The following is a 144,179-nucleotide window of genomic DNA, read 5'->3' as shown; positions in this document are numbered from 1 at the left end:
CATACTACATACATACTACATGCATGCTACATACATACTACATGCATGCTACATGCATGCTACATACATACTACATGCTACATACATACCACATACATACTACATACATACTACATACATGCTACATGCTACATACATACTACATATATACTACATGCATGCTACATACATACTACATATATACTACATGCATGCTACATACATACTGCATGCTACATGCATGCTACATACATACTACATACATACTACATGCTACATACATACCACATATATACTACATACATACAATACATTCATACAATACATACATAGACATACAGTACATATAACATAGAGTAACATACTTACCAATACTTGTCACATTGTTCCCCGAAGCCATTGTCTTTTCCAGAATAAATATTAACATAACAAACCACAAAAATACTCACCCACGATCCGAAGCAGTCCACGAGTGTGTCCCACGACGATCTTGGTTAGAGAACTGCAGCATCAGATGATGCTGCCGTTCTCTACGGGCTGCAGGAATCCAATGACGGAAGGTAGGTATCCTTCCGCACTGTATTCCTCCGCCACTTAAAAAAAAAAAAGTCCCTAGTCTCACTTTATGCCATTGCTGCGTGGGAAATTCCCACACAGCAATGGCATAAAGTGAGACTAGGGACTTTTTTTTTTTAAGTGGCGGAGGAATACAGTGCGGAAGGATACCTACCTTCCGTCATTGGATTCCTGCAGCCCGTAGAGAACGGCAGCATCAGCTGATGCTGCAGTTCTCTACCCAAGATCGTCGTGGGACACACTCGTGGACTGCTTCGGATCGTGGGTGAGTATTTTTGTGGTTTGTTATGTTAATATTTATTCCGGAAAAGACAATGGCTTCGGGGAACAATGTGACAAGTATTGGTAAGTATGTTACTCTATGTTATATGTACTGTATGTCTATGTATGTATTGTATGAATGTATTGTATGTATGTAGTATATATGTGGTATGTATGTAGCATGTAGTATGTATGTAGTATATATGTGGTATGTATGTAGCATGTAGTATGTATGTAGCATGTAGTATGTATGTAGTATATATGTAGTATGTATGTTGCATGTAGTATTTATGTAGTATGAATGTAGCATGTATGTAGTATGCATGTTGTATGTATGTAGCATGTATGTAGCATGTAATTTTTTTTTTTTTTTTTTTTACATTCAACACATTAGCCGGATGATGGGACTACTACTGTCCCATCATTGGCTAATGTGTCAATCACTGTCATGGTAGCAGGCATCGCCCGATGGGACTTGTAGTCCCATCGGACGATGCCTGCACAGACCCCCGAAGCCTGCACAGACCACCGGCAGGCCGGCACAGCCCCCCGGCAGGCCGGCACAGCCCCCCGGAGCCTGCACAGACCACTGGCAGGCCGGCACAGCCCCCCGGAGCCTGCACAGCCCCCCGGCAGGCCGGCACAGCCCCCCGGCAGGCCGGCACAGCCCACCGGAGCCTGCACAGACCACCGGCAGGCCGGCACAGCCCCCCGGCAGGCCGGCACAGACCACCGGAGCCTGCACAGACCCCCTGGCAGGCCGGCACAGCCCCCCGAAAGGCCCGTACAGACCCCAGAGAGGCTGTACAAGGCATAAACAGGGTTTTTCTTATTCCGATACCGGAAGTCCCATAGACTTGAATGGGACTTCCGGTATCGGAATCGGCGATACCGATACTTTTTTTAAAGATCGGCCGATCCATTCCGATCCGATACTTTGAAGTATCGGACGGTATCGCTCAACTCTAGTCGAGATACATACCAGGCTGGCTCCATAGTCAAATAGCTTCAAAAAGTAGTAGTAGTATACACCGTGTACAGAATTATTAGGCAAGTTGTATTTGAGAGGATACTTTTTATTATTGAATAACAACTATGTTTTCAATCAACGCAAAAGACTCATAGATATCAAAGCTTAATATTTTTGCAAGTTGGAGTGTTTTTTTTAGATTTGGCTATTTTAGGAGAATATCTGTTTGTGCAGGTAACTATTACAGTGCAGAATTATTAGGCGACTTAATAAAAACCAAATATATACCCATCTCACTTGTTTATTTTCACCAGGTAAACCAATAGAGCAACACAAAATTTAGAAATAAACATTTCTGACATTCAAAAACAAAACAAAAAAAAAAAATCAGTGAGCAATATAGCCACCTTTCTTTACGATAACACTCAAATGCCTTCCATCCATACATTCCGTCAGTTGCTTGATCTGTTTACGATCAACATTGCGTGCAGCAGCCACCACAGCCTCCCAGACACTGTTCGGAGAGGTGTAATGTTTTCACTCCCTGTAGATCTCACATTTTATGAGGGACCACAGTTTCTCTATGGGGTTCAGATCAGGTGAACAAGGGGGCCATATCATTATTTTTTCTTCTTTTAGACCTTTATTGGCCAGCCACGCTGTGGAGTATTTGGATGCATGTGATGGAGCATTGTCATGCATGAAAATCATGCTTTTCTTGAACGATACCGACTTCTTCCTGTACCACTGCTTGAAGAAGGTGTCTTCCAGAAACTGCCAGTAGGTCTGGGAGTTGAGATTCACTTCATCCTCCACCCGAAAAGGTTCATCTTTGATGATACCAGCCCATACCAGTACCCCACCTCCACCTTGCTGGCGTCTGAGTCGGAGTGGAGCTCTCTGCCCTTTACTGATCCAGCCTCGGGCCCATCCATCTGGCCAATCAAGAGTCGCTCTCATTTCATCAGTTCAAAAAACCTTAGGAAAATCAGCCTTAAGATATTTCTTGGCCCAGTCTTGACATTTTATCTTTGGTTTCTTGTTGAAAGGTGGTAATTTTTCAGCCTTCCTTAGTTTGGCCATGTCCCCGAGTATGGCACACCTTGAGATTTTTTATACTCCAGTAACATTGCAGCTCTGAAATATGGCAAAACTGGTGGCAATTGGCATCTTGGCATCTTCATGCTTGATTTTCCTCAATTCATGGGCAGTTATTTTGCGCCATTTTTTATCAACACGCTTCTTGCGACCCTGTTGGATATTTGCCATGAAACGCTTGATTGCTCGGTGATCACGCTTCAAAAGTTTGGCAATTTCAAGACTGCTGCATCCCTCTGCAAGACATCTCACAATTTTTGGCTTTTCAGAGTCCGTCAAATCTTTCTTCGGACCCATTTTGCCAAAGGAACGTAAGTTGCCTAATAATTAAGCACACCTGATATAGGGTGTTGATGTCATTAGACCACACCCCTCCTCATTACAGAGATGCAAATCACCTAATTTACATAATTGGCAGTTGGCTTTCAAGCCTATACAGCTCGGAGTAGGACAACATGTATAAAAAGGATGATGTGATCAAAATACTCATTTGCCTTATAATTCTGCACCCAGTGTATGTAATTACTGCTATCTCCTGCAAAATTCCGTAGTGAGGAGTGCCGAACATTTATTCAGGTTTTCAACCAGAACGCTTAAGACAACGCATAGGTTAAAAAAAACACACTATGCCAATAATAGTTATGCCATGTTCTTATATGGACCTTGAGAATATATCCATGTCAGAAGGAGCAGACATCAGAAGGAAGGGGTGGAGGTTGATCATAGAACTTTGCTTTACCTTATTGACTTAAAGGAGTACAAAATATGAACCAATTGGCTTTATTAAAAAAAATATTTTTTTTCCTGATACCGAGTGACAATCAGAGTGGGCCTACAGGCATTTAGGCTTCACGGCGATCATAGCCAGAACAAAGAACAATTAGTTCCAGACAGAGCATAACAGTACATTTTAATGGCTACATTTCATCAGCAACATTCCCTTTATAATCTACAGTAGATGATAAATGGATCTGGCAGATTTAAAGGGAATGTGCCCATTTTTTTTCTCAACAATTGGAAAAAAAATGCAAAAATGTATATTTTTTTAATGTTATAAAATAGCAATTTTTGTTCATATTTTCAACTTTAAAAACTGGAGGGAGTGGGGGGGGGCAACTGCTGATATTTGCCATAAAAAGTTAGTGTAATGTGAGATAGTGCAACTGCAGTACACATTGGTGGGATCTGCTCCATGTGTGAGATGTCACTCCTCGCCTTATAGATGTTTGGAAAGGATAAGGCAGGATGAAGCGTAGGAGCCATTTTGTTAGTGACAGCAAAGTGGTATTGACAAGTGGACAGTTTCACAGAGGTCGGTCGTTAGCACCGATTCTGTTAGTTGAAGGTGTGCTGCTCACCGTTTCAGTGACCGCATGAGATACACGGCTCAGCAGACCGTCATACATGATGAGACTAGATAAATGGCTGTGCTCAGTGTAAAGCCTCACTCAGATATATAATGTAAGGACATCTGAATGAGGCTTTACACTGACTGAGCAGAGAGGAGTCAGTGTTCAGAGCACAGCAGCGTGATGATGAACTCTGAATACTGAAGTGAGTACAGGTCGGCAGCCTGATATTGTATGACTAATCCCAGGTTACCGAGCTGCTCAATAGTCTGATAATAGTACAGCGTCAGGCTCCTGATCTGTGTTCACCACATCTGACAACTACTGCGCAGACCTCCTGTCACCAACAGCTGCGTGATATGGGGGTGTAAATTGTAGCCAAGAGCATAGTTCTGGACTACAATAAAATGGCACCTGACTCCCCCGCAGCGATGAACTGGACCCCCCATGGGGAATGCACAGGCCACAGCTGAGGCAGACGCAATATAGGAGGCTGTGGTCTGTGCGTCTCTAGTCTCCCATGGCTGCAGTATTTGTGGTGTGCAAGTGTCATACCCAAACAGTTACACAGCAGCAAATATAAACTGGCAGCAGAAAAAATAAATAAATGTTAAAATCGTGTCATTTTACGGTAATAATACATGATTATATAAATCAATGCAAAACTAAAAATGGCAACATTCTTCTTAAGAACCCGTGCTCTACAATGGGCTGCAGGGCATTGCTACACTGCACAAACAAAAGAGAAGATTCAAATGAAATGATCCACAACTCTAATAAAAAAAAAATTTGATACACATATAAAGCATTCACAGAAAGCCTACAAGTGAAGATCATTAACTGGAAAAATACAAAGTATTAGTGTATCCATAGTCCAGCATAGTGCAATTATTCGCATGTACTTTTATATCTTGGCCGATTTTGGTTTCAAAGACTTGCTGCAAGTATTGGCAACGTGAAATAACAGTGGTCAGATTTGGCTTGGGGAAAAAAAACAATTTTTGTTTTTATAATTCTATAATAAAATAGATGGGACGATTCATTAAGACTGTGCTGTGCAGGCCAGTGTAAGAAGAGGATTGCTGGAGTACAATGCGCCTAATTCTTTATGCAGGTGGGTGCAGTCATGCCCTGTCCATATAGGCATAGCTGGCGTGTAAACACCAAATGTTGCAATATTTTTGAGCAACTTCACCAGAATTCTGCTGAAAATAGCTTAATAAACCAGGACCCAAAAGACTTCAAAATAGTGAATAATTAAGTTATTAAAATCTAATAAAGGCTCATTTTAATAGCTTACACATGTAGCAGAATATGAGCACCGAACTATTACTTGCCAATTACAGGTGGGCTACATAGAGGTAAAGGGACCCCATCCCATTAGAAGGGAGGTACAGTTTACCATTACCTTTTTTTGGGACAGTCACAATAACAGCCCCAATACACGTTAGCGGAAAGCTGGCTGAAGCCACAGATTTTGAGGATCACTCGGCCATCTGATGTGTATGGGCAGCTCCCGGCTCTCTCCAGATAGTAGAGAGAAGCATCGGGCAGGTGGACTGGCAGTGCCTGATACTTTTGTTCTCAGCGGAGATAATCCCGAAATCCCCAGTGCTCTCAAGTATGTGGAGTCGGGAGTGATAGCCTTTGGCCGAACATTCAGCACACGGCTACCCAATGTGTATAGTCAGCTTTCTCTATCTCGTGTAGCGTTACAACTAGAGTTGAGAGAATATGTTCGGAAACGCCAAATGATAGCGTTATGCTATACCCGCTAGTGCAGATGAATCACCAGCGCTAGCAGTGACGGAGCCTCAGACACTGCAGCCCGCGTCCGAGGCTACGTTACTGAATGACGGCACGCGTCACATAATGGGGTCAATGGCAGCGTTAGATGGACTGCGTTACACCGCGGTGTAACGCAGTCTGTTAACGGACTGCCTAAACGCAATGTGACCCGGCCTCATAGACACTACTAGAATTTTAATGCCAGGTAACACAAGAATACCAATCATCTTACAGCAAGAAATCAAAACAAAGTTTCATTGCATAAAGTAAAATATGAAAAAGGCAACTTCACAAAAAAAACAAACAAAACAAAGAAACCTTCATAATGTTGATAATAAATGGAGTTTTTAGAAATACAAAAAAAAATTAATGCACCATTTTTTCCCATTAAAGAAATTATTGCTGATTTGTATCCCCAGAAACCCTCTTGGCAGTGAACCTGTCAGACACATGATGTGGGAGTTTTCATATTAGGCCGGGATCACACATGCAAGAAACTCGGACGAGTCTCGCATGTTAATACCCGGCACTGCCGCCGGCACTCGAGAGCGGAGCATTCGGTTGCATGCATTTCTATGCAGCCGCACGCTCCGCTCCTGAGTGCAGGCGGCAGTGTCGGGTATTAAAATGCGAGACTTGTCCGAGTTTCTCGTATGTGTGATCCCGGACTTAAACCAATTGTCAGTGGTAAGAACATTTTATTTGCTGCCGGTGTGCACGGACAGCAATTGGTGTGAAGAAACCGAGACATTGTTCATAGGACGGCACTTTTTATTGCAGCTTATCCCATTTTACATCAATGAAGCTACAATACCGAGCTAATCCCCTGGACACGAGTATCTAATTATTCATTTATTAGATTTGCTGGCGTTTATATAGTACGGTGTTGTGCACACGACTGTATTATGGCTCCATACAAGCAAAGCGTTGTATAATCATAGCCAAACTAGAGAGCCAAATCTGCACCTCTGGGTCTCATACGGAGGGTTTTTTTTCATGGCATCCATATTTTTCCTTTTGGATACCATTTATAGCGCACCACATGGCTGCACAATGGCTAAGCAGGACGTTCCCCCAGGGACTTCTGTCTATGTCTTGAGGCTTTACTCTCACACTTGACAATATGGATCAGGTATGTGTTGTGAAATGCAGTATTTCCCCCCCCCCATTTCTCTCCATATTGTAACCCTTTTGCTCAGCGTTGTCTATTTATCATCTAGTAGTTCAGTTTTTGGTTAAAGCATTAATTTTTTGCAGAAAAGCAAATAAAAAAAAAAAAAAAACAAAAAAAACATGTGCATGCGTAAACTAATGAAAAGTTTTTTGTTTTTTTTTTAGAAATAAATGTCTATGGGGTAAAAATGGTACCAATACCGAGCTGTTGACACATGCTGGGCATTTTAGAGAAAAAAAATTAAGTGATAAGTAAAATATATATTTACATGTAACTTTTTCTTCTCTTTTCATATGCGATATGGAAAATAAATCATGAACATCTATTACCAAATTTTTTAAAAATGAAAATGGATCCAAAATAAGCAAATGTGAATGAGCCCTTGGCATAAAAGACTGTGAACTACTAGCCAAAAATCGGATCAGATTAAGCGTTTTAGTGCAGCTATATTGTATGCGAGAGGCATTTATTTAGTTCCCATAACAGAATCACATTGAGGTACAGAGGGGGACGTGAGGAAAGCCTTAAAAAGGAGGGTATTCCCATCTCCAAGATCCTACCCCAGTATTCTGACTCATGGATATGTAGAACGTATGGTGCCTGGATAGACCTCTCTTTCTGGGCCTCTTCCGTATCGACCTGTACTCACGTTCATACCGATTAATCAGACAGCTTAACTCAGCCACGATCTCATGTAAGAAGACTCCAGGAAAAGAGGGATGCTTTAACTGAAATTCTTGTATTATGATGAAAGCAGCAGGTAAAAAGGAATATTCTTCAGAGGACATGTAACAGGATGCATACAGATGGAGGGACGATCACAAAATGGAGAATGAAGGAGGGAACAAACATACATCACAGGATTACAGGGAGAGAGTTGGAACAAAATACAGGGAAAGGCAAACTTCTGCCTAGCAACAGAGAAACAACACAAACAATGCAAATATTAAATGATTTCCCAAGTCGTGGGACATGACACTCCCCATCTGAAATCCTTGGATTTCACGATGTCCGTAATTCTTCGAAGTCGTTCGAACCTGAAAAACAAGAGAAAAGAGAAAAACATGTATGCAATAATAAACATCAAACATTTTTAAAGTCCAACTCGTTGTTGTTGACCCGTTGAACACCGGAAGATAAGTCCAAGACTATAAACCCATCTTCGGATTGGGGAAGCCGGAAACATGCCAACTCTTCCACCAACCCAGCAATCAAATGGAAAATGTCAATGTTCAATAAAAAACTGGGGAATGAGGAGGAATGCTCCCCGCCGTGAGCAACGTCCAGGAGCAATGTTCAGTTCATGTGACGTCCTCCTTTGGCAGTAGCAGCATGAGATCGGTGACTGGACGGAGGAAGGTTCGGGTAGAGCCCCCTTTTGTCACCTTAACTTCTGTCTTACGAGTCTTTCCGTCCTCGCTGGGCATGACCTTGGTGATAAGACGATAATAATAATCTTTATTTTTAAATAGCGCTAACATATTCCGCAGCGCTTTACAGTTTGCACACATTGGAATCGCTGTCCCCAATGGGGCTCACATTCTAAATTCCCTATTAGTATGTCTTTAGAATGTGGGAGGAAACCGGAGTACCCGGAGGAAACCCACGCAAACATGGGGAGAACATACAAACTCCTTGCAGATGTTTTCCTTGGTGGGATTTGAACCCAGGACCCCAGAGCTGCAAAGCAACAGCGCTAACCACTGAGCCACCGTGCCGCCCATTTATTATTATTATTATTATTATTATAAGACCCATTGGCCAGTCGTTACGATGAGCCTCTTTTTCTTTTAAGAGAACAAGGTCTCCTTCTTGGAGATTGGGACTGGGTGTCTGCCATTTGTGACGGTTTTGAAGCAGGTGCAAGTATTCGGTCTTCCAACGGTGCCAAAACACGTTGGCTATGTGTTGTACTTGCTTCCACTGACGTTTGTAAATGTCCTTGTTATCGAAATTCCCGAGAGGAACTGTAGCAGCTACAATCTTCTGTGTAAGAAGTGTAGCTGGGGTAAGAATCATTGGAGCATAACAACGTGGGACTTGGAGTTGCTCTAAGAACTTCAAGGACTTCTTCCATGTATCCCACCTTTGCTGTTTCTGAGTCGGAAGCGGGGTGTCCCAATCAGTGTTCTCGGCAGTGATCTGTCTTAACAGTATCTTGCCTTGAATAGTGATGGATGCTACAAACCCGAGAGAATCGTAGATGCTGTTTATGACGGATAGGACTCCTCGTTTGGTAAAGGGATTGTCACAGGGCGACACTTGGAACGTGAAGGTGTCCTGTTTGATATCCCACAGTAGACCAAGGCTGCGCTGTGTGGGAGGAACATCAGAACCTAGGTTGAGGTCCTTTAGGTTCATGGCATGGTCCTCAGATGGAAACGCACTCATTACTTCTTGACTGTTAGAGATGATCTTGTGGAGTCTGAGGTTTGACGTGGATAGCATTTCCTGTGTCCTGGAGAGTAGGTCAATTGCCTCTTCACTTGTGGGCAAGGACTTGAGCCCGTCTTCTACATAGAAGTTCTCTACGAATTGACGAGCATCGGATCCGTACTCTCTCTCACCTTCCTGGGCTGTCCATCTCAGTCCGTAGATCGCCACAGCAGGTGAAGGACTGTTGCCGAAGACATGGACCTTCATCCGGTAGTCTATGACTTGATTGTTGACATCGTTGTCTTTGTGCCATAGGAACCTAAGATAGTTTCTGCTGTCTTCCTTCATGATGAAGCAATGAAACATCTGCTGGATGTCGGCCATTATAGCAACAGGTTCTTGTCTGAAGCGGATCAATACTCCAAGGAGGCTGTTGTTCAGGTTAGATCCAGTTAGTAGCAGGTTTTTGAGAGAGAGGCCTTCATACTGAGCACTGGAGTCAAACACCACTCTGATCTGGTTAGGCTTGCGAGGGTGATAGACACCAAAGGATGGAAGGTACCAGCATTCTTCTCCTTCCTTCAGTGGTGGCGCAGGTTCAGCATGATCTTTGTCAAAGATGTTCTGCATAAAGTCAATGAAATGCTTCTCCATCTCTGATTTCCTCTTTCGGGTACGTTTTAAGGATGAGAACCTTGCAGTTGCTTGCTGCAGGTTGTTTGGCAACCTCGCTCTTGGGAAACGAAAGGGTAAAGGAGCTACCCAACTGTTGGAGTCATCTTGAACAAATTCTTTGTCCATAACCTTTATGAATTCTTTATCTTCCCTTGTGGGTGCTAACTTGTTGTCTTCACTTGTGGAATCGAACACTGTTGACCCGAGGTTTTCGTCCCAGGGCTGGAGCATGTTCATGTTGTTGAAGGATTCCTGTTGCCTCTTGGTGTTGCTCACTTTCTCTTTCACCCAGTAATGATGTGGGCATGGCTGAAAATGAGTGCTGCAACCATTTGGCAAGATGTGTGTTTTGTAAGAGGAGATGTTATTAGGTCTCTTCATCTTGTGTATGCATACATCGCCTATAATTACCCAGCCTAGATCAAAGCGTTGGGCAAATGGTGCGTCGTGTGGTCCGTTAATTTGCTGACGTACCTTGTGCAGCCGGAGAATGTCTCTGCCAAGCAGAATGAGGATATCTGCGCTGTTGTTGAGGGCTGGTATCTTGTTTGCTATCCCCTTGAGATGTGGGTGATGAAGAGCAGCCTCTGGCATTGGGATCTCTTCTTGATTGGATGGAATTTGGTTGCACTCGACAAGTGTGGGTAAGGGTATCTCCACGGTGTTGTCGAGGGATGTCGCTATAAGACCACTGGCCCTTCTCCCAGAGACCTCTGTAACACCGCTGCAGGTACCTAAGGTGTAAGAGTAAGCATTTCCCTTTAAGTTAAACATATCAAAGAGTTCTGACCTTGCAAGTGATCGGTTGCTCTGATCATCCAAGAGGACGTACACCTTCGCGGCTTTCTCTGGGTGACCGTTGGGATATACAGTGGGGAAAAAAAGTATTTAGTCAGTCAGCAATAGTGCAAGTTCCACCACTTAAAAAGATGAGAGGCATCTGTAATTTACATCATAGGTAGACCTCAACTATGGGAGACAAACTGAGAAAAAAAAATCCAGAAAATCACATTGTCTGTTTTTTTTTTTCACTTATATTATGGTGGAAAATAAGTATTTGGTCACATGTGGAGGTGGCACTTTGTGGTTGTCGAGGGTATATTGACCTTGAATGCAGGATTCTGTAAGTGGATCGGCATGCTGGTGCTCTAGAGAAGTGTCAACACCATCAAGAGTGTTAGTGATGATCTGCGGATCGCCATCTTGGCTTAGCACGTAGTCTCTTGTGCGTTCAATAGGGTCTTCTGCCTCCATTTCACACAAACTGACGCTGTCTCTTTGACTCCCACTGACAGCCTGCTCGAGTACCTTTAATTCTGCCATGGCTGTTGCATGCTCACATTCCTTCTCTAGAGCTTCCTTTTCCGCTTTCATGTGTGCCGCTTCTGCATCCATTTCTGCTCTATTTTGTGCAGCAGCTGCATCCATTTCTGCTCTCTTTTGTGCAAAGGCAGCTTGTACCTTAGTAGTTTCAGCCTTAGCACGTGCTCTTATAAGCTGCTCAGTAAGAGTAGAATATTTTGATGAACTTGACCTAGATGAACGTTTTGAGTGCTTACACGATTTGGATGAGCGAGTTGATGCATCTGGTGTTCGTGCGATTCTAGCCTCTATCTTGGCTTTAATGTCACGTACAGTGCAGTCTCTTTCAGAATTAAGCTGCTGGAAACCTTGCAATTCGTTTAAAGTCTCTGGGAGATTCAGTTTCTTCAGGAGAATAATGTATTGGTCACTCTTCTCTATATACATTTGGTATGCTGTGCATAATTGTTCTAGGACTCCCTCTGGTGGTAACTCATGAGAAGCAGGCCTTGATGCAGTGTCTATATGACTCAGCACTTTCTTCCATACTGAAGACACATCACTATATAATTCACATTTTGCAGTCTCTAAATTCTCCATGACTTTCCATGTGGGTTTGACTGTACGTTTTCCCCTTTCGCTAGATGGTGGATGGGGGTCTGGGTCTCTTTCCTGTGCTTGTAAGTCTGGTAGGGACATTGTATTCCTTGCTTCAGACATGATTAGATTGCAGGCAGGAAGAGTTGATGATGGGGGTTATACTTCCCACTGTTCAGCAACAGGAAATACACAGAGACTCTGCACAGAGGTGATACTTTGTATCTAATGCTGGAGCAGCTGCAGGGTCCTGTGTAATGATGGGAGTTATATTCCTCTCTGTTCAGCTGCAGTGTGTAGCTTCTATGCACGCTGGGGTCTGGCTGGAACTGGGTTAGTCTATCTGGGAAAAGTCCTTTTCCACTGAGATTTAGCACAGACCTTGAGTTACTGTCTCTGAAGGCAGGTTATTCCTTTTTACTATTCTGACTCATGGATATGTAGAACGTATGGTGCCTGGATAGACCTCTCTTTCTGGGCCCCTTCCGTATCGACCTGTACTCACGTTCATACCGATTAATCAGACAGCTTAACTCAGCCACGATCTCATGTAAGAAGACTCCAGGAAAAGAGGGATGCTTTAACTGAAATTCTTGTATTATGATGAAAGCAGCAGGTAAAAAGGAATATTCTTCAGAGGACATGTAACAGGATGCATACAGATGGAGGGACGATCACAAAATGGAGAATGAAGGAGGGAACAAACATACATCACAGGACTACAGGGAGAGAGTTGGAACAAAATACAGGGAAAGGCAAACTTCTGCCTAGCAACAGAGATGCAACACAAACAATGCAAATATTAAATGATTTCCCAAGTCGTGGGACATGACACCCAGTATATAGTAGGTGTAATAATAATATCAAATACCTCCAATTAGAAAGGTAGTATGGTTCTCCTGAGTTGCTATGTCCCTTTCCATAGGTATCCATGGTTACGGCCACTTATATAGTGACAGTTATCTAGTTGCTAGTGGTCGTAACCATGGACACCTAAGCTACTGCAATGCCCTGCACACGAGGAAAGAGACAGAGAATCAGAAGAACTATACTACATTTCTAATAGGGGCATTTGATAATACAGGGTGGGCCATTCCTATGGCTACCCCTTGGGTGGGCCATTTATATGGATACACCATTGTTTTTCTTGTGAAATTCTCAATAAGTTTGATGTGTCACATGATCCTCTTCACATTGAATTTAGGTGTATCCATATAAATGGCCCACTCTGTATATTGGGATAGGATCTTGGAAATGGGAATACCCCTTTAAGGCCCAAATACGCATTTGACTACTTTTATTCGATCCTGACGAAATGTGATGTCAGGGAAGAGAAAAAGTTCCAGGTGTTGAAACTTAAAGGACCTGACTTGTGTCAGAGGAGCGTGTGGGTGGTTAAGGGAGAGATCACTGACGGGTGAATGAGCAGAGGTCCATCAGCCATCATAAGTGTATGGCCAGCTTTAGTCTACAGCTCCCACATGAGTGACAGGTTCACGTAGTTACACGTCTACAACAGTTTAGCGGGTTGCAGTAATGCTGCAGTTACACGGCCCCAGAGGGCCACCAGCATACAATTCCTAATGACATTTATACATTTCGTATAATTTAAAGGGAATCTATCATGCTAAAGAGGCAAACCTATATCTACAAGGTACACACAAGAAGGACTTCTGGGACATAAGCAATATATTGTTATCCACCAATAAGCCCCCAGCTTCTAAGGGGTAAACAATAGATCCCTGGTTAAAGATGGCCTTGCCCATTACATAATAAAATCTAGTGGGCACATCACTCAGGCGGTGAGCAAAATCTAAACAGTTTCCAATTTTATAGACTGTACTATTAAAATATTATGAATGCCCAAAGGGGTTTTCCAGGTCGATAAAAGCAGCAGAAAGTCTCATCTGAAATGTCAGTGAAAGCCCCCGATGGTTTAGTATTAGTGGAGCCCCCCAATGGTCTAGTATTAGTGGAGCCCCCAATGGTCTAGTATTAGTGGAGCCCCCGATGGTCTAGTATTAGTGGAGCCCCCCGATGGTCTAGTATTAGTGGAGCCCCCGATGGTCTAGTATTAGTGGAGCCCCCCGATGGGCTAGTATTAGTGGAGCCCCCCGATGGGCTAGTATTAGTGGAGCCATGGTACAAGATAGCAGATTACTGCAGAACATCTTTGCTTCTCATATTTACTGCTTAGCTAAAGTGAACACGATCATTGTATAGATATGGAAGATACCACCGTCCCTATAAAAAGGGCACCTACAAGTCTAAAAAAATTGTGCAATATTAATTGTAACACTACCACCTCGATCAGAGAGATTCCCTTTAAGTTATTTTTTTTAACACATTGCACTTTGTAAACTGACGGATTGCTGTAAAATCACCATAAAGTACAGGTCATTTGATGCGATGGTGAATTCTCTGTGCTCACAAATACTATAGAAGAATGAAAACACCACAAGTTTAATGAAGTGACAAATGCACTTTTCTTTTTACAAGGCAATCACAGACTGCAAATATTAATAAGGCTGCAAGACAGGAAAAAAATAAAAAAAGTAGCAGGTTCTTCTTCCAGGATGATAAATTACACATTTAGAAGGTAAACGTTCGTCAATTTGCTTACATCTGCTGCCCTTGGAATACAGTCATTGCTGGTCGTATTTGCATGTACAGGGTCATCAGTTTAGATGGGTTTTCCATGACTACAATATCGATGGTCTATCCATAGAATCAGTAGCCAATCAGCTGGTTGAAGGGATGGGCACAGCACCAGACCACTTGTGGTGGCCATGCCTGGTACTGCAGCTCAGTATAATTTAAAGTGTAACCTGCAGTAGAATGTCTGTCTCTAGTTCCTCTTCCATAGAACTTTATAAGCACCAACTGACATCTCTCATCTCAATAATCGGAAAGTCTGTCTTCACTGAATACAGATTTTAACCATCACTTGAGAGTGAAAGATCAGTCCAGGAGGAGGAGAAAGCAGATGCATCTGATAAGATATTACAACGTTGCTTATTTTATATGTGTACTATTGATTTATGCAATAAAAATGTAAATGACAGCTACACTTAAGTGAATAGAACAAAACTGCAATACCAGGAATAGCCACTATAAGGTGTATGGAGCTGTGCATGGTAGACAATGCAGGGAAGACTGCTCTTGCTGGAGTGCTGTGGCCAGCTGATTGGCAGGAAAGCAAGGGATGGATATGTGGTGCCCCTGAGGCTCAGTCGCCACAGAGGCACTGCACCTCCTCCTGAGGTGTGGTGCCCCACCATCCAGGTAAGTTGGAGGCTCCTAACCACGCTCCAACACTCGCACCCCAAACAACAGAGTAGTTCAGCAAAGCCACATTGCGGATCGCTGCTTGGAGTGTAGCAGAGCACCTTTGGTGGCTCTCTGCTTGGAACACTGAACGTGCTGGGAGGCAGGTGGAGTTGAGAATACATAAAAGAGCGGGAAGGTTTAGAATTACAGGTCAATCAGACAGTAGGTCAGTCTGAGAGAGGAAGCCACTCAGAGAGGAGTGAGGGAAGAAGTTCCCTGAGAGAGGGATGGAGGAAGGAGCTGCTGCAGCAGACCTCAGTGACCTGGGTCTGCTAGCACGGGAAAGGAAAGGAGAAAAACATTGAACTGAATCCTGATCTTCCAGGAGAAGGAGAGATTAGTATGGAACGAAGGAGTAAAAGGGAACAGAGAAGACGTGGGTTAGGAGAGAACCCTGCCTAGAAGTTCTAAGCGCAAGGCCGTGGCCCGGTCCCCGAGGTTGTATGGATGCTAATGGTCCTGCAGCAGACACCGGTGGAGTAGTGGGCTGTAAATGCACTACTCCCATCTAAGACTTGGGGGCACAACAGCAACTTGGATAGTGAGCCGGGACTCAGGAGTGAGGAGTCCCCGAAGCAGGCTACATCTGTCTGCCGTACAAGTAGAGTTCTTGGGAACATCAGTCAGGAGGCACTCCAGTGTAACTCAGTACTGGGAGTACTTCACACTTAAAGGCGCTATAAGAGGAGACTGTTGTGAGTTCATTCTCTGGTCCACCAGGTGTGAGTTCTCCTTCCTTGCTCCCTCTGGTAGTAACAGGAGGTAGCGAGGCTGATTTAATCAGTAATGATCTGCCACCTGATAATGAGGATGACGATTGGACCTCAGGAATCTTAGACTGGATTTAAGACTGCCGACGCCCTATGCTGGTGCTGGTGATTCCTCAGGATTTTCAGGTCTAGGTTTTCAGCTCTGTTCCAGTCATCTCAAGCTAAGTTTTCTGCTAATGTTCACACTTGATTTTGTTGGTCTATTCAGTTTTTTGTGTGGTCAGCCAGCCCCGTATAGGCCTGTGCTGATTTTCCACTCTTATTTATCTGTATTTGGCAATTTGCTGTTTTTGTACCTTTATTAGATTGGCCTCTTTTTGCCCTGTCTCAGAATATTTGAGACTGCTGATATAGTGGGAGAAGTCTAGTGACTTCAGGGTTAATTTTGCTATCAGAAGTGTTGGACATTATTTTTGTAGGGCTTTTGGCAGATTGCAGACAGTGTCTTTCCTTTCCTATTCTTTCTAGTTAGTTTGGGCCCCATCGCTTGCTCAGCCTATTTTCCTGCCTGTGTTTGTGCTTTCATCTTGTTTCACCGTCAATACATGTGTGGGGGCTGTTTTTCTTTTGGGATCTGCTCTGGGGCAGTTAGTTTTTCCCTTTTCGTGCTTTAGGCTTATATAGTCCTCCGGCTGTGACGAAGCGTCTAGGATCATTGTAGGTACGCTCCACGGCTGCTGCTAGTTGTGTGGTTAGGATCAGGGATCTGCGAGCTGCATAGTTACCAACCTCTCTGGTTTTCTGTGACTTAGCTTGTTTTTTCCTCCTCGGTGACCCATTCATAACAGGAGACGTTCAGAAAGGTACATGTTGGCGGAGCGTTGGAAGGGAGCATTCCATCTGACCTGGAGGTTGATTGAGCCCCTGATCCGGAGTACACAGTACGGAGGCAGGCACCTGTGTGTACTACAGACTGTGAGTAAAGCTTTGGAACTACAAGCCTTGGTGTCCTCCATTGATTCTTGCGTCCACACACCCAGCACTGCTACATCTGGGTACCCACTTCCACACCGCTTGTGCCTCTCCTCTAACTCCACATCTACACTTCCCTGGGGCTACAGCCTCACCTGTGGGGAGCTTCACCATCTTGGCTACAACACACCACCATCCCCAGAGGATCTGCAAGCAGCATCGGCTTAACATCTCACTTGCTGAACACCACAGGTGGCGTCACAAACTATTCCATTAGCCACATTCCACCATTCAAACTCCCCCTATTAATTGGGCGCCCAGGGCCACGGACCGGGTCACCGCTGCTGTGACACATCCCGCAGACACCGGCCCGGTACCGAGTACCCCACAGCCCTGGGAGGGCGACCCAGATATCCATTGATCTGATGGGATCAAAGATCAATATTCTTGTCCTGGAAAACCAGTTTAAAATGGCTCAAAGATCACATCTAACCATAAATCTTTGTGAGATTAGTCAGAAGATGGCAACCAAGGATCTCTACGTATGCAGTCACCTTACAAAAGCAAAAGTGCCAAACGTGATCCAGTCACTTGACTCAAAAATCACTCACAATCAGCCAAAAATGGAAAATATTCTAACTTCTAGTGCCCACCAAGACTAACTATTCCCTGGGCAACAAACCAAGAAGTTCACTTCTAGAATATGTAATATGATTTGCAAAGAAATAAATTCTTGGCTGTCTATCAAGCATTAAGTAAAAGCCAACAGTCTCCTTGTCAGATCGAAGGCTTCCACATGTTCGGCATTGTCTATACCACCATTCCCCCCCACAGCCTTATTTTCCATTGTAGATAAATAATGCACTCCTATTCACGTAATCTTATTTTTCTTCTTTTCTCCTTGCATCCATCATGACTTCCAGAGGTTATGGCAAGACTCCATAACAGACATGTCGTCTTCAGCTTCTCAGAATGAAATTGTAACACTGATACTTAAAGCCGGCATCCAGCCTTTTACATCATGCAGAAAACATCTGAAAGCCTACCACTAAAGAGACAGAAAAATCTGCTGCAATCATGGAAGAACAGATGCAATACCGGGCCATCATTTCTCCTCTCATCTCAGTTCCGCTGTGTATAGGAGTAGTCTGATGTGGCAATAATCCGAAGGGCTAGATTCTGCACAAGCTATAACGTACTAACCAAATTATGAAGCGACAGCCTTCACATTAATGCGTTTTGCAGATGAAAAGTTTGCGAGTTACTCAGTAACATAGTGCAAGCTTTTCTTGAAATGAGTGCTGTTCTTCTCTTAGTACATGTATGGGGGGCATGTTGAGGCATCTAGTCTGAGTGGGTACATCTCCCCTGGACAAAGCCAAGTGTGAAACGCGCGTTGGGGTCATTGCTGCTAACAGGTATAGATACAGATTCCTTACATTGGCACCTTTTGCATAACCAGTGTTTTGTTGTAGCACTTTCTCATGGTAATTAGACTTGATTGGTTTGATTATTTATTCATCCTGGGCAATGCTAGTATAGCAATTTAATTATATACCTTAAGGACCATGGACTTGTCCCTTTTGTAGACTTATTTGTCTGGAATTGGTTCTTTTTTTGCACAGTCATTTTATTCACTCCATTATTGTTATGCTTGCATTGCTCTATTAATAGAGACTTCTCTCTAATACTTGGTACAAGCCTTTGTATATATATATAAACATTTCACCAGGATTTGGTCATGTAGGCTAGTCTTTTGGACATTTTTTGGTAAAATAACCCTTTTTGTATTCTCCATTAAGCTTAACTTTATCTGGGCACACTTTTATGCAGGGAATGCATCATCCATCTATACCATAGGATATTTGTGCAGCAATTTTTTTGTATTGGTGTTACCCGCTTTTAATTGGCATTGTTGCATTTATTAAATAAAATTTGTCTTTTATTATGAAAATATGTAACATTTGCATTGTTGCATGTACTAAATAAAAATCCATTTTTTATGGTATTTAAGCTTCCATTGTTTTTTCGGTTTTCTTGTAAACAGATACAGTATATACTTAATACTAGACTAGTTGGTACATGCTGTGCACAGGAACAATGTTACGCGCACTATTTCTCTGACAGTTGAACATTAAAAAAAACCCCTGCGGTTTACTCACCTATCCCAAGTCTCCGCCACTGCTCCAGATGTCTGATATGTTGCCAGCGCTGCAGCTAATCAGTGAGATCAACTTGGGCAAGTCAGCAATATTAACGTGACATCAACACTGCAGAAAATATCAGACACTGGGAGCAACAGCTGAGACGCAGTGCTGGACCCAGGGACCGAGTAAATAACATTTTGATTTTTTACTTTTCAAATATATTTAAATAAAAAAATTACCATGGCTAGCTGCCTTCCTATATTTCCAACAGTCACCCCACCAGAAAAGAATATGCACGGCAGCCAGGATCGAATATAGAGGAAGTCTGGGGAGGTGTACCTAAAAGAAAGCAAAACAAGAGTTAAGAACATGAAAAAACAAACTCTGTTTCCCTCAAGGCGAGTAAGGAGCATTCAGTTTTACCACCATTTTCTCTCAGATTTCTAGTAGGAAACAATCTGCTAAAAACTTTGCCACCATAGTTGTCCAGCACAAATAGTTGATGACTAGTAGAAGAGCTTATATTCTAATTTAGAAGTAAAGCCCGTTTCATCAGATCATACACGTTGAATGGACTTAAAGGTTATTCCAATCTCCAAGATCCTATCCCAATAAGTAGTAGCTGTAATATTAGCATATACTTCCAATTAGAAATGTAGTGTAGTTTTTCTGATTCGCCATGTCCCTTTCCTCATGTTCAGGCATTGCAGGACCTTGGGTATCCATGATTACGGCCACTGATATAGTGGCAGATATCCATGGTCACGACTACTAGCAACAAGGTAACTGTCACTATATCAGTGGTAGTAGTCATGGATACCCAAGGTCCTGCAGAGCCTGCACATGGGGAAGGAGACTAAGTGAATAAGAAAAAAAAACCAAAACATTTCTAATTGGAAGAATATGCTAATATTATACACCTACTACTTATTGGGATAGGATCTTGGAGATGGGAATACCCCTTAACTTGTACAGTAGAATCTCAAGGGTGGCTTGAGAATCAGTGGTACCGTTTCTAGCACTCCACCTTCTTTACTTGAAAGAGGCAAAGCTGTTTCTGGGAAAGAAGCAGACTTGGTGTTTTTTTCTAGTTCCATAGACTCTATAGACCAGGGGTCTCAAGCATTCAGGTGCCATATCTCAAAACAGGAGATGTTCCGCACGCTGTTCATGGCCACGTCTGGTGAATGACTCACACAACGCCTTGTGCTGCTGGTACCCACCAGAGAGGATCTCCACACAAGGCCAGAGGGAGCATGTGCTGGGGGGCATTACACTGTATAAATGGAGCTGTGGGGCCATCATACTGTATGTAATGATGGGCATTTCAATGTGACACCATTTACTTTTTTTATTTATTTATTTATTTATTTATTTATTTCTTTAAGTGACTCAGGAAGCAGCTTTATTTTAAGACCCCTGCCATAGACAGAGTATATGTGGTTTCCCAGTCCATTAAAAAAGATTTAAAACAGCTGATAAGGTGAAAAAATGAAAGCCCTCAAAAACAAGAGAAGTAATATTTCCCTCACCAATCGCCTGACACTCCCATGCCATCCCTCCCTTCCCTGGTCACCAGCTGGTCTGTTTACCCACCTCCAGCTAGGATGGGGCCTGCAGACATTACCGAGATCACTGCCAATGGCAGTAAATGCCTGCTTGGTCACATGTTGGGATGACAAAATCATTTAAGCTGGGGAAACCGACCGGCAGAGCTGGAAAAACCCATTAGGTTTGTAAATTTTTATCCCTCAGAAACAAAAAACACGCAACATACTGGTATACTCCATTATAGACCAAGAATTATGTGATGAGTGTTGCAAGAATGGCTATTGTAATCCCAAGTCCCAGGCCACTACCGGAACGATCAAACGTCCACCACAGGCCCAACGACAAGGCTGCCAGCGTCAGGGACAGCAGGACGTTATTAGCAAAATCCAGTTTCTGATTGAAAGATTGAAGTTAAGGAACAGAACAGAAGTCACACAGTGTACGATTACATTTACACCCTTAAATAACCGGAGGCTTTCACAAGAGCTTGGATTCCATGGAAATAATGAACACAAAACATTGATCGATAAATGCAATTGGTGCAAGACCCAGCCCACTGGGTGATCAATAATCTGTGGCCACTGTATGAAAGACCTGAGTACTGCCTACTACCTCCTCTTGATTAACAGGTCTAATGCAACATTATTGCTGTAGCTTGAAGTAATTGCACCTTCGCACCAGGCCGACTAGGTATAGAAGAGTGGTTTTCAGGGTTCACATCCAGCGGCCAGAGAGTACTCACATGGCTGCTGGACGGCGTAATCAATTAGCACCAAACCATTGGTAATGATAAACCTCTTTTGATCCAAACATCTCATACATGGCATGGAGACTATTGCAGCACATGGAGTCCTACAAGACATGACACTTAGACCTCCATCCAAAGCAGTTTTCTTACATGTAACCTAAAGGAGTATGCTAGAAATCAAGACCTAAAAGTCAAAAGCATATGGAGCCACAGTTAAGGTGCCCTACTATAGTGCTGTACAGGGCTGCACCATAATATGGCCATACACATGCCTTACAACACATTGCAGATCATAAAGCCACCAATAAAAAGGCAGCACTGGTTGTAACATTCAGACGGAAGGATACAGCACTAGCGTGATTGATGCCAACAAACACTGCTATACATCTCATGACACTGGCCCATTCTCTCTTGAACTTGTGAGGTTCTCCAAGGTGGCTGTCAATGCAGGGATAAAGAAGGCCACAAAACAGGAGATGGCAGTGGATGCCACCCAATTATTGACGGCGATTGAGATATTTGGTGTCCATTATCCCATAAACAATAGTAGCGTGCCATTTTCCATACTTCTTAGACTGTGAGCTCACGCGTTCTCAGTGTATGTAGCTGGAGTCATTTTTACATTCGTCTTTGTACAGCAACACGGAATACGATGGTGCAATATAACAAACGTTAATTACCATGTAGGTAAACTTAATTAGGAGATAAAGATACTTTGCATTTCTCTTATAGGGGCTTACATATGTTGTGTAAGTGGAGAAAAGATGTAGATTTTAGGCCCAGATGTATAACAGCGTTCAGTTCTCCTTATTTGCTCCTGCCGTCTGGAGATGATTTATGGCTTGTCCTTTGTGAATGTTGATCACATCCTTATTTTCGTCTTGAGAATGCCAATGGGGTCAGGGCAGTAGCGTAGCTACCGGGGGGCAGAAGGGGCGGTGGCCCCGGGCCCGGCGCTCTGAGGGGGCCCACTGGAGCTAAACTAAACTACACCACTATTCTGTGGCAGAGCAGGGAGAAGCGATCCCCCTACTCTGCTGCCCAGCCGCTATGGGCCCCTGAGAAGGCGGTGTGGGGCCCCGGTGCCAGCAGTGGGCCCCCCACCTCTCAGTCAGCAATGTGGTCCTGGGATATTCTGTGCACACAGGACCTGTGATGAGGTCACAGGAGGAGCGGAGTCAGGGGTCACATGATCTGGGGCTTCAGTGGCTGTGTGGTGTTTTGCAGGTACGCAGGATGCAGTGATGAGTCGCGAGACAATTTGGTGTTTTCTATAATAACGTTTATAAGACTAGAGGGAACTTTCCTCAGTCACGGCCTGATCAACAAAAGGGGTAACACGGGTTGCCCTTGCAGGGGCTCTAAACAAGCAAACACAAACAGGTAAAACACGACTACTTCCGGCAATAGCCGGTCACTACAGGGCCGCGGTATGGCCGCCTACGGGTCCTTAGTTATATAGTCAACTTAGCCATCCAGGCGTCCCTTGCCGTTCGGGATGGTGGTCTTTTGGCGTAGTAGTCACTGGGCCTAGTTGTTGAGGCGTTGACGAAGTCTTCGCGCGCTCCGGCACACTGATGACACTGGAGCCCCACAGGCCCCGGTGGAGTCCTTGGACGGATGGGCCGCAGCACCCGGAATGGGGCAAGCAGCAGCGATGTGGGGTGGCGAATGACAGGCCACCTGCGCAGCTAACGGCTGCGACGGGGAGTCCGCGGCCAGCAGAGGCTCGGCCTCTGCTGCGGACTGGAGTGGGACAGTAGTGGCCGCCGACGGCACTGTACTTGGGTGGCTGCGGGTGGCGGGGAACAGGCCGCAGCCGCGGGCTGGAGTGAGATGGCATCGGCCACGGGCGACTGCGGGTAGGCCACAGCCGCGGGCTGAGGTGAGGCGGCATCGGCCACGGGTCGAACTGGGGCCGCAGTGGCCGCGGGCTGGAGTGGGGCAGCAAGTCTCGGATGATCGCCTTGGCGCCGTCCCTCTGGAGTCCTCAGTGAGCATCTTCCCTGGCACTGGTAAGTCGCTCTAGCTTTCAGTCGCTCCCACGGTCTCCTGCTGCCTCTGTCCCTGTCTGCTGACTCATCGTCCCGGGAATTCCCCGCCTCCTCTATACTGGTCCCTCCCCCAGCCCATCCGTCTGTCACAACGGTCCGTCCCCGAACTCTGTCCCCCGGGGACAGATTCCCCCGGAACCCAGATGACGGCTCCCTTGGTTCCGACCCGGACACTCGACGGGGGCCGTTCCTCCCACACTCCCCCGCCCTGTATGCTCGCCAGTCCTCGGGCGAGGGTTTTCGTAGACTCGGGTTAGTTTTTTGGGACGACAGTCCTTGTCGCCATACAAACTGGTCCTGTTCGTAACATTCAGGGGGTTTGCCAGCTGTTGACCGCTCGGAGCGTCAAAGCTCGGGTGTAGTGGAGTCTTCTGGGGTGGTGGAAGGTGGTCGAATAGTTGGTTCTGGTGGGATTCCCGGGTCTACTGTAGTGCCACTACTGGGGTGACCCGCAGATGCGATGGGGAAGTCCTCTTCGTCATCCAGGTCCCAGACCGTGGGCGGGGGGTCGGGGACCTGGAGGGTCGGTTCGAGCCGCGGGGGATCGGTAGACGTACAAGGCCGTAACATGTTACGGTGCACAACCCAAGTGAGGGGAGCGTTGTTTCCTTCAGTTTGTATTTCGTACACAGGCCCGTCGGGGCTTGCTCGGCACAACACTCGGTACGGGTTCACCTCCCACCGTGGTTCTAACTTGTTTTGGGGACGTTGATCAAGTACGAGTACCTGATCCCCAGTCTGAAAGTCAATAGGTGGGGGCATTGCTCCCCCCTGATGTTCTAGATCCTGGAGCTTTGTATGGACGATACAGTGGAGGGTCTGCAGCCGGTGCCGGTGGTTGCGGACCCACGAGGATACCCCGGTCCAGCGTTTGGGCTCCTCCTGGTTCAATTCCACCTCCATAATTCCTTTGCCTTCCTGTCCGAACAGCAATGAGTAGAGGGTGTAACCAGTCACTCGATGCACCCGATTGTTATATACCCACACCAGCTCTGGGACATACTCAGGCCAGCGGGCCTTGCAGTCGCTCTCCAGGGTGCGCAGCATTTGGATTATCGTACGATTGAATCATTCGCAGGCTCCGTTTCCCTGCGGGTGGTACGGCGTATTCTGCGATTTATCGATACCGTAAAGATGGTGTAGCTCTTCCATGACTTTTCCTAGGAAGCACGTTCCTTGGTCCGAATGCGTTCGTTGTGGACAGCCGTACACTTGAATAAAGTTCTTGCAAATCGCCTAGGCTGCCGACTCCGCTGTTTGGCCTCGAGTGGGGGTGACCACGGCGAACTTGGTGAAATGGTCCACCATAACGAGACAATGTTCATACACCTGATAGGCAGGACCTATGGTCAGATAGTCCACCGTAAGAAGCTCCAGAGGGGCTGATGTTACAATAGTTTGCACCGGGGCTCGTTGCGCGGGGGGTTTAGCGAGCTCGCACGGGCGGCAGGTTCGACAAACTTCTTCTACAGCAGCGTGCAAGCGTGGGTGGTGCGCTATCTGCTGCAACCATTGTAAAGTCTTTTGAGCACCAAAATGAGCCCCTTCTCATGGGCTTCCCAGGCCAGTTGGTTGAGATCGGCTCCGGGCACGATCACCTGCCATATCGTAGCTGACGTGGTTTGTGATATGGCTTTTCGATACAAAAGTCCCTTTTCGAGGACTAGTTTTTCCCACTGGTGCAACATCAGCAACATATCTTGGGTCAAAGTCTGTCTCTGTGAGCCCGTGGGCAATTTACCGGTGGCCACCCATCGGCGTAGGAGTCCAACTTCTGTATCTTCCTGTTGCTGCTGAATCCTTTTGTCGCGGGGCTGTTCCAGCATCCCTCCTAGGAGTCCCGGATGAGGCGCTTCTTGCGTATTGACTGTAAGTGCGGCAGTAGTGAGGGCGAACGGCGTCTTGTCTGCTTCTAATTTGTCGTCTCGACTTCTTCCTGGGGTGGTGTGTCGGATTCTGGAGAGCGCGTCGGCGTGCACGTTTTCAGCTCCCCGTTTGTAGATGATCTTATAATTGAATTTGGCCATCCGAGCCACCAACCGCTGCTCTAGGGCCCCCAGTTTGGCATTCTCCAAATGGGCTAACGGGTTGTTATCGGTCCGCACTACTACTTCGGAGCCCGCCAGGTACTCTGCGAATCGCTCCTTCATTGCCCACACTACCGTGAGGAGCTCGAGCTTAAAGGAGCTGTAATAGTCCGGGTTGCGTTCTGAGTCATGCAGCGACTGGCTACCGTAGGCGATCACTTTCTCCCGGCCATCCTGCACCTGTGACAACACAGCTCCTAGTCCCTGGAGGCTGCTGTCGGTATGCAGGATGAACGGTTGCGAGAAATCCACATATGCCAATACCGGGGCGTCCGAGAGAGCAGCTTTGAGATCTTGAAACGCATCCTCTTGCAGTTGCTGCCACTGGATCTTCCGTCCATTTGCCCCAGCGGGAGCACCCTTCAGCAGGTCTTGCAGGGTTCGAGCTCGGCGTGCAAAATTCTTCACCAACTGACGGTAGTAGCCGGCCAACCCCAAGAAGGCCCGCACGTCCTTCACCGTCTCTGGGGTAGGCCACCCCTGGATGGCAGCGACCTTTTCCAGGGATGGTTGGACGCCCTCTGCCGAGACGGTATGCCCCAGGTATTCGATCTGGGTGCAGAACAGGTGGCATTTCTGGGGCTTTATCTTTAACCCGTACTTCTGCTGCCGGCCGAGCACCTGCCCCAACAGCCTCAGGTGGTCCTCCAACGTGGCGGAATAGATGAAAATATCGTCCAGGTATATCAATGTGGCTTCAAAGTTGAGGTCTCCTAGACACCGCTCCATCAACCGCTGAAATGTTCCTGAGACGTTGGCCAGCCCAAACGGCATCCGATTGAACTCGAACAGTCCCATGGGAAGGATGAATGCCGTCTTGGCTCTGTCTTCCTCCGACATCGGCAAATGCCAGTACCCACTGGCCAGGTCTAGGGTTGAAAAGTACGTTGTGTTCCCTAGGGCGGACAGAGACTCTTTTATGCTGGGCAATGGATACGAATCCTTGATGGTGCAGGCGTTCAACTTCCAATAATCCACACAAAAACGCAGAGTGCCATCTTTTTTCCGAGCCAGGACAATAGGGGCCACCCAAGGGCTCTGGCTTTCTCGTATGACCCCCTTCCGGAGCATTTGGGCTAATAGAGTTTTCACTTCCTGGTATAGCTGCGGTGGTATCTGCCGATATAGCTCCCGGATGGGGAAGCTCCTGCCATGGGGATCCCATGCGTGATGGCCATGGTACATCCGAAGTAATCCTCGTGGCTGGCGAAGACGCTGTAAAATTGTCCAAGAAGTGTCTCTACCCGGAGAAGCTGGGCTGGCGCTAGGCCGGAAAGTTCAGCCCGCATTCTCTCCAGGATGACTCGACCTTTTTCTTGGGCCAAGGATGCGGCAGTCTGTTGGGTTCGTACCATTACTGCCCAGGGATCTTCGGGTTGCACCCTCAACTGGACTGCGGGGTCCGGCAGCACGTCTTCCAATGGCCTTACTTGTTTGGCTATTTCGGCCCGAGGCTTCAGGGCGATATCCTGATCTTCCAGGTAGACACAATGTACCAAGACGGTCCCTTCCCGCACTGTGGCCAGGGAGCGGGCCACCAGGATGCCAGGATGCAGGCGCTCTGAGTAACATGGTTCCACCTGCACCTCCACGCTCTCCAGTGGCATCGGAGTGCGGATCGGCAGAGCCTCCACAGGCTGCCCCGGAGGAAGCACGAGCGGGGGGGCCGTAAGCGCGATGACCTTGCCCAGCGCATCAAGGTGACGGAGGTGCACAGCTCCCGGCTGGCGGCCAGTATGGTACACTGTGACGCTGCGGCTTTGTTTGCTGCTGGCCGCGTCACAGTACAGCGGGCACGGATGCTCACAATCTGCTGTGCGGCCGGCCCTGTAGAGGTGCTGGGGGAGCGGCCCGGGGGGGCAATTGCCTCCCTGCCACCCGGCCCAGCCCGCATACGTTCTGTCCAGCTCCACAACAGCGTATCAGAGCCAGAAAACTGGGGCAAGTTACTTAGCATAGCCCCCAGGGAGATGCAGGAGCAGGGGCCCCCATCATCAGCGCCCGCAGCCCCACTCTGATCAGGTGCACCGCCGTCCGCGCTCGGAGACTGTATCCTGCCGACTATGCCAAATGTGGTGTTTGCAGGTACGCAGGATGCAGTGATGAGTTGCGAGACAATTTGGTGCTTTCTATAGTAACGTTTATAAGACTAGAGGGAACTTCCCTCAGTCACGGCCTGATCAACAAAAGGGGTAACACGGGTTGCCCTCGCAGGGGCTCTATACAAGCAAACAAACACAACTACTTCCGGCAATAGCCGGTAACTAAGGTATAGGGCCGCGGTATGGCCGACTACGGGTCACTAGTTATGTAGTCAACTTAGTCGTCCAGACGTCCCTCGCCGTTCAGGATGATGGTCTTTTGGCGTAGTAGTCACTGGGCCCAGTTGCTGAGGCATTGACGATGGCTTCGCGCGCTCCGGCGCGCTGATGACACAGGAGCCCCACAGGCCCTGGCGGAGTCCTTGGACGGATGGGCCACAGCCCCCGGACTGGGGCAAGCGGCAGCGATGTGAGGTGGCGAATGACAGGCCACCTGCGCAGCCAACGTCTGCGACGGGGAATCCGCGGCCAGCAGAGGCTCGGCCCCTGCTGCGGACCGGAGCGGGACAGTGATGGCCGCCGACGGCACTGTACTTGCCGCGGCCACTGGTGAGAGCAGGGCGGCTGTGGATGGCGGGGAACAGGCTGCAGCCGCGGGTATTTGAGGACCACCTGAGGCGGTTGGGGCAGGTGCTCGGCCGGCAGCAGAAGTACGGGTTAAAGATAAAGCCCCAGAAATGCCACCTGTTCCGCACCCAGATCGAATACCTGGGGCATACCGTTTCGGCAGAGGGCGTCCGACCATCCCTGGAAAAGGTCGCTGCCATCCAGGGGTGGCCTACCCCAGAGACGGTGAAGTACGTGCGGGCCTTCTTGGGGTTGGCCGGCTACTACCGTCAGTTGGTGAAGAATTTTGCACGCCGAGCTCGAACCCTGCAAGACCTGCTGATGGGTGCTCCCGCCGGGGCAAATGGACGGAAGGTCCAGTGGCAGCAACTGCAAGAGGATGCGTTTCAAGATCTCAAAGCTGCTCTCTCGGACGCCCCGGTATTGGCATATGTGGCTTTCTCGCAACCGTTCATCCTGCATACCGACAGGAGCCTCCAGGGACTAGGAGCTGTGTTGTCACAGGTGCAGGACGGCCGGGAGAAAGTGATCGCCTACGGTAGCCAGTCGCTGCACGACTCAGAACGCAACCCGGACAATTACAGCTCCTTTAAGCTCGAGCTCCTCGCGGTAGTGTGGGCAATGACGGAGCCATTCGCAGAGCACCTGGTGGGCTCCGAAGTAGTAGTGCGGACCGATAACAACCCGTTAGCCCATTTGGAGAATGCCAAACTGGGGGCCCTAGAGCAGCAGTGGGTGGCTCGGATGGCCAAATTCAATTATAAGATCATCTACAAACGGGAAGCTGAAAACGTGCACGCCGACGTGCTCTCCAGAATCCGACACACCACCCCAAGAAGAAGTCGAGACGACGAATTAGAAGCAGACGAGACGCCGTTCACCCTCACTACCGCCGCACTTACAGTCAATACGCAAGAAGCGCTTCATCCGGGACTCCTAGGAGGGATGCTGGAACAGCCCCGCGACAAAAGGATTCAGCAGCAACAGGAAGATACAGAAGTTGGACTCCTACGCCGATGGGTGGCCACCGGTAAATTGCCCACGGGCTCACAGAGACAGACTTTGACCCAAGATATGTTGCTGATGTTGCGCCAGTGGGAAAAACTAGTCCTCAAAAAGGGACTTTTATATCAAAAAGCCATTTCACAAACCACGTTAGCTACGATATGGCAGGTGATCGTGCCCGGAGCCCATCTCAACCAACTGGCCCGGGAAGCCCATGAGAAGGGGCTCATTTTGGTGCTCAAAAGACTTAACAATGGTTGCAGCAGATAGCGTACCACCCACACTTGCACGCCGCTGTAGAAGAAGTTTGTCGAACCTGCCGCCCGTGCGAGCTCGCTAAACCCCCCGCGCAACGAGCCCCGGTGCAAACTATTGTAAAATCAGCCCCTCTGGAGCTTCTTACGGTGGACTATCTGACCATAGGTCCTGCCTATCAGGTGTATGAACAGTGTCTCGTTATGGTGGACCATTTCACCAAGTTTGCCGTGGTCACCCCCACTCGAAGCCAAACAGCAGAGTCGGCAGCCTATGCGATTTGCAAGAACTTTATTCAAGTGTACGGCTGTCCACAATGAATACATTCGGACCAAGGAGCGTGCTTCCTAGGAAAAGTCATGGAAGAGCTACACCATCTTTACGGTATCGATAAATCGCAGACTACACCGTACCACCCGCAGGGAAACGGAGCCTGCGAACGATTCAATCGTATGCTAATCCAAATGCTACGCACCCTGGAGAGTGACCGCAAGGCCCGCTGGCCTGAGTATGTCCCAGAGCTGGTGTGGGTATATAACAATCAGGTGCATCGAGTGACTGGTTACACCCCCTACTCATTGCTGTTCGGACAGGAAGGCAAAGGAATTATGGAGGTGGAATTGAACCTGGAGGAGCCCAAACCCTGGACCGGGGTATCCTCGTGGGTCCGCAACCACCGGCATCGGCTGCAGACCCTCCACTGTATCATCCATACGAAGCTCCAGGATCTAGAACATCAGGGGGGAGCATTGCCCCACCTATTGACTTTCAGACTGGGGATCAGGTACTTGTACTTGATCAACGTCCCCAAAACAAGTTAGAACCACGGTGGGAGGTGAACCCGTACCGAGTGTTGTGCCGAGCAAGCCCCGACGGGCCTGTGTATGGAATACAAACTGAAGGAAACAATGCGCCCCTCACTTGGGTTGTGCACCGTAACATGTTACGGCCTTGTACGTCTACCGATCCCCCGCGGCTCAAACCGACCCTCCAGGTCCCTGACCCCCCGCCCACGGTCTGGGACCTGGATGACGAAGAGGACTTCCCCATCGCATCTGCGGGTCACCCCAGTAGTGGCACTACAGTAGACAAGGGAATCCCACCAGAACCAACTATTCGACCACCTTCCACCACCCCAGAAGACTCCACTACACCCGAGCTTCGACGCTCCGAGCGGTCAACAGCTGGCAAACCCCCTGAATGTTACGGACAGGACCAGTTTGTATGGCGACAAGGACTGTCGTCCCAAAAAACTAACCCGAGTCTACGAAAACCCTCGCCCGAGGACTGGCGAGCACACAGGGCGGGGGAGTGTGGGAGGAACGGCCCCCGTCGAGTGTCCGGGCCGGAACGAAGGGAGCCGTCATCTGGGTTCCGGGGGAAACTGTCCCCAGGGGACAGAGTTCAGTGGCATCGGGGCGCGGATCGGCAGAGCCTCCACAGTCTGCCCCGGAGGAAGCACGAGCGGGGGGCCGCCAGTGCGATGACCTTGCCCAGCGCCTCACCCTCCTGACACTCCTGGAGCACTCGCGCCTCCCGCACCAACCGCTGGAAGACCTGCCCCTGGTCCGTGCGAGAACCCCACTGACTTAAGGTCTCCTGCGTGGAATCGTTGAGGAGTAGATTGCCGAACTCCTGCAGTATGTTCATGCCCAAGATGATCGGATGACAGTTGTTAGTCTCTCCTTGGGTTAGGACCACTCCCGGCAGCCGAGGGATTTACCATACAATGTCATCTGAAGCCACACCACTCCGGCAACAGGTTTCGGCAGTTGGTTTGCGGCCACTAGTCGTATCATGGGCCCCCACTGGGGCCTTGCCGCTTCCGGGAAATGCTGCCAGAAGTATGTTGCCGGCATGGTCGTTACCTGCGACCCTGTATCCACTAGACACCGCACAGCACGACCCTCAACTTCGGCCCATACTATTGGGCACTTAGCGACCAGTTCTTCGGGACTTCCACCACCCCTTGTTGTGGCTTCCGGCTCCGAGCGGCATCCCCCATGCCCGGAGCCCTCTAGTTTAATGTCTGCTGGGGTGGGTATTTCCCACACCGCGGACACTCCCGTGCGAAGTGGCCCAGTTCTCCACACTCATAACACCGGGGCGGTGAGGCTCAGCCACCCCGTGTATTGTGAGGCCCACAGGGCCCGGAATTATAGCCAGGTCGGCCGTGCGCGGGCTCTATTCTCTTCTTCGCTTAAGCCAGCTTGCCCCGGATACTCTTCAGTTCTTGTCTCATTTCCTCAATCCATTGAGGCTCTTTGACAACGCTTACGGAAGATTCCATACTCCGGGCCTTCCCCACTGGAGCCGTCATCCCCTGCTCTTGCTCTCGCACCCAGGCCTGACTCCCCACTTTGGAGAAGGCTAAACGTGGGTTCACTCAGACCTGTTCCCGCGTTGCCTGCTTGATTAGCGGGTCCCGGAGTCCAGTCACTAGCAGGTCACGAAGGGTAATGTCGATGGGCCCTACCACTATGCCGTCCTTCCTTTCTATGGTGGTGTATAGCTCCTGGAGGGCATTCATATACTGGGTGATGGTCTCCCCCTCCCCCTGCATCCGACTGAACAACCGGGTTCTCAACTCCACCACGTCTGTTGAATCCCCGTGGGTCTCTTCCAGGATCTGCAAGACCCTGGCGAAGGTGTTGCGACGCCCCGGGGGTCTCAATATTACCGACATCCAGGCTTCCCCATCTAGCGCCAAGGCCACCTCAGTCTCTAATGTGAGGGTCATGGGGTGCATGCGGAAGAGGCCCCGTATACAGGGGCTGCTTGGCACTTTTCAGCCTGGGGGGCAATCACAAGGAAATGGCCCTCGAGTTGCGGTGGCCCTCTTTTTCCCTGCTTATCTCTGGCCATTCAAGCAGCATAGATAACAGGCTTTAAAAATAAGCTGGTATGTAGATATGGGAACAGATCGGTGCTAGCTGCATAGATATGGGAGCAGAACCGAGCTTACTACAGAAATATGGGAGCAAAACAGAGCTTACTTCAGAGATATAGGAGCAGAACCGAGCTTACTCCAGAGAAATGGGAGCAGAACAGAGCTTACTCCAGAGATATGGGAGCCGAATGGAGCTTACTCCAGTTATATGGGAGCAGAATGGAGCTTACTCCAGAGATATGGGAGCAGAACGGAGCTTACTCCAGAGATTTGGGAGCAGAACAGAGCTTACTCCAGAGATATGGGAGCAGAACAGAGCGTACTGCAAATATATGGATCAGAACTGAGAATACTCCAGAGATATGGGAGCAGAACGGAGCTTACTACAGAGATATGGGCGAAAAACACCGAGCTTACTACAGAGACATGAGAGCAGAACCGAGCTTACTACAGCGGTATGGGAGCAGAACCGAGCTTACTACAAAGATAAGGTAGCAGAACCGAGCTTACTACAGAGATTTGGAGCAGAACTGAGCTGCTTACTCCAGAAATATGGGAGCAGATCAGCCTTTACTATTGAGATAAGGGAGCAGAACCAAGCTTACTACAGAGATATAGGAGCAGAACCGAGCTTACTATAGAGATATGGGATATATATAGTATATATAATGCGATGGTCCCAGTTCCCACTATAAATATAGTGCGATGGCCCCAGTTGCCCACATATCTAGTATGGTGGCCCCAGTTCTCCTCATACAGTCATATGTAAAAGTTTGGGCACCCCTATTAATGTTATCCTTTTTTCTTTATAACAATTTTGGTTTTTGCAACAGGTATTTCAGTTTCACATATCTAATAACTGATGAACTCAGTTATATTTCTGGATTCAAATGAGGTTTATTGTGCTAACAGAAAATGTGCAATCTGCATTTAAACAAAATTTGACTGGTGCAAAAGTATGGGCACCCTTATCATTTTCTTGATTTGAACACTCCTAACTACTTTTTTCTGACTTCCTGAAGAACTAAATTGGTTTTGTAACCTCATTGAGCTTTGAACTTCATAGCCAGGTGTATCAAATCATGAGAAAAGGTATTTAAAGTGGCCACTTGCAAGTAGTTCTCCTATTTGATTCTCCTATGAAGAGTGGCATCATGGGCTCCTCAAAACAACTCCCAAATGATCTGAAAACAAAGATTATTCAACATAGCTTTTCAGGGGAAGGATACAAAAAGTTGTCTCAGAGATTTAACCTGTCAGTTTCCACTGTGAGGAACATAGTAAGGAAATGGAAGAACACAGGTACAGTTCTTGTTAAGCCCAGAAGTGACAGGCCAAGAAAAATATCAGAAAGGCAGAGAAGAAGAATGGTGAGAACAGTCAAGGACAATCCACAGACCACCTCCAAAGACCTGCAGCATCATCTTGCTGCAGATGGTGTCACTGTGCATCGGTCAACAATACAGCGCATGCATAATGCCTTTTTGTATGACCAAACAACTCAATCTTTGTTTCATCAGTCCACAGGACCTTCTTCCAAAATGTAACTGGCTTGTTCTAATGTGCTTTTGCATACCTCAGGCGACTCTGTTTGTGGCGTGCTTGCAGAAACGGCTTCTTTCGCATCACTCTCCCATACAGCTTCTCCTTGTGCAAAGTGCGCTGTATTGTTGACCGATGCACAGTGACACCATCTGCAGCAAGATGATGCTGCAGGTCTTTGGAGGTGGTCTGTGGATTGTCCTTGACTGTTCTCACCATTCTTCTTCTCTGCCTTTCTGATATTTTTCTTGGTCTGCCACTTCTGGGCTTAACAAGAACTGTACCTGTGTACTTCCATTTCCTTACTATGTTCCTCACAGTGGAAACTGACAGGTTAAATCTCTGAGACAACTTTTTGTATCCTTCCCCTGAAAAGCTATGCTGAATAATTTTTGTTTTCAGATCATTTGAGAGTTGTTTTGAGGAGCCCATGATGCCACTCTTCATAGGAGAATCAAATAGGAGAACTACTTGCAAGTGGCCACCTTAAATACCTTTTCTCATGATTTGATACACCTGGCTATGAAGTTCAAAGCTCAATGAGGTTACAAAACCAATTTAGTGCTTCAGGAAGTCAGTAAAAAGTAGTTAGGAGTGTTCAAATCAAGAAAATGATAAGGGTGCCCATACTTTTGCACCGGTCAAATTTTGTTTAAATGCAGATTGCACATTTTCTGTTAGTACAATAAACCTCATTTGAATCCAGAAATATAACTGAGTCCATCAGTTATTAGATATATGAAACTGAAATAGCTGTTGCAAAAAACAAAATTGTTATAAAGAAAAAAGGTTAACATTAATAGGGGTGCCCAAACTTTTACATATGACTGTATATATATAGTATGATGGCCCCAGTTCTCCCCATATATATAGTGTGACGGCCCCAGTTCTCCCCATATATATAGTATAAGAGACCCCTGTTCTCCTATATATATAGAAGGATGGCCCCAGTTCTCCATATTAAAAATAAAGAAGTTTATACTCACCTTGTCCTGATTCCTGGCACTGCAGCCTCCATTTTCTCTTCTGGTTCCCAGAGCGGCATGAGACAATAATGTAATCACGCTGTCTGCGTGAGCACACTGAAGTCTCAGGAAGCTGCGGTCTGCAGCTTATCAGACAGACCAGGGCTTCCACTAGGAATTTCGGGGTCCCATACTGGCAAAATTTTTGGGTTCCTTTGAGACTTCGCCCAGGTTCCACACCAGCTCCGCCTCCACCGTCCCACTCTTGGAAAAACTCAACTTCTCCACCACATCCTCACTGATCAGATATTAAGGCTATGTGCACACGTACCGGAATTCCAGTCCGCGGGAAAATCGCATTTTAAATTCCCGCGATTTTCCCGCGGAAAAACTAGCATTTTGCAAGCGTAATTAGCTTGCAGAATGCTAGCGTTCTCCAAGCGATCTGGAGCATCGCTTGGAGAACTGATTGACAGGTTGGTCACACTCGTCAAACATAGTGTTTGACCAGTGTGACCAACTTTTTACTACTGAGGCTGCCTATGCAGCATCAGTAGTAAAAGATAGAATGTAAAAAAAAATAAAAAATGGTGTTATTCTTACCCTCCGACGTCCCGCGCATCCGTTCCCAGTAATCCTTTGCGAAAATGCCCGCGATGACGTCAGTTCTCGCGGGATCGCGACGTCTCACGGTCATTCGCGATGACGTCGCGCGAATGACCGCGAGACTTCGCGATCCCGCGAGAACGGACGCCATTTTCGCAAAGGCTTACTGGGAACGGGAGCGTGAAGAGAGGCAGGAAGACTGCGCGGGACGCCGGAAGGTAAGAATAACAATATTTTTTATTTTAAAATTCTATTTTTTACAGGGATATGGTACCCAAAGCCCGGAGGACAGTCTCCTCTCCTCCGGACCGTGGGTACCATCCGCAATTGTTCTGCTTACTTTCCGCATGGTGTGCACAGCCACATGCGGAAAGTAAGCGGAACAATGCATTCCTATGGGTGCGGGATCGCCGCGATTCCGCAAATTAATAAGCATGCTGTGGTTTTTACCGCAAAGCGATTCCGCCGCGGTAAAAACCGCAGCATTAGCACAGCATTGCAGAATCCCATAGGAATGCATGGGATGCTTATTTTTCGCGTTTTCGCGGCAAAATCGCGCGGTTAAAACCGCCTCGGAAACGCGAAAAAAACGCCACGTGTGAACTCAGCCTCACAGTTCCCATCAAACACCAGATCACATACATAACCAGCAACTTCTGTTCTGGCCAAAATAATTTTTAAGCTGATACCACGACACGGGAGACTCTTTCGGCTGGGACCTAGTCTACTCTAAACTATTAAAAATAAATATATATTTATGTATTTTTCTTTAATGGAATGAGTCACATACATTTACATTTTTTTTAAACAACCATTAATACCACATACAAGGGACAAATATTGTCACACCATGACCAGACCACATATTACCTGCACATAGTGACCGAATAATACCACATATAAAGAACAAATACCGCCACACCTTGGCCAGACCACATATTACCAACACATAGTGACCAAAAAAATACTACATACAAGGAACAAATATCACCGCACCATGGCCAGACCACATATTACCACCACATAGTGACCGAATATTACCACATACATGGAACAAATACCGCCACACCTTGGCCAGACCACATTTTACCACAACATAGTGACTGAATAATACCACATACAAGGAACAAATACCACCGCACCATGGTCAGACTACATATTACCACCACATAGTGACTGAATATTACAATACTGATCATTAATAAAAAAAAAACCAACATAATACTAAGTGCCATTGTATACAGAAACTCTGTATTTACTGTCAGTGTACAGGTAATACAGTGATCACTGGTGACATTATACACAGGAGCTCTGTATATAGTGTCAGTGTACAGGTAATACACTGATCACCAGTGACATTACACACAGCAGCTCTGTTTATAGTGTCAGTGTACAGGTAATGCAGCGATCATCAGTGAAATCATACACAGGACAGCTGTATATAGTATACAGTGTATAGTGTCAGTGTACAGGTAATACAGTGATCACCAGTGACATTATACAGAGGAGCTCTGTATAAAGTGTCAGTTTACAGGTAATACATGGATCACCAGTGACATTACACACAGCAGCTCTGTTTATAGTGTCAGTGTACAGGTAATACAGTGCTCATCAGTGAAATCATACACAGGACAGCTATATATAGTATACAGTGTATAGTGTCAGTGTACAGGTAATACAGTGATTACCAGTGATCTTATACACAGGAGCTCTGTATAAAGTGTCAGTGTACAGGTAATACAGTGATCACCGATGATAATGTATATAGTATACAGTGTATAGTGCCAGTGCACAGGTAACACACTGACTCACCAGTGACGTCTCTAGCTGAAGTCCTTCATAATTGCTTTTCTTTTTCATCAAGCACAGACAGCCATTACTTCTTACAGCCAGGACTCGACCCTGCGTAAAATAACACAGTTACTAGAGCACCACTTTCAGAGCACATTCCCCACTTTTTCCGTTTCTTCTACACTACACATCTGAATACAGACATGCACCCACAATCAATATATAATTGGTTATTATGCTACCAATCATTCCAAATATAAATTATAATCCGCCACTGTGCACCCACTAACTATAAATAGCAACTTTCCCCATTTAATATATAAATTAATTAGCACCTGTACTCTTTTCCCCAATTCATTACCAGGCACTTCATTCTCAAGGTCCCCCACTATGTACCTCCTGCTCTAACCCTTACCCCGATTCATTACATTTACATGCCCATCCTGCCTCAATTCATTGTCATGTCTTTCTCTCCCACCCTCTATTCATCATCAACTGCTCTACCCCACATTCAATACATCATTTACTCCCCCACTCTCAAAATTCATTATTTGTTCTCCCCATAGATCATCATTTGCTCTCCCCAGCCCCCACCTTCAATTCATCATTTGCTCTCCTTACTCCTTACCCCCACCGTCAATTAAATTGCTGTGCCCCGTCACTCACACTGAATTGATCATTTGCAGTCCCCCGTCCTCTCCCTTACTTCATCATTTGCAGTCCCCCCACTTTAATTTGATGTCCACTTATTTCATCCATTGCAGTCCCCTATCACCCCCTCACTTCATCTGCAGTGCCCCTTCATCATTTGCAGCCCCCTATCCCCCTTCCATTTCATCATGTGCAGTCCCCTTCCGCTCACTTCATCATGTTCAGTCCCCCTTACCCCCCACTTCATTTGCCGCCCCACTCCCCCGTCATCATGTGCAGTACTCCTTACCCCCAATTCATCATGTGCAGTTCCCCTAAACCCCCAATTCATGTGCATTCCCACTTACCCCTAATTCATCCTGTGCAGTCCCCTTAACCGCCACATCCCATGTGCAGCCGAACTCCCCACACCTTCATCATGTGCAGCCCAAATCACCCAACTTCATCATTTGCAATCTCCCTTACCCCCCAGTCATCATGTGCAATCCCCCTTACCCCTGTCATCAAGTGCAGCCCCACTCCCCGCACTTCATCATATGCAGCCTCACTCACCCCCCTTCATCATGTACAGCCTCACTCACCCCCCTTCATCATGTACAGCCCCACTCACCCCCTTCATCATGTGCAATCCTCCTTACCCACCAATTCATCATGTGCAGTCCCCCTTACCCCCAATTCATCCTGTGCAGTCCCCTTAACTCCCACTTCCCATGTGCAGCCGAACTCCCCCTACTTAATCATGTGCAATCTCCCTTACCCCCAGTCATCATGTGCAATCCCCCTTACCCCCATCATCAAGTACAGCCCCACTCCCATCACTTCATCATTTGCAGCCCCACTCACCTCCTCTTCATCATTTGCAACAACCGCACTCCCCTTCACCATGTGCGGCCCCACTCACCCCCCCTTCATCATGTGCGGCCCCACTCACTCCCCCTTCATCATGTGCGGCCCCACTCACCCCCCTTCATCATGTGTGGCCCCACTCACCCCCCCTTCATCATGTGCGGCCCCACTCACCCCCCCTTCATCATGTGCGGCCCCACTCACCCCCCTTCATCATGTGCAGCCCCACTCACCCCCCCTTCATCATGTGCGGCCCCACTCACCCCCCCTTCATCATGTGCGGGCCCACTCACCCCGCCTTCATCATGTGCGGCCCCACTCACCCCCCCTTCATCATGTGCGGCCCCACTCACCCCCTTCATCATGTGCGGCCCCACTCACCCCCCCTTCATCATGTGCGGCCCCATTCACCCCCCTTCATCATGTGCGGCCCCACTCACTCCCCCTTCATCATGTGCGGCCCCACTCACCCCCCTTCATCATGTGCGACCCCACTCACCCCCCTTCATCTTGTGCGGCCCCACTCACCCCCCTTCATCATGTGCGGCCCCACTCACCCCCCTTCATCATGTGTGGCCCCACTCACCCCCCTTCATCATGTGCGGCCCCACTCACCCACCCTTCATCATGTGTGGCCCCACTCACCCCACTTCATCATGTGCGGGCCCACTCACCCCACCTTCATCATGTGCGGCCCCACTCACCCCCCCTTCATCATGTGCGGCCCCACTCACCCCCCCTTCATCATGTGCGGCCCTACTCACCCCCCTTCATCATGTGCAGCCCCACTCACCCCCCTCCATCATGTGCAGCCCCATTCACCCCCCTCCATCATGTGCGGCCCCATTCACCCCCCTCCATCATGTGCGGCTCCATTCACACCCCTCCATCATGTGCGGCCCCATTCACCCCCCTTCATCATGTGCGGCCAGGCGGCCCCATTCACCCCTTTCCATCATGTGTGGCCCCATTAACCCCCCTCCATAATGTGCGGCCCCACTCACCCCCCTCCATCATGTGTGGCCCCATTCACCCCTTCATCATTTGCAGCCCCACTCACTCCCCATTCATCATTTGCAGCCCCCACACCCCCTCACACATTTAATTCATGTCATAAAGAAAAAAAAAGTTTGCCATTCTTACCACACAGCCGCCCGCTCCCCAGCAGCGCCTCTCTGCTTCCAGGGTCCGGTGTTATGATTGAGTCACCGTAGGAGGCAAAAATAGAAATGCTAGCTAAGTCCAGAAAACCAGAGAAGTTGGCAGCTATCGGATTGCAGACCCCTGAACCTATCAACACAACTAGCAGTAGCCGTGGGGGGCTCCTACGATGCCCTAGGCCCCTCGATCACAGCCGGAGGACTACATAGCCTAAAGACAGAAAGGGAAATCTAAACTGCCCCAGAGCAGACCCCAAAGCAAAAGGCAGCCCCCCACATATAATGACGGTGAAGCAAGAAGAAAGAACAAAACACAGACAGAAAGATAGACTGAGCAAAGATGGGGCCCACGCTAGCTTAGATAGGAAAGGACAGGAAGGCTGCTGTCTGCAATCCGTGAAAAACCCTATGAAAATAAGAGCCAACCAACTGACAGTAAAAAAGGCCCTGAAGACGCTAGGCTTCAAAAAAGCTATGTCAGTACTCAGGAATATTCTGAAGACAGAGCAACAGGCAAAAGGAGATTCAGCTCACCCCAGCAGGGAATGGCAGAATCCAGAAAAGCAAGGAAAACAAAACACTAATGCAAAAAGGCAAGGCAGAAATCTTAGCTTTAGATGAGCAGGAATCAGACTGGTTTCCTAGAAGTCCACAGAGAAATCACCCGCAGGCCAGAAGGGCGTCGGCAGCCTCATATCCAGTCATCAACTCCACTCAGCCAGTCATCATAATCAGCCCCAGGTGTCTGACAATCAGGCTCACTACCATTCTTCACCAGAAGAGGGAGTTCCCCGGGCCTCAGTAGTGAAGGGGAAAATGAACTCACAACAGAACCTCCCCCTTGAGGAGGGGTCACCGAATCCTCAACCACGCCACCAGGGCGATCAGGGTGAGCCCGATGAAAGGCACGCACCAATCTTTTGGCATGAATATCAGAGGCAGAGATCCAGGAATTATCCTCCTGACCATAACCCTTCCACTTAACCAAATACTGGAGTCTCCGTCTAGCCAGACGGGAATCCAGTACTTTCTCTACCTCATATTCCATGTTACCTTCAACCAATACAGGGTCTGGAGGTGCAACCCCCGGAACAACAGGTTCAACAAACCTCTTCAACAAAGATTTATGGAACACATTATGGATTTTAAATGTGACAGGAAGAGCCAAACGAAAAGAGACCGGATTAATAATCTCCAAAATCTTGTAAGGTCCAATAAATCTAGGCTTAAACTTAGGAGAAGCCACCTTCATAGCAATATTTTTTGATGATAACCGCACCATATCACCAACCTTAAATTGGGGACCAATGGTCCTATGTCGGTTGGAAAACCACTGGGCCTTTTCCTGGGAGAGAGATAACTTATCCACCACTTGGTCTCAGATCTGGTGCATTCTCTCCACCACAGTGTCAACCCCTGGGCAGGCAGAGGGCTCCACCTGCCCTGAAGAAAATCGAGGATGAAACCCAAAGTTACAAAAAAAAGGAGACATCAAAGTGGCAGAACTAGCTCTATTATTTAAAGCAAATTCGGCCAAGGGCAAAAATGAAACCCAATCATCCTGATCAGCAGAAATAAAACATCTCAAATATGACTCCAAGGTCTGGTTTGTTCTCTCTGTCTGCCCATTGGTCTGAGGGTGAAAAGCAGAGGAGAAGGACAACTGAATTCCCAGCTTGGAACAGAAAGTTCTCCAAAATCTAGACACAAACTGGACTCCTCTGTCAGATACAATGTTCTCAGGAATCCCGTGCAAGCGAACCACCTGTTGTAAAAACACGGGCACCAATTCAGAGGAAGACGGCAACTTAGGGAGTGGTACAAGATGAACCATCTTAGAGAACCTATCACAAATCACCCAAATAACAGTCATCCTTTGAGAGACAGGCATATCAGAGATGAAATCCATTGAAATATGGGTCCATGGCCTCTTGGGGACAGGCAAAGGCATCAACAACCCACTAGAGCGAGAACACGATTTAGACCGGGAGCACGTCCCACAGGACTGCACAAAATTCCTGACATCACGAGACAAGGAGGGCCACCAAAAAGACCGACTCACCAGATCTCTAGTACCAAAAATACCTGGATGACCAGCCAAAGCAGAACAATGAACTTCAGACATCACTCTCTTCTTCCACTGGTCAGGAACATACAACTTTCCACTGGAACAACGCTCAGGTTTGTCCTCCTGGAACTCTTCCAGAGCACGTCTCAAATTGGGCGAGATGGCAGAAAGAGCTACCCCTTCACCTAAAATGGTAGCAGGCTTGGTCACCACAGGAGAATCAGCAAAGAAGCTCCTAGAGAGGGCGTCAGCCTTGACATTCTTAGTTCCAGGAAGAAAAGAAACTACAAAATCAAAACGTGTAAAAAACAAGGCCCACCTAGCCTGTCTAGGGTTCAAGCGCTTAGCCGACTCAAGGTAATCAAATTCTTGTGGTCAGTGAGGACCACGACTTGATGCTTAGCTCCCTCCAACCAATGTCTCCACTCCTCAAATGCCCATTTCATGGCTAACAGTTCCCGATTCCCCACATCATAGTTACGTTCAGATGGAGAGAACTTTCGGGAAAAGAAAGCACAGGGATTCATTTTAGATGTTACAGGATCCTTTTGGGACAAAACAGCTCCTGCACCAATCTCAGAAGCATCCACCTCTACCTGGAACGGAAGTGAGACATCAGGTTGCCGCAAAACCGGGGCGGAGGTGAATCTTCGCTTCAGCTCCTGAAAGGAAGAAACAGCCTCCGGAGACCAATTTAACACATCAGCACCCTTCTTAGTCAAATCAGTCAATGGCTTGGCAATACTAGAAAATTTTGCTATAAATTTCCGATAAAAATTAGCAAAACCCAAAAACTTCTGGAGGGCCTTCAAAGAAGTGGGCTGAACCCAATCGTAAATGGCCTGTACCTTGGCCGGGTCCATTTCAATAGTTGACGGGGACAAAATAAATCCCAAAAAAGAAATCCTCTGTACTCCGAAAAGGCATTTAGATCCTTTGACATACAGGGAATTCTCCCTCAAGATCCGGAATACAGTCCGAATATGTTCCACATGAGAATCCCAATCCTTGGAGAAGATCAAAATATCATCCAGATAGATAATCAAAAATTTATCGACAAAATCTCGGAAAATATCGTTCATGAAGCACTGGAAGACAGAAGGGGCATTAGTGAGCCCAAAAGGCATCACCAGGTACTCAAAATGTCCCTCCGGAGTATTAAACGCCGTCTTCCATTCATCCCCATGCTTAATGCGAATAAGATTATACGCCCCCCTAAGGTCAAGCTTGGTAAACCAGCAAGCACCTTTAACTCTGGAGAATAGATCAGAAATCAGGGGTAACGGATACTGATATTTAACAGTAATTTTGTTGAGAGCACGATAATCAATACAAGGTATTAATGATCCATCCTTTTTGGCTACAAAAAAAAAACCCGGCACCTAAGGGTGACGAGGATGGTCTAATATGACCCTTCTCCAACGCCTCCTTAATATAGGATCGCATAGCCTCGTGCTCGGGTACAGATAATTTGAAGAGCCGACCCTTGGGAAATTTACACCCCGGGCTCAGTTCAATAGCACAGTCATAACTCCTATGAGGAGGCAGAGACGCAGATTCATTCTCACTAAATACATCATAAAAGTCCGCCAAATAATCAGGAACATCATGCGACTGAGGAGAGGTGGAAAACACCGGAGCCTCACTAAAGGCACACCGACAACCCCAACTCACCACAGACACAGATTTCCAATCCAAAACTGGATTATGAATTTGTAACCAGGGAAACCCCAGAACAATAGTATCATGCAGATTATGTAACACCAAAAACCTGCAATTTTCTTGATGGTCTGGGGCGACCCGCATTACCACCTGGGTCCAAAACTGAGGTTTATTTTTAGCCAAAGGAGTAGCATCAATCCCCCTCAAAGGGATAGGCGTCTGCAGAGGTGTCATCGGAAATCCACAACATTTAGCAAAATCCAAGTCCATTAGGTTTAGAGCTGCTCCCGAATCCACAAAAGCCTTGGCGGAAAATGTGGACAGGGAGCAGATCAGAGTAATAACCAGAAGAAACTTAGGTTGAACACCACCAACAGAAAACGTGTGTGCAAAGCGTTTCTCGCGTTTAGGACAGACAGAAATAATATGCGAGGCATCTCCACAGAAAAAACACAACTTATACACAACTCTATCACATTGCATAGGTTCAGACATCTGTTCAACAGGTGGCAACACCTCTCGTGCAGCTCTGCGTTCGCGTAAACGCCGATCAACCTGAATGGCTAAAGACATAGAATCGTCAAGACCAGAGGGAACAGGAAATCCCACCATAGTATCTTTTATGGCTTCTGACAACCCCTTCCGAAAGAGAGCAGCCAAGGCATTATCATTCCAGGTAGTAAGTACTGCCCACTTTCGGAATTTTTGACAGTACAATTCTGCAGAATCACGACCCTGGTTCAATGCCAGCAGGGTCTTTTCAGCCTGATCAATGGCATTAGGTTCGTCATACAACAACCCCAAGGCCTGAAAAAATGCGTTCACATTAGTCAGAATAGGATCATCTGGTTTCAAAGAAAACGCCCAATCCTGGGGATCGCCACGCAACAAAGAGATGACAATTTTAACCTGCTGCGCGGAGCTCCCTGACGAGTTAGGCTTCAAGGCAAAAAATAATTTACAATTATTTTTGAAATTCAAAAATTTAGACCGATCCCCAAAAAATACATCAGGTGTAGGAATCTTTGGTTCAGCAGCATGTGAATGAGCAAGGTAGGCGGAAATTCCCCGCACTTCCGCAGCGAGCTGCTCCACACGATCAGACAATTGCTTTATCTCCATTGAGAGAAAAAAAAAATTCCCCCTACGGCCTCAGAGATATAGAGGAAAAAATATACACACTTTTTTTTTTTCCTTTTTATACAATTCTTTCCTGCTATTGAGTACCCTAGAATCTGCGGTATGGCGGGTGATTCTGTTATGATTGAGTCACCGTAGGAGGCAAAAATAGAAATGCTAGCTAAGTCCAGAAAACCAGAGAAGTTGGCAGCTATCGGATTGCAGACCCCTGAACCTATCAGCACAACTAGCAGTAGCCGTGGGGGGCTCCTACGATGCCCTAGGCCCCTCGATCACAGCCAGAGGACTACATAGCCTAAAGACAGAAAGGGAAATCTAAACTGCGCCAGAGCAGACCCCAAAGCAAAAGGCAGCCCCCCACATATAATGACGGTGAAGCAAGAAGAAAGAACAAAACACAGACAGAAAGATAGACTGAGCAAAGATGGGGCCCACGCTAGCTTAGATAGGAAAGGACAGGAAGGCTGCTGTCTGCAATCCGTGAAAAACCCTATGAAAATAAGAGCCAACCAACTGACAGTAAAAAAGGCCCTGAAGACGCTAGGCTTCAAAAAAGCTATGTCAGTACTCAGGAATATTCTGAAGACAGAGCAACAGGCAAAAGGAGATTCAGCTCACCCCAGCAGGGAATGGCAGAATCCAGAAAAGCAAGGAAAACAAAACACTAATGCAAAAAGGCAAAGCAGAAATCTTAGCTTTAGATGAGCAGGAATCAGACTGGTTTCCTAGAAGTCCACAGAGAAATCACCCGCAGGCCAGAAGGGCGTCGGCAGCCTTATATCCAATCATCAACTCCACTCAGCCAGTCATCATAATCAGCCCCAGGTGTCTGACAATCAGGCTCACTACCTTTCTTCACCAGAAGAGGGAGTTCCCCGGGCCTCAGTAGTGAAGGGGAAAATGAACTCACAACAGTCCGGACTCTGGTACATGTCGGCGTGCGCGATGACGTCATCGTGCACGCCTGACCCGGAAGTGGAGAGAGAGGGAGCGGGACTGCAGGTGCAGGCACTGGCAGCGGCCCGGAAGCTGTGCAGCCATCAAGGTGACGGAGGTGCACAGCTCCCAGCTCTGGCTTTGTTTGCTGCTGGCCGCGTCACAGTACAGCGGGCACGGCTGCGCACAATCTGCTGTGCGGCCGGCCCTGTAGAGGTGCTGGGGGAGCGGCCCGGGGGGCAATTGCCTCCCTGTCACCCGGCCCGGCCCGCATACGTTCTGTCCAGCTCCACAACAGCGTATCGGAGCCAGAAAACCGGGGCAAGTTACTTAGCATAGCCCCCAGGGAGATGCAAGAGCAGGGGCCCCCATCATCATCAGCGCCTGCAGCCCCACTCTGATCAGGTGCACCGCCGTCCGCACTCGGAGACTGTATCCTGCCGACTATGCCAAATGTGGTGTTTGCAGGTACGCAGGATGCAGTGACGAGTTGCGAGACAATTTGGTGCTTTCTATAGTAACGTTTATAAGACTAGAGGGAACTTCCCTCAGTCACGGCCTGATCAACAAAAGGGGTAACACGGGTTGCCCTCACAGGGGTTCTATACAAGCAAACACAAGCGGGTAGAACACAACTACTTACGGCAATAGCCGGTAACTAAAGTATAGGGCCGCGGTATGGCCGACTAGTTATGTAATCAACTTAGCCGTCCAGACGTCCCTCGCCGTTCAGGATGATGGTCTTTCGGCGTAGTAGTCACTGGGCCCAGTTGCTGAGGCGTTGACGATGGCTTCGCACGCTCTGGCGCGCTGATGACACTGGAGCCCCACATGTCCCGGCGGAGTCCTTGGACGGATGGGCCACAGCCCCCGGACTGGGGCAAGTGGCAGCGATGTGAGGTGGTGAATGACAGGCCATCTGCGCAGCCAATGGGTAGGCCGCAGCCGCAGGCTGAGGTGAGGCGGCAGCGGCCACGGGTCAAACTGGGGCTGCAGTGGCCGCGGGCTGGAGTGGGGCAGCATGGGCTTTGCGCCGTCCCTCTGGAGTCCTCAGTGAGCGTCTTCCCTGGCACTGGTAAGTCGCTCTAGCTTTCAGTCGCTCCCACGGTCTCCTGCTGCCTCTGTCCCGGTCTGCTGACTCATCATCCCGGAAATTCCCCGCCTCCGTTATACTGGTCTCTCCCCCAGCCCATCTGTCTGTCACAACAGCCCATCCCCGAACTCTGTCCCTCGGGGACAGTTTCCCCCGGAACCCAGATGACGGCTCCCTTGGTTCCGGCCCGGACACTCGACGGGGGCCATTCCTTCCACAGCTGCAGGACTCTGCTGTGCTGGTTGTCATTGTGCTGGATGAGGTGAAGTTTCTGTGTGGGGTCAGGAGGGGTTTACAGGGTGAATGTAGAAGAGCTGTGTGTGTATGAGGTGTACAGAGCGGAGCCGTGTGTGTAGAAGGTGTACAGAGCACAGATATGCATGTTTGAGGTGTATGGAGAAGTGGAGCCATGTGTGTATGGGGTGAGCGGAGCTGTTTGTGCATAAGGTGTACACAGCGGAGCCGTTTTTGTACAAGGTGTACGGAGCTGAGCTGTTTGTGTACAAGGTGTACGGAGCGAAGTGGTATGTGTATGGGGTGTATGGAGCGGAGCCGTGTGTACGGGGTGTACGGAGCAGAGCTGCGTGTGTACAAGGTGTACGGAGCAGAGCTGCGTGTGTACAAGGTGTAGGGAGCAGAGCCGCGGGTGTACAGCATGTACGGAGCATAGTCGCACGTGTACAGCATGTACAGAGCAGAGCCGCGTGTGTACAGAGTGTACGGAGCAGAGCCGCATGTGTACAGAGCAGAGCCACGTGTGTACAGCGTGTACGGAGCAGAGCCGCGTGTGTACAGCGTGTACGGAGCAGAGCCACGTGTGTACAAGGTGTACGGAGCAGAGCTGCATGTGTACAAGGTGTACCGAGCGGAGCCATGTGAGTATAGGGGGTGCAGAGCAGAGCCATGTGTGTATAGGGGGTATCAGGTGCAGTAATAGGGACACATACGGCAGCAGCAGCTCAGCATTGGGGTATCAGGTGCTGTAATAGGGACACATATGGCAGCAGTGGCTCAGCATTGGGGTATCAGGTGCAGTAATAGGGACACATACGGCAGCAGCGGCTCAGCATTGGGGTATCAGGTGCAGTAATAGGGACACATATGGCAGCAGCGGCTCAGCATTGGGGTATCAGGTGCAGTAATAGGGACACGTACGGCAGCAGCGGCTCAGTATTGGGGTATCAGGTGCAGTAATAGGGACACATACGGCAGCAGCAGCTCAGCATTGGGGTATCAGGTGCTGTAATAGGGACACATATGGCAGCAGTGGCTCAGCATTGGGGTATCAGGTGCAGTAATAGCGACACATACGGCAGCAGCGGCTCAGCATTGGGGTATCAGGTGCAGTAATAGGGACGCATATGGCAGCAGCGGCTCAGCATTGGGGTATCAGGTGCAGTAATAGGGACACGTACGGCAGCAGCGGCTCAGTATTGGGGTATCAGGTGCAGTAATAGGGACACATACGGCAGCAAGCGGCTGAGCAATGAGGTGTCAGGTGCAGTAATAGGGACACATACGGCAGCAGCGGCTCAGAATTGGGGTGTCAGGTGCAGTAATAGGGATGCATACGGCAGCAGTGGCTCAGTATTGGGGTATCAGGTGCAGTAATAGGGACACATATGGCAGAAGTGGCTCAGTATTGGGGTATCAGGTGCAGTAATAGGGACACACACGGCAGCAAGCGGCTCAGCATTGAGGAGTCAGGTGCAGTAATAGGGACACATACGGCAGCAGCGGCTCAGCATTGGGGTGTCAGGTGCAGTAATAGGGACGCATACGGCAGCAGTGGCTCAGTATTGGGGTATCAGGTGCAGTAATAGGGACACATATGGCAACAGCGGCTCAGTATTGGGGTATCAGGTGCAGTAATAGGGACATACGGCAGCAGTGGCTCAGCCTTGGGGTATCAGCAGGATGAGGGGTTTGTGCATGTTGGAGATAGATGGAGATGGGGCTGGAATATGAGAAGTGAAACGTGTCGTTGTATTCTCTGTAGGAGAGTCGTGACTGGAGGAGCTGTCATGTCGGTCTGGGCCAGATGGAAAAGACGTGAAAAGTGAACGATTCCATCAGAAAGATCGTCAGCGGTAAGACACCATCTATAACTGTGCAGTAAACACTTGTATGTTCTGTAAGACTGGTATTTACCACTGACCATATGGTGGTAATATCAGTATTGGTCTTTATATAGGGATTATTTTCAGTAACAGCGCAGTCATCTCCTACATCCACTATTAGGGTGCGTCACCGAGTTGTAATCAAAGTTACCTAGTTAAGGGCCCACTCAGAAGTTTCGCCCCCCCTGAACCGAAACCCTAGCTACGCCTCTGGGTCAGGGCCGGCAGCTCACCAGTTTAGGAGGCTACCAAACACAGGACAAGGAGCTTACAACATTTCCTGTGCTATCTAGACTTTGCCAGGCAGATGTGTGCAGGGAGGGAGAAGCCGTTCTAGTCCCTTTATTCCATAAAAGAACAAGACATTCATTTTCAGGCGATTCTGGCACATTACATAATCTAACGAGACAATCCGCAGTGAATCAATGTAACAATTCGGCAGAGAGGAGGAAGCCCCATAGGATATCAGCCACCACAGTTGCATACAGCAACATAAACACAGACCATACAAGGCATGTCTCGTAGCAGAGAGACCATCCCATTTTCAATACTTAAAGGGGTTGTTCAGGTTTGGTACAAATCTGAAGTCACTATACGAGACAGCATTTGATGGTACTGGCAGGTGCGAGTGGGCGATCATGTGACCCATGTATACAATTCACTTACCAACTAGATATGTTCAGTCTCAATCAAAGTGAGATGAGAGAAGGATGAGTTACGTGACAGCCCGCTTGCCCCAGCAATACCAGGAAAATCGGGAAAACATGCGGTCACAACTTGACAGTCTGCAGACTTTTCTCCCATGTTCAGTCAACCCCTTTAATTCCACCTTTCACGAGGTGGTGCTATCGAGAAATTGAACTCTTCCTGTCTGGTTCCTCACATATTACAGCTGACCGCTGGGGGAGGGAAGAAATCCTAGCAGGAGGATAATGTCATCTTACTATGGTCAAGGAATACTTCTAAAAAAAGGCATTTTACTTGGGCATATTTTCTGACATCAAGCACTGATAAAGCAAAAATGGATCAACGCTCTACTAACTTGTGCAATGGTTGTACATCCGCCCAGTCAGCCTGTCTGAAAGGTCCCTAAAGAATAATATGGACTGTCCAAAGTGAACTGCCCCTGTAAGATCAAGAATGAGTCCACAGGGAACTTAGCCTACAGGGTCCCAAACACCTTTAATGACTGTTAGGCAAAACAGCCACCTCTCCGCACTCCACCGATAAGAAGAGGGAATAAGATGCAATCAGGCATTTCTGGCAGAAGCTTCTCTGGGGAGAAAGTTGGGTGTTAAAATGTAACCACCGGTTACTACCTCTTGAAGCTCATCAAGAGAATGCCAAGAGTGTGCAAAGCAGTAATCAAAGCAAAAGGTGGCTACTTTGAAGAACCTAGAATATAAGACATATTTTCCATTGTTTCATACTTTTATGTTAATTATATAATTCCACATGTGTTAATTCATAGTTTTGATGCCTTCAGAGTGAGTCTACAATTTTCATAGTCATGAAAATAAAGAAAACTCTTTGTATGAGGAGGTGTGTCCAAACTTTTGGTCTGTACTGTATATATATAATCGATAGATTAAAAGCTGGCAAATGATCTGCCGCACTGCGTACAGTATAGAATAGGTTATGCTAGAATAGATATATAGCTGAAGAGCCCGGCGTTGCCTGGGCATAGTAACCAACTGTGGTTAGTTATAACAAATTATAATGATTATATTGCACATAAAAACATTTCACATCATATATTCAACACTACAGATTTGCAACACAAATTAACTAAACGATTACCCGAGTATTGATAGTATTTTATTTTCAACTCATTCAATAGCCTTTTGATAAACAACATTTTTGGTTTTTCCTTTCGGTGCAAAGATAAAAAGATTTTTGGCAGTTCCAACTCTTGAACAGATCACATAAAGTTGACCATGAGAAAAGCATGGAGATTGCAAATCGATCCCTACTACTTTCAAGGACTGTCCCTGAGCATTATTAATGGACATTGTAAATAGCAGTTCAACTGGAAACTGGAGGCGTTTAAAATCAAAAAACAAATCAGATGGAATGAGTGGAATTTTTGGAATGAAAATGTCCTCACCTTTGGCACATCCTGTTTCTGAGCTGGTTATCTAACCCTATCCTGTGTGATAATGTCTGCTGAGCTGTGTACCTAATCCTCTCCTGTGTGATACTTTCTGCTCAGCCGTGTATCTAATCCTATCCTGTGTGATAGTGACTGCTGAGCCGTGTATCTAATCCTATCCTGTGTGATAGTGACTGCTGAGCAGTATATCTAATCCTATCCTGTGTGATACCGTCTGCTGAGCCGTGTATCTAACCCTATCCTGTGTGATACTGACTGCTGAGCCGTGTACCTACTCCTATCATGTATGTTACTGACTGCTCAGCCGTGTATCTAATCCTATCCTGTGTGATAGTGACTGCTGAGCAGTATATCTAATCCTATCCTGTGTGATACCGTCTGCTGAGCCGTGTATCTAACCCTATCCTGTGTGATACTGACTGCTGAGCCGTGTACCTACTCCTATCATGTATGTTACTGACTGCTCAGCCGTGTATCTAATCCTATCCTGTAGATACTGACTGCTGAGCTGTGTATCTAATCCTATCCTGTGTGATACCGACTGCTGAGCCGTGTATCTAATCCTATTCTGTGTGATACTGTCTGCTGAGCCGTCTATCTAATACTATTCTGTGTGATACTGTGTGCTGAGCTGTGTATCTAATCCTATCCTGTGTGATACTGTCTGCTGAGTCATGTATCTATATTCCTATCCTGTGTGATACTGACTGTTGAGCTGTGTATTTAATCCTATCTTGTGTGATACTGACTGCTGAGCTGTGTATCTAATCCTATCCTGTGTGATACTGACTGCTGAGCCATGTGTCTAATCCTCTCCTGTGTGATACTGACTGCTGAGCTGTGTATCTAATCCTATCCTGTGTGATACTGACTGCTTTACAGAAGAACGATAACACCATAGAAATGATAAGAATAATAGGCAAAATTGTTTGGTAAATTGGAAGGCATGGGGTTAAAATTTCACCTCACAATATAGCCTATGATGCTCTCAGAGTCCATACGTGTGACTGTGCAAAATTTTGTGGCTGTGGCTGCGACGGTGCAGATGCCAATCCGAGACATACACACATACATACATACAAACATACACACACACACACATTGAGCTTTATATATATTAGATATGTCTTTATATTTCATACATAGATAGACAGAAGGATAGTCGGTAATTCATTTGTCGACTTCTATAAAATCACTACAGGAGCCGCCAGAATACAAGACATGGATTACATACAGAAAATAGATGCAGAATAGGTGGATATATAGATGTGTGTGACAAATGCAATTAGTACAGTGTGTCTGCAAATTACTGTACTTGTATTTAATTAATAAAAGATAAATTTACGGGAAAAAATGGCGTGGGTTCCCGTGCAACTTTCCAAACCAGAGAGGGAAAGCCAGTGACTGGGGCAGATGTTTAAAGCCTTGGAAGGGAGTAATACCCATGGATCTTCCTAGGCTATTAATATCAGCTCACAGCTGTATATTTAGCCTTTACTGGCTATTAAAATGGGGGACCCCCCAAAAAAATCAATTGGGGTCCCCCTATAATTAATAACCAGAATAGGCTATGCAGACGGCTGCGGGCTGATATTCATAACCTAGGAAGGGGCTATGGTTATTGGCCACTCCCTGGCTACAAATGTGGGGCCCCTGAGGCTTCAGTCGCCACAGAGGTACTGCACCTTCTCCTAAGGTGTGGTACCCCACTATTCGGGTAAGGTGGGGGGCTCCAGACCACACTCCACACCTGCACCCCACACACAGGATGTTCAGCAGGGTCCCATCCATGCTTTATGCTGGGAAGGTAGCAGAGCACCTTTCGTGGTCCCTGACTTCGTAACACGAGATGTGCTGGGAGACGGGTGGAGTAAGATGACACAAAGAGTGGGAAGAGTGAGGATTGGGAGTTAGTTGGTTAGAGAGGGGAGAAGGAGAAGGATGGATGTTTGAAGGACATGCTGCAGCAGGTCCCAGTGATCTGGGCTGCTGGCACAGGGAAGGCAGAGTAGGAGACTGACAAGACTGATAACCTAACCTTCCATAAGAAAGATAAAACAGTTCTGAACGAAGGAGAAAGAAGGACGGTGGGAAGCAGGTTGAAGAAAGATAGATAACCCTGCCAGTCCAGAGTGCAAAGGCCGGGGCCCGTTCCCCGAGGTTGTATGAACACTGATGGTTCTGCAGCAGACACCGGTGGAGTAGTAAGCCGCTAACGCCTTACTCCCATCATAGACTTGGGACACAACAGCAACCTTAATAGACAGACGGGACTCTGGAGATAGAGATCCCTGATCAGGCTACAGTTGTCTGTCATACAAGTAAGGGTCTTAGGAACCCGAGACAAGAGGCACTACAGCGAACCACGGTACTGGGGTACTTCACACTTAAAGACGCATTAGAGGAGACGTTCAGGAAAGGTACATGTTGGCGGAGTGTTGGAAAGGGGAATCCTATCTTGCCCGGAGATTGGCTGGAGCCCTGACCCGGAGAACACGGCACGGAGGCAGGCACCTGTGTGAACTGCAGACTGTGAGTAAAGCTTTGGAACCGCATGCCCGGGTGTCCTCCAGTTATTCCAGCACCGCTACATTTGGGGTACCAGCACCTACACCATCTGTGCCTCTCCTCCAATACTACATCTACACTGCCCTGGGACTACAGCTCCACTTGTGGGGAGCTTCACCATCTTGGCTGCACACACCACCAGTCCTAGAGGATCTGCATGCAGCGTCGGCCTAACACCATACTTGCCGAGCACCACAGGTGGCGTCACGAACTACACCATTAACAATTCCCCATTACTTGGGGGCCCAGGGCTACGGACTGGGTCACCGCTGCTCTGACCCATTCCTCTGACACCGGCCCGGTACCGAGTATCCCACAGCCCTGGGAGGGCGACCCACAAACACCAGCTCTCAGCCACCCAAAAAAAGGCGCATCTCTAAGATGCGCCAATTCCGGCACTTAGCCTCTCTCTTTTCCTATGCCCTGTAACGGTGGCATATTTGGTAATATTTGTTGGGTTGATGTGACCTTTGAATTGCAAGGTGACATCAAGCCCTCGGCTTAGTAATGGAGAGGTGTCAATAAGACAGCGATCCATTACTAAGCCTATAGTTGTTACAGGTTAAATATAGACACAGCTGTAATAAAGTCTTATAATGAAATTAAACACAACACAGTTTCCCATCTTTATTATACTTCTAATTCCTGCGATGCCCTCATTCTCCTGTAATAAAAAAAAAATAACAAACCAATATACCATGTCTGTCCGTCGTTGTGTCCCAAGCCGAAATCCATATCTGGGCTATATACAGTTTACAACCAGGACGATGCGAAGATGCAACCGCCGCGGCTGTAAACCACTGATAAATGAATGTGGTCAGCGCTGCTTCAGAGAATAGCGTTGACGTCACTGATGATGCACTCCCTCACAGCCAGACTTGCACTGAACTCTGGAGTGTGGGAAAATGAACTGGCATGAGCAGGAATTCCTGTCTCAGGAATGAAAGTTCAAGATTGGAATACCCCTTTAGGGACCAGACTTTATGACAAACAAGGAGGGGCGCAGTAGGTTCCTCAGTGTTAACTTTGATCTGCCATAGCATTGGCTAATATTGTACAGCTCCTCTCTGTGCCACCAAACCAGTTCTCATCTGTCATTGTGTGGATTTCACTTGCCTCATTAGGGTCCATGATATGTTGCAGTAAAATATTATCAGCAATCATTATCCCTTCACCCCCAAGGGTGGTTTGCACGTTCATGACCGGGCCAATTTTTACAATTCTGACCACTGTACCTTTATGAGGTCATAGCTCTAGAACGCTTCCATGGATCCCGGTGATTCTGACAATGTTTTCTCATGACATATTGTACTTCATGTTAGTGGTAAAATTTCATTCAAATAACTTGCGTTTATTTGTGAGAAAAATGGAAATTTGGCGAAAATTTTGAAAATTTCGCAATTTTCCAACTTTGAATTTTTATGCCCTTAAATCACAGAGATACGGCACACAATAAACTTGATAAATAACATTTCCCACATGTTTACTTTACATCAGCACAATTTTGGAACCCAAATTTTTTTTTGTTAGGAAGTTATAAGGGTTAAAAGTTGACCAGCGATTTCTCATTTTTACAACATCATTTTATTTTTAGGACCACATCACATTTGAAGCCACTTTGAGGGGTCTATATGATAGAAAATACCCAAAAGTGACACCATTCTAAAAACTGCACCCCTTAAGGTGCTCAAAACCACATTCAAGAAGTTTATTAACCCTTTAGGTGCGTCACAGGAATTTTTTTGAATATTTAAAAAAAATGAACATCTAACTTTTTTTCACAAAAATAATACTTCAGGTTCAATTTTTTTTATTTTACCAAGGGTAACAGGAGAAATTGGAAGCAAAAGTTATTGTGCAATTTGTCCTGAGTACGCTGATACCTGATATGTGGGGGGGAACGACTGTTTCGGCGCATGGCAGAGCTCAGAATGGAAGGAGCGCCGTTTGACTTTTTCAATGCAAAATTGGCTGGAATTCAGATCGGACGCCATGTCACGTTTGGAGAGTCCCTGATGTACCTAAACAGTGGAAACCCCCTACAAGTGACCCCATTTTGGAAACTAGACCCCCCAAGGAACTTATCTAGATATGTGGTGAGAACTTTGAACAATTAAAAAATCATATTTTTTCCACAAAAATGATCTTTTCACCCCAATTTTTAGTTTCCCAAGGGTAACAGGACCCTAAAAGATATTGTGCAATTTGTCCTGAGTACGCTGATACCCCACATGTGGGGGTAAACCACTATTTGGGCGCATGGCAGAGCTCGGAAGGGAAGCAGCGCCATTTGACTTTTTTGGCTGGAATTGAGATCGGACATCATGTCGCGATTGAAAAACCCCTGATGTACCAAAACAGTGGAACCCCCCACAAACGACACCATTTTGGAAACTAGACCCCCTAAGGAACTTATCTAGATGTGTAGTGAGAACTTTGAACCCTCAAGGGCTTCACAGAAGTTTATAACATACAGCCGTACAATTAAAAAAATCATATTTTTTCCACAAAAATGATCTTTTCACCCTAAATTCTTATTTTTCCAAGGGTAACAGGACCCTAAAAGTTATTCTGCAATTTGTCCTGAGTACGCTGATACCCCACATGTGGGGGTAAACCACTATTTGGGCGCATGGCAGAGCTCGGAAGGGAAGCAGCGCCATTTGACGTTTTTGGCTGGAATTGAGATCGGACACCATGTCGCGATTGGAAAACCCCTGATGTACCTAAACAGTGGAAATCCCCCACAAATGACACCATTTTGTAAACTAGACCCCCCAAGGAACTTATCTAGATGTGTGGTGAGCACTTTGAACCCCCCAGTGCTTCACAGAAGTTTATAACGCCCGGGCGTGAAAATAAAAAATTCATATTTTTTCCACAAACATGATCTTTTAGTCACCAGTTTTTTATTTTCCCAAGGGTACCAGGAGAAATTGGACCCCAAAAGTTGTTGTCCAATTTGTCCTGAGTATGCTGATACCCCATATGTGGGAGAAAACTACTGTATGTGCACACGTCGGGGCTCGGAAGGGAAGTAGTGACGTTTTGGAATGCAGACTTTGATGGAATGGTCTGCGGGTGTCATGTTGCCTTTGGAGAGCCCCTAATGTACCTAAACAGTGGAAACCCCCCACAAATGACCCCATTTTGAAAACTAGACCCCCTAAGGAACTTATCTAGATGTGAGGTGAGCACTTTGAACCCCCAAAGGCTTCACAGAAGTTTATAATACCAGGGCATGAAAATAAAAAAATCGTATTTTTTCCACAAACATGATCAATTAGTCCCCAATTTTTTCATTTTCCCAAGGGTAACAGGAGAAATTGGACCCCAAAAGTTGTTGTCTAATTTGTCATGAGTACGTTGACACCCCATATGTGGGAGAAAACTACTGTATGGACACATGTCAGGGCTCGGAAGGGAAGCAGTGACGTTTTGGAATGCAGACTTTGATGGAATGGTCTGCGGGTGTCATGTGCGTTTGGATAGCGCCTGATGTACCTAAACTATTGAAACTCCCCACAAGTGACCCCATTTTGGACACTAGACCCCCCACGGAACTTATCTAGATGTGTGGTGAGCACTTTGAACCCCCAAGTGCTTCACAGAAGTTTATAACGCTCGGACGTGAAAATAAAAAAATAATTTTTTTCCACAAAAATGATATTTTTGCCCCAAATTTTTTATTTTCCTAAGGGTAACAGGAGAAATTGGACCCCAAAAATTGTTTTGCAATTTGACCTGAGTAGGCTGATACCCTACATGTGGGGTAAAACACTGTTTGGGCGCATGGCAGAGCTTGGAAGGGAAGGAGCACCATTTGACTTTGTTGCATATGGAGAGACCCTGATGTGCCCAAACAGTGGAAACCCCCAATTCTAACTCCAGCCCGAACCCCAACACACCCCTAACCCTAATCTCAGCCCTAACCCTAACCCTAGCCCTAACCCTAACCCTAACCCTAGCCCTAACCCTAACCCTAATGGAAAAATGGAAATAAATACATTTTTTTATTTTATTATTTTTCCCTAACTAAGGGGGTGATAACAGGGGTTTGATTTACTATTTATGGCGGTTTTTATGTTTGGCAGCTGTCGCACGCTAAAAGACGCTTTTTATTGTAAAAATAGTTTTTGCATCACCACATATTGAGAGCTATAATTTTTTCGTATTTTGACCCACCGAGTCATGTGAGGTCTTATTTTTTGCGGGACGAGTTGACGTTTTTATTGGTACCATTTTTGGGCACGTGACATTTTTTGATCGCTTTTTATTCCGATTTTTGGGACGCAGAATGAGCAAAAACCAGCGCTTCATGAATTTCTTTTGGGGGGGTGCGTTTACACCGTTCCGCGTGCGATAAAATTGATAAAGCGGTTTTATTCTTCGGGTAAGTACGGTTACAGCAATACCTCATTTAGGTCTTTTTTTTATGTTTTGTCGGTTTTATGCAATGAAAACTATTTTATATAAAAAATAATTAGTTTTGCATCGCTTTATTCTGCGAGTTATAACTTTTTTATTTTTTTGCTGATGATGCTGTGTCGTGGCTCGATTTTTTGCGGGACAAGATGACGTTTTCAGCGGTACCATGGATATTTATATGCGTCTTTTTGATCGCGCGTTATTACACTTTTTGTTTGGCGGTATGATAATAAATCATTATTTTTTGCTTTGTTTTATATTTTTATTTTTAAGGGGTTCGCTAAAGGGGTTAACTAATGGGACAGTTTTATAGGGCGGGTTGTTACGGACGCGGCGATACCTAATATGTGTACTTTTATTGTTTTGGTTTTTTTTATTTCCAAAAAATGGATTTATTTGGGGGAATATTTTTTTTTTTTTTCTAATTTATTTGGCGATTTTTTAAAATTTATTTTAACACTTTTTTTTATTTTTTTTTAACTTTATTAAATAGTCCCAGGTGGGACATCACTGTCCTGTGACAGATCGCTGATCTGTCACATCACAGATCACTGCACAGGCAGTGCAGAAGGCTTCCTCATGCCTGTGCTTTGCAGGCACTGAGGAAGCCAGCTTCCTGCAGGCCCCCGAAGGCCCCCGTCGCCATCTTGGATTCGGGGGCCTGCAGGAAAGGAGCCCCCCGCAGCAGCGCTGCACATTGCGCTGCTGTGGGGGGCTCAGGGAAGCACGGAGGGAGCCCCCTCCCTGCCGATGCTTCCCTTTAACCCCCGGTACACCGCGATCATGTTTGATCGCGGTGTGCAAGGGGTTAACGTGTGGGGGGCGGTCCGTGACCGCCCCTGACACATTGTGCCGGGTGTCAACTGTGATATTCAGCTGACACCCGGCTGCGATCAGTGGCGCTCACCATGTGAGCGCCGCTGATCGCGGTAGACGTACTATCCTGTCCATGGGCATAGGGGCCCGGGTCCCATGGACGGGATAGTAAGTCTGATGTCAGGAAGAGGTTAAAGTTCTGTAAGTTGTGCTGAGATGCGACCTCCATGGCTCAGACTTGTTCTTCCAGCACTTTCCACAATTGTATTATCTGGAAAAGGCCATATTTCCATGTTCAGTATTTGGACAATATTTTATTTCAGGATTTGTAAGCCAAAATAAGGAGTGGGTGATAAATCCAGAAGTGGTGACGTGTTTCTATTATACTTTTCCTCTGACTGTTCCACTCTTGGTTTTGGCTTACAAATACTGAAATAAAATACTGACCAAATACTTAAGGTGGGAATGTGGCCAAATTTGGAGGATTAGTCAACACTTTATTTGTTGTTTCCCATGTTCCTCTCTTATTCTGACCAATGCTTGTGTGGCACCCCTGGAGTCCGGTTGCCACAGTGGCATTGCCTCCCTTACAGGGGAGTGATGACATGCCTGGAAGCAAGTAGGGGTTCCCTGACCAGATAACACTTACATCCAACACTTTTCCTGACTACAGACCAGAAGGGGGAGCTCTAAGCCCGGTTTCAGGGGAGCTTCTCTATTAGTTCTGGCCTGGAGGGAGACAGAGTCTGAGTGAAGAGAGAAGAGAGGAGAAGTGAAAGAGAACCTGGGGAGTGGAGCTGTGACCAAGCTCACCCCAGAGTACAGCGCTACAAGCTGGATGCCGGAGTCCGTAGCTGATGGGTACAACAGTCCCAGCAGCTAAATCCAGAGGGCAGGGGATTGCTGGTCTCCTGGCCCAGCAAACACCCGAAGGCACAGCAGCAGACCAGAGCCCGGAGCCGCCATAAAGGAGTGACACTTGCAATAAGCTCAAGCTGCCTGTCATACGGGCAAGCAGCTTGAGCCTATTGGAACAATAAGGAACAGAGGACTGAGCATAGCTTTAGGCAGCAAGGTTCTCAGAGGACATCGCAGTAAGAAGGCCTCAAAACCCATCTGGCCTAGTGTATCCTAAGTCGCTTCCAGGCTCCCCCCGACATCCATTGTCACCTGTAACTAGTGCCCCGGTATACACTTCAAACCGTAAATAAAAGTGTGGAAACTTCACCCTGCTGTGTCCTCGGAGTTATCTACTGTGCCATCCACCCTGCACTACATCCATCATCACCATCTTTAATAATATAATTGTCCTGGGACTAAGCTCTACCTACGGAGAGCTGTATCATCTCTGCTGCATCACCATCAGACCTAGCGGTCCCTTTAAGCAGCATCGGCCATCCTTGGCCGAGTACCACAGATGGCGTCACAAATCAACGCTTATAAACTTTATTTCCCTTTTAATCATCATTTTTCATTGGATGCCATGGGCCACAGATTGGGTCATTGCTGACGTGACACATCCCATTAAGAACCGGCCCGGTACCGAGTATCCTCACGGGCCTGGTGGGCGCTCCACTATATCTATACTAAGTGTGTTGTGCTCTTTTCTACCAGTACTACATGCAATGTACTGCACTCTACCTGTATACCTGTATTACCTGCACTGTAATTCTCTTTTTCTGTATGTGCTGTATTGCCTTCTACCTGTACTAAATGGACAGTATTACTCTTTACCTTTATTACATCTGTTGTACTGTTATGTAGTACAGAATCCTAGAGACGATTATGTACTTTTTTATGCTAGCTCAGATTTTGCACAGAGGCTGCTATTCATAATGTATTTTTTTTATACATTTTCTTAATTATGCAGGTAAACTTAGCACAATTATGGCCGCAGGTGTTATGAATGAGTCACCGTAGGAGGCAAAAACAGAAATACTATCTAAGTCCAGAAAACCAGAGAAGGTGGCAGCTATCGGATTGCAGACCCCTGAACCTATCAACAACTAGCAGTAGCCGTGGGGGTTCTTACGGTGCCCTAGACCCCTCGATCACAGCCAGAGAACTAAATAGCCTAAAGACAGAAAGGGAAATCTAAACTGCCCCAGAGCAGACCCCAAAGCAATAGGCAGCTCCCAAAATATAATGACGGTGAAGCAAGATGAAAATACACTAACACAGATAGAAAGATAGGCTGAGCAAATGATGGGGCCCAAGCTAACTAAATAGGACAGGATAGAAAAGCTGCTGTCTGCAATCCGCAAAAACCCTATCAAAACAAGAGCCAACCAACTGATCGGGAAAAAAGCCCTGAAGACGCTAGGCTTCAAAAAGACTAAATCAGTACTCAAGTATTTTCTGAAGACAAAGCAAAAAGGAATTCAGCTCACCCCAGCAGGGAATGGCAGAAATCCAGAAAAACAAGGCAAAACAAAACCAAAACACAAATGCAAAAAGCAGAGCAGAAAATGTAGCTTTTGAAGAGCAGGAATCAGACTGGTCTCCTAGAATCCCTCATAGAAATCACCAGCAAGGCAGAAGGGCGTCGGCTGCCTTATATCCATTCAGCAATTCCAGTCACCCAGTCATCATCATCCTGCTCAGGTGCTTGGTAATCAGCCTCACTACCTTCCTTCACCAGAAGAAGGAGTTCATCAGACCTCAATGGTGAAGGGGAAAATGAACTCACAACAGTACCTCCCCCTTGAGGAGGGGTCACCGAACCCTCATCCACGCCACCAGGGCGATCAGGGTGAGCCCGATGAAAGGCACACACCAATCTTTTGGCATGAATATCAGAGGCAGAGACCCAGGAATTATCCTCCTGACCATAACTCTTCCACTTAACCAAATACTGGAGTCTCCGTCTAGCCAGACGGGAATCCAGTATCTTCTCTACCTCATATTCCATGTTACCTTCAACCAATACAGGGTCCGGAGGTGCCACCCCAGGAACTACTGGTTCAACAAACCTCTTCAACAATGACTTATGAAACACATTATGGATTTTAAATGTGACAGGAAGAGCCAACCGAAAAGAGACTGGATTAATAATCTCCAAAATCTTGTAAGGTCCAATAAATCTAGGCTTAAACTTAGGAGAAGACACCTTCATAGTGATATTTTTTGATGATAACCAAACCATATCACCAACTTTAAACTGGGGACCAATGGTCCTATGTCGGTTGGAAAACCGCTGGGCCTTTTCCTGGGAGAGAGATAACTTATCCACCACTTGGTCCCAGATCTGGTGCATTCTCTCCACCACAGTGTCAACACCTGGGCAGGCAGAAGGCTCCACCTACCCTGAAGAAAGTCGAGGATGAAACCCAAAATAAAAAAAAAGGTGACATCAAAGTGGCAGAACTAGCTCTATTATTTAAAGCAAATTCGGTCAAGGGCAAAAATGAAACCCAATCATCCTGATCAGCGGAAATAAAACATCTCAAATACGACTCCAAGGTCTGGTTTGTTCTCCCCGTCTGCCCATTGGTCTGAGGGTGAAAAGCAGAGGAGAAGGACAACTGAATTCCCAGCTTGGAACAGAAAGTCCTCCAAAATCTAGACACAAACTGAACTCCTCTGTCAGATACAATGTTCTCAGGAATCCCGTGCAAGCGAACCACCTGTTGCAAAAACAGGGGCACCAACTCAGAGGAAGATGGCAACTTAGCGAGTGGTACAAGATGAACCATCTTAGAGAACCTATCACAAGTCACCCAAATAACAGTCATTCTCTGAGAGACAGGCATATCAGAGATGAAATCCATTGAAATATGGGTCCATGGCCTCCTGGGGACCGGCAAAGGCATCAACAACCCACTAGAGCGAGAACAAGTTTTCGACCGGGAGCAAGTCCCACAGGACTGCACAAAATTCCTGACATTATGAGACAAGGCGGGCCACCAAAAAGACCGACTCACCAGATCTCTAGTACCAAAAATACCTGGATGATCAGCCAATGCAGAGCAATGAACTTCAGACATCACTCTCTTCTTCCACTGGTCAGGAACATACAACTTTCCACTGGGACAACGCTCAGGTTTGCCCTCCTGGAACTCTTCCAGAGCACGTCTCAAATCGGGCAAGATGGCAGAAAGAACTACCCCTTCGCCTAAGATGGTAGCAGGCTTGGTCACCACAGGAGAATCAGCAAAGAAGCTCCTAGAGTGAGCGTCAGCCTTGACATTCTTAGTGCCAGGAAGAAAAGAGACCACAAAATCAAAACGTGTAAAAAACAAGGCCCACCTAGCCTGTCTAGGGTTCAAGCGTTTGGCCGACTCCAGGTAGATCAAATTCTTGTGGTCAGTGAGGACCACAACTTGATGTTTAGCTCCCTCCAACCAATGTCTCCACTCCTCAAATGCCCATTTCATGGCTAACAGGTCCCGATTCCCCACATCATAGTTACGTTCAGATGGAGAGAACTTTCGGGAAAAGAAAGCACAGGGATTCATTTTAGATGTTACAGGATCCTTTTGGGACAAAACAGCTCCTGCACCAATCTCAGAAGCGTCCACCTCTACCTGGAACGGGAGTGAGACATCAGGTTGCCGCAAAACCGGGGCAGAAGTGAATCTTCGCTTCAGCTCCTGAAAGGAAGAAACAGCCTCCGGAGACCAATTCAACACATCAGCACTAGTGTTGAGCATTCCGATACCGCAAGTATCGGGTATCGGCCGATACTTGCTGTATCGGAATTCCGATACCGACTTCCGATATTTTTTCAATATCGGAATTCGGCATCGGAATCGGAAGTTCAGTTGATTGACGGCCTGACGTCATCATGATGCGCGGTGTGTGCGCATCATGATGCGCCGTCATTTCGGGCCTTCCGGGGGTCTCTGCCGGCCTGCCGGGGGGCTGTGCCGGCCTGCCGGGGGGCTGTGTGGACTGCCCGGGGTCTGTACCGGCCTGCCGGGGGGCTGTGCCGGCCTGCCGGTGGTCTGTGCACCCTGTGGGGGTCTGTACCGGCCTGCCGGGGGGCTGTGCCGGCCTGCCGGGGGGCTGTGCTGATGTCCGGGGGTCTGTGCAAGCATCGTCCGATGGGACTACAAGTCCCATCGGGCGATGCCTGCTACCATGACAGTGATTGACACATTAGCCAATGATGGGACAGTAGTAGTCCCATCATCCGGCTAATGTGTTAAATGTTAAAAAAAAAAAAAAAAAAAAAAAAATACTACATGCATGCTACATACATACTACATGCATGCTACATATATACTACATACATACTACATACATGCTACATACATACTGCATGCTACATACATACTACATATATACTACATACATACTACATATATACTACATACATACTACATACATGCTACATACATACTACATACATACTACATGCATACTACATATATACTACATACATACTACATACATACTGCATGCTACATATATACTACATGCTACATACATACTACATGCATGCTACATACATACTACATATATACTACATGCATGCTACATACATACTACATACTACATATATACTACATACATACTACATATATACTACATACATACTGCATGCTACATACATGCTACATACATACTACATACATACTACATACATACTACATGCATGCTACATGCATGCTACATGCATGCTACATACATACTACATGCATGCTACATACATACCACATACATACTACATGCTACATACATACCACATATATACTACATACATACAATACATTCATACAATACATACATAGACATACAGTACATATAACATAGAGTAACATACTTACCAATACTTGTCACATTGTTCCCCGAAGCCATTGTCTATTCCGGGATAAATATTAACATAACAAACCACAAAAATACTCACCCACGATCCGAAGCAGTCCACGAGTGTGTCCCACGACGATCTTGGGTAGAGAACTGCAGCATCAGATGATGCTGCCGTTCTCTACGGGCTGTAGGAATCCAATGACGGAAGGTAGGTATCCTTCCGCACTGTATTCCTCCGCCACTTAAAAAAAAAAGTCCCTAGTCTCACTTTATGCCATTGCTGTGTGGGAATTTCCCACACAGCAATGGCATAAAGTGAGACTAGGGACTTTTTTTTTTTTAAGTGGCGGAGGAATACAGTGCGGAAGGATACCTACCTTCCGTCATTGGATTCCTGCAGCCCGTAGAGAACGGCAGCAACAGCTGATGCTGCCGTTCTCTACCCAAGATCGTCGTGGGACACACTCGTGGACTGCTTCGGATCGTGGGTGAGTATTTTTGTGGTTTGTTATGTTAATATTTATCCCGGAATAGACAATGGCTTCGGGGAACAATGTGACAAGTATTGGTAAGTATGTTACTCTATGTTATATGTACTGTATGTCTATGTATGTATTGTATGAATGTATTGTATGTATGTAGTATATATGTGGTATGTATGTAGCATGTAGTATGTATGTGGTATGTATGTAGCATGCATGTAGTATGTATGTAGCATGTATGTAGTATGTATGTAGTATGTATGTAGTATGTATGTAGTATATATGTAGTATGTAGTATGAATGTAGTATATATGTAGTATGTATGTAGCATGTAGTATGTAGCATGCATGTAGTATATATGTAGTATGTATGTAGTATGTATGTAGCATGCATGTAGTATATATGTAGTATGTAGCATGTAGTATGTATGTAGCATGCATGTAGTATGTAGCATGTAGTATGTATGTAGCATGCATGTAGTATATATGTAGTATGTATGTAGTATGTATGTAGCATGCATGTAGTATGTATGTAGCATGTAGTATGTAGCATGCATGTAGTATATATGTAGTATGTAGCATGTAGTATGTATGTAGCATGCATGTAGTATATATGTAGTATGTATGTAGTATGTATGTAGCATGCATGTAGTATGTATGTAGCATGTAGTATGTAGCATGCATGTAGTATATATGTAGTATGTAGCATGTAGTATGTATGTAGCATGCATGTAGTATATATGTGTTATGTATGTAGCATGTAGCATGCATGTAGTATGTATGTAGTATATATGTGGTATGTATGTAGCATGCAGTATGTATGTAGCATGCATGTAGTATATATGTAGTATGTATGTTGCATGTAGTATTTATGTAGTATGAATGTAGCATGTATGTAGTATGTAGTATGAATGTAGCATGTATGTAGTATGCATGTTGTATGTATGTAGCATGTAATTTTTTTTTTTTTTTTTTTTACATTTAACACATTAGCCGGATGATGGGACTACTACTGTCCCATCATTGGCTAATGTGTCAATCACTGTCATGGTAGCAGGCATCGCCCGATGGGACTTGTAGTCCCATCGGACGATGCCTGCACAGACCCCCGGAGCCTGCACAGACCACCGGCAGGCCGGCACAGCCCCCCGGCAGGCCGGCACAGCCCCCCGGAGCCTGCACAGCCCCCCGGCAGGCCGGCACAGCCCCCCGGCAGGCCGGCACAGCCCCCCGGAGCCTGCACAGCCCCCCGGCAGGCCGGCACAGCCCCCCGGCAGGCCGGCACAGCCCCCCGGCAGGCCGGCACAGCCCCCCGGAGCCTGCACAGACCACCGGCAGGCCGGCACAGACCACCGGAGCCTGCACAGACCCCCTGGCAGGCCGGCACAGCCCCCCGAAAGGCCCGTACAGACCCCAGAGAGGCTGTACAAGGGCAGGAAAGGGTTTTTCTTATTCCGATACCGGAAGTCCCATAGACTTGAATGGGACTTCCGGTATCGGAATCGGCGATACCGATACTTTTTTTAAAGATCGGCCGATACCATCCGATACGATACTTTGAAGTATCGGACGGTATCGCTCAACTCTAATCAGCACCCTTCTTAGTCAGATCAGTCAATACTTGGCAATACTAGAAAATTTTGCTATAAATTTCCGATAAAAATTAGCAAAACCCAAAAACTTCTGGAGGGCCTTCAAAGAAGTGGGCTAAACCCAATCATAAATGGCCTGTACCTTGGCTGGGTCCATTTCAATAGTTGACGGAGACAAAATAAATCCCAAAAATGAAATCCTCTGTACCCCAAAAAGGCATTTCGATCCTTTGACATACAGGGAATTCTCCCTCAAGATCCGGAACAGTCCGAACATGTTCCACATGAGAATCCCAATCCTTGGAGAAGATCAAAATATCATCCAGATAGATAATCAAAAATTTATCCACAAAGTCTCGGAAAATGTCGTTCATGAAGCACTGGAAGACAGAAGGGGCATTAGTGAGCCCAAAAGGCATCACCAGGTACTCAAAATGTCCCTCCGGAGTATTAATCGCCGTCTTCCATTCATCCCCATGCTTAATGCGGATAAGATTATACGCCCCCCTAAGGTCAAGCTTGGTAAACCAGCAAGCACCTTTAACTCTGGAGAATAGATCCGAAATCAGGGGTAACGGATACTGATATTTAATAGTAATTTTGTTGAGGGCACGATAATCAATACAAGGCCTTAGGCCTCTTTCACACATCAGGTTTTCGGCATCAGGCGCGATCCGGCGCTTTTGACAGAAACCGGATCCGGCGAAATGCAATGCCGGATCCGGTTTCCCCCCCATTGACTTGCATTTGCGCCGGATCGCGCCGGATGGCCATGCGTTTCATCCGGTTTTCGCCGGATCCGGCAATGTGTCGCGATCCGGCGTCTGGAAAAAACGGCTACTGTAACGTTTTTTGTCTCCGGCGAAAAAGCCGGACACGCCGGATCCGGCACGTCCGGCTTTTTCACACAATGAAAGCCTATGAGCGCCGCAATGCGCCGGATCCGGTTTTTTGGTCTGAGCATGCTCAGTAGCTCTGCCCACAAGACATATATAAAAGCAAGACAGTGGGACCCACAGCCACACCCAACATGCCACCCAAGAAAGCAACCAAGCGAAGCAGGAGAAGGCAGGAGACCACTGCAGCACCATCAGCACCACCACCACCCCAAATGGAGCAGCAAATAGAACATGCTGAGGAGGGGAGGCCAGCAGCAGATGAGAGACGGTAATTATCAAATCACCCATTCCTCCAAAACTAGGGCTATTGAATATCAAGATATTCATTGGCCCTTTGTTTCTCTTTATTCAACAGCCGCCCAATAGATGCAGCAGCAGCAGCAGCAGCAATGGCAGCAGCTGGAACACCACCCACAGGCATGGAGTGTGGCCACCAGGAAGACAGCACATCATCTTCTGGGAGCCCTCCCTCGCATCGTCAGCGTTTGACGGTAAGTTTTTATTTCCAAAATCCATTTTCTCTGTAATATATGTCTATTCATTGCCTTTTATTTCAAAACAGGAATCACAAGATGAAGAGGAGCTCCCAGAAGAAGAAGGAAGGGGTGGACAGACACCTGGAATGGGCTCACAATTGGTAAGTTTTTTGCATCAAACGCAGAAACACAACATCTCACTACACACAACACATAGAAAACAATGTTCTGCAGACCACACACAGCAAACAAATGCCTACATCCAAAGACATAACATTTTTTGTTTTCTTCTCTAGTCTTCCCAATCTGGTGCTCGGCCAACAGGTCCTCGCAGTGCCTCCCAGGGTCGTCGGCGACAGCAACGCGGCGGTCACCAGCGTGTAAGTATAAATATTTTTGCTTTGTTTTTTTGCACTTTTTATTTCATTTCTTTTGTGGAGGCTAATTATGTTATTTTTGTGTTTTTCTTTAACAGCCTTCACAGCGTGCTCCCGACTCTGACGGTGAGGATGGAGGGATTGATGTGGACCGCCTCATCGATCTCGTCAGAGAAAGGGAGCCGCTCTGGAATATGGCTGACCGCCGCCACGCTGACCTGATCGTTACCCGTCGACTCTGGGAGGAAATCTGTTCGCTCCTTGTGGGCCGCTGGGAGGACCTCGATGTTCGGGCCCAGATTACAGAGCGTAAGTATATACAGTACCGGTTGCTTGATGTAAACCAGTGTTTCCCGAACCCCAGTCCTCGTGGTCCCCACGGATCATGTTTTCAGGATTTCTATTTACTATGGAAATCCTGAAAACATGACCCCTGGGGACCATGAGGACTGGAGTTTGGGAAACACTGATGTTGTATACTAACCACTCCTTTCTCGTTTCAGGGAACAGAATTGTGAATCGGTGGCGGTCTGTGAGGGATCGTTTCAAGAAGGAGTTCAATAAAGAGATGCGGGCCCCGAGTGGATCTGGAGGACGCAGGAGCAAGTACAAGTACGCAGAAGCCCTGTCGTTCCTCCGGGAAACAATGGTCACCAGAAGGTAAATATTACACACCACATGTGAAAAAAAATGTTAGATGTAAATTTTTTTTTCAGCCAGGGCCATACCATGTCAGTATTTTAATTGTTTTTTTTTCTCTTTATTCCACAGCACGGTGAGCAGCACTCGGGAGCCTGCACGATTGGACCCTTCTGAGGCGATCCCTGAGGAGACCGGCACCGAGGGACACTTTGACCGCCCCGGTACATCTGCACCTTCCCAGCCTTCCCACACATTCGACCCATCTGTCCCATCCACCAGCACAGGAGCATCGTGGCCGCCTACATTACATGAAGCTGCTGGTGAGGAGATCGCTTTCCCTTTACCCCACCCTTCTGCCCCTGCCACCTCTAGTACACCTGCGGGTACTGGGCGGCAGCGGCAGAGGGGTCAGGAAAAGACTTATGCGCCAGAGTTCTTGCATCTGAATGCATCTTTCCAGAACTGTCTAAAAGTCTTGTCAGAGCAAATCTCCGCAGGCTATCAGCAGATCAACTCCAGCATTCTGGAGGTGAAGACACTTCTGCAAACCATGCATTCAGAAGCAAGATCTTCGCCAAACCACACCTTTTTCAGGTCTGTTGTGGAGCGCATGGAAACGCTCTCCTGCCCAGCAGATGCATGTAATGCATTCATGCCACGCTGCTCTCCAGCAAGTTACCTCCCAACCTCCTCCTCCCACCACAGTAGTTCCTCCACCTGCACCCCCTCCAGCCACTTTCCATCCTCCCCCTCCTATTACATCTACACCCCCTCCAGCCACTTTCCATCCTCCCTCTCCTATTACATCTACACCCCCTCCAGCCACTTTCCATCCTCCCCCTCCTATTACATACCATCCACCTCCAGCCACTTTCCATCCTCCCCCTCCTATTACATACCATCCACCTCCCCAGCACCATCCACCTCCCCAGCACCATCCACCTCCCCAGCACCATCCACCTCCCCAGCACCATCCACCTTCCCAGCACCATCCACCTCCCCAGCACCATCCACCTCCCCAGCACCAGCAACCTCCCCAGCACCAGCAACCTCCCCAGTACCAGCAACCTCCACAGTACCTGCAAACTCCCCAGTACCAGCAACCTCCCCAGTACCAGACATCTCCCCACTTCCAGCAACCTGCCCCGTACCAGACATCTCCCCACTTCCAGCAACCTGCCCCGTACCAGACATCTCCACACTTCCAGCAACCTGCCCCGTACCAGACATCTCCCCACTTCCAGCAACCTGCCCCGTACCAAACTCCTTCCCCATACAACTTGCCATCAACATCATCTGCTCCTACAGTCCCTGCCCAACCCTCCACTCCACCACCCACCACCTCTTCTGCTTCCCACATGTCCACCCATTCTGTAGTTTTTTCCACACCTTCACCTCTAACTGTTCCTTCCCCACCACGATCCCAGTCCTCTCTCCACACTCCCAGTGTCGAAGTGTCCCGCAGCCCCTACAGCAGTATTTCCACCACACACTACACAGATTTATAATGTGTGTATTTAAATAAAAATGACCAGTTTTATGGTTTCAGTTTTATAGTTTCAAAGTTTTATTAAACAAGTTTATTAAAATTTTAAAAAAGTTTACTAAAAAAAACATTTTTCAATAAAAGTTAAATTATTTTACACTGGTTGTCTGTCATTTCTTTCTGCGGCGAAAAAGGTTAAATACAGGGTATTTAAAAGGTGAAATGGTATTCAAAACTAGGTATATAACTGTGGGTAAATTTTAGCTTTTTGCCACAGTTGTGTTCCTGGTTGTGTTTGAAGCAAAGTATTTCAAATAAAAAGTTGTGTTTATTGTTGGTGATTTCCTAACAATGTACACAACTTTTGTTAAAAGGTGAAATACTTTGCATAAAACACAACCAGGTACACACCTGTGGCCTAAAGGTAAAAATAGTAAGACCATGACAAGATAGCCAACTTTGGTTGGCAAAGGTATATACTGTTGGTACAGAAGGTACACAAGTTTGGTTGGGCACAAATCTTTCACACTCTGTCATCCTGCCAGTGTACTCTGCCTTGAGGTGACATAAAGTATAGTGCAAAATTGTCCCTCATTACTGAAACCGTCACAGAACTTCTAGTGGTAATGTCATGGTAATCTTGCAAGGTGGTTTCTTCAGAGGTGTCCTCAATGGAAATGGGTTCCTTGCAGATAACAAAATTGTGGAGTACCACGCACGCTTTGATCACCTCGTCCACAGTTTCTGTCTTGAGGTTGATCGCAGTCAATAGGACCCGCCATTTGGCTGTCAGAATACCAAAGGTACATTCAACCATTCTTCTTGCTCTTGTGAGGCGGTAATTAAAAATGCGTTTTGGTCTTGTCAATCCTCTGCTAGAGTACGGTTTCAAAAGGTGTTCTGACAGCTGGAAGGCTTCATCCCCTACACAGACAAATGGCATAGGTGGACCAGATGTTTGCGGCAGCGGTCTAGGTGGTGGGAACTGGAAGGTGTTTCCATACAGTTTACGCCCCATGGCAGACAGTTTGAAAACTTGAGAGTCATTGGAGCGGCCATAGGCCCCAATATCAACCGCAATAAATTTGTATTCCGCGTCAGCGATGGCCATGAGGACAATTGAAAAATATTTCTTGTAATTGAAATATTCCGATCCCGATCCAGCTGGCTTTACAATGCGGATATGTTTCCCGTCCACAGCACCCAAGCAGTTTGGAAACTGACATATCTGTTGAAACTTGTCAGCAATTTCAATCCACCTCTCTGTTGTGGGCTCTGGTAAAAACTCTTCAGCTAAGGAGTCCCACAGTGCACGGCATGTGTACTTCACAATTCCAGATATGGTGGAAATCCCGAGTCTGTACTGGAAATGCAGTGACGAAAGGGATTCTCCAGTTGCAAGAAATCTGTGGGGAATTAAAAAACAATAAATTAGTTTTAAATCACAGCATTACATACCAAAACTGACCTATAACACTTGGAGATACAAACTACCACCAACAAGATTGCAGTGAAAGTGTGCTCTGATGCGATCATATCCAATAAATGTGGCTTACCTTAAAGTCACCATCAGACGCTCTGCGGGTGAAACAGAGAAGCGGCAATAGGTGTCTGCTTTTCTTATGAGGTGTGCAATGCGCTCCACCAAGTAATCAAAATTCTCCATTTTCATCCTAACATATCCAAAAAATGTATCCGGGTTTCGTCGAAGGTCCATGCATAGTGTAGAATAGACCCCACGCGTCATTCTCTTGGCTGTGATGGGGTGGATCCACAAACGTCGTCTACGATGCCTGATGCGCTGCTGTCTCGCTCTCTCCTTCTCCAGAACAATCACCCTCAAACGATTTGCCTTCGCTGTAAAATCCGCCAAATTCTTCAAAATATTTCCAATGACAACATCCATCTTCGCCAGTAACTTGCTCTTCTCTCCAACCTGCACTTTCTCCTCTACAACCTGTCAAAGAAGGGCTGTAGAAACATGCTATATATAGTTTTCCAGTAGCCAATCCCGTTCGGAAGGCCACAAGGGTCAATTTTAAAAACCGGATCCGGCGTAATCCGTCGAAAAACGGATAGAAAAACGGATGAACCGGATGAGACGGATCCGGTTTTGTCTGTCAAGAAAAAGACGGATCCAGCAGAAAACCGGATCCGTCACATCCGGTTTTACGAAACATTTGCCGGATCCGGCGTTCCGGCACGACGCCGGATCGCGCCTGACGCCGAAAACCTGATGTGTGAAAGTAGCCTTAATGAACCATCCTTTTTGGCCACGAAAAAAAAAACAGCACCTAAGGGTGAAGAGGATGGCCTAATATGACCCTTCTCCAACGCCTCCTTAATATAGGATCGCATAGCCTCGTGCTCGGGTACAGATAAATTGAAGAACCGACCGTTGGGAAATTTACACCCCAGGCTCAGTTCAATTGTACAGTCATAACTCCTATGAGGAGGCAAAGACGCAGACTCATTCTCACTAAATACATCATAAAAGTCCGCCAAATAGTCAGGAACATCATGCGACTGAGGAGAGGTGGAAAAAACCGGAGCCTCACTAAGGGCACACCTACAACCCCAACTCACCACAGACACAGATTTCCAATCCAAAACTGGATTATGAATTTGCAACCAGGGAAACCCCAGAACAATGGTATCATGCAAATTATGCAACACGAATAATCTGCAATTTTCTTGATGTCTGGGGCGACCCGCATTACCACGTGGGTCCAAAACTGAGGTTTATTTTTCGCCAAAGGAGTAGCATCAATCCCCCTCAAAGGGATAGGCGTCCGCAGAGGTGTCATAGGAAATCCACAACGTTTAGCAAAATTCCAAGTCCATTAGGTTCAGGGCTGCTCCTGAATCCACAAAAGCCTTGGCGGAAAATGTGGACAGGGAGCAGATCAGAGTAATTGCCAGAAGAAACTTAGGTTGAACACCACCCACAGAAAACGTGTGTGCAAAACGTTTCTCTCGTTTAGGACAGACAGAAATAATATGCGAGGCATCTCCACAAAAAAAACACAGCTTATTACGCCTTCTGAACTCCTGACGTTGCTCCCTGGACAAAACTCTATCACATTGCATAGGTTCAGACACTTGTTCAACAGGTGGCAACACCTCTCATGCAGTCCTGCGTTCGCGTAAACGCCGATCAACCTGAATGGCTAATGACATAGAATCGTCAAGACCAGAGGGAACAGGAAATCCCACCATAGTATCTTTTACAGCTTCTGACAAACCCTTCCGAAAGAGAGCTGCCAAGGCATTATCATTCCAGGTAGTAAGGACCGCCCACTTTCGGAATTTTTGACAGTACAATTCTGCAGAATCTCGACCCTGGCTCAATGCCAACAGGGTCTTTTCAGCCTGATCAATAGCATTAGGTTCGTCATACAACAACTCCAAGGCTTGAAAAAATGCGTTCACTTTAGTCAGAATAGGATCATCTGGTTTCAAAGAAAACGCCCAATCCTGGGGATCACCACACAGCAAAGAGATGACAATTTTAACCTGCTGCGCAGAGCTCCCTGACGAGATAGGCTTCAAGGCAAAAAATAATTTACAATTATTTTTGAAATTCAAAAATTTAGACCGATCCCCAAAAAACACATCAAGAGTAGGGATCTTTGGTTCAGCAGCATGTGAATGAGCAAGGTAGGTGGAAATTCCCCGCACTTCCACAGCGAGCTGCTCCACACGATCAGACAATTGCTTAATCTCCATTGGGAGAAAAAAAAATTCCCCCTACGGCCTCAGAGATATAGAGGAAAAAATATACACATTTTTTTTTTTTACAATTCTTTCCTGCTATTGAGTACCCTAGGATCTGCGGTATGGCTGGTGATTCTGTTATGAATGCGTCACCGTAGGAGGCAAAAACAGAAATACTAGCTAAGTCCAGAAAACCAGAGAAGTTGGCAGCTATCGGATTGCAGACCCCTGAACCTATCAACAACAACTAGCAGTAGCCGTGGGGGGTTCCTACGGTGCCCTAGACCCCTCGATCACAGCCGGAGAACTAAATAGCCTAAAGACAGAAAGGGAAATCTAAACTGCCCCAGAGCAGACCCCAAAGCAATAGGCAGCCGCCAACATATAATGACGGTGAAGCAAGATGAAAAAACACTAACACAGATAGAAAGATAGGCTGAGCAAATGATGGGGCCCAAGCTAACTAAATAGGACAGGATAGAAAAGCTGCTGTCTGCAATCCGCAAAAAACCTATCAAAAAGAGCCAACAGACTGATCGGAAAAAAGCCCTGAAGATGCTAGGCTTCAAAAAGACTAAATCAGTACTCAGGTATTTTCTGAAGACAGAGCAAAAAGGAATTCAGCTCACCCCAGCAGGGAATGGCAGAAATCCAGAAAAACAAGGCAAAACAAAACCAAAACACAAATGCAAAAAGCAGAGCAGAAAACTTAGCTTTTGAAGAGCAGGAATCAGACTGGTCTCCTAGAATCCCGCAGAGAAATCACCAGCAAGGCAGAAGGGCGTCGGCTGCCTTATATCCAGTCAGCAATTCCAGTCACCCAGTCATTATCATCCTGCTCAGGTGCTTGGTAATCAGTCTCACTACCTTCCTTCACCAGAAGAGAGAGTTCATCAGACCTCAATGGTGAAGGGGAAAATGAACTCACAACACGCAGGGCCGTATTTCCCATTAGGCACTCCTGGGCCTGTGCCTGGGGCGGGACTTTGCGGAGGGGTGGCACCTCAGCAATATTTTTCTTTTCCTCCGGTCGATCCATCCCTCCTCCCCCCTCCTCCCTCCCTCGATGACATCATACTCACCTCCTGGCTCCTCCAGCGGTCCCCAGAGCTCCGATGAGCTCTGGCACCGCTATGCTTCCTGACTGTGTGCGCGGTCATGTGTTACCGCTCATTACACTAATGAATATGGACGCCACGCCACTCTCATAGGCGTGGCGTCCATATTCATGAGTCCAGCCATGCATACAGGGGGGGAGGATGAGAATGAGCCCAGCCATGCATACAGGGGGCATGAAAATGAGTCCAGCCATGCATACGGGGGGGGAGAGTTTGATCCCGAAGCCATGTATACAGGGGGGAAGATGAGCCCAGCCATGCACACAGAGGGGAGGATGAGAATGAGCCCAGCCATGTATACAGGGGGGAGAATGAGAATGAGCCCAACCATGCATACAGGGGGGACCGGAGTGTGTGGCTGCATGAATTTCTACGTAGCTGACCGCTCTGGTCCCGAGTGCCGGCGGCAGTGCCGTGTATTGAGGTGCGAGACTCGTGCGAGTTTGTTGCAAGTGTGACCCCGGCCTAACGCAGATTTTATGTGTGTGTTTCTTTAATTAACTCTCTATGTACCATTTTATTATAAATATTACTAAACATCAGGTTTGGTATTATCTTGGTATTAGATATATACAGTGCCTTGCGAAAGTATTCGGCCCCCTGGAACTTTTCAACCTTTTCCCACATATCATGCTTCAAACATAAAGACACCAGATGTAAATTTTTAGTGAAGAATTACAACAAGTGGGACACAATTGTGACGTTGAACGAAATTTATTGGTTATTTTAAATTTTTGTGGAAATTCAAAAACTGAAAAGTGGGGCGTGCAATATTATTCGGTCCCTTTAACTTAATACTTTGTTGCGCCACCTTTTGCTGTGATTACAGCTGCAAGTCGCTTGGGGTATGTCTCTATCAGTTTTGTACATCGAGAGACTGAAATTCTTGTCCATTCTAACTTGGCAAACAGCTCGAGCTCAGTGAGGTTTGATGGAGATCGTTTGTGAACAGCAGTTTTCAGCTCTATCCACAGATTCTTGATTGAGTTCAGGTCTGGACTTAGACTTGGCCATTCTAAAACCTGGATACGCTTATTTGTGAGCCATTCCATTGTAGATTTTGCTTTATGTTTGGGATCGTTGTCTTGTTGAAGACAAATCTCTGTCCCAATCTCAGGTCTTTTGCAGACTCCAACAGGTTTCCTTCAAGAATGGTCCTGTATTTGGCTCCATCCATCTTCCCATCTATTTTAACCATCTTCCCTGTCCCTGCTGAAGAAAAGCAGCCCCAAACCATGATGCTGCCAAAACCATGTTTGACAGTGGGGATGGTGTGTTCAGGATGATGAGCTGTGTTGCCTTTATGCCAAACATACCGTTTGGCATTGTTGCCAAAAAGTTTGATTTTGGTTTCATTTGACCAGAGCACCTTCTTCCACATGTTTGGTGTGTCTCCCAGGTCGCTTGTTGCAAACTTTAAACTACATTTTTATGGATATCTTTGAGAAATGGCTTTCTTCTTGCGACTCTTCCATAAAGGCCAGATTTGTACAGTGTACGACTGATTGTTGTTCTATGGACAGACTGTCCCACCTCAGCTGTAGATCTCTGCAGTTCATCCAGAGTGATCACGGGCCTCTTGGCTGCATCTCTGATCAGTCTTCTCCTTGCTTGAGATCAAAGTTTAGAGGGACGGCCGGGTCTTGGTAGATTTGCAGTGGTATGATACTCCTTCCATTTCAATTTGATCGCTTGCACAGTGCTCCTTGGGATTTTTAAAGTTTTGGAATCATTTTGTATACAAATCTGGCTTTAAACTTCTCCACAACAGTATCACGGACCTGCCTGTTGTGTTCCTTGGTCTTCATGATGCTCTGTGTGCTTCATACAGAACCCTGAAACTATGACAGAGCAGGTGCATTTATATGGAGACTTGATTACACACAGGTGGATTATATTTATCATCATTAGTCATTTAGGACAACATTTGATCATTCAGAGATCCACAATAAACTTCTGGAGTGAGTTTGCTGCACTGAAAGTAAAGTAGCCGAATAATATTGCACGCCCCACTTTTCAGTTTTTGACTTTCCACAAAAATTTAAAATAACCAATAAATTTCATCCAACTTCACAATTGTGTCCCACTTGTTGATTCTTCACCAAAAATTTACATTTGGTATCTTTATATTTCAAGCATGATATGTGGGAAAAGGTTGAAAAGTTCCAGGGGGCCGAATACTTTCGCAACGCACTGTATAGATAGATCTATCATCCATCGATATATATCTATCATCTATCTATTATCTGTGTGTGCAAACATTATTCTTCAATGGAGTATGTAAATAAAGAGGTTGAACCAGAAATAGCATCACAATTCTTTTTTTTTTTTGGTAAGTAATAGATTATTATTTAGCCTACAAAAATGCATACATATCCGCATGAAAAAACGCTTGAAAATCTGCAAAATAAACAGACATGCTGCGGTCTAGAGCGAAGCGCCACATGTGCGTATACGCGGCTCTGCCACCTGCATGTTTGAACACATAGTGGAAATGGAATTTCATAAAATCCCCTCCACTATGCTGTAACATCTGGACGTATTGGACATATGAATAAGGCCTTAGTCAGAGACTGGGAGAATAAAATCCATATAGTAATCCTACAATGTCTGCTGGACATGGGATAGGGAGAGTTTATAGTCCAGTTAGTACACAGACACCATACTTCTTGCTATTAACCAGTTAATGCTCTCTTGTCCACCACACTGCAGTGTCAAAAGAGGAAGACAGCGAGACAGGCAGCAACATCGCATCAGAGAGCTCGTGACCTCGAAACAGAAGAACCTCAGATCCTGGTATTGTGACATAATATTAAGAATAATATTTATTCATTGATATTGCGCTATTAAGGCCAGGTTCAGATTGTGTTTTGCTGCCCGTTCAGCGCATAGCTAATAGTTAACGGTATAGCATAACGCGATCGTGTTATACTATACCCGCTAGCACAGATGATTCATCTGCGCTAGCGGTGACGGAGCCTCAGACGCTGTAGCCTGCGTCCGAGGCTCTGTCACAGAATCACGGCACATCGCGAGCGCATGCCGCTTTATGGCATGCGTTGCAATGCACTACATAATGTCAATGGCAGCGTTAATGGACTGTGTTACACCGCGTTATAATCTAACGGACTGCCTAAACTCAATCTGACCCCAGCCTAACCCCGCAGCACTTTACATACATCATCAACACTGTCCCCATCGGGGCTCACAATCTAAACATCCTATTAGTAGGTCTTTTGAGTGTGGTAGGAAACCCAGACAAACACGGGGAGAACATATAAACTCTTTTCAGATGTCATCCTTGTTGGGATTTGAACCCCAGACCTCAGTGCTACAAAACTTTTGCACTGACTGCTGAGCCACTATATACAGTACTGAGCCACCGCGTACAGTGCTAACTACTGAGCCACTGTGCTGCCATAATAGCTATGCAAGAATATTTTTGCTGCCAGCATTGTATATTAGCTTCATTTCACCCCTTCAAACTTTTTATATGTGCATGTAGTTCTTTCCAAGACAAACTCCATAAATACCTTTATATGGTCAGTCCCTTTCTCCCATATTCAGAAATCAGCATTTCATATAGAAATAATGCCTGACGACTATGGTGGATCATATCCCTCTGTCACTCCAGCTCTATTTCCCACAGAGTGCCACCTCCTTCACTGACAGCCTCTATGATGTGTTTCCTTCTGGAAAAAAAGAGCTGTAAGTCGATCAGGAAGAGGTGGCACTTAGCGGGTATAGAGCTGGAGCAACAGATCTACTCCCTCATTTGAATATGTATGCAAACCGATTTCAGATGAATGGACTGAACATGTAAAAATATTGCTGGAATTGTCTTTGAAAGAGCTAGATGGGCATACACATAGATTCGGACCCCTTACACATTCCCTATGGGACTTGCGAACATGTGCAGCACTTGCGGTTTTGCACTTATGGTGAGACAAATAAAACACAGCTAGCAGCGTTTTTTCCGTTGCTGCAAGTACCGCATTTGCGGGATCGCGGCAAAACCGCAAGTGCCGCACATGTCCGCAAGTCCCATAGGGAATGTGTTAGCAGCGGATTAATCAGCGTAACATCCAGAGTCAGCAACACAGAATGTAGATTTATTCATATCCAGGTTGAACAGCTTACAGCATGAAATGTGATCAGTCTAGTATCTGCTGTGGCTTGCAACATGGGAGCATTACAACAACAAGAAGGGAAGAGAAGGATGGGGCATCCTGTCTGTTCCTTTTTTTTTTTGTCACTGAACTTTGTTAACAATCTCACAATATGCACAATATATCAAACAGTACAGTAGTAGTTGTTGCAATACATACAGATCAATATGCATTATTCCAACACCCCCACTCAACAACTACTTATCCTCTTAGTCCCAGTGTGGTTCTCAATTCTTGGAACCTGGTTCGTGGCAATGGCTTTGTCATAATGTCAGCTGCCATCTTATCAGTTTCACAATAGACGAACTGAAATATGCCACGATCTATCAAATCACATAAATGATGATGTCTGACGTCAATGTGCTTGATTCTAGCACTGATCTTTTCACTGCATGCAAGTTTAACCTCTTCACGACCGCCCACAGTAGATAAACGTTGGCGCTTGCTGGGCTTTGTGCAGCGCCGACGTTTATCTACTGTCGGCGGTTTTGTGCCCCCCGGGACCCCCTCATACCTTACAACGTGGGGATCCTGGTGCGCAATGCATGCTGGGACCCCCGACGTCATCGAGACCTGATTGGTTCAGGTCCCGATGACGTCAGTGTCACAGCAGCCAATGGGAGCGATCGCTGGGAAAGCTGCTTGTTTCCCGGCAATCTCCCTCATTGTAACGCGGCTTCTCCCTCTGATCTAACACTGACAGCTGATCAGAGGTGAAGCAGCGTTATTGTGTGACTAGATCGCTGCCTGGCACAGCTGATCGCTGCCTGGCACTGCTGTGCCAGGCAGCGATCTTGTCACACTAGTAACGCTGCTTCACCTCTGATCATCTGTCATTGTGAGATCAGAGGAGAAGTCGCGTTATTATGTGCCAGGCAGCGATCTTGTCACATAGTAACGCTGCTTCTCCTCTGATCTCACACTGACAGATGATCAGAGGTGAAGTGGCGTTACTATGAGTCAGATCGCAGGGCAGCAATCTTGTGACAAAAATAAAAAAAAGTAAAAAAAAAAAAAAATGCAGGGGCTAGGGCTAGGGCTAGGGTTAGGGTTAGGGCTAGGGCTAGGGCTAGGGTTAGGGTTAGGGTTAGGGCTAGGGCTAGGGTTCGGGCTAGGGTTAGGGCTAGGGTTAGGGCTAGGGCTAGGGTTAGGGCTAGGGCTAGGGCTGGGATTAAGGTTATGGGTGTGTTGATGTTAGGTTTGTGGTTAGGGTTATGGATAGGGCTGAGATTAGGGTTAGGGGTGTGTTGGGGTTAGGGTTGGAATTAGAATTGGGGGTTTCCACTGTTTAGGTACATCAGGGGCTCTGTAAATGCAATATGACGCCCGCAGACCATTCCATCAAAGTCTGCATTTCAGAACGTCACTACTTCCCTTCTGAGCCCCACCGTGTGCCCAAACAGTAGTTTTCTCCCACATATGGGGTACCAGCGTACTCAGGACTCAGGACAAATTGGACAACTCTTAGGGTCCAATTTCTCCCGTTACCCTTGTGAAAATAAAAATTGGGGGCTAAAAGATCATTTTTGTGGAAAAAAAATGATTTTTTTATTTTCACGCCTCTACATTATAAACTTTACTGAAACACTTGGGGGTTCAAAGTGCTCACCACACATCTATATAAGTTCCTTGGGGGGTCTAGTTTCCAAAATGGGGTCACTTGTGGGGGTTGCCACTGTTTAGGTACATCAGGGGCTCTGCAAACGCGACATGACACCCACAGACCATTCCATCAAAGTCTGCATTTCAGAACGTCACTACTTCCCTTCCGAGCCCCACCGTGTGCCCAAACAGTAGTTTTCTCCAAAATATGGCATACCAGCGTACTCAGGACAAATTGGACAACAACTCTTAGGGTCCAATTTCTCCTGTTACCCTTGTGAAAATAAAAATTGGGGGCTAAAAGATCATTTTTGTGGAAAAAAAAATGATTTTTTTATTTTCACGCCTCTACATTATAAACTTTACTGAAACACTTGGGGGTTCAAAGTGCTCACCACACATCTAGATAAGTTCCTTGGGGGGTCTAGTTTCCAAAATGGGGTCACTTGTGTGGGGTTTCCACTGTTTAGGTACATCAGGGGCTCTGCAAACGCGACATGACACCCACAGACCATTCCATCAAAGTCTGCATTTCAGAACGTCACTACTTCCCTTCCGAGCCCCACCGTGTGCCCAAACAGTAGTTTTCTCCAACATATGGCGTACCATCGTACTCAGGACAAATTGGACAACAACTCTTAGGGTCCAATTTCTCCTGTTACCCTTGTGAAAATAAAAATTGGGGGCTAAAAGATCATTTTTGTGGAAAAAAAAATGATTTTTTTATTTTCACGCCTCTACATTATAAACTTTACTGAAACACTTGGGGGTTCAAAGTGCTCACCACACATCTAGATAAGTTCCTTGGGGGGTCTAGTTTCCAAAATGGGGTCACTTGTGTGGGGTTTCCACTGTTTAGGTACATCAGGGGCTCTGCAAACGCGACATGACACCCACAGACCATTCCATCAAAGTCCATTCCATTCCACTGTGTGCCCAAACAGTAGTTTTCTCCAACATATGGCGTACCAGCATACTCAGGACAAATTGGACAACAACTCTTAGGGTCCAATTTCTCCTGTTACCCTTGTGAAAATAAAAATTGGGGGCTAAAAGATCATTTTTGTGGAAAAAAAATGATTTTTTTATTTTCACGCCTCTACATTATAAACTTTACTGAAACACTTGGGGGTTCAAAGTGCTCACCACACATCTATATAAGTTCCTTGGGGGGTCTAGTTTCCAAAATGGGGTCACTTGTGGGGGTTGCCACTGTTTAGGTACATCAGGGGCTCTGCAAACGCGACATGACACCCACAGACCATTCCATCAAAGTCTGCATTTCAGAACGTCACTACTTCCCTTCCGAGCCCCACCGTGTGCCCAAACAGTAGTTTTCTCCAACATATGGCGTACCAGCGTACTCAGGACAAATTGGACAACAACTCTTAGGGTCCAATTTCTCCTGTTACCCTTGTGAAAATAAAAATTGGGGGCTAAAAGATCATTTTTGTGGAAAAAAAATGATTTTTTTTTATTTTCACGGCTCTACATTATAAACTTTAGTGAAACACTTGGGGGTTCAAAGTGCTCACCACACATCTAGATAAGTCCCTTGGGGGGTCTAATTTCCAAAATGGGGTCACTTGTGGGGGGTTTCCACTGTTTAGGTACATCAGGGGCTCTCCAAATGCGACATGGCATCCGATCTCAATTCCAGCCAATTCTGCATTGAAAAAGTCAAACGGCACTCCTTCCGTTCTGAGCTCTGCCGTGTGCTCAAACAGTGGTTTAGCCCCACATACGGGGTATTGGCGTATTCGGGAGAAATTGCACAAAAAATTTAGTGGTTCATTTTCTCTTTTTACACTTGTGAAAATAAAAAAAAATGGTTTTGAAGTAAAATGTTTGTGAAAAAAAGTTAAATGTTTATTTTTTCCTTCCATATTCCATTCATTCATGTGAAGCACCTGAAGGGTTAATAAACTTCTTGAATGTGGTTTTGAGTACATTGAGAGGTGCAGTTTTTAGAATGGTGTCAATTTTGGGTATTTTCTGTCATATTGACCCCCCAAACTCACTTCAAATGTGAGGTGGTCCCTAAAAAAAATGGTGTTGCAAATTTTGTTGTAAAAATGAGAAATCGCTGGTCAACTTTTAACCCTTATAACTTCCTAAAAAAAAAAATTATGTTTCCAAAATTGTGCAGATGTAAAGTAGACATGTGGGAAATGTTATTTATTAACTATTTTGTGCGATATCACTCTCTGATTTAAGGGCATAAAAATTAAAAGTTTGAAAATTGCAAAATATTCTAAATTTTTGCCAAATTTTGATTTTTTTAACAAATAAGTGCAGATCATATCTAAAAAATTTTACCACCATCATGAAGTACAATATGTCATGAGAAAACAATGTCAGAATCAGTAGGATCCGTTGAAGCGTTCTAGAGTTATGACCTCATAAAGTGACACTGGTCAGAATTGAAAAAATTGGCCCGGTCACGAAGGCAAAAACAGGCTCGGGTGCGAAGGGGTTAATGCATCCTTGGTTGTCCTCATAAATCACCGTCGGCTGAGTTGACGGTGTGCCAAGATCATCCATCAATTGTCTTAGCCAAATGACCTCCTGGCTTGCATAGGCTGCGGACACATACTCCGCTTCTGTAGATGACAAGGCAACAGACACTTGTTTCCTACTAGACCAGGAGATTAAACTTTCTCCAACTTTAAACAAGTATCCGCTTGTGGATTTACGATCATGCGAATCACCAGCCCAATCTGCATCTACATAGCCGGTGAGTTCTAGATCTCCAGTTGCAGACAGCTTTAAATTTACATCTTGCGTTTCTTTTAAATATCGGAGAAGTCTCTTAACAGCATTCCAGTCTCTTTGGCGTGGTTTTTCCACATATCTGTAAAGGATTCCAACTGTTGTTGTGATATCCGGTCGAGTCATAGTTGATATGTATAGAAGTGCCCCCACTGCCTGACGAAATTTCTCATTGTTTGGCAACAGGTCATCTTCTCCTTCCAGCTTCAGGTAGGATGGTTCCATTGGGGTTGATATAACTTTGGCTTCTGACATTCCAAACTGATTCAGAATCGAATTAATTTTTGCACTTTGGTTTAGAAGAAAACTCCCATCTTCCTCTCTCTGGATTTGGATTCCTAGATAATATGTCACATTTCCAAGGTCTTTCGTTTCAAAATGCTGGTTCAGAATTTCAGCCATTTTTCCAATTTCTGCGTCTTCCTGATGAACTACAATCACATCGTCCACATATAAGAGAATATACATCCACTTTCCATCTGTATATTTTGTGTATAAGCATGGATCCACTTGACCTCTTTTAAAACCTTCTTCCAACAAGACCTTATTCATCTTGGTATTCCATGCTCTTGCTGATTGCTTAAGACCATAAAGGGATTTTTGTAGTTTGCAAACAAGGTTCTCTTCACCCCCTTTTACATAACCTTCAGGTTGAGTCATGTATAAGTCCTCCTCAATGTCACCATTTAAAAAGGCAGTTTTTATATCCAAATGTCTGACATTCATCTTTTGTACAGCAGCTACAGCTAACAAAGCTCTGAACATGGTCTATTTAGCGACCGGAGCAAACTTAGCATCGTAATCTTCGCCATAGTTTTGAGAATATCCTTTTGCCACCAACCTTGCTTTAAATCTGTGGACTTTACCTTCAGAGTCATATTTGGTTTTGAAGACCCACTTGCACTTGATTGCCTTTTTGCCCTGTGGCAGCTTGGTGAGTTTCCAAGTTTGAAGTTGATGAAGCGATTTGATTTTCTCATTAGCCGCATTGATCCACTTTGTTCTTTCATGGACAGGTAGTTCTTGCATTTCATCCCATGACTGCGGCTCTGATTCAGGTAGTGTCTTGACTATGTAGGATAGACGTTTAGCTGGCACGCCTCTGTTTGATCTTGACGATCTCCTGATTTCAGATTCACCTGATTTTTCTGTTGTTCCTTCAGTGGTTGAACAATCCAGCCAGACCTCTACATCCTCCTTGTTATTGTCTTGTAATTGTGACTTCAGCTGGACTACTGGCGTGATATCACAAAACTTGGGGCACACAAAGTTCTCATCAATCACTACATCTCTACTTATTGTGACCTTGTTTGTTTCTGGGTGTAGAATACTATAACCTTTCTGGGTTTCACTGTAGCCTACCAGGATCCCTTCCTTAGCGTGAGATTCCCACTTAGTTCGCCTTTCTTTGGGAACATGTACAAGTGCTTTACTTCTGAATATTCTTATATGATGTAGTTTTGGCTTTCTGCTGTTTCATTGCTCAAACGGAGTTTTCTCTGTAGCTTTACCTGGTAGTCTGTTCTGAAGATAGCAAGCTGTCATGATTGCTTCACCCCAATTGCTGTGGGCAGATTTGCATCAAACAACATACTTCTTCCACTTTCACAGTGTTCGGTTCCTTCTTTCCGCGACACCATTTTGCTCAGGATTGTACGGTACAGTGGTCTGAAATAGGATTCCATTTTTCTTTAAAATGCTCTGTGTCTCATTACTTGTGTATTCAGTCCCATTATCTGCACGTAGAATCTTTGGCATTCTCCCAAATTTATTATATACCTCAGCTTGATATACTTCAAGTTTCTCTGGAACTTCTTTCTTGCTGTGAAGCAGATGGACAACTGTATATCTTGAATGATGATCAATAAATGTGAGAAAATATCTCTTCTTTCCAGGAGTCTGAGTGCTCATTGGACCACAGACATCTGTATGTATTAAATCTAGTGTCTGTTCTGTTCTTGTAGTACTTCTCTTAGGAAAAGCTTTTCTAGACATTTTCCCTTTGATGCAGCTAGTACATTTCATTATCTGGTTACATAGATCAATTGTAATGTCCTCAGCTAGTTACTTTTGAACTAACTTCCTTATTGCTTCTGGGTCTCTGTGTGCTAGGCGCCCATGCCATACATGAATGCAGTTATTGTGCCTTTCTTCCTGAGCAGTGTACACACACTCTTTGCATTTAAGCTGGTAAAGTTCATTTGTGATTTTTCCTTCTGCTAGTGTGTGGCCCTCTTTTGAGATGATGCAGATATCATGCTTAAATGTAACTTCATTTCCTTGTTTTGTGAGTTTCTTCACAGATAGTAAATTACTCTCAAGACTAGGCACATAGAGCACATCTTTTACTGGGATCTTCTTGCTTTGTGTTGGTGAGATTTGACAATCAATATAACCATCTCCTATACCTTGTGAAGTCATGTACTGACCATTAGCCATAATCACTTTCTCTGACTTACTTTGGTTAAGCTTAGAAAAGAAGTCCCTGTTATTAGTCATGTGACTAGTTGCTCCAGAGTCTATACACCATGCATGCTTTGATGTATTTACACTGACAATAAATGCAGTATCAGTATTCACAGAATCATTTTCTGCAGACACAGCACTTTTAACCCTTTGAAGACTGCTTTGCTTTTTCACCTGATTCATTCTAGCTTTCCAGACTCTGCAGTCGGCTTTCAAATGTCCTGATTTCTTGCAAACAAAACATTCACGTGTTTCTTTTAGGTGCTTTCTGTTAGAGTATCATTTAGATTTTGTGTCTGTAAAGCAGATTCTGCATCGCATGTCCTGCTGTTTACACCTTCCGCTTTCCGCTTATATTCATCTATGAGCTTCCCTCTGACATACTCCAATGTAAGCTCATCATCTGGGCGCGCATCTAGTGCGGTTACAAGCGTGTCATAGTTTTCTGGAAGACCACTAAGCAGTAATGCGGCTACATGAAAGATCTTCCCCAATGCCTCTCAGGCGTTCTACAATCTCTAGAATGCTTGTTAAGTAGTCCTGCATATCCTGGCCATTGTGTAGTTTAGACTGGTACAATTTTCTCATGAGATAAAGTTTATTGCCTAAATTTATCCTCTCATGCACCTTTTGCAGCTGCTCCCACATTTCTCTTGCAGTTTCACTTTTACACACATGCACAATCTGATCATCATCTATACTGAGTGATATGGTACTTTGTGCTTTCTGATCCATCTCTATCCACTCCTGTGATACTGGGTCAGGTTTAGGCTCCTGTGTGTGTTTCCACGTACCTTCTCTTATCAGCAGCATTTTCCCTTTGAATTTTCAGGATTGATAATTCTGGTTAGTGAGACTTGGGACTGTAAACTTCATGGAGTTGCTGCTGCTGGTGGCCATCTTTGCTGTCTTCCCTTCTTTTCTTTTCTGTGCTCTGGGGATCTGGGACTCTAGGACTCTGGGCCCATAACCTGTTAGCAGCGGATTAATCAGCGTAACATCCAGAGTCAGCAACACAGAATGTAGATTTATTCATATCCAGGTTGAAAAGCTTACAGCATGAAATGTGATCAGTCTGGTATCTGCTGTGGCTTGCAACATGGGAGCATTACAACAACAAGAAGGGAAGAGAAGGAGGGGGCATCCTGTCTATTCCTTTTTTTTTATTTTTTTGTCACTGAACTTTGTTAACAATCTCACAATATGTACAATATATCAAACAGTACAGTAGTAGTTGTTGCAATACATACAGATCAATATGCATTATTCCAACAGAATGATTGAGGCCGAATGCAGTGTTGCCATAAGTGATCCGTTACGTGACAGATGTGGAAAAACTGACGGATCTGCCGCGAATGGCGAAAATCGCTGATGTGAAAGTAGCCTAAGTCACTGCCGACAGTGTCTGCATTAGTCATACTCGCCAATGGGGGGGCAGCACGAAAAGTGCCTAGGGCAGCATAAACTCTAAATACGGCCCTGTATGGCTGTTTTCTCCATTCTATGGCAGCACGTTATGTCCAATGTTCTGCTTTATCAGTTTGCTGCAATGAGTGACCTAAATGTGCAATCACTCTGTAATAACCTGCAGGAAACGAGGGATGCAGTCACACACGTGTAGGCAGAGCAAGGGTTGAACAGGCAGGGAGTGAGGGATTGTAGGGTGACGGCGAGGAATTGAGCAGAACTGGAAGGTTGGCAGGGTAGGTGAGTGATGAACGAGAGTTCAGTAATAAAGAGGTTAAACTTATCGGACTGTAGTCTTCTGTTGTGAGGCAGTACAGCGTTCCAATGGTGTTACTGGCAACAGCGGCGCGGGTCATCTCGATGCAGTCTCTGACAGGAGGGGTTCCAATGGTAGAATCGACTTCAGTGGCACATGCAGACTCTCAAGTCTCTGTCCACGATGAAGAAACGGCATTCGGGGAAAATAACAGGATGCTGGATGGTGAGAGGGGTTCCTGCTCTCACCACTCTTAGCCACAAGTCCACACTCAGAACGTGTCACTGCAGGGACAGCGCCGCACTCATCGGTCAGTCCAGCTACTACTCTCAGGGGCTCAGATCTGTCGCTGCGAACGCCGGGCCTGCACGCACTAGCGACTGTCTCAGACTTGTCAAGGGAATCTCCTCCATTCACAGAGGCTGGCGGGTCCACGTTTACACAGAGGGCGCTCACCACGTAATGTCGTTATGTCTCAGTCCTCAGCAGAAGGGCTCTTTTGAGTATGTCGCCACTCGGGCAGAGCGGGTGCGGTACTCACTGTCTCCTAGTGTACGGCACCTGGCTTAGCTCCGAACTGCTGGCACAGCTCCGAACACTCCGCTCTGGTGGCACAGCCCCGCACACTCCGCTCTGCTGGCAAAGCTCCGCACACTCCCCTCTGCTGGAGCGGCAAATTCCCCCAGAATTATATTCTTCCTTATAAATGCCTCCCTCTTTCCATTTTATAAACATTTCTTTCTTCCTTTTTAGCATGTGCTTAAGTTCTGTGTTCATCCATCCTGGTTTCCTTAAATGCTTCCTATTCTTCCCTCTTTTCGGAATTGTTAACAATTGTGCTTTGAGAATTTCATTTTTCAAGATTTCCCATGCTTCCTGGACATTTTTATCCTTAAGAATATCCAGCCATTGGATCCCTCCAATTCAATATCTGAATCCATTAAAATCTGCCATTCTGAAATCTAACCTTGACGTCTGAGTCTTCACAGGTCTTCCTCCTCTAGTTATCCAAAATTCTAAAATACCATGGTCACTACCTCCTAGGGTCCCAGCCACTCTTACCTCCTCAACCATTTCCTCCCTCATACAGTGTCAAACATGTTGTGCGCCCTCTCATTAGCGCTAAATATGCCATACTCCCTCAGGCTCCCTTCACATGTTTGTGTTTGCAGTACATGTGGAATCTGTTTCTTTCACGGACGCCACATGTATCTATTACAATCTATGGTACTGCACAAATGTACATGTTTGCTCAAACCGTATGTCTATGTAAACCACACAGAGACATGTCCATTTTATTGCGAGCAGCACAAATGACAATACAAGTATATGGGTCTGTGTAAAACGTGTACAGCACACGGATAACATCCATGCCTCATCTATGTGCTGCACGTGTTTAACATTGCAAAGTATAGGAGAAGCTTTGGAATTGATTTTTCTTATGCCATCCTGAAAAAAATGGGCGGCACTCGGAGAGCACATGGATGACACACTGATGGCACACAGATGGCATACTTATGGCACACAGATGCCAAACGGATGGCACATTGATGGCACACCGATGACACACTGATGACACACTGATGACACATAGAAGTCATACTAATGGCACACTAATGACAAACGGATGACACACTCATGACACACGGATGGAATACTGATGACACACGGATGGCACATCGATGACACACCGATGGCACACAGATGGCATACTGATGCTACACGGATGGCACATTGATGGCACACAGATAGCATACTGATGACACATTGATGGCACACAGATTCCACACGGATGGCACACCGATGGCATACTGATGGCACACAGATGCCACACGGATGGCACACAGATGGCACACTGATGACACACGGATCGCACACTGATGACACATGGATCGCACACTGATGACACACAGATGCCACACTGATGACATACGGATGGCACATTGATGGCACACAGTACTCCCTGAGTACATCGACCAAAGTGTTAATTCTGGTTTGTATACCAGAATGTGTCCGGCCCATAGATCTTAACAGCACATTTACAAATATATAAAATATGTGGATTTCTCTGGATTAACACATTGGATCACAGATATAATTTTATTCAACTTTTTATGACCTAGATGCCCATATAGATGACCAAGGAGGGTTGATTCTACTGACAGATTCCCTTTAAGTAAGTTATTCATCAAACACATTGTGCCTTTATAAGGTATTCAGGAAAATACAGCTTCTGACTCAGTTCATTTCCAAATTTTGGAGGGCATTCTGTAACAAGATGAATATTGAAGGGCCTTTTTCTACTATGTATCACTCAGAGAGCAATAGTCAGACAGAGCGTATAATGGAGTCACACCAGCGTATAGCATCCAATGCAATATATTAAAGGGAATCCGTCACCTCAATTTGGCACGGTATGTAAATGAGTTGTGTCCGGTCCGATGGGCGGTGTTTTGGCTCCTTCCCTCCAACCCTCCTTGGCCGCTGTAGGCAATCTTTCAGGTAATTTCTGTAGTTGTAGTAGAAATCTCTAATCGCGCGTGCGTAGTATGCTTTGCCCAACTGTGGGCAAAGCCAAAAAGCATTAGTGCGCATGTGCCAGTGAACTATGTCCCGGAACACAGAAAAGGCAGCAAAATACTTCCGTGACATAGGTCACCGGCGCATGCGCACTAATGCTTTTCGGCTTTGCCCGCAGTTGGGCAAAGTATACTGCGCAAGCGCGATTGGAGATTGCAATGCACACGCACGTAATCTGGACGACAACTACGGAAATTACCAGAAAGATTTCGTACAGCGGCCAGGGAGGGGTGGAGTTAAGGAGCCAAAACACCGCCCAACGGACCAGACACAACTCATTTACATACCGTGCCAAACTGAGGTGACAGATTCCCTTTAATGACCCTCTTCTCCTGCTCTTCTGTGAGCGAGAGCCAAGTGTCATGCTACTGTGATCCGATGCTCTCGCATGACAGGATCGGAGCACAGCTGCGAAGGAGACAGAGAAAGTAATTTCTCCATTTCCTCTGCTGTCGACGACGGCAGGAATTGCACTGCATTCGGGTAATATCCGAGTGCAGTGTGATGTTTCACACAAACCCATAGACTTGTATAGGTGCAAGTGAGCCGAGTCTCGCTGCAAATAGCAGCATGCTGCCTATGCTCTCAAATGCCAATTTGGCATGAGAACAAATCACGGATCTGAGCTGCCCCATAGAATAACACGGGGCCGAGTGCTATGTGATGTATTATAGCATAGCCCTGGGCCGTGTTGTACGGGAGTGTGTCTCCGACCTTAATCAGACACTGAAACAATATCTTCGGTGTTATGTATCCGATCACCAATCCCACTAAGTGGAACTTCTCCCGTCAGCTAAATTTGCTATAAACCCCTTCACAAACCTTGATGTAAGTTTATGCTATGTTTAGGAAGGAGTTTACAACCGATTATGTAGACTTACGCCATGGTGATCATACGGTGCCCACAAGATCGCTGTTGAAGCTCTGCATAAGTGATGGCAAGGCAGAATAGAAAATCAGACTGCGGCTACGGTGGACAGGGAGCTTGATATGGTGAGTATTAAGATTATTATTTTGGGGGCTATCGGGATACCATCGTATTGTATTGGGAACGCAATATATTGTATGTGGGACTATGGGGGGATCTGTACTGTACTGTGGTGGGACCATCATGCTGTGGGGAAACTGTGGCACCCCTGAGGGTTCAGTCGCCACAGAGGTACTGCACCTCCTCCTGAGGTGTGGTATCTCACCATCCAGGTAAGGTGGAAACACCTGACCACGCACCAACACCTGCATCCCACACAACACAATAGTGTAGCAAAGCACCCTTTGGTGGCTCCCTGCTTGGAACACGAAGCGTGCTGGGAGGTGTGTGGAGTTTACCTTGCATCAAAAGAGCGGGAAGAGTTTAGGATTGGGTCAGACAGTCAGTGAGTCTGACAGAGTCAGAGGAAGAGAGAAGATCTCCCGAGTGGGATGGATGAAGGAAGTGCTGCAGCCGACCTCAGTGATCTGGGTCAGCTGGCACAGGAGAGAGAGACATTATAGAAAGCCTGATTCTCCATATGAAGGAAAGGATTGTGCGGAACATAAGGAGAAAAGGAGGACTAAGGATTAGGGTTAGAAGAGAACCCTTCTCAAGTTCACAGTGCAAGGCAGAGGTCCGGTCCCCAAGGTTGTATGGATACTAATGATCCTGCAGCAGACACCGGAGGAATAGAAGTTGTCACCACTTTATTCCCACACAAGACTTGGGGGCACAAAAGCAACGATAGTGAGCCAGGACTTAGTAGCAAGGAGTCTCCGAAGCAGACTACAGCTGTCTGCCGTACAAGTAGAGTTCATAAGAACATCTGACAGGAGGAACCCCAGTGTAACTCAGTACTGGAGTACTTCACTAAAGGCGCAATAGGGAGACGTTCAGAAAAGGCACATGTTGGCGGAGTGTTGGAAGGGAGTATTTCATCTTGCCTGGAGGTTGACTGAGCTCCTGACCAGGAGGACATGGCACGGATGCGGGCACCTGTACCAGAGCAGACTGTGAGTAAAGCTTTGGAACTACATGCCCTCGTGTCCTCCACTTATTCCTTCGCCAACCTACTCAGCACTGCTACATCCCCTGCACCTGACACTACACCATCTACGTGTCACTTCACCTACACTGCCCTGGGACTACAGCCCTGCCTGTGGAGGGCTATAACATCCTTGCTGCACCACACCATCTGTCCCAGAGGATCTGTCTGCAGCGTCGGCTTCACATCTTCCTTGCCGAACACCACAGGTGGCGTCACGAATCACTTATAAACTTTCATCACCATAAGCACACTGAAACATTCCCCTTTTACAATGGGCGCCCAGGGCCATGGGCCGGGTCCCAGCTGCCGTGACATCTCCCATTGAAGCTCATCGGGCCCGGTACCAAGTACCCCGCCAGCCCTGGGAGGAAGACCCAAAATCAAATTACTGTGTGTGTCTGGAGGGGCGAGTGCTGTGAAGTGAGCATCATACTATGTGGGAGAGCCTGGGATTTAAAAATATATTTTCTTAGAAAATTGCTGACATGTTAAATACTTATTTCACCCACTGTATGTCATAATAATACCTCCTCACCTCGTCCCCAATGTGTCGGAGTCACGCAAGGTTCAGTCCTAGGGCCCCTGTTCTTCTCCATTTACACTTTCGGCCTGGGACAGCTCATAGAGTCCCACGGCTTTTAGTACCATCTCTATGCTGACGACACACAGATCTACCTCTCTGGACCAGATATCACCACCCTACTAACCAGAATCCCACAATGTCTAGCTGCTATTTCATCCATTTTCTCCCCTAGATTTTTAAGATTTAACATGGACTAAACAGAATTCATCATCTTTCCCCATTTAATTCGACCCCCCCAATGGACTTATCCATTAAAGGGAATCTGTTGCCTATTTTTTCCCCTATAAGATGCGCCCACCTCTCTGACTTTTCCCAGTGCCTGCGCACTGCAGTACCCTGCTCTTCCCTCAACAGGTCAGAGAATTATGCCTGCGCAGGAGCCACAACAGAAACAAGGAAGAGGACGCCATCGCTAGAAGATGGGAGGCACCGGACCCGGACCGCGACACTCATCAGACCCGGACCGCACCAGACCTCCCCCCACGGTGAGTATAATATTACTTGTTTTTCTTATCTTTCAGGATATATCAGGGGCTTATCTACAGCATTACAGAATGCTGTAGATAAGCCCATGATGGCGGTGGCCGCATCTCACAGGGGAAAAAATAGGTGACAGATTCTCTTTAAAGTAAATGGCTGCTCACTCTCCCCAGTCCCACAAGCTCACTGCCTTGTGGTAATCTCTGATCTCTACTTCAAACCACATATCCAAGCCCTTTCCACTTCCTGCCGACACAAAATTTTTTCCCGGATCCGTACATTCCTAAACCAAGAATCTGCAAAAACCCTAATCCATGCCCTCATCACCTCCCTCCTTGACTACTGCAACCTCCTTCTCTGTGGCCTCCCCTCTAACACTCTCGCACCCCTCCAATCTATTCTAAACTCCGCTGCCTGACTAATCCCTGTCCCCCCGTTATTCCCCGGCCTCTCCTCTCTGTCAATCCCTGCACTGGCTCCCCATTACCTAGAGACTCCAGTTCAAAATCCTAACTATGATATACAAAGCCATCCACAACCTGTGCCCTCCATACATCTGTGACCTCATCTCCCGGTACTTACTTGCACGCAACCTCCGATCCTCACAAGATCTCCTTCTCGACTTCCCTCTTATATCCTCATCCCACAAACGCATACAAGATTTCTCCCATGCATCCCCCTACTCAGGAACTCTCTACCACAACATATCAGACTCTCACCTACCGTGGAAACCTTTGAAAGGAGCCTGAAGACTTACCAACCTGCAGTAACCACCGATCCACCAAACCGCTGCATGACCAGCTCTACCCTCGCCTACTGTATCCTCACCCATCCCTTGTAGATTGTGAGCCCTCGTGGGCTGGGTCCTCTCTCCTCCTGTACTAGTCATGACCTGTGTTGTTTAAGATTACTATACTAGTCTTTTATTATGTACACCCCTCCTCACATGTAAAACGCCATGGAATAAATGGATCTATAATAATAAATAATAACAATAAATAATAATAAGACTTTTGGTCTGGCGTTCCAGTGATTTCTACGTATGCTCCTGCTCAGGGGCATTACTATCAGGAGGCAGACTGCAAAATCAGTATCATTACAGGGAGAGAACAGGAGACATTATTATAAGCAATCACAGGGGTAAGAAGATACGGGGTCAATATTATTATTATAAAGGGTGAAGGAGAATTATTATAAGGAGGCATGGGGGCATTATTTCTACATGCTGCTGTACTTAGATATAAGGAAGCATACGGGGGGCATTATTACTCTAAGTGTGCACAGAGGGAACATTATTACTGTGTAGGGGCATGGAGGAGGCACTGTTACTGTGGGGGACACAAAAAGAGGCAAGGATTACCATACAGGACGCAGAGGGGCACTATTACTGCCTAGGTTACTTATTATTGCACTACATGGTTTGTACAGGAATGGGGGAATCTATGGAGGGTAAAAGCTGTAAGTCAGACGTCTCTGTGTTACATTGTGCAGGGAAGAGTTATGGATTGAAGAAGTGATCATGCTGTTTTGGGCCGAATGGAAAATGGAAGGAAAAATGAATGACTGCGATTATTGAGAAAGTCTTTGGTGAGAACCTGCACAGTACAGATATATGGTCTACAGTGCACTTGTGCAAAACTGATAGTACCATTATATGGACACTGTATGGTGGTGATATCAGTACTAGTATGGTAGATACATTGATGATACCCTGATTATATGTAGGGGTGATGTCTCGGCCATACCAGACTTTGTGGAGTATATTAATTCCAATGATTATAATTTGAAATTTACATTTATGTGTAACAAAAATGAAATTTCCTTTTTGGATCTATTCTTGCAGGGTATTGCGGGTCAATTGATATCCACTTGTACTTATTCAAAACCGATGGCAGGTAATACTATCCTGCATGCCAATAGTGGTCATCCCAAACATACAGTGAAGTCAGCTCCTGTCGGTGAGCTTATAAGAATAAAAAGGAATTGTAATAATAACAATGGTTTGCAGCAGGAATTGTTCAAATCCTGTAACAAATTGAGTGACAGAAATTATCCTAACTGGATGTTGAATAGAGCTTTGAATTTAGTAAGGGATGATGGTTCTATATCAGAAAATAAGAAAGAGAAAAAAATCACCATGTCTAATAGTCCCTTTGTATGTTTTCAATATAGTTCCCAATTTAATGAAATCAAAGGAATCATAAATAAATTTTTACCATTGTTATATGAAGATCCTGTATTGGCAACAGTCTTAGAAAATGGTTGCAATGTGGTAGCACGTAGAGCCCCCACTTTAGGTAACATTTTATCTCCTAGTTTGTTTTCATCGCGAAAAAATATTGGTACGTGGTTAGACAATAAAGGGAATTATAAATGTGGAGGGAATAATTGCAGGACTTGCAAACACATGGTGAAATCTAAAATTTTTTATAATAATGATAATACCAAATCGTATAGAATAAATAGTTTTATTAATTGTAATTCGGATTTTATGGTGTATAAAATTAATTGCACCTTGTGTAATAAATCCTATATAGGTTGTACATCTAGGAAGTTGAAAACTAGGATAGTTGAACATTTGCATGATACTAGCTGAAGAGCCCGGTGCTGCCCGAGCATAGTAACTAATATGTATGATGGGCAGCACCGGGCATAGTAACTAACTGTGGTTAGTTATAACAAATTATAATTATCCTCCATCCCATTGTCTCGTGCCCATATACCCGTCACACATATCCACCATCCCATAGGCCCGTGCCCATATACCCATCATACATATCCTCCATCCCATAGACCCATGCCCATATACCCATCATACATATTCTCTATCCCATAGTCCCATGCCCATGTACCCATCATACATATTCGCCATCCCATAGTCAAGTGCCCATATACCCATCACACATCCTTCATCTCATAGTCCCATACCCATATACCCATCGTACATATCCTCCATCCCATAGTCCCGTGCCCATATACCATCATACATATCCGCCATCCCATAGTCCCGTGCCCATATACCCGTCATACATATCCTCCATCCCAAAGTCCAGTGCCCATATACCCATCACACATCCTCCATCCCATAGTCCAATGCCCATATACCCGTCATACATATCCACCATCCCATAGGCCCGTGCCCATATACCCATCATACATATTCTTCATCCCATAGTCCCGTGCCCATATACCCATCATACATATCCTCCATCCCATAGTCCAGTGCCCATATACCCATCACACATCCTCCATCCCATAGTCCAATGCCCATATACCCGTCATACATATCCACCATCCCATAGTCCCGTGCCCATATACCCATCATACATATTCTTCATCCCATAGTCCCGTGCCCATATACCCATCATACATATCCTCCATCCCATAGTCCAGTGCCCATATACCCATCACACATCCTCCATCCCATAGTCCTGTGCCCATATACCCATCATACATATTCTCCATCCCATAGTCCCGTGCCCATATACCCATCATTCTTATCCTCCATCCCATAGTCCCATGCCCATATACCCATCATACATATCCTCCATCCCATAGTCCCGTGCCCATATACCCGTCATGCATATCCTCCATCCCATAGTCCAGTGCCCATATACCCATCACACATCCTCCATCCCATAGTCCCGTGCCCATATACCGTCATACATATCCACCATCCCATAGGCCCGTTGCCCATATATTCGTCATACATATCCACCATCCCATAGTCCAGTGCCCTTATACCCATCACACATCCTCCATCCCATAGTCAACCATTATGACATCATAATGAGCGGCGGGGCTTGCAATCTATGATGACATCACCGTCGCCATGGCAACCATTGTGACATCATAATGAGGGGCGGGGCTTGATAGGCACACACTGTTTCCCCATTATGCAAATAGGGGCATTATGACATCATAATGAGGGGCGGGACTTGACGCGCACACACTTTTTCCCCAGTATGTAGACAGGGGCAAAATTGTTTGGTGAATTGGAATGCGCAGGGTTAAAATTTCGCCTCACAACATAGCTTAGGATGCTCTCGTGGTCCAGACGTGTGACGGTGCCAAATTTTGTGGCTGTAGCTGCGACCATGCGGATGCCTATCCCGGACATACACACACACATACATACATACATACACACTTTGAGCTTTATATATTAGCTAACTAATGTGTCAGATGGGGTCCACAATGTTTCTTGCGCTGCCAAGCATTTTATTAATTTCCATTCTCGTAATGTCGTTTCTTTTCAGGTAACAGGCATTGAAAAAATCAGGAAATCTTCTAGGGGTGGTGATACCAGAAGGACACTGCTCACCCGGGAGGCTTTCTGGATTTTCAATTTGGAAACCAGATTTCCTGATGGATTAAATAAAAAGAACAAAATCATGTTCCACTATTGAATTTTCAAAGTATTTTCCATTCGAATAATGTTTTTTATATTCGTATGTTCTTCACCATATGTTTTCTTGTTGAATCATGTGAATTTTATATCATTCCGCTAATTGATATATATAACATTAGTCAGAGAACCTTTTGGTCACATGATTTTTTAGTATTCAACAAAATCATATGAATTTTTGATAAAATTGTGACATTTTACATCAACAAATTTTTTTTACATTTATGTGGATACATCTTAAATGTTTTTTCTCTATAAATTTGATGTAATTCTTATGATCTCGTTATTTGGTGAATAGCATTTTTTAGAACAGGACCTTCTGGTCATGTGACATGTATTAGTTAGATGATTGGTTCCTGTCTCTTTTTATACTTGTGTGTGATCTTGACATGCCAGCTTTGATAAAGATCGCATGTAGTGATCGAAACGCGTCGCTTTATCGCTCCTGTGTGAGCTGATGCAGTCCTGGAGCTGATCTGTCTATTGTCCATGTTGGAATAAATTTTGGAAACTTGAATTTCGCTTGGAGCTGGATTTTTTTCTCTTTCTCTTCATGGAAATCGACCACTGCAGGATGGTGTTCCGCGCTCCTATTGAGTCGGTGAGCTGACTTTATATCTTTATTTAGATGTAAAAGCCTGCCTCACTGATCAAACCCATGGTTCTTCCCTCCATGCCGGAGTTTGAAACTGATGCTCAGCCTATGGTGTTGCCACATTAATTATTGCTAGGTAACTTACTTTTATGGTGAGATGCCCCTTTAAGATTCCATTCCCGGATTCCATGATGACATCACTGATGACATTTTAACATTCCACCACAAGATTCCATTATGACATCACTGATGACATGTTAACATTCCACCACAAGATTCCATTATGACATCATAATGCACCGCCACTACTTAACCAAGTGCTTACTGCCCAGCTGTCATTGTTGTCAGTGATTGGCTGCGAAGCTGGTGATATACTGACTGCGCTTGGATTTGTTTGAAATGTCTGACATTTCTTTAGATAAACTTGAGGTGTTGGCACTACTCCAGGAGATTCTTACCACCTATGACCCTGCCCTTGTGCTACCAATACCCGATGGCGTCCTCAGCTTCACTTACCGGCTGGTTATGAAGCTAGTGAGAGACTGCCTGACCAAATACCGCCGAGGTCGTATAAGCTCACAATATCTTGAGCATTTACAGATGAACATCAGGACCTTAGTACAACAGGTAAGTAACAGACAATCTGGGAAAAACACATAGCAATAATAAAGGATAATATTCATAAAATACAAGCTGGGGAGGGGGGCGGTGATAGCGTGGGCCTGCGTGCTCTACAATGCCAGGGCTGAATTTTACTCCCAGTCCACCCTGGTTACAATATGTAAAAAAAAAGTAAATGTTTACACATGTAAAGAATATTCAGCATTCAAAACCTGGTTAAAGTAATTTTTTGAGGGAAATACGGATATAAAAGCCTGATCAGAAGAGTAAAGCCATGGTTTTCCCTCTTTCCCTGATTCTGATGCTCAACCCATGATGTTGCCAACTTAATTGTTACTAGAATGTTACTAGGCAACTTCCCTTTATAGTGAGATGCCACTTTAACCCCTTCACCACATTGCGATTTTCCGTTTTTGTGCTTTTGTTTTTTTGCTCCCCTTCTTCCCAGAGCCATTACATTTTATTACCATCAATATAGCCTATGAAGCCTTGCTTTTTTGCAGGCCAAGTTGTAGTTTTTAATGACACTAATGATTGCATATATTGTACTTGAAAACTGGAAAAAAATTCAAGTGCGATGAAATTGCAAAAAAGTGCAATTCCACATTTGTTTTATTTAAAATGTTCACTAAATGCTCAAACTGACCTGGTAATGTGATTCTACAGGTCAGTACGAGAATGCAGATACCAATCATGTATAGTTCCTTTTTTACTTAAGTGGTGGAAAAAAACATCTGAACACTGGCCATAAGTCAGTGTTCATAAAAGATGATCAATGGTCAGGCACACTGTTCTTCTGCAGACCCCCCCGGCTGTCATGATAACTCACTGCAACCCCAGAATCATGTGACAAGGGCGCTGATGAGCGAGACTTGTGACACGGTTTTGGTCAGCACATCTTAAATGCCGTTGTTAGTGATTGACAGCGGCATTAAGTGGTTGACAGCCGAAATCCATCTGCATCTATTTGCGGGACATAACAGCTGATCACACCATCAACTGTCATGTGTGGGTAGCGATGTGGGCTCTGGCGCTGCCTAAAAAAGACAGGGACACGACCTTGGACGAACCTATACTTTCAAAGTTGTAAATGGGTTAAGATTCCATCCGCGGATTCCATGATGACATCACTGATGAAATGTTAACATTCCACCCCAAGATTCCATTATGACATCATAATGCACCACCACTACCTACCCAAGTGCTTACTGCCCAGGTGTCATTGTTGTCAGTGATTGGCTATGAAGCTGGTGATATACTGACTGCGCTTGGATTTATTTGAAATGTCTGGAATTTCTTCAGATAAACTTGAGGTGTTGGCACTACTCCAGGGGATTCTTACCACCTATGCCCCTGACATTGTGCTACCAATACCCGATGGCGTCCTCAGCTTCACTTACCGGCTGGTTATGAAGCTAGTGAGAGACTGCCTGACCAAATACCACCGAGGTCGTATAAGCTCAGAATATCTTGAGCATTTACAGATGAACATCAGGACCATAGTACAACAGGTAACAGACAATCTGGGCAAAGCACATAAGACAATAATGAATAATATTTACAAAATACAAGTTTATTTACATGAAATATGTATTTTGGCCGAGAGCAATATAATTTATAGCTTATATGAAATATCCATATATGTATTATTTGTAGCTGTAGATTGCAGGAGTAAAATGGTGACATAAATAGCATCCTATATTCTCTACTTTCTCTCATGATTTTCCTTTTTTGTTTATTTCCATTTTTATAGGCTGAAGAAAGATCCCAATATGGAGATTTGACCTTTTTTAAAGTATTGGCCGTACAGTTCCTGATTGTACTAGGATATATTGCCCGCTCACTGAAGCTTTTGGTAAGAATCCGTCATCTTCTATATCTCATGTCTTTCTTGTCTGATCTCCTCCAGATTACTAGTCATATAGCAGATTGTCATATTTCTCATTTTAGAAGCCCCCTGTCCGCTCCAGGCAGAGACAGGATCTTTTATGGCAGCCTGTCTCTGCTCCATCCTCTGTGGTGACAGTCTGTACTGTGCTCAGTGGTGCGGACCTTTCATATCACATCTCTCTCGCTTTATCTTCACAATCTTCCTTCTTGTAAATGCTGCAGTTCTGGTAATAGATGTTATTGGAGAACTGTTGTATATACAAGTCCCTTATATATTAATGTGGATTTACTGGACGGAGCGGCCGGGTATATTCCCTGCACTTCCGCAATTATGTAAATCCAGGTTTAGTCCATCCTGTCTTTTGTGTACTGTAATTTAGTATTTGTGAATTGTTATATTAATTGCACATATTATATCCATCAGAGAGCACCGGACAGTGGCTCCAAAAAGGGGCAACACCGAAATATCGCTGACCCCAATACCAGTGAGCCAGGGCTAAAAAGTGATCTGATTGAAGGTAAGCTGATCATCTCGTATTCCTACAAATATTGATATTATGGAGACACCAGAGAATATATAAATTTACTCTTCATCCTCTGTATGAGGCCGGTGACGGCTCCTGAACCTCCTATAGACTGTAATGGAGAGGGCTCATACAATTCTGAAAACCCCTCTGGTTCTCTCTTCTGGGATCTCAGCCCCAAAATGCACAGAGGACCTCACAGGCTCCCCATCCAAGTCACTGTCAGATCCCGAACAATCACACATTTATGGTAGAGCATATCTATCTATGGATGTGCCATAAGTATATACAGTATGTGCAGAATATCCATAGAACTAGTATTATACCATTCACTTGTCTTTCCTTCCTTATATCGATGTGTTATATATTCAGTTCTGATATCGTCTAATACATGATGTCTCATTATTTTATCATTATATTAGAGACAACTGAGCCGGCAACTGCTGAAGGTGGAATATCTGAGACACCAGAGATCCCCGAATCTGCCAGTGTAAGTATCAGAGAATACATCTGCATATCATCAGATAACGGGGTATGAATTACACATCACATGTTACACCCCAGAGTACAGTGGGTTAACTCTATTCTTAATGTAGAGATTGGACCTATTATTATTATTCCTGTCTCCTCTGTGTGATGTCCCTTACCATCCCCTCCAGTACAGTGATATATGTGTATAGAGGATATCCCTATAATATAATAGTGTCTGGGGAGCGTCCTGCTGGTATCATGTCCTCTACATCTGCTGCAGTGCAATCAGCGGGGACATAATGTAGAGAAGTTCCTGCATCTGCAGCTTTTATTTTCCTACAACTTTTATGTCTCATTGTCATTTCTTATTCTTCTAGGCCGTGATCAGATCATTGACCCCTATGATAAAACCAAGTAAGAGCGACTATACCCAGATCAAAGAGATCAGCAGTGGATCTTATGGGTGAGCGTTATGGATAATCTACATTTTTCCCAAACTCCTTATGATGATGCCTCAGTCTATATGTCCTGCCTTAAGGAAATTCCTGTATATTAGTCCATGTCTAAGGCTATGTACCCACGTTGCAGAGATGCTGCGGAAATTTCCGCAGCATTTCCGCAACTCCTGCTGCGGGAAAAAGTCATGGAATTCGAATGCGTTTTTCCAGCAGAAAACAAGCGTTTTTCACGTGATTTTTGCGTGCGGAATTCCAGCGCATTCCAAGCGATTTGAAGCATCGCTTGGACTGTGATTGACAGGTTGGTCACACTGATCAAACATATTGTTTGACAAGTGTGACCAACTTTTTACTATTGAGGCTGCCTATGCCACATCAATAGTAAAAGATTGAATGCTAAAAATAATTTAAAAAAAAATTGTGATAAACGCACCTTCCGGCGTCCGACGCAGTGTTCCCGATCCTCGCGATGCTCCCGTTCCCAGCGATGCCTTGTGACAATGACCTTTGATGACGTAGCAGTCTCACGATACTGTAGCTGTCTCGCAAGACCGCTATGTCATCACAGGTCCTTGCCGCAAGGCATTATAGGGAACAGAGTTGGCGGGAGCATTGGTAAGGCTGCGCGGGACTCCAGAAGGTGAGTATAACCCGATTTTTTATTCTTTATTCTTTTTTTTACAGGGATATGGTACCCAGGGCCTGGAGGACAGTCTCCTCTCCTCCAGACCCTGGGTACCATCCGCACATGATTCGCTCACTTTGCGCATGGTGGGCATAGCCACATGCGGAAAGAAAGCAGAACTCATGCATTCCAATGTGTGCAGAATTGCGGCGATTCTTTGCGGAATTGCGGCGATTCTGGAAAAATAATGAGCCTGCTGCGTTTTTTTCCGTTATGCAATTCTGCCGTGGAAAAAAATGCAGCATTAGCACAGCATGTGCGGAATGCCATAGGAATGCATGGGGGGCGTTCTGTATGCATTTTCACAGCATTTTCATGGCGAAAAATGCGGCAAAAATGCATAGAATCCGCAACATGGGTACACAGCCTTAATGTTACTGTTGTCCAAGATCTGTAACATTTTTATTTTTTCATCCCATAGAGCTTTGTAAAGACTTGTTTTTTGTGGGTCGAGCTGTTGTTATCGATACCACTTTGCACTAGATCTAATCTACATCTAGTCGTCTGGTCCATGTCTACTTGTCACGATTCAGCTCAGTTATCATGTGATATGGATGAAAACCTCCCATAAGCGATCATTCATGCTGAGTTATTTTGTGCCTTTCCAGACATTGATTTCTAGTGACGGCCATACATCTAGTACTAACTATTAGTGATGAGCGAGTATGCTTGTTACTCGAGATTTCCGAGCATGCTCGGGTGATCTCCGAGTAGTTTGGGTGTGGTCGGAGATTTAGTTTGTGTCACCGCAGCTGCATGATTTGTTGGCTGCTAGACACCCTGAATAAATGTGGGAATTTCCTAACAAACAGGCATTCCCCACGTGTATTCAGGCTATCCAGCAGCTGCAAATCATGCTGCTGCGGTGACACAAACTAAATCTCCGAGCACGACCAAACTACTCGGAGATCACCCGAGTATGCTCAGAAATCTCGAGTAACGAGCATACTCACTCATCACTATTAACTATTAGTACAGAAGATCATTTGACATATAGACAGACTGTTAGTAAGAATTCTGTATAAATTATGGATTTTTCTCCTCTACAGGGCCGTCCACTTAGTGCGTCATAAAGACACAAACAAGGTATTCGCCATGAAGAAACAAGCCAGGAGCGAACTGGAGGTTCCAGAGTATCTTGAAATGGCCTATCTGGAAAGGGACATCGCAATATTCGCTGATTGTCCCTTTGTTGTCTCCACACTTTGCTCCTTCCCAACTAAACAAAATCTGTGTATGGTCATGGACTTTGAAGCAGGTAAGACATATCCATTGTATCTCTATCCAGCCCATTTCTGCTTAAATATATAAAGCTACCAATGTATTTATATCTCATTAATCTACATGCTCAGAAGACCAGTTCAGGAGGGTTACCTCTTTCTGACAGATAATAATTTTCATTGCTTCTTATTGCATTTTTTTCTGATGTTGGGGGAACAAAAACACTGCTATTCCACCTGAGATTATTTGTTTTTTTATTATTTATTTTGAATGGAGAAAAAGTGATTTTTATATTTAATTTTCTTTCCCCAAATATTTTTATTATTATTTTATATTTTGGTCTCCATAAGGGGCCTGAACTTGTGATTATATAATCGTAATTACTATGTACTGTAATATGGGCATTGCAGAGTATGGTGAAAATCTTGGTCCCCTATGAAGCCGAGCTACACACTGACCTTCACAGAAGCACCATAATGGCAAGGACAGTCGTCTTCCACAGACACTCAGCAGCCATAGCAAACCACTGACATGGAATGGGGGCGATGAGCGCTTAGAGCAGCTCGCCTCCAGGTCACCTGCTGTAAATGCCGCTGTCAGAGATTGACAGTGTAATGTAAGAGTTTACCAGCAGGGGGCAGATCTCAGCTCTCTTTTTGCATAGGATTACTCTGCAGTATACAGCATACGCTCTACATCACACAGTGTATCTCTATGATTGACTCCCTGCCCCAGTGTCTCAGCTTATTTCTCATTCACACTCATCATGTGTAATTTATATTGTAACAAACCCTCACCTGTCATATTTGCTTTCTACTCTAGGAGGAGACTGTCAGCATCTCCTTGACATATATGGTCATTTCACCCTCCGCTGGACCCACTTGTACATTGCAGAAACGGTTGTTGCTGTGGAATATCTGCACAGCTATGGTGTGGTTCACCGAGACCTGAAGCCTGAGAAGTAAGTGAACGCTGCAGTATAATAAAGGGACAGACAGTTATAGTTTGGTATACAGTCTGTGGGGTATTACTTAGGGCTGACAATGTCTTTTCTTTCACAGCCTCATGATATCATCAACTGGACATATCAAAGTCACCGATTTTGGGATTTCAAAACTCGGACTCATGAGACCAACATCAGACATCTACAAGGCTCGAACTAAAGACATCACCAGAGAGTTCCCTGATGATGGGGTTAGCTATACATAAAAAACTTATTCTTTACAGATCTGATCTATTTCTGCTTCTATCATATTTTCTCACATGGAAAATGTTTCCACTGATATTACTTGTCACAGTTATTTTCATTGATCATCTTCTCATTGTTCTGTTGGTTTCTAGACGACTGGCGCCTTGTATTATACAGCCCCAGAAGTCTTCTTAGGGGTGGGCTACGGAAGGCCTATTGACTGGTGGTCAATAGGGATCATCACATATCAATTTCTTACTGGCGATGTGCCATTTGAAGGAAGACACAAAAAGGATATGTTAAAGAGAATCACCACGGGTAAGTAAAATAATCTGAATGCTGTGTGATGCCATAGTAATTTGGTTCAGTTGTTAGGTTCATTCTTTGGTTTAGTTACTTGTTGTTTTTGATAGCTTTTTTAAATGATAGTAAATGTAGAGACTTTCTTTTCTGTAACATTTACTTTTTATATAACAGAAGACATCACTTTGAAATTTAAAAATCATGCTGTTCATCCCAAAGCTCAAGACTTCATTACTCAGCTGCTCATAAAAGATCCAAGACATAGACTCGGGACAGGTAATGTATATAGTAGTATTAATAATGACTTATAACTCCTCTGTGACCTGACAAATAGATCATTTCCATGAGGATCAGCACTGAGGTCTCTGCGTTACCTCCTTGTCCATTCCCCATTCTTCATGCCATGACTTACAGTATATTTTGGCTCTGCTATGTCTTCAGTTTAGATTACCATAAAATGTACAGTCTTCCTAACATTGTCTGGATCACTTTTTTCTTGTCTTCCATTTCCAGGAGGAGCAAATGAAATCAAGAGTCATCCATTCCTGAGTAAGTTAGACTTTGAGAATCTTGAACATCGGCAGCCAGTGTTTAGGCCATTTGTTATGTCAGAGGAGGACACCAACTACTTTGACAGTAAGTAGAATGAGACGTCATCGGGTGAAAGCTGCCGTTTAAACGTCTTGTCTTTTATTTTATGTGACATTATGTTCCCATCATTATTAGTAATAACATGGTGACTGTGATTATATTAATAATCTCTGATAATACTTGTATTTTGTAGCTGATATTGAGAGACCAAAACATATGGATTCAGATGAGGGTGACACAAGTGAGAAGGTCGGTGACTGGCCAGAAAGCCTAAACTATGTGTCATCTTCTCAAAGACTTTCTAAGGTGAGTATGTGATCAGTAAATCCACAAAACTATAGCTAAAATACTATGAAAATACTATATATATATTTATATTTAATTTTACTCTGTGTATTTTAGCTATATGCAACCGATACCAGGATGATGAGCGATGAGGACGATGAGCCATCTCCAGATTGTTCTCCAGAGAGCAGCACAAAGCACTCAGACGTGTGAGTAGATTATTATTACAGGGTATAGTACTGACATATCTTCAGAATACCAAATACAAGACGCATATGACACAATACTAAATCCAGAACCCACCGCCCCATGATTGATCATCACTGTGGGGTCTGGCTTGTGATAACGCTGGTGATAACAGCTGATCATTGTGACCAGCCTTTCATTTCCATTTCATTAAAGCCCTTTATTACTAGCTATTCTTCATTCTTGCTGATAGAAGGCAGTCCTGTGCAACGTATCTCCTCCATTTTATCCAAGTGTCCTAATTGCCCATACAGAAAGGAGTCTTTTTATTTTTCATTGCTTTCACTTGTAATTTATTTATTTTTTCTTCTACTAAACAGGCAGAAAGAATCTTCTCCAACTAGAAATGATGGTGATAACCAGTATTTCACTACTGAAAACAAGTCACCCTCTCCCATATTGTCAGGTATGTGCAGGTCTATAGGACATCTTGTTGTCGTCACCGATCATAAGATGTAATGTAAATGTTACAGGAGGGCTCAGAAAATCACTGCTTTTTTGTGCCTTTAAAATAAACAACAAGCCAACACTTTAATGTATAAAATTCTCACTCTTATGTGCTGCGCATTAAAGGTATAAGGGGCCATACAGTCTGGTGCCTGATACTGATCACGAATGCTCTGCCCATGGCTCAATCAGGCCCCAAACCAACCCTATATATACCCTTAATGTGACACAGATGTTTTAACCCCTTAACCCCCAAAGCTTTTTTCGGTTTTGCGCTTTCGTTTTTTGCTCCCCTTCTTTCCAGAGCCATAACTTTTTTAATTTAAGGTCAATATGGCCGTGTGAGGGCTTGTTTTTTGTGGGACGAGTTGTACTTTTGAAAAATACCATTGCTTTTACCAAGTCATGTAACAGAAAGCGGGAAAAAAATTCCAAGTGCAGTAAAATTGCAAAAAAAGTGCAATCCCGCACCTAATTTTTGATTGGCTTTATTGCTAGGTTCACTAAATGCTAAAACTGACCTGCGATTTTGATTCTCCAAATCATTATGAGTTCATAGACACCAAACATGTCTAGGTTCTTTTTTATCTATGTGGTGAAGAAAAATTCCAAACTTTGCAAAAAAAAAAAAAATTGTGCCCTTTTCTGAGACCCGTAGCATCTCCATTTTTCGTGATCTCAGGTTGGGTGAGGGCTTATTTTTTGTGCACCGAGCTGATGTTTTTAATGATAACATTTGTGTGCAGATATATTCTTTTGATCGCCCGTTATTGCATTTTAATGCAATGACGCGGCGGCAAAAACCCCCCACAATTCTGACGTTTCGATTTGTTCTCTCGCTCAGCCATTTAGCGATCGGGTTAATCCTTTTTTTAGTGATAGATCGGGCCATTCTGAACATGGCAATACCAAATATGTGTAGGTTTGGTTTTTTTTATAGTTTAGTTTTGAATGGGGAGAAAGGGGGTGATTTAAACTCTTGTTTTTTTTAATTTTTTAATATTTTTAAAAACTTTTTTTTATTTTGGCATGCTTCAATAGCCTCCATGGGAGGCTAGAAACTACCATGACTCGATCGCCTCTGCTACATAGAGGAGATGCATAGATCACCTCTATGTAGCAGAATTACAGGTGTGCTATGAACGCCGACCACAGGGTTGCGCTCATAGCAATCCGGCATCAGCAACCATAAAGATATGACTCTAATCTTATAGGAGTTTATCATTGATTTGTTTTTCTTACTTTTTTATATGATTTTCCAGTTGAGAAGAAAAATATATCTGCATTAAACTTGGGAGAAGAGAAAAACCCAGAAATAGTGGCAGAGACAGAACCTAGCAGTGGTAAGTGTGACAATAAGGTCTATGTTGTCTGATGTCGACAACTGGGAATAATTGAGGAGGAGGATATATTATATGTCAATGGTGGGATTTTCACATCTATGACTGACAATAATCATTGACTTGTTTTTCTTACTTTTTTATATAATTTTCCAGTTGAGGCGAAAAATACCTCTGCATTAAAACTGGGAGAAGATCAAGACCCAGAAATAGTCGCAGAGTCAGAGCCTAGCAGAGGTAAGTGTGACAATAAGGTCTATGTTGTCTGATGTCGGCGACTGAGAATAATTCACGAGGAGGATATATTATATGTAGTGATGAGCAATTGTGCTCGTTACTCGAGCTCTTCTAACATGTTCGGGTGTTCTCTGAGTAGTTTGGGCGTGCTCGGGAAGCAAGTTTTAGTCCCCGCAGCTGCATGATTTGAGACTGCTAGACAGCCTGAATTCATGTGAGGATTTCCGAAGAAACTGGCAATCCTCCCCACATATATTCAGGCTATCTAGCAGCTGCAAATCATGCAGCTGCGGGGACTAAACCTTAATTCACGAGCACGCTCAAAAGGCTTAGAGAACACCCGAGCATGCTGGAGTAACGAACACACTCCCTCATCACTATTTGTCAATGGTGGGATTTTCACATCTATGACCGACAATAATCATTGACTTGTTTTTCTTACTTTTTTATATGAATTTCCAGTTGATACAAAAAATACATCTGCATTAAAACTGGGAGAAGATCAAGACCCAGAAATAGTAGAGACAGAACCTAGTAGAGGCAAGTGTGACAATAAGGTCTATGTTGTCTGATGTCGGTAACTGAGAATAATTCATGAGGAGGATATATTATATGTAGTGATAAGCGAGTGTGCTTTTCCTCGAGTTTTCCGAATATGCTCGGGTGTTCTCTGAGTAGTTTGGGCGTGCTCGGAAATCAAGTTTTAGTCCCCGCAGCTGCATGATTTGAGACTGCTAGACAACCTGAATACATGTGAGGATTTCCAAAAAAACGTGCAATCATCCCCACATGTATTCAGACTGTCCAGCAGCTGCAAACCATGCTGCTGCGGGGACTAAAATTTAATTTCCGAGCATGCCCAAAATACTCAGAGAACACCTGAGCATGCTTGGAAAACTCAAGTAACGAGCACACTCGCTCATTACTACATATAATATATCCTCCTCTGGAATTATTCTCAGTCGCCGACATCAGACAGTCAGTCCCCGCAGCTGCATGATTTGCAGATGACAGCCTGAATACATGTGGGGTTGCCGTTCTTTAGCAAAAATCCCCACATGTATTCAGGCGTTCCAGCAGCCGTAAATAATCCGGCGGCGGGGACTAAAACTTAATTCACGAGTCCGCTCAAAATACATGGAGAACACCCGAGCATGCTCGGAAAACTCCAGTAACGAGCACACTCGCTCATCACTATAAGTCAGTGGTGGGATTTTCACATCTATGACTGACAATGATCATTGACTTGTTTTTCTTACTTTTTTACATGAATTTCCAGTTGTGACAATAAATACATCTGCATTAAAACTGGAAGAGCAAAACCCAGTAATAGCAGCAGAGACACAACCTAGCAGAGGTAAGTGTGACAATAAGGTCTATTTTGTCTGATGTCGGCGACAGAATAATTCAGAAGGAGGATATATTATATGTCAATGGTTGGATTTTCACATCTATGACTGACAATGATCATTGACTTGTTTTTCTTACTTTTTTACATGAATTTCCAGTTGTGACAATAAATACATCTGCATTAAAACTGGAAGAGCAAAACCCAGTAATAGCAGCAGAGACAGAACCTAGCAGAGGTAAGTGTGACAATAAGGTCTATTTTGTCTGATGTCGGCGACAGAATAATTCAGGAGGAGGATATATTATATGTCAATGGTGGGATTTTCACATCTATGACTGATAATGATCATTGACTTGTTTTTCTTACTTTTTTACATGAATTTCCAGTTGAGACAAAAAATACATCTGCAATAAAACTGGGAGAAGAGCAAGACCCAGAAATAGTAGTAGAGACAGAACCTAGCAGAGGTAAGTGTGACAATAAGGTCTATGTTGTCTGATGTCGGCGACTGAGAATAATTCATGAGGAGGAGATGTTAACTCCCAGTGATACGATTGCCACATGTATGATGACTGACAATGATCACTGACTTGTTTTTCTTACTTTTTTATATGAATTTCAAGATGAGACAAAAAATACCTCTGCATTAAAACTGGGAGATGATGAAGACCCAGAAATAGTCCCAGAGACAGAACCTAGCAGAGGTAAGTGTGACAACAAGGTCTATGTTGTCTGATGTCGGCGACTGAGAATAATTCACGTTGAGATGTTAACTCCCAGTGATACGATTGCCACATGTATGATGACTGACAATGATCATTGACTTGTTTTTCTTACTTTTTTTTATATGAATTTCAAGATGAGACAAAAAATACCTCTGCATTAAAACTGGGAGACGATGAAGACCCAGAAATAGTCCCAGAGACAGAACCTAGCAGAGGTAAGTGTGACATTAAGGTCTACATTGTCTGATGTCGGCGACTGAGAATTATTCACGAGGAGATGTTAACTCCCAGTGATACGATTGCCACATGTATGATGACTGACAATGATCACTGACTTGTTTTTCTTACTTTTTTATATGAATTTCAAGATGAGACAAAAAATACCTCTGCATTAAAACTGGGAGATGATGAAGACCCAGAAATAGTCCCAGAGACAGAACCTAGCAGAGGTAAGTGTGACAACAAGGTCTATGTTGTCTGATGTCGGCGACTGAGAATAATTCACGAGGAGATGTTAACTCCCAGTGATACGATTGCCACATGTATGATGACTGACAATGATCATTGACTTGTTTTTCTTACTTTTTTATATGAATTTCAAGATGAGACAAAAAATACCTCTGCATTAAAACTGGGAGATGATGAAGACCCAGAAATAGTCCCAGAGACAGAACCTAGCAGAGGTAAGTGTGACAACAAGGTCTACATTGTCTGATGTCGGCGACTGAGAATTATTCATGAGGAGGAGATGTTAACTCCCAGTGATACGATTGCCACATGTATGATGACTGACAATGATCATTGACTTGTTTTTTTACTTTTTATATGTATTTCTAGTTGAGAAGAAAAATAACTCTGCAATAAAACTGGTAGAAGAGGAAAATGCCAAATTAGAAGAAGAGCGAAAACCTAGAAGACGTAAGTGTGATAATAAGGTCTATGTTGTTTGATGTTGGCCAGTGAGAATAATTCATGTGGAGAAGATGTTATCTGTCAGTAGTGGGATTGTCACATGTATGATGACTGACAATGATCCTGTTCCTCTGCACAGTTAAGGTTTCTCTACCGTCCTGCCACAATGAAACCAAAGCAGTATCCTCTAATATGGAGTCCCATTACTTACATTAGTTTTATATCTCTTCTCCTAGGATCCATCTTCCGCCGGATTATATCATCCTGCCGGCGTGGATTATCCAGGGCCGGTCGCAGCATCAGAAGATGCATTTGCCCAATCTCTGATTAGGGCACCATATACATCTAGTACAGCAAGTCCATCATCAAAGCTGTACTTGGGCAGCACGGTGGCTCAGTGATTAGCACTGTTGCTTTGCAGCACTGGGATCCTGGGTTTAAATGTCACTAAGGAAAACATCTGCAAGGAGTTTGTATGTTCTCCCCGTGTTTGCGTGGGTTTCCTCCGGGTACTCCGGTTTCCTCCCACACACCAAAGACATACTGATAGGGAATTCCTAATATAAAAAAATAAAATTAAAATTCTGAATTAATGTTCCTTTGTAATAGAATATTTCTGAAATATATGGCATACCAATGCTGTACGTCGTACATGTTTGAAGTACCCTCATGAAGTTTTGTTTTTTCACTAAACGTGTATGTATTGTAGTGTGGTGGGGTAATATACTTCCCTACTGCCGTCTTCTCTGAGATCAAGCTCTGTCCGGCTCCTCTTTTGTGTGATGTCATAGCTACATAGTTACATACATAGGTTGAAAAAGACCTAGGTCCATCAAGTTTAACCTTTCTCCACCAATTGTCCATTTTGTCACTAAATTAAATATAACCACAATGTTATGTGTATTGAGGAAATCATCCAGCCCTGGTTAAAAGCTGTTGTAGTGTCTGCCATTACTAGTTCTTGTGGTCGGCATTCCACAGTCTGACTGCTCTAACTGTAAATAACCCTTTCCAATTTAGCTGTCAGAATTGCCAGTCATCGCTCTTCGGCTCACTCTATGCTCTCGGTGTGAGCGAGAAGTTTCTTCTATGATGCAAGCCTATGGGGCCTTGCTCTGACGCTCCATAGGCTTACATTGATAAAGGCAACCTGTCTCCTCATTTTTCAGCTATAAGCTGCGGCCACTGCCTTTCGGGGCTTATCTACAGCATTCTAGAAAGCTGTAGAAAGGCAGTGGCCGCAGCTTATAGCTGAAAAACGAGGTGACAGGTTCCCTTTACTCACTGCATACTTGCCGATGTGGGAGATGCTGTGACCTGGTCATCATCTAGCCGTGACAATTATTCCCTTATAAAAACTTCTAGAGACATGCATAACTGGTAGGACTTGGGCATCCTAAGACAGTCCTACTTGGACTATATTCACGTTGGACTATGATCAGTGGCTCTGTCAGTATTTGTGTCTGAAGCCTCGGAGAATGGGATTCAGATGTTCGCACCAACAGGAACACTGACTATAATGATGCAGGCAGAGTCAGTGTTCTATGTTGGCATCATTATATGCCTATTTGAGGCAGGCACCAAGACGCCATCTTGGTGTCTTCCTCAAAAAGGCATACGAGTCCAAAAATTATGTCCTACAGAGCACACAGCGACTCCATCTACATCATTATAATCAATGGCTTCATTAACACAAACAGCGGAAAACGTTTTTCTAGGGCTTTAGCTGCAAGCTCCCGACCGTAGACAAAGACACAATGTGAACTTAGATTAAGTAATTAAGTTATAGCCATCAAGAAGAAAGAAAAAAAAATGGATCGAGCTCACTGCTTGTAGTCCAAATGGAGATCGTAAAGAATAACTTTTGAATAGTCTGTGGTCAGGCGCATGAGTCGAGATTAGTGTTGAGCATTCCGATACCGCAAGTATCGGGTATCGGCCGATACTTGCTGTATCGGAATTCCGATACCGACTTCCGATATTTTTTCAATATCGGAATTCGGCATCGGAATCGGAAGTTCAAAGTTGATTGACAGCCGAAATGACGTCATCATGATGCGCGGTGTGTGCGCATCATGATGCGCCGTCATTTCGGGCCTTCCGGGGGTCTCTGCCGGCCTGCCGGGGGGCTGTGTGGACTGCCCGGGGTCTGTACCGGCCTGCCGGGGGGCTGTGCCGGCCTGCCGGTGGTCTGTGCACCCTGTGGGGGTCTGTACCGGCCTGCCGGGGGGCTGTGCTGATGTCCGGGGGGCTGTGCAAGCATCGTCCGATGGGACTACAAGTCCCATCTGGCGATGCCTGCTACCATGACAGTGATTGACACATTAGCCAATGATGGGACAGTAGTAGTCCCATCATCCGGCTAATGTGTTAAATGTTAAAAAAAAAAAAAAAAAATACTATATACATACTACATACATACTACATGCTACATACATATTACATATATACTACATACATACTACATACATACTACATGCTACATACATACTGCATGCTACATACATACTACATACATACTACATACATACTACATGCATGCTACATACATACTACATATATACTACATACATACTACATACATGCTACATACATGCTACATACATACTGCATGCTACATACATACTACATACATACTACATACATACTACATGCACGCTACATGCATGTTACATACATACTACATACATACTACATGCATGCTACATACATACTACATGCATGCTACATACATACTACATGCTACATACATACCACATACATACTACATACATACTACATACATACTACATACATACTACATACATACTACATATATACTACATGCATGCTACATACATACTACATGCTACATACATACCACATACATGCTACATGCTACATACATACTACATATATACTACATACATACTACATACATACTACATACATACTACATGCATGCTACATACATACTACATGCATGCTACATACATACTACATACATACTACATACATACTACATACATACTACATGCATGCTACATACATACTACATACATACTACATACATACTACATGCATGCTACATACATACTACATACATACTACATACATACTACATGCATGCTACATACATACTACATGCATGCTACATGCATGCTACATGCATGCTACATACATACTACATGCTACATACATACCACATACATACTACATACATACTACATACATGCTACATGCTACATACATACTACATATATACTACATGCATGCTACATACATACTACATATATACTACATGCATGCTACATACATACTGCATGCTACATGCATGCTACATACATACTACATACATACTACATGCTACATACATACCACATATATACTACATACATACAATACATTCATACAATACATACATAGACATACAGTACATATAACATAGAGTAACATACTTACCAATACTTGTCACATTGTTCCCCGAAGCCATTGTCTTTTCCGGAATAAATATTAACATAACAAACCACAAAAATACTCACCCACGATCCGAAGCAGTCCACGAGTGTGTCCCACGACGATCTTGGGTAGAGAACTGCAGCATCAGATGATGCTGCCGTTCTCTACGGGCTGCAGGAATCCAATGACGGAAGGTAGGTATCCTTCCGCACTGTATTCCTCCGCCACTTAAAAAAAAATGTCCCTAGTCTCACTTTATGCCATTGCTGCGTGGGAAATTCCCACACAGCAATGGCATAAAGTGAGACTAGGGACTTTTTTTTTTTAAGTGGCGGAGGAATACAGTGCGGAAGGATACCTACCTTCCGTCATTGGATTCCTGCAGCCCGTAGAGAACGGCAGCATCAGCTGATGCTGCAGTTCTCTACCCAAGATCGTCGTGGGACACACTCGTGGACTGCTTCGGATCGTGGGTGAGTATTTTTGTGGTTTGTTATGTTAATATTTATTCCGGAAAAGACAATGGCTTCGGAGAACAATGTGACAAGTATTGGTAAGTATGTTACTCTATGTTATATGTACTGTATGTCTATGTATGTATTGTATGAATGTATTGTATGTATGTAGTATATATGTGGTATGTATGTAGCATGTAGTATGTATGTAGTATATATGTGGTATGTATGTAGCATGTAGTATGTATGTAACATGTAGTATGTATGTAGTATATATGTAGTATGTATGTTGCATGTAGTATTTATGTAGTATGAATGTAGCATGTATGTAGTATGCATGTTGTATGTATGTAGCATGTATGTAGCATGTAATTTTTTTTTTTTTTTTTTTTTTACATTCAACACATTAGCCGGATGATGGGACTACTACTGTCCCATCATTGGCTAATGTGTCAATCACTGTCATGGTAGCAGGCATCGCCCGATGGGACTTGTAGTCCCATCGGACGATGCCTGCACAGACCCCCAAAGCCTGCACAGACCACCGGCAGGCCGGCACAGCCCCCCGGCAGGCCGGCACAGCCCCCCGGAGCCTGCACAGACCACCGGCAGGCCGGCACAGCCCCCCGGCAGGCCGGCACAGCCCCCCGGAGCCTGCACAGCCCCCCGGCAGGCCGGCACAGCCCCCCGGCAGGCCGGCACAGCCCACCGGAGCCTGCACAGACCACCGGCAGGCCGGCACAGCCCCCCGGCAGGCCGGCACAGACCACCGGAGCCTGCACAGACCCCCTGGCAGGCCGGCACAGCCCCCCGAAAGGCCCGTACAGACCCCAGAGAGGCTGTACAAGGCAAAAACAGGGTTTTTCTTATTCCGATACCGGAAGTCCCATAGACTTGAATGGGACTTCCGGTATCGGAATCGGCGATACCGATACTTTTTTTAAAGATCGGCCGATCCATTCCGATCCGATACTTTGAAGTATCGGACGGTATCGCTCAACTCTAGTCGAGATACATACCAGGCTGGCTCCATAGTCAAATAGCTTCAAAAAGTAGTAGTAGTATACACCGTGTACAGAATTATTAGGCAAGTTGTATTTGAGAGGATACTTTTTATTATTGAATAACAACTATGTTTTCAATCAACGCAAAAGACTCATAGATATCAAAGCTTAATATTTTTGCAAGTTGGAGTGTTTTTTTTAGATTTGGCTATTTTAGGAGAATATCTGTTTGTGCAGGTAACTATTACAGTGCAGAATTATTAGGCGACTTAATAAAAACCAAATATATACCCATCTCACTTGTTTATTTTCACCAGGTAAACCAATAGAGCAACACAAAATTTAGAAATAAACATTTCTGACATTCAAAAACAAAACAAAAAAAAAAATCAGTGAGCAATATAGCCACCTTTCTTTACGATAACACTCAAATGCCTTCCATCCATACATTCCGTCAGTTGCTTGATCTGTTTACGATCAACATTGTGTGCAGCAGCCACCACAGCCTCCCAAACACTGTTCGGAGAGGTGTAATGTTTTCACTCCCTGTAGATCTCACATTTTATGAGGGACCACAGGTTCTCTATGGGGTTCAGATCAGGTGAACAAGGGGGCCATATCATTATTTTTTCTTCTTTTAGACCTTTACTGGCCAGCCACGCTGTGGAGTATTTGGATGCATGTGATGGAGCATTGTCATGCATGAAAATCATGCTTTTCTTGAACGATACCGACTTCTTCCTGTACCACTGCTTGAAGAAGGTGTCTTCCTGAAACTGCCAGTAGGTCTGGGAGTTGAGCTTCACTTCATCCTCCACCCGAAAAGGTTCATCTTTGATGATACCAGCCCATACCAGTACCCCACCTCCACCTTGCTGGCGTCTGAGTCGGAGTGGAGCTCTCTGCCCTTTATGATCCAGCCTCGGGCCCATCCATCTGGCCAATCAAGAGTCGCTCTCATTTCATCAGTTCAAAAAACCTTAGAAAAATCAGCCTTAAGATATTTCTTGGCCCAGTCTTGACATTTTATCTTTGGTTTCTTGTTGAAAGGTGGTAATTTTTCAGCCTTCCTTAGTTTGGCCATGTCCCCAAGTATGGCACACCTTGAGATTTTTTATACTCCAGTAACGTTGCAGCTCTGAAATATGGCAAAACTGGTGGCAATTGGCATCTTGGCATCTTCATGCTTGATTTTCCTCAATTCATGGGCAGTTATTTTGCGCCATTTTTTATCAACACGCTTCTTGCGACCCTGTTGGATATTTGCCATGAAACGCTTGATTGCTCGGTGATCACGCTTCAAAAGTTTGGCAATTTCAAGACTGCTGCATCCCTCTGCAAGACATCTCACAATTTTTGGCTTTTCAGAGTCCGTCAAATCTTTCTTCGGACCCATTTTGCCAAAGGAACGTAAGTTGCCTAATAATTAAGCACACCTGATATAGGGTGTTGATGTCATTAGACCACACCCCTCCTCATTACAGAGATGCAAATCACCTAATTTACATAATTGGCAGTTGGCTTTCAAGCCTATACAGCTCGGAGTAGGACAACATGTATAAAAAGGATGATGTGATCAAAATACTCATTTGCCTTATAATTCTGCACCCAGTGTATGTAATTACTGCTATCTCCTGCAAAATTCCGTAGTGAGGAGTGCTGAACATTTATTCAGGTTTTCAACCAGAACGCTTAAGACAACGCATAGGTTAAAAAAAACACACTATGCCAATAATAGTTATGCCATGTTCTTATATGGACCTTGAGAATATATCCATGTTAGAAGGAGCAGACATCAGAAGGAAGGGGTGGAGGTTGATCATAGAACTTTGCTTTACCTTATTAACTTAAAGGAGTACAAAATATGAACCAATTGGCTTTATTAAAAAAATATTTTTTTTCCTGATACCGAGTGACAATCAGAGTGGGCCTACAGGCATTTAGGCTTCACGGCGATCATAGCCAGAACAAAGAACAATTAGTTCCAGTCAGAGCATAACAGTACATTTTAATGGCTACATTTCATCAGCAACATTCCCTTTATAATCTACAGTAGATGACAAATGGATCTGGCAGATTTAAAGGGAATGTGCCCATTTTTTTTCTCAACAATTGGAAAAAAAATGCAAAAATGTATATTTTTTTAATGTTATAAAATAGCAATTTTTGTTCATATTTTCAACTTTAAAAACTGGAGGGAGTGGGGGGGGCAACTGCTGATATTTGCCATAAAAAGTTAGTGTAATGTGAGATAGTGCAACTGCAGTACACATTGTGGGATCTGCTCCATGTGTGAGATGTCACTCCTCGCCTTATAGATGTTTGGAAAGGATAAGGCAGGATGAAGCGTAGGAGCCATTTTGTTAGTGACAGCAAAGTGGTATTGACAAGTGGACAGTGACACAGAGGTCGGTCGTTAGCACCGATTCTGTTAGTTGAAGGTGTGCTGCTCACCGTTTCAGTGACCGCATGAGATACACGGCTCAGCAGACCGTCACACATGATGAGACTAGATAAATGGCTGTGCTCAGTGTAAAGCCTCACTCAGATATATAATGTAAGGACATCTGAATGAGGCTTTACACTGACTGAGCAGAGAGGAGTCAGTGTTCAGAGCACAGCAGCGTGATGATGAACTCTGAATACTGAAGTGAGTACAGGTCGGCAGCCTGATATTGTATGACTAATCCCAGGTTACCGAGCTGCTCAATAGTCTGATAATAGTACAGCGTCAGGCTACTGAGCTGTGTTCACCACATCTGACAACTACTGCGCAGACCTCCTGTCACCAACAGCTGCGTGATATGGGGGTGTAAATTGTAGCCAAGAGCATAGTTCTGGACTACAATAAAATGGCACCTGACTCCCCCGCAGCGATGAACTGGACACCCCATGGGGAATGCACAGGCCACAGCTGAGGCAGACGCAATATAGGAGGCTGTGGTCTGTGCGTCTCTAGTCTCCCATGGCTGCAGTATTTGTGGTGTGCAAGTGTCATACCCAAACAGTTACACAGCAGCAAATATAAACTGGCAGCAGAAAAAATAAATAAATGTTAAAATCGTGTCATTTTACGGTAATAATACATGATTATATAAATCAATGCAAAACTAAAAATGGCAACATTCTTCTTAAGAACCCGTGCTCTACAATGGGTTGCAGGGCATTGCTACACTGCACAAACAAAAGAGAAGATTCAAATGAAATGATCCACAACTCTAATAAAAAAAAAATTTGATACACATATAAAGCATTCACAGAAAGCCTACAAGTGAAGATCATTAACTGGAAAAATACAAAGTATTAGTGTATCCATAGTCCAGCATAGTGCAATTATTCGCATGTACTTTTATATCTTGGCCGATTTTGGTTTCAAAGACTTGCTGCAAGTATTGGCAACGTGAAATAACAGTGGTCAGATTTGGCTTGGGGAAAAAAAACAATTTTTGTTTTTATAATTCTATAATAAAATAGATGGGACGATTCATTAAGACTGTGCTGTGCAGGCCAGTGTAAGAAGAGGATTGCTGGAGTACAATGCGCCTAATTCTTTATGCAGGTGGGTGCAGTCATGCCCTGTCCATATAGGCATAGCTGGCGTGTAAACACCAAATGTTGCAATATTTTTGAGCAACTTCACCAGAATTCTGCTGAAAATAGCTTAATAAACCAGGACCCAAAAGACTTCAAAATAGTGAATAATTAAGTTATTAAAATCTAATAAAGGCTCATTTTAATAGCTTACACATGTAGCAGAATATGAGCACCGAACCATTACTTGCCAATTACAGGTGGGCTACATAGAGGTAAAGGGACCCCATCCCATTAGAAGGGAGGTACAGTTTACCATTACCTTTTTTGGGACAGTCACAATAACAGCCCCAATACACGTTAGCGGAAAGCTGGCTGAAGCCACAGATTTTGTGAGGATCGCTCGGCCATCTGATGTGTATGGGCAGCTCCCGGCTCTCTCCAGATAGTAGAGAGAAGCATCGGGCAGGTGGACTGGCAGTGCCTGATACTTTTGTTCTCAGCGGAGATAATCCCGAAATCCCCAGTGCTCTCAAGTATGTGGAGTCGGGAGTGATAGCCTTTGGCCGAACATTCAGCACACGGCTACCCAATGTGTATAGTCAGCTTTCTCTATCTCGTGTAGCGTTACAACTAGAGTTGAGAGAATATGTTCGGAAACGCCAAATGATAGCGTTATGCTATACCCGCTAGTGCAGATGAATCACCAGCGCTAGCAGTGACGGAGCCTCAGACACTGCAGCCCGCGTCCGAGGCTACGTTACTGAATGACGGCACGCGTCACATAATGGGGTCAATGGCAGCGTTAGATGGACTGCGTTACACCGCGGTGTAACGCAGTCTGTTAACGGACTGCCTAAACGCAATGTGACCCCGGCCTCATAGACACTACTAGAATTTTAATGCCAGGTAACACAAGAATACCAATCATCTTGCAGCAAGAAATCAAAACAAAGTTTCATTGCATAAAGTAAAATATGAAAAAGGCAACTTCACAAAAAAAACAAACAAAACAAAGAAACCTTCATAATGTTGATAATAAATGGAGTTTTTAGAAATACAAAAAAAAATTAATGCACCATTTTTTCCCATTAAAGAAATTATTGCTGATTTGTATCCCCAGAAACCCTCTTGGCAGTGAACCTGTCAGACACATGATGTGGGAGTTTTCATATTAGGCTGGGATCACACATGCAAGAAACTCGGACGAGTCTCGCATGTTAATACCCGGCACTGCCACCGGCACTCGAGAGCGGAACATTCGGTTGCATGCATTTCTATGCAGCCGCACGCTCCGCTCCTGAGTGCAGGCGGCAGTGCCGTGTATTATAATGCGAGACTTGTCCGAGTTTCTCGTATGTGTGATCCCGGACTTAAACCAATTGTCAGTGGTAAGAACATTTTATCTGCTGCCGATGTGTACAGACAGCAATTGGTGTGAAGAAACCGAGACATTGTTCATAGGACGGCACTTTTTATTGCAGCTTATCCCATTTTACATCAATGAAGCTACAATACCGAGCTAATCCCCTGGACACGAGTATCTAATTATCCATTTATTAGATTTGCTGGCGTTTATATAGTACGGTGTTGTGCACACGACTGTATTATGGCTCCATACAAGCAAAGCGTTGTATAATCATAGCCAAACTAGAGAGCCAAATCTGCACCTCTGGGTCTCATACGGAGGGTTTTTTTTCATGGCATCCATATTTTTCCTTTTGGATACCATTTATAGCGCACCATATGGCTGCACAATGGCTAAGCAGGACGTTCCCCCAGGGACTTCTGTCTATGTCTTGAGGCTTTACTCTCACACTTGACAATATGGATCAGGTATGTGTTGTGGAATGCAGTATTTCCCCCCCCATTTCTCTCCATATTGTAACCCTTTTGCTCAGCATTGTCTATTTATCATCTAGTAGTTCAGTTTTTGGTTAAAGCATTAATTTTTTGCAGAAAAGCAAATAAAAAAAAAAAAACAACCAAAAAAAACATGTGCATGCGTAAACTAATGAAAAGTTTTTTGTTTTTTTTTTTAGAAATAAATGTCTATGGGGTAAAAATGGTACCAATACCGAGCTGTTGACACATGCTGGGCATTTTAGAGAAAAAAAATTAAGTGATAAGTAAAATATATATTTACATGTAACTTTTTCTTCTCTTTTCATATGCGATATGGAAAATAAATCATGAACATCTATTACCAAATTTTTTAAAAATGAAAATGGATCCAAAATAAGCAAATGTGAATGAGCCCTTGGCATAAAAGACTGTGAACTACTAGCCAAAAATCGGATCAGATTAAGCGTTTTAGTGCAGCTATATTGTATGCGAGAGGCATTTATTTAGTTCCCATAACAGAATCACATTGAGGTACAGAGGGGGACGTGAGGAAAGCCTTAAAAAGGAGGGTATTCCCATCTCCAAGATCCTACCCCAGTATTCTGACTCATGGATATGTAGAACGTATGGTGCCTGGATAGACCTCTCTTTCTGGGCCCCTTCCGTATCGACCTGTACTCACGTTCATACCGATTAATCAGACAGCTTAACTCAGCCACGATCTCATGTAAGAAGACTCCAGGAAAAGAGGGATGCTTTAACTGAAATTCTTGTATTATGATGAAAGCAGCAGGTAAAAAGGAATATTCTTCAGAGGACATGTAACAGGATGCATACAGATGGAGGGACGATCACAAAATGGAGAATGAAGGAGTGAACAAACATACATCACAGGACTACAGGGAGAGAGTTGGAACAAAATACAGGGAAAGGCAAACTTCTGCCTAGCAACAGAGATGCAACACAAACAATGCAAATATTAAATGATTTCCCAAGTCGTGGGACATGACACCCAGTATGTAGTAGGTGTAATAATAATATCAAATACCTCCAATTAGAAAGGTAGTATGGTTCTCCTGAGTTGCTATGTCCCTTTCCATAGGTATCCATGGTTACGGCCACTTATATAGAGACAGTTATCTAGTTGCTAGTGGTCGTAACCATGGACACCTAAGCTACTGCAATGCCCTGCACACGAGGAAAGAGACAGAGAATCAGAAGAACTATACTACATTTCTAATAGGGGCATTTGATAATACAGGGTGGGCCATTCCTATGGCTACCCCTTGGGTGGGCCATTTATATGGATACACCATTGTTTTTCTTGTGAAATTCTCAATAAGTTTGATGTGTCACATGATCCTCTTCACATTGAATTTAGGTGTATCCATATAAATGGCCCACTCTGTATATTGGGATAGGATCTTGGAAATGGGAATACCCCTTTAAGGCCCAAATACGCATTTGACTACTTTTATTCGATCCTGACGAAATGTGATGTCAGGGAAGAGAAAAAGTTCCAGGTGTTGAAACTTAAAGGACCCGACTTGTGTCAGAGGAGCGTGTGGGTGGTTAAGGGAGAGATCACTGACGGGTGAATGAGCAGAGGTCCGTCAGTCATCATAAGTGTATGGCCAGCTTTAGTCTACAGCTCCCACATGAGTGACAGGTTCACGTAGTTACACGTCTACAACAGTTTAGCGGGTTGCAGTAATGCTGCAGTTACACGGCCCCAGAGGGCCACCAGCATACAATTCCTAATGACATTTATACATTTCGTATAATTTAAAGGGAATCTATCATGCTAAAGAGGCAAACCTGTACCTACAAGGTACACACAAGAAGGACTTCTGGGACATAAGCAATATATTGTTATCCACCAATAAGCCCCCAGCTTCTAAGGGGTAAACAATAGATCCCTGGTTAAAGATGGCCTTGCCCATTACATAATAAAATCTAGTGGGCACATCACTCAGGCGGTGAGCAAAATCTAAACAGTTTCCAATTTTATAGACTGTACGATTAAAATATTATGAATGCTCAAAGGGGTTTTCCAGGTCGATAAAAGCAGCAGAAAGTCTCATCTGAAATGTCAGTGAAAGCCCCCGATGGTTTAGTATTAGTGGAGCCCCCCAATGGTCTAGTATTAGTGGAGCCCCCAATGGTCTAGTATTAGTGGAGCCCCCCGATGGGCTTGTATTAGTGGAGCCCCCCGATGGGCTAGTATTAGTGGAGCCCCCCGATGGTCTAGTATTAGTGGAGCCTCCGATGGGCTAGTATTAGTGGAGCCCCCCGATGGTCTAGTATTAGTGGAGCCCCCCGATGGTCTAGTATTAGTGGAGCCCCCAATGGTCTAGTATTAGTGGAGCCCCCCGATGGTCTAGTATTAGTGGAGCCCCCCGATGGGCTAGTATTAGTGGAGCCCCCGATGGACTAGTATTAGTGGAGCCCCCGATGGTCTAGTATTAGTGGAGCCCCCGATGGTCTAGTATTAGTGGAGCCCCCCGATGGGCTTGTATTAGTGGAGCCCCCCGATGGGCTAGTATTAGTGGAGCCCCCCGATGGTCTAGTATTAGTGGAGCCCCCGATGTGCTAGTATTAGTGGAGCCCCCAATGGTCTAGTATTAGTGGAGCCATGGTACAAGATAGCAGATTACTGCAGAACATCTTTGCTTCTTCTCATATTTACTGCTTAGCTAAAGTGAACACGATCATTGTATAGATATGGAAGATACCACCGTCCCTATAAAAAGGGCACCTACAAGTCTAAAAAAATTGTGCAATATTAATTGTAACACTACCACCTCGATCAGAGAGATTCCCTTTAAGTTATTTTTTTTTAACACATTGCACTTTGTAAACTGACGGATTGCTGTAAAATCACCATAAAGTACAGGTCATTTGATGCGATGGTGAATTCTCTGTGCTCACAAATACTATAGAAGAATGAAAACACCACAAGTTTAATGAAGTGACAAATGCACTTTTGCAAGGCAATCACAGACTGCAAATATTAATAAGGCTGCAAGACAGGAAAAAAATAAAAAAAGTAGCAGGTTCTTCTTCCAGGATGATAAATTACACATTTAGAAGGTAAACGTTCGTCAATTTGCTTACATCTGCTGCCCTTGGAATACAGTCATTGCTGGTCGTATTTGCATGTACAGGGTCATCAGTTTAGATGGGTTTTCCATGACTACAATATCGATGGTCTATCCATAGAATCAGGAGCCAATCAGCTGGTTGAAGGGATGGGCACAGCACCAGACCACTTGTGGTGGCCATGCCTGGTACTGCAGCTCAGTATAATTTAAAGTGTAACCTGCAGTAGAATGTCTGTCTCTAGTTCCTCTTCCATAGAACTTTATAAGCACCAACTGACATCTCTCATCTCAATAATCGGAAAGTCTGTCTTCACTGAATACAGATTTTAACCATCACTTGAGAGTGAAAGATCAGTCCAGGAGGAGGAGAAAGCAGATGCATCTGATAAGATATTACAACGTTGCTTATTTTATATGTGTACTATTGATTTATGCAATAAAAATGTAAATGACAGCTACACTTAAGTGAATAGAACAAAACTGCAATACCAGGAATAGCCACTATAAGGTGTATGGAGCTGTGCATGGTAGACAATGCAGGGAAGACTGCTCTTGCTGGAGTGCTGTGGCCAGCTGATTGTCAGGAAAGCAAGGGATGGATATGTGGTGCCCCTGAGGCTCAGTCGCCACAGAGGCACTGCACCTCCTCCTGAGGTGTGGTGCCCCACCATCCAGGTAAGTTGGAGGCTCCTAACCACGCTCCAACACTCGCACCCCAAACAACAGAGTAGTTCAGCAAAGCCACATTGCGGATCGCTGCTTGGAGTGTAGCAGAGCACCTTTGGTGGCTCTCTGCTTGGAACACTGAACGTGCTGGGAGGCAGGTGGAGTTGAGAATACATAAAAGAGCGGGAAGGTTTAGAATTACAGGTCAATCAGACAGTAGGTCAGTCTGAGAGAGGAAGCCACTCAGAGAGGAGTGAGGAAAGAAGTTCCCTGAGAGAGGGATGGAGGAAGGAGCTGCTGCAGCAGACCTCAGTGACCTGGGTCTGCTAGCATGGGAAAGGAAAGAAGGAGAAAAACATTGAACTGAATCCTGATCTTTCAAGAGAAGGAGAGATTATTATGGAACGAAGGAGTAAAAGGGAACAGAGAAGACGTGGGTTAGGAGAGAACCCTGCCTAGAAGTTCTAAGCGCAAGGCCGTGGCCCGGTCCCCGAGGTTGTATGGATGCTAATGGTCCTGCAGCAGACACCGGTGGAGTAGTGGGCTGTAAATGCACTACTCCCATCTAAGACTTGGGGGCACAACAGCAACTTGGATAGTGAGCCGGGACTCAGGAGTGAGGAGTCCCCGAAGCAGGCTATATCTGTCTGCCGTACAAGTAGAGTTCTTGGGAACATCAGTCAGGAGGCACTCCAGTGTAACTCAGTACTGGGAGTACTTCACACTTAAAGGCGCTATAAGAGGAGACTGTTGTGAGTTCATTCTCTGGTCCACCAGGTGTTAGTTCTCCTTCCTTGCTCCCTCTGGTGGTAACAGGAGGTAGCAAGGCTGATTTAATCAGTAATGATCTGCCACCTGATAATGAGGATGACGATTGGACCTCAGGAATCTTAGACTGGATTTAAGACTGCCGACGCCCTATGCTGGTGCTGGTGATTCCTCTGGCTTTTCAGGTCTAGGTTTTCAGCTCTGTTCCAGTCATCTCAAGCTAAGTTTTCTGCTAATGTTCACACTTGATTTTGTTGGTCTATTCAGTTTTTTGTGTGGTCAGCCAGCCCCGTATAGGCCTGTGCTGATTTTCCACTCTTATTTATCTGTATTTGCCAATTTGCTGTTTTTGTACCTTTATTAGATTGGCCTCTTTTTGCCCTGTCTCAGAATATTTCAGACTGCTGATATAGTGGGAGAAGTCTAGTGACTTCAGGGTTCATTTTGCTATCAGAAGTGTTGGACATTATTTTTGTAGGGCTTTTGGCAGATTGCAGACAGTGTCTTTCCTTTCCTATTCTTTCTAGTTAGTTTGGGCCCCATCGCTTGCTCAGCCTATTTTCCTGCCTGTGTTTGTGCTTTCATCTTGTTTCACCGTCAATACATGTGTGGGGGCTGTTTTTCTTTTGGGATCTGCTCTGGGGCAGTTAGTTTTTCCCTTTTCGTGCTTTAGGCTTATATAGTCCTCCGGCTGTGACGAAGCGTCTAGGATCATCGTAGGTACGCTCCACGGCTGCTGCTAGTTGTGTGGTTAGGATCAGGGATCTGCGAGCTGCATAGTTACCAACCTCTCTGGTTTTCTGTGACTTAGCTTGTTTTTTCCTCCTCGGTGACCCATTCATAACAGGAGACGTTCAGAAAGGTACATGTTGGCGGAGCGTTGGAAGGGAGCATTCCATCTGACCTGGAGGTTGATTGAGCCCCTGATCCGGAGTACACAGTACGGAGGCAGGCACCTGTGTGTACTACAGACTGTGAGTAAAGCTTTGGAACTACAAGCCTTGGTGTCCTCCATTGATTCTTGCGTGCACACACCCAGCACTGCTACATCTGGGTACCCACTTCCACACCGCTTGTGCCTCTCCTCTAACTCCACATCTACACTTCCCTGGGGCTACAGCTTCACCTGTGGGGAGCTTCACCATCTTGGCTACAACACACCACCATCCCCAGAGGATCTGCAAGCAGCGTCGGCTTAACATCTCACTTGCCGAACACCACAGGTGGCGTCACAAACTATTCCATTAGCCACATTCCACCATTCAAACTCCCCCTATTAATTGGGCGCCCAGGGCCACAGACCGGGTCACCGCTGCTGTGACACATCCCGCAGGCACCGGCCCGGTACTGAGTACCCCACAGCCCTGGGAGAGCGACCCAGATATCCATTGATCTGATGGGATCAAAGATCAATATTCTTGTCCTGGAAAACCAGTTTAAAATGGCTCAAAGATCACATCTAACCATAAATCTTTGTGAGATTAGTCAGAAGATGGCAACCAAGGATCTCTACGTATGCAGTCACCTTACAAAAGCAAAAGTGCCAAACGTGATCCAGTCACTTGACTCAAAAATCACTCACAATCAGCCAAAAATGGAAAATATTCTAACTTCTAGTGCCCACCAAGACTAACTATTCCCTGGGCAGCAAACCAAGAAGTTCACTTCTAGAATATGTAATATGATTTGCAAAGAAATAAATTCTTGGCTGTCTATCAAGCATTAAGTAAAAGCCAACAGTCTCCTTGTCAGATCGAAGGCTTCCACATGTTCGGCATTGTCTATACCACCATTCCCCCCCACAGCCTTATTTTCCATTGTAGATAAATAATGCACTCCTATTCACGTAATCTTATTTTTCTTCTTTTCTCCTTGCATCCATCATGACTTCCAGAGGTTATGGCAAGACTCCATAACAGACATGTCGTCTTCAGCTTCTCAGAATGAAATTGTAACACTGATACTTAAAGCCGGCATCCAGCCTTTTACATCATGCAGAAAACATCTGAAAGCCTACCACTAAAGAGACAGAAAAATCTGCTGCAATCATGGAAGAACAGATGCAATACCGGGCCATCATTTCTCCTCTCATCTCAGTTCCGCTGTGTATAGGAGTAGTCTGATGTGGCAATAATCCGAAGGGCTAGATTCTGCACAAGCTATAACGTACTAACCAAATTATGAAGCGACAGCCTTCACATTAATGCGTTTTGCAGATGAAAAGTTTGCGAGTTACTCAGTAACATAGTGCAAGCTTTTCTTGAAATGAGTGCTGTTCTTCTCTTAGTACATGTATGGGGGGCATGTTGAGGCATCTAGTCTGAGTGCGTACATCTCCCCTGGACAAAGCCAAGTGTGAAACGCGCGTTGGGGTCATTGCTGCTAACAGGTATAGATACAGATTCCTTACATTGGCACCTTTTGCATAACCAGTGTTTTATTGTAGCACTTTCTCATGGTAATTAGACTTGATTGGTTTGATTATTTATTCATCCTGGGCAATGCTAGTATAGCAATTTAATTATATACCTTAAGGACCATGGACTTGTCCCTTTTGTAGACTTATTTGTCTGGAATTGGTTCTTTTTTTGCACAGTCATTTTATTCACTCCATTATTGTTATGCTTGCATTGCTCTATTAATAGAGACTTCTCTCTAATACTTGGTACAAGCCTTTGTATATATATAAACATTTCACCAGGATTTGGTCATGTAGGCTAGTCTTTTGGACATTTTTTGGTAAAATAACCCTTTTTGTATTCTCCATTAAGCTTAACTTTATCTGGGCACACTTTTATGCAGGGAATGCATCATCCATCTATACCATAGGATATTTGTGCAGCAATTTTTTTGTATTGGTGTTACCCGCTTTTAATTGGCATTGTTGCATTTATTAAATAAAATTTGTCTTTTATTATGAAAATATGTAACATTTGCATTGTTGCATGTACTAAATAAAAATCCATTTTTTATGGTATTTAAGCTTCCATTGTTTTTTCGGTTTTCTTGTAAACAGATACAGTATATACTTAATACTAGACTAGTTGGTACATGCTGTGCACAGGAACAATGTTACGCGCACTATTTCTCTGACAGTTGAACATTAAAAAAACCCCCTGCGGTTTACTCACCTATCCCAAGTCTCCGCCACTGCTCCAGATGTCTGATATGTTGCCAGCGCTGCAGCTAATCAGTGAGATCAACTTGGGCAAGTCAGCAATATTAACGTGACATCAACACTGCAGAAAATATCAGACACTGGGAGCAACAGCTGAGACGCAGTGCTGGACCCAGGGACCGAGTAAATAACATTTTGATTTTTTACTTTTCAAATATATTTAAATAAAAAAATTACCATGGCTAGCTGCCTTCCTATATTTCCAACAGTCACCCCACCAGAAAAGAATATGCACGGCAGCCAGGATCGAATATAGAGGAAGTCTGGGGAGGTGTACCTAAAAGAAAGCAAAACAAGAGTTAAGAACATGAAAAAACAAACTCTGTTTCCCTCAAGGCGAGTAAGGAGCATTCAGTTTTACCACCATTTTCTCTCAGATTTCTAGTAGGAAACAATCTGCTAAAAACTTTGCCACCATAGTTGTCCAGCACAAATAGTTGATGACTAGTAGAAGAGCTTATATTCTAATTTAGAAGTAAAGCCCGTTTCATCAGATCATACACGTTGAATGGACTTAAAGGTTATTCCAATCTCCAAGATCCTATCCCAATAAGTAGTAGCTGTAATATTAGCATATACTTCCAATTAGAAATGTAGTGTAGTTTTTCTGATTCGCCATGTCCCTTTCCTCATGTTCAGGCATTGCAGGACCTTGGGTATCCATGATTACGGCCACTGATATAGTGGCAGATATCCATGGTCACGACTACTAGCAACAAGGTAACTGTCACTATATCAGTGGTAGTAGTCATGGATACCCAAGGTCCTGCAGTGCCTGCACATGGGGAAGGAGACTAAGTGAATAAGAAAAAAAACCCAAAACATTTCTAATTGGAAGAATATGCTAATATTATACACCTACTACTTATTGGGATAGGATCTTGGAGATGGGAATACCCCTTAACTTGTACAGTAGAATCTCAAGGGTGGCTTGAGAATCAGTGGTACCGTTTCTAGCACTCCACCTTCTTTACTTGAAAGAGGCAAAGCTGTTTCTGGGAAAGAAGCAGACTTGGTGTTTTTTTCTAGTTCCATAGACTCTATAGACCAGGGGTCTCAAGCATTCAGGTGCCATATCTCAAAACAGGAGATGTTCCGCACGCTGTTCATGGCCACGTCTGGTGAATGACTCACACAACGCCTTGTGCTGCTGGTACCCACCAGAGAGGATCTCCACACAAGGCCAGAGGGAGCATGTGCTGGGGGGCATTACACTGTATAAATGGAGCTGTGGGGCCATCATACTGTATGTAATGATGGGCATTTCAATGTGACACCATTTACTTTATTTATTTATTTATTTATTTAAGTGACTCAGGAAGCAGCTTTATTTTAAGACCCCTGCCGTAGACAGAGTATATGTGGTTTCCCAGTCCATTAAAAAAGATTTAAAACAGCTGATAAGGTGAAAAAATGAAAGCCCTCAAAAACAAGAGAAGTAATATTTCCCTCACCAATCGCCTGACACTCCCATGCCATCCCTCCCTTCCCTGGTCACCAGCTGGTCTGTTTACCCACCTCCAGCTAGGATGGGGCCTGCAGACATTACCGAGATCACTGCCAATGGCAGTAAATGCCTGCTTGGTCACATGTTGGGATGACAACATCATTTAAGCTGGGGAAACCGACCGGCAGAGCTGGAAAAACCCATTAGGTTTGTAAATTTTTATCCCTCAGAAACAAAAAACACGCAACATACTGGTATACTCCATTATAGACCAAGAATTGTGTGATGAGTGTTGCAAGAATGGCTATTGTAATCCCAAGTGCCAGGCCACTACCGGAACGATCAAACGTCCACCACAGGCCCAACGACAAGGCTGCCAGCGTCAGGGACAGCAGAACGTTATTAGCAAAATCCAGTTTCTGATTGAAAGATTGAAGTTAAGGAACAGAACAGAAGTCACACAGTGTACGATTACATTTACACCCTTAAATAACCGGAGGCTTTCACAAGAGCTTGGATTCCATGGAAATAATGAACACAAAACATTGATCGATAAATGCAATTGGTGCAAGACCCAGCCCACTGGGTAATCAATAATCTGTGGCCACTGTATGAAAGACCTGAGTACTGCCTCCTACCTCCTCTTGATTAACAGGTCTAATGCAACATTATTGCTGTAGCTTGAAGTAATTGCACCTTCGCACCAGGCCGACTAGGTATAGAAGAGTGGTTTTCAGGGTTCACATCCAGCGGCCAGAGAGTACTCACATGGCTGCTGGACGGCGTAATCAATTAGCACCAAACCATTGGTAATGATAAACCTCTTTTGATCCAAACATCTCATACATGGCATGGAGACTATTGCAGCAAATGGAGTCCTACAAGACATGACACTTAGACCTCCATCCAAAGCAGTTTTCTTACATGTAACCTAAAGGAGTATGCTAGAAATCAAGACCTAAAAGTCAAAAGCATATGGAGCCACAGTTAAGGTGCCCTACTATAGTGCTGTACAGGGCTGCACCATAATATGGCCATACACATGCCTTACAACACATTGCAGATCATAAAGCCACCAATAAAAAGGCAGCACTGGTTGTAACATTCAGACGGAAGGATACAGCACTAGCGTGATTGATGCCAACAAACACTGCTATACATCTCATGACACTGGCCCATTCTCTCTTGAACTTGTGAGGTTCTCCAAGGTGGCTGTCAATGCAGGGATAAAGAAGGCCACAAAACAGGAGATGGCTGCGGATGCCACCCAATTATTGACGGCGATTGAGATATTTGGTGTCCATTATCCCATAAACAATAGTAGCGTGCCATTTTCCATACTTCTTAGACTGTGAGCTCACGCGTTCTCAGTGTATGTAGCTGGAGTCATTTTTACCTTCGTCTTTGTACAGCAACACGGAATACGATGGTGCAATATAACAAACGTTAATTACCATGTAGGTAAACTTAATTAGGAGATAAAGATACTTTGCATTTCTCTTATAGGGGCTTACATATGTTGTGTAAGTGGAGAAAAGATGTAGATTTTAGGCCCAGCTGTATAACAGCGTTCAGCTCTCCTTATTTGCTCCTGCCGTCTGGAGATGATTTATGGCTTGTTCTTTTTGAATGTTGATCACATCCTTATTTTCGTCTTGAGAATGCCAATGGGGTCAGGGCAGTAGCGTAGCTACCGGGGGGGAAGAAGGGGCGGTGGCCCCGGGCCCGGCGCTCTGAGGGGGCCCACTGGAGCTAAACTAAACTACACCACTATTCTGTGGCAGAGCAGGGAGAAGCGATCCCCCTACTCTGCTGCCCAGCCGCTATGGGCCCCTGAGAAGGCGGTGTGGGGCCCCGGTGCCAGCAGTGGGCCCCCCACCTCTCAGTCAGCAATGTGGTCCTGGGATATTCTGTGCACACTGGACCTGTGATGAGGTCACAGGAGGAGCGGAGTCAGGGGTCACATGATCTGGGGCTTCAGTGGCTGTGTGGTGTTTTGCAGGTACGCAGGATGCAGTGATGAGTCGCGAGACAATTTGGTGTTTTCTATAATAATGTTTAAAAGACTAGAGGGAACTTTCCTCAGTCACGGCCTGATCAACAAAAGGGGTAACACGGGTTGCCCTCGCAGGGGCTCTAAACAAGCAAACACAAACAGGTAAAACACGACTACTTCCGGCAATAGCCGGTCACTACAGGGCCGCGGTATGGCCGCCTACGGGTCCTTAGTTATATAGTCAACTTAGCCATCCAGGCGTCCCTTGCCGTTTGGGATGGTGGTCTTTTGGCGTAGTAGTCACTGGACCTAGTTGTTGAGGCGTTGACGAAGTCTTCGCGCGCTCCGGCACACTGATGACACTGGAGCCCCACAGGCCCCGGTGGAGTCCTTGGACGGATGGGCCGCAGCACCCGGAATGGGGAAAGCAGCAGCGATGTGGGGTGGCGAATGACAGGCCACCTGCGCAGCTAACGGCTGCGACGGGGAGTCCGCGGCCAGCAGAGGCTCGGCCTCTGCTGCGGACTGGAGTGGGACAGTAGTGGCCGCCGACGGCACTGTACTTGGGTGGCTGCGGGTGGCGGGGAACAGGCCGCAGCCGCGGGCTGGAGCGAGATGGCATCGGCCACGGGCGACCGCGGGTAGGCCACAGCCGCGGGCTGAGGTGAGGCGGCAGCGGCCACGGGTCGAACTGGGGCCGCAGTGGCCACGGGCTGGAGCGGGGCAGCAAGTCTCAGATGATCGCCTTGGCGCCGTCCCTCTGGAGTCCTCAGTGAGCGTCTTCCCTGGCACTGGTAAGTCGCTCTAGCTTTCAGTCGCTCCCACGGTCTCCTGCTGCCTCTGTCCCAGTCTGCTGACTTACCGTCCCGGGAATTCCCCGCCTCCTCTATACTGGTCCCTTCCTCAGCCCATCTGTCTGTCACAACGGTCCGTCCCCGAACTCTGTTCCCCGGGGACAGTTTCCCCCGGAACCCAGATGACGGCTCCCTTGGTTCCGACCCGGACACTCGACGGGGGCCGTTCCTCCCACACTCCCCTGCCCTGTATGCTCGCCAGTCCTCGGGCGAGGGTTTTCGTAGACTCGGGTTAGTTTTTTGGGACGACAGTCCTTGTCGCCATACAAACTGGTCCTGGGTCTTCCTGAGTCTTCTGGGGTGGTGGAAGGTGGTCGAATAGTTGGTTCTGGTGGGATTCCCGGGTCTACTGTAGTGCCACTACTGGGGTGACCCGCAGATGCGATGGGGAAGTCCTCTTCGTCATCCAGGTCCCAGACCGTGGGCGGGGGGTCGGGGACCTGGAGGGTCGGTTCGAGCCGCGGGGGATCGGTAGACGTACAAGGCCGTAACATGTTACGGTGCACAACCCAAGTGAGGGGCGCGTTGTTTCCTTCAGTTTGTATTTCGTACACAGGCCCGTCGGGGCTTGCTCGGCACAACACTCGGTACGGGTTCACCTCCCACCGTGGTTCTAACTTGTTTTGGGGACGTTGATCAAGTACGAGTACCTGATCCCCTGTCTGAAAGTCAATAGGTGGGGGCATTGCTCCCCCCTGATGTTCTAGATCCTGGAGCTTTGTATGGACGATACAGTGGAGGGTCTGCAGCCGGTGCCGGTGGTTGCGGACCCACGAGGATACCCCGGTCCAGGGTTTGGGCTCCTCCTGGTTCAATTCCACCTCCATAATTCCTTTGCCTTCCTGTCCGAACAGCAATGAGTAGAGGGTGTAACCAGTCACTCGATGCACCCGATTGTTATATACCCACACCAGCTCTGGGGCATACTCAGGCCAGCGGGCCTTGCGGTCTCTCTCCAGGGTGCGCAGCATTTGGATTAACGTACGATTGAATCATTCGCAGGCTCCGTTTCCCTGCGGGTGGTACGGCGTATTCTGCGATTTATCGATACCGTAAAGATGGTGTAGCTCTTCCATGACTTTTCCTAGGAAGCACGCTCCTTGGTCCGAATGCGTTCGTTGTGGACAGCCATACACTTGAATAAAGTTCTTGCAAATCGCCTAGGCTGCCGACTCCGCTGTTTGGCCTCGAGTGGGGGTGACCACGGCGAACTTGGTGAAATGGTCCACCATAACGAGACAATGTTCATACACCTGATAGGCAGGACCTATGGTCAGATAGTCCACCGTAAGAAGCTCCAGAGGGGCTGATGTTACAATAGTTTGCACCGGGGCTCGTTGCGCGGGGGGTTTAGCGAGCTCGCACGGGCGGCAGGTTCGACAAACTTCTTCTACAGCAGCGTGCAAGCGTGGGTGGTACGCTATCTGCTGCAACCATTGTAAAGTCTTTTGAGCACCAAAATGAGCCCCTTCTCATGGGCTTCCCAGGCCAGTTGGTTGAGATCGGCTCCGGGCACGATCACCTGCCATATCGTAGCTGACGTGGTTTGTGATATGGCTTTTCGATATAAAAGTCCCTTTTCGAGGACTAGTTTTTCCCACTGGTGCAACATCAGCAACATATCTTGGGTCAAAGTCTGTCTCTGTGAGCCCGTGGGCAATTTACCGGTGGCCACCCATCGGCATAGGAGTCCAACTTCTGTATCTTCCTGTTGCTGCTGAATCCTTTTGTCGCGGGGCTGTTCCAGCATCCCTCCTAGGAGTCCCGGATGAGGCGCTTCTTGTGTATTGACTGTAAGTGCGGCGGTAGTGAGGGCGAACGGCGTCTTGTCTGCTTCTAATTCGTCGTCTCGACTTCTTCCTGGGGTGGTATGTCGGATTCTGGAGAGCGCGTCGGCGTGCACGTTTTCAGCTCCCCGTTTGTAGATGATCTTATAATTGAATTTGGCCATCCGAGCCACCAACCGCTGCTCTAGGGCCCCCAGTTTGGCATTCTCCAAATGGGCTAACGGGTTGTTATCGGTCCGCACTACTACTTCGGAGCCCGCCAGGTACTCTGCGAATCGCTCCTTCATTGCCCACACTACCGTGAGGAGCTCGAGCTTAAAGGAGCTGTAATTGTCCGGGTTGCGTTCTGAGTCATGCAGCGACTGGATACCGTAGACGATCACTTTCTCCCGGCCATACTGCACCTGTGACAACACAGCTCCTAGTCCCTGGAGGCTGCTGTCGGTATGCAGGATGAACGGTTGCGAGAAATCCACATATGCCAATACCGGGGCGTCCGAGAGAGCAGCTTTGAGATCTTGAAACGCATCCTCTTGCAGTTGCTGCCACTGGATCTTCCGTCCATTTGCCCCGGTGGGAGCACCCTTCAGCAGGTCTTGCAGGGTTCGAGCTCGGCGTGCAAAATTCTTCACCAACTGACGGTAGTAGCCGGCCAACCCCAAGAAGGCCCGCACGTCCTTCACCGTCTCTGGGGTAGGCCACCCCTGGATGGCAGCGACCTTTTCCAGGGATGGTCGGACGCCCTCTGCCGAGACGGTATGCCCCAGGTATTCGATCTGGGTGCAGAACAGGTGGCATTTCTGGGGCTTTATCTTTAACCCGTACTTCTGCTGCCGGCCGAGCACCTGCCCCAACAGCCTCAGGTGGTCCTCCAACGTGGCGGAATAGATGAAAATATCGTCCAAGTATATCAATGTGGCTTCAAAGTTGAGGTCTCCTAGACACCGCTCCATCAACCGCTGAAAAGTTCCTGGGACGTTGGCCAGCCCAAACGGCATCCGATTGAACTCGAACAGTCCCATGGGAAGGATGAATGCCGTCTTGGCTCTGTCTTCCTCCGACATCGGCAAATGCCAGTACCCACTGGCCAGGTCTAGGGTTGAAAAGTACGTTGTGTTCCCTAGGGCGGACAGAGACTCTTTTATGCTGGGCAATGGATACGAATCCTTGATGGTGCAGGCGTTCAACTTCCAATAATCCACACAAAAACGCAGAGTGCCATCTTTTTTCCGAACCAGGACAATAGGGGCCACCCAAGGGCTCTGGCTTTCTCGTATGACCCCCTTCCGGAGCATTTGGGCTAATAGAGTTTTCACTTCCTGGTATAGCTGTGGTGGTATCTGCCGATATAGCTCCCGGATGGGGAAGCTCCTGCCATGGGGATCCCATGCGTGATGGCCATGGTACATCCGAAGTCATCCTCGTGGCTGGCGAAGACGCTGTAAAATTGTCCAAGAAGTGTCTCTACCCGGAGAAGCTGGGCTGGCGCTAGGCCGGAAAGTTCAGCCCGCATTCTCTCCAGGATGACTCGACCTTTTTCTTGGGCCAAGGATGCGGCAGTCTGTTGGGTTCGTACCATTACTGCCCGGGGATCTTCGGGTTGCACCCTCAACTGGACTGCGGGGTCCGGCAGCACGTCTTCCAATGGCCTTACTAGTTTGGCTATTTCGGCCCGGGGCTTCAGGGCGATATCCTGATCTTCCAGGTAGACACAATGTACCAAGACGGTCCCTTCCTGCACTGTGGCCAGGGAGCGGGCCACCAGGATGCCAGGATGCAGGCGCTCTGAGTAACATGGTTCCACCTGCACCTCCACGCTCTCCAGTGGCATCGGGGTGCGGATCGGCAGAGCCTCCACAGGCTGCCCCGGAGGAAGCACGAGCGGGGGGGCCGTAAGCGCGATGACCTTGCCCAGCGCATCAAGGTGATGGAGGTGCACAGCTCCCAGCTGGCGGCCAGTATGGTACACTGTGACGCTGCGGCTTTGTTGCTGCTGGCTGCGTCACAGTACAGCGGGCACGGCTGCTCACAATCTGCTGTGCGGCCGGCCCTGTAGAGGTGCTGGGGGAGCGGCCCGGGGGGGCAATTGCCTCCCTGCCACCCGGCCCAGCCCGCATACGTTCTGTCCAGCTCCACAACAGCGTATCGGAGCCAGAAAACTGGGGCAAGTTACTTAGCATAGCCCCCAGGGAGATGCAGGAGCAGGGGCCCCCATCATCAGCGCCCGCAGCCCCACTCTGATCAGGTGCACCGCCGTCCGCGCTCGGAGACTGTATCCTGCCGACTATGCCAAATGTGGTGTTTGCAGGTACGCAGGATGCAGTGATGAGTTGCGAGACAATTTGGTGCTTTCTATAGTAACGTTTATAAGACTAGAGGGAACTTCCCTCAGTCACGGCCTGATCAACAAAAGGGGTAACACGGGTTGCCCTCGCAGGGGCTCTATACAAGCAAACAAACACAACTACTTCCGGCAATAGCCGGTAACTAAGGTATAGGGCCGCGGTATGGCCGACTACGGGTCACTAGTTATGTAGTCAACTTAGTCGTCCAGACGTCCCTCGCCATTCAGGATGATGGTCTTTTGGCGTAGTAGTCACTGGGCCCAGTTGCTGAGGCATTGACGATGGCTTCGCGCGCTCCGGCGCGCTGATGACACAGGAGCCCCACAGGCCCTGGCGGAGTCCTTGGACGGATGGGCCACAGCCCCCGGACTGGGGCAAGCGGCAGCGATGTGAGGTGGCGAATGACAGGCCACCTGCACAGCCAACGGCTGCGACGGGGAATCCGCGGCCAGCAGAGGCTCGGCCCCTGCTGCGGACCGGAGCGGGACAGTGATGGCGGCCGACAGCACTGTACTTGCCGCGGCCACTGGTGAGAGCAGGGCGGCTGTGGGTGGCGGGGAACAGGCTGCAGCCGCGGGTATTTGAGGACCACCTGAGGCGGTTGGGGCAGGTGCTCGGCCGGCAGCAGAAGTACGGGTTAAAGATAAAGCCCCAGAAATGCCACCTGTTCTGGGTGGAGTCCTTGGACGGATGGGCCGCAGCACCCGGAATGGGGAAAGCAGCAGCGATGTGGGGTGGCGAATGACAGGCCACCTGCGCAGCTAACGGCTGCGACGGGGAGTCCGCGGCCAGCAGAGGCTCGGCCTCTGCTGCGGACTGGAGTGGGACAGTAGTGGCCGCCGACGGCACTGTACTTGGGTGGCTGCGGGTGGCGGGGAACAGGCCGCAGCCGCGGGCTGGAGCGAGATGGCATCGGCCACGGGCGACCGCGGGTAGGCCACAGCCGCGGGCTGAGGTGAGGCGGCAGCGGCCACGGGTCGAACTGGGGCCGCAGTGGCCGCGGGCTGGAGCGGGGCAGCAAGTCTCAGATGATCGCCTTGGCGCCGTCCCTCTGGAGTCCTCAGTGAGCGTCTTCCCTGGCACTGGTAAGTCGCTCTAGCTTTCAGTCGCTCCCACGGTCTCCTGCTGCCTCTGTCCCAGTCTGCTGACTTACCGTCCCGGGAATTCCCCGCCTCCTCTATACTGGTCCCTTCCTCAGCCCATCTGTCTGTCACAACGGTCCGTCCCCGAACTCTGTCCCCCGGGGACAGTTTCCCCCGGAACCCAGATGACGGCTCCCTTGGTTCCGACCCGGACACTCGACGGGGGCCGTTCCTCCCACACTCCCCTGCCCTGTATGCTCGCCAGTCCTCGGGCGAGGGTTTTCGTAGACTCGGGTTAGTTTTTTGGGACGACAGTCCTTGTCGCCATACAAACTGGTCCTGGGTCTTCCTGAGTCTTCTGGGGTGGTAGAAGGTGGTCGAATAGTTGGTTCTGGTGGGATTCCCGGGTCTACTGTAGTGCCACTACTGGGGTGACCCGCAGATGCGATGGGGAAGTCCTCTTCGTCATCCAGGTCCCAGACTGTGGGCGGGGGGTCGGGGACCTGGAGGGTCGGTTCGAGCCGCGGGGGATCGGTAGACGTACAAGGCCGTAACATGTTACGGTGCACAACCCAAGTGAGGGGCGCGTTGTTTCCTTCAGTTTGTATTTCGTACACAGGCCCGTCGGGGCTTGCTCGGCACAACACTCGGTACGGGTTCACCTCCCACCGTGGTTCTAACTTGTTTTGGGGACGTTGATCAAGTACGAGTACCTGATCCCCTGTCTGAAAGTCAATAGGTGGGGGCATTGCTCCCCCCTGATGTTCTAGATCCTGGAGCTTTGTATGGACGATACAGTGGAGGGTCTGCAGCCGGTGCCGGTGGTTGCGGACCCACGAGGATACCCCGGTCCAGGGTTTGGGCTCCTCCAGGTTCAATTCCACCTCCATAATTCCTTTGCCTTCCTGTCCGAACAGCAATGAGTAGAGGGTGTAAACAGTCACTCGATGCACCCGATTGTTATATACCCACACCAGCTCTGGGGCATACTCAGGCCAGCGGGCCTTGCGGTCTCTCTCCAGGGTGTGCAGCATTTGGATTAACGTACGATTGAATCATTCGCAGGCTCCGTTTCCCTGCGGGTGGTACGGCGTATTCTGCGATTTATCGATACCGTAAAGATGGTGTAGCTCTTCCATGACTTTTCCTAGGAAGCACGCTCCTTGGTCCGAATGCGTTCGTTGTGGACAGCCATACACTTGAATAAAGTTCTTGCAAATCGCCTAGGCTGCCGACTCCGCTGTTTGGCCTCGAGTGGGGGTGACCACGGCGAACTTGGTGAAATGGTCCACCATAACGAGACAATGTTCATACACCTGATAGGCAGGACCTATGGTCAGATAGTCCACCGTAAGAAGCTCCAGAGGGGCTGATGTTACAATAGTTTGCACCGGGGCTCGTTGCGCGGGGGGTTTAGCGAGCTCGCACGGGCGGCAGGTTCGACAAACTTCTTCTACAGCAGCGTGCAAGCGTGGGTGGTACGCTATCTGCTGCAACCATTGTAAAGTCTTTTGAGCACCAAAATGAGCCCCTTCTCATGGGCTTCCCAGGCCAGTTGGTTGAGATCGGCTCCGGGCACGATCACCTGCCATATCGTAGCTGACGTGGTTTGTGATATGGCTTTTCGATATAAAAGTCCCTTTTCGAGGACTAGTTTTTCCCACTGGTGCAACATCAGCAACATATCTTGGGTCAAAGTCTGTCTCTGTGAGCCCGTGGGCAATTTACCGGTGGCCACCCATCGGCATAGGAGTCCAACTTCTGTATCTTCCTGTTGCTGCTGAATCCTTTTGTCGCGGGGCTGTTCCAGCATCCCTCCTAGGAGTCCCGGATGAGGCGCTTCTTGTGTATTGACTGTAAGTGCGGCGGTAGTGAGGGCGAACGGCGTCTTGTCTGCTTCTAATTCGTCGTCTCGACTTCTTCCTGGGGTGGTATGTCGGATTCTGGAGAGCGCGTCGGCGTGCACGTTTTCAGCTCCCCGTTTGTAGATGATCTTATAATTGAATTTGGCCATCCGAGCCACCAACCGCTGCTCTAGGGCCCCCAGTTTGGCATTCTCCAAATGGGCTAACGGGTTGTTATCGGTCCGCACTACTACTTCGGAGCCCGCCAGGTACTCTGCGAATCGCTCCTTCATTGCCCACACTACCGTGAGGAGCTCGAGCTTAAAGGAGCTGTAATTGTCCGGGTTGCGTTCTGAGTCATGCAGCGACTGGATACCGTAGACGATCACTTTCTCCCGGCCATACTGCACCTGTGACAACACAGCTCCTAGTCCCTGGAGGCTGCTGTCGGTATGCAGGATGAACGGTTGCGAGAAATCCACATATGCCAATACCGGGGCGTCCGAGAGAGCAGCTTTGAGATCTTGAAACGCATCCTCTTGCAGTTGCTGCCACTGGATCTTCCGTCCATTTGCCCCGGTGGGAGCACCCTTCAGCAGGTCTTGCAGGGTTCGAGCTCGGCGTGCAAAATTCTTCACCAACTGACGGTAGTAGCCGGCCAACCCCAAGAAGGCCCGCACGTCCTTCACCGTCTCTGGGGTAGGCCACCCCTGGATGGCAGCGACCTTTTCCAGGGATGGTCGGACGCCCTCTGCCGAGACGGTATGCCCCAGGTATTCGATCTGGGTGCAGAACAGGTGGCATTTCTGGGGCTTTATCTTTAACCCGTACTTCTGCTGCCGGCCGAGCACCTGCCCCAACAGCCTCAGGTGGTCCTCCAACGTGGCGGAATAGATGAAAATATCGTCCAAGTATATCAATGTGGCTTCAAAGTTGAGGTCTCCTAGACACCGCTCCATCAACCGCTGAAAAGTTCCTGGGACGTTGGCCAGCCCAAACGGCATCCGATTGAACTCGAACAGTCCCATGGGAAGGATGAATGCCGTCTTGGCTCTGTCTTCCTCCGACATCGGCAAATGCCAGTACCCACTGGCCAGGTCTAGGGTTGAAAAGTACGTTGTGTTCCCTAGGGCGGACAGAGACTCTTTTATGCTGGGCAATGGATACGAATCCTTGATGGTGCAGGCGTTCAACTTCCAATAATCCACACAAAAACGCAGAGTGCCATCTTTTTTCCGAACCAGGACAATAGGGGCCACCCAAGGGCTCTGGCTTTCTCGTATGACCCCCTTCCGGAGCATTTGGGCTAATAGAGTTTTCACTTCCTGGTATAGCTGTGGTGGTATCTGCCGATATAGCTCCCGGATGGGGAAGCTCCTGCCATGGGGATCCCATGCGTGATGGCCATGGTACATCCGAAGTCATCCTCGTGGCTGGCGAAGACGCTGTAAAATTGTCCAAGAAGTGTCTCTACCTGGAGAAGCTGGGCTGGCGCTAGGCCGGAAAGTTCAGCCCGCATTCTCTCCAGGATGACTCGACCTTTTTCTTGGGCCAAGGATGCGGCAGTCTGTTGGGTTCGTACCATTACTGCCCAGGGATCTTCGGGTTGCACCCTCAACTGGACTGCGGGGTCCGGCAGCACGTCTTCCAATGGCCTTACTAGTTTGGCTATTTCGGCCCGGGGCTTCAGGGCGATATCCTGATCTTCCAGGTAGACACAATGTACCAAGACGGTCCCTTCCTGCACTGTGGCCAGGGAGCGGGCCACCAGGATGCCAGGATGCAGGCGCTCTGAGTAACATGGTTCCACCTGCACCTCCACGCTCTCCAGTGGCATCGGGGTGCGGATCGGCAGAGCCTCCACAGGCTGCCCCGGAGGAAGCACGAGCGGGGGGGCCGTAAGCGCGATGACCTTGCCCAGCGCATCAAGGTGATGGAGGTGCACAGCTCCCAGCTGGCGGCCAGTATGGTACACTGTGACGCTGCGGCTTTGTTGCTGCTGGCTGCGTCACAGTACAGCGGGCACGGCTGCTCACAATCTGCTGTGCGGCCGGCCCTGTAGAGGTGCTGGGGGAGCGGCCCGGGGGGGCAATTGCCTCCCTGCCACCCGGCCCAGCCCGCATACGTTCTGTCCAGCTCCACAACAGCGTATCGGAGCCAGAAAACTGGGGCAAGTTACTTAGCATAGCCCCCAGGGAGATGCAGGAGCAGGGGCCCCCATCATCAGCGCCCGCAGCCCCACTCTGATCAGGTGCACCGCCGTCCGCGCTCGGAGACTGTATCCTGCCGACTATGCCAAATGTGGTGTTTGCAGGTACGCAGGATGCAGTGAT

This window comes from Dendrobates tinctorius, unplaced genomic scaffold (genome assembly GCF_039654945.1).
Source record: "Dendrobates tinctorius isolate UK_male_01 unplaced genomic scaffold, ASM3965494v1 ptg000070l, whole genome shotgun sequence".
Classification (NCBI taxonomy): Eukaryota; Metazoa; Chordata; class Amphibia; order Anura; family Dendrobatidae; genus Dendrobates; species Dendrobates tinctorius.
Note: the sequence above shows the minus strand (reverse complement) of the source record.